This window comes from Apodemus sylvaticus, chromosome 10, assembly GCF_947179515.1.
Source record: "Apodemus sylvaticus chromosome 10, mApoSyl1.1, whole genome shotgun sequence".
NCBI lineage: Eukaryota > Metazoa > Chordata > Mammalia > Rodentia > Muridae > Apodemus > Apodemus sylvaticus.
The window spans coordinates 2,298,931-2,407,532 of record NC_067481.1 but is presented as its reverse complement, the minus strand read 5'-3'; the positions used below and the strand labels follow the sequence as shown (position 1 = coordinate 2,407,532).

Below are 108,602 nucleotides of genomic sequence, written 5' to 3'. Positions count from 1 at the left end.
AACTTGACATGAGCTCAAGTCACCAAAGAGACAATACCTCTCTAAGATTGGGCGGCAGGCAAGCTGATAGGCCATTTTCTTAACTAGTGGGTGGGGCCATCCCTGGGCTGGTGGTCCTGGGTTCTATAAGAAAGCAGGCTGAGCAAACCAGGAGAGCAGGCTAGTAAGCAGCGCCCTCCATGGCCTCTGCTTCAGCTCCTGCCTCAGGTCCTGCCCTGACTGACTTCCTGTTGTGTCACTGCTGGGCAGTGATGTGGAAGACTATGTTGAATAAACCCTTTCCTGCCCACACTGTTTTTTGTTTTGGTCATGGTGTTTCACCACAGCAATAGTGACCCTGACTATGAGGGTGACAGGCTTGTGTGGTGAGTGTTTTACCTGTCAAGCAGTCTTGCCAACCCAACAGGAACCACACTTCAGGTCAAAGCCAAGCTGAAGCCTGTGATCCAAACCGTGAATTTATATTGCCTTCAGGCTGAAGTCTGGCCTCAGCCCTGGTCCTGCACCCCTGCACCTCTCTTCTGGCCTGAACCCCTGAACTGTAAGTTGAGTCCTGGAGCTCACAGACTGAGTTATGAGGAGACAGGGGAATAACACCACGGCATGTGTAATCATGTGACCAGCCTTCTCTGAGGAGCCCAGAGAAGGCACAGAGCAGGCCGGGGACTCAGACAAGCGGCACTCTGCAGAGGAGTCATGGGCCAGTCAGGCCGTCCCAGGCAGCAGCTTCTGGGAGGCAGCAAGGTGGACTGGCAGCCAGCTGTAGCTACACCCCACAGGGTTTCCAGGGCACTGGCTCTGGACTTGGCCTGTCTGGGAAGATGATGGGATGGAGGGGCCTGCTCGGAAGGCCTTGTCCCTACCAAGTGCTCTAGGATTCTGACTCCCGTGTATGGGTAAGAGCCTTTGCTTCCCATCTGTGTAGACAGGCCACGCAGGCTGCACAGTATTGGCAGGTTCTTGGGTTCAAGTCTCTGTACCCTCATGGCGGCTCACAGCTGTCTGTAACCCTAGTTCAAGGGGATCCAGTGATTTCTTCTACACAGACACAGGAGACAAATCTCCTTCTCTGTATTTCTCTCTCTCTCTCTCTCTCTCTCTCTCTCTCTCTCTCTCTCTCTCTCTCTCTCTCATACACACACACATACACACACACACACACACGTAAACTTTCTAAATTAATAAATAAATATTACAAAAAGGAAAAGGAGGATGAGGAGCAGTGGCCGCTGAGGTAGGTTACCGGGCTGAGCTAGAGACGGTTCTTCCCACAGGGTGAGTCTGCTGCACCCCTGAGAGGCCAGGGCAGGAGCAAATGGCTAGTTCCCGCTGGGGACTGGAGCTGAGGGCAGACAGGCTGCCTGCAAGCCCCTTCCCTGTCAGCTTGGACAAGCGGAAGGGGAGAGGCAAGAGTCGGAGCTGGCCCTGCAGTCAGGAACACCACCCCGACCGACCATGCTGTGGGTCCCGGGGTGGTCTCCGGGTTCCTGCTCACCAAGCCCACCCACCACAGTAGAGAAAGACGAGCAGGTGACATGAAGCAGTTTAAAAAAGCCACCTCACCATTTTACTACAGAACACCTGCAGGCGTGCTGACAGAAATGTCCTGAGCACGGGGCTCCACAGTGCCTCTCACACACCAGCCGTTGTCCTACTCTAGCCCTGGGTCTTGGGCGTGACCTGGACACGAGCTGCAGGACTGGGCGTCTGCCTCGGGCGTGGCTTGTCATCCCAAGGGAGACGTCACTTAGAACTCAAAGATGGCTCTTTGTGTTGTGCCAGCAGCTCCTCTAGGTGGTCCGCCCGCCTCATGGCAGCCTGCAACACATTTCAGTCAGGCCCTGGACATCCTACCCTAGGCAAGACGACCACAGACCACCGGAGAGACCCACCTCATGCTGTTTCCGGAGACTGTTCACGGCCGCCTCCTTCTTCGCTAGAGCCGTCTTCACCCTGCAGTGACGGGCAGTGGGCTTCTGCGCAGCCCTAACTTCAGTCCCAGGTCAGCCTGAAGGGTAGCCTCCTACAACCTAGCCTCAGCCCTGCTCCACCTTGACCTGAGCAGCTGGCCCTGAGACACTGTCTCCATGACAACCAGACCCTAAGGTGGCTTTTGGAAGAGACCGGGTTGGGGAGGGTGCTGTGCTGAACAAGGGAGGAGTCTTATTCTCATGACAGGCACAGAGACAGCCACCTGTAGCCTTTGGAAGGACCAAGGGTGGTGACTGCCACCCTCTGCTACTGGCCCTCTGCTGCACAACACCTGTTCCAGCCGGAACCCTGCCCACCCCCTTGGAGGACGCATGCCCTTCACTAGCCCCGAGACGGGATGTTCCAGAGGTGGTGCCCAGGGGAAATGCCTAGCCTTCCTGGCGGAGACGGAAGCCCTGCCCGTGGGCTCTGCCTGTGGGGCTCTGCCCGTGTGCTACACCCACCCATCTAGAAGAGACGGGAGGCTGCCCAACTGGTCCCCTACCTGCAGTGTGGACCACCCACCTCCGGTGCACCTCGTCCAGCTCCACCTGCTGGCGGGCCCGCAGCTCTGCGAGCTCCGCCTTCACCTTCTGGGTCTCCTCCTGGGAGGCTGCCAGCTGCTCAACAAACTCCTGCCGCACCACCTGGGCCAGGCTGGCCCGCTCGCTGCACATCTGGGTGTTTATCTGCCGAGCAGGGGAGGCGGTGAGCAAGAAGGCAGGGTGGAGACCCCTCCCCATGCAGAAGGAGCCCCGGGAGACTCACAGCCCGCAGGTCTTCTAGTTCCTTCTCCTTCTGCCGTACGAGGGACTGCAGCCGCTCCATCTCCCCTTCCGCCTCCCCGAGACGACCTTTCAGCTCGGTGCACCGCTCCTGAAGCTTCCGCTCCGACTGCTCCAGCTCTGAGAGCTCCGTCTCATACTTATCCCGCACACGCTTCACACTGGCGGGCAGGGGCAGGTGACAGTGGTCGCACCGCCTCTGCCCGGGGCTCTCCCAGACTGACCGGACCTGCAGCCGAGCTAGAGGCAGGAGGCACTCACCGGCTCTCCGCAGCTCTCTCGCTCTCCTCCTTGGCCAGTGTCATGTCGGCCTCCAGCCGGTGGATGACCAACTCAATCTCCTGGTCTCGGCCTTTTCGGATCTCCTCCTTCAGCTCACGCTCCCTGGTCAGCAGCCACGCTTCCTGCAGGGACGGACACACAGCTGTCTTGGAACTGGCCAGCAGGCGGGCAGACAGGAGAAGCTGGAGACAGCGGCAAGCCCAGCCTTGCTGGGCTCCGGGGCACAGTTCCTGCTTAGAGCCACGGGGAGACAGTAGGGTGGAGGGCTCCAGCCCTGGGCAGGCCCCCAGGTCCCAAGAGGACCATGTTTTGTTTTCAGGACCTCCTGTGAGCAGGAGTATGAGATGGCCCTGGGTAGGATGGCTCCTTAGCCAAGGAGGTCACCACTGCGGCAGGCTGGCCCTCTCTCTTGGAGAACAAAATAGCCCAAGACAATCAACTATTACTGTCTGCTAGACAGGCCAAGCCAAAATGACCAACCTGCCCTGCGGCCAAGGGGCTTGCAAATGGAAAGACCAGGGGGCTTCAGGGTCTGGGTATCAGGTGACTCTGAAGGACACAGATGGGGTGACTCCTGGAGAGGAGGGACAAGTCCTCTCTGGTCTCCAGAATGTCCCTGACCCTACTTCCTCTCGTTCACATGTGGACAGTGAGCAGTATGACCCACCAAGGTCCGCACAGCTGGAGTGAGCGCTGGGAAGCCCCGACCAGCTGCCCGCCCTGCCCAGCCTACCTCCTTCTTGGCACAGCTGGCCACCCACGCCTGTCTCTCAGCTTCCAGCTGGTCCTTCAGGGCCTTCAGCTCCATCTGAGGAGGGTAGACTATGAGGGGCCTGAGGCCACTCCAAGGCCCTGCCCACCCTGTTGAGGACCCCACACCAGTGGGGTCAGACGGAAGAGACCCTCTTCCTCCACCGCAGGCGCCGCAGCCGCTGCTTACCTGGTGCCTCCGCTCCTGCTCCTCTCGGCTCCTCTCAGCCTCGGCTCTCAGGGCCCGGGTCATGGCTGCGCTGCTTTCCTCCAGCTGCTGCCTCAGCTCCTCCAGCTCCACCCGCTGCCTGCAAGAGCCAGGCAACAGGAGGTCATCTCAAGAGCGGGTGGGTAGGCCCGGGGTCACTGCGAGGAGGACAGGCCTCAGTGGCACCTGGCTGCCTGCTGGCCCAGTCGCTCCTTCTCCTCAGCCACCTCGTTGTAGAGCCGCCGCCGCTGCTGCTCCAAGGCCCGCTGTTCCTGCTCCAGGTGCTGCTCAAACCTGCAGGACAGTGATGGCGCTTACACCACGGTGGGTGACAAGGTGCTCGATGCCAGTCACCCTGCTGGCCAGGGTGGTCACATCAGCTCACAGGGACCTGTTGTCTGTGGGCTGCAGCCTCCTTCAGCTGCAGACCCTCACAAGGCTGTGAAATGGCCTGAGTTTTGGCTGCGTCTGTGGCCTACTGTGTCTTCACACTGGCCTCTCTCTCTGCTTAGCCCACTCTGAGGTGGGAGCCAGGCTCCTGGTTCTTTGACCTGAGCAAGCTCCAGCCATGACCCGGACCCCGTCTTTCCGGAGAGTGGGAGAGATCCAGCAGGTCACGAGAGGAAAGGACAGCCTTGGGGGACCTAGCCTGGAGGCCCTGACAGGAAGGAGGGGTGTCCACTGGTCACTGGTGCCTCACAGAGCCATGTCCCTCGGCCACTGCGTCCCAGGCTGTGATGTCACAGCCTGGTCATAAGACGGTGGTGAGCCCTAGGCCGAGGGAATGAGAGGCTGGTCCTCTGCAGCAGAGCAACCTGCACATCTTGTGGGCTCGGCTCAGCACGTCTGAACACCCGAGTGCTGTATCCACGATCTCCTGTGACCACACACGGGACGCTCGCAGCACTGGCTGGGCAGGCGGGCGGCCTGCACAGACCCTCACAGGTCGCCAGGTTGCAGGGGAGTTGGGGGCTGCTCTAGGCCTGGCCTCCAGTGCCCTCCTTCCTACCTGAGCTGGGCGCGCTCCCGTTCCTGCTGGCCCAACACCTCTCTCTCCCGCTCCAGGTGCTCCCGCAGCTCTTCTGCCTGGCGCAGTTGGCGCTGCGTGGCCTGCTCTTCCCGCTGCTGCAGCTCAGCCTCGTGCAGGCCCCGGAGCCTCCTCACCTCTTGCTTGTGCTTGGCAATTAGTTTCTGGATCTCAGGCTCTAGCCCTGCGGGGATGGGGTGGGGCTGTACCAGAAGAGGGCTGCAAGGCCCCTCCCACCCAGCCACTGCCCCAAAGGTTGGCAAGTCTGACATGCTAGAGGCAGATTAGAGGCAGCAGATCAGACTGCACTCCAGAGACCTAGCTCCATCAGGCCACGGGGGCTTTCCCAGCCTGGGGTACACAAGGCTGCCCAGCTTCTTGGTGCTCGGAGCACTGCGTCTCCCAGCGGCATATGCCCAGGGTCCTGTGGGAAACAGCCTCTCCATAAGGACAGTCTGAAGGTGCCCCCTAAAACCGCCTTCGCATAGTGCGTCCGTCAGCCTAAAGGGTCCTTCCTTTCTACACTTCCGTATGATTTCTGCAGCATGACCTACATGTCGTGAGGTTCCCACGCTAGCCTCCAAGGGGCAGGAGGCCCCTCAGGCTTCTGTGAACCAGGGGCCAGCAGCTGAAATGGGGTTTGCGTCCCCCTGCCCCAGGCGACCACACCCATGTCTGCTGTCACGGGGTCGGGGAGGTGCCCACCTCTGACTGTAATCTCCTTGATCTTCTTCGTTTTCTCATTGATCCACTTCTCACGTCGGATTTTCTCAGTGGCGCTCATGAGTTCTTTGAGTTTCTTGATCTCCTGCATGAAGAGCGCAGGAGGTCAGTGAGTGCAGAGGTGGAGCCCCGGCTGCCTCCTGGGCCTGTGGGCCGCAGGGCTCCTTCCTCTCTCCCGAGGGGCGAGGACCACCACGGTGCTCATTTGCTAGCCTGAGGGACCATGAAGGGTGGTTACAGCCACCGGCTTGTAGAGGCCCCAGCCTTGAGAGGAATGTCACCACCCACTGTAACTGAGGCCACAGAGAAAGGCAGAGAATTGAGGGACACAGGAAGGAGAAGAGGCCCCCCATCTGAGAGGGAGCTGGTGTGCCTTTCCTGCTGACAGACACCATCGACGAGGTGTCAACAAAAGTCACTTATTAGAGTGATAATGCATGTTTTCTTAAAGATGTCACCAACAAAATCCATTAAATCCAGTAGGCACACTTAGGGCCAGAATGGTTTATAACTCTGCCTTGGCAATTCTCTCATCCCCAAATTTAACTGGCAGCCTCAGATGTTCACTCAGATATTACAAGCTCACTTACTGGAGGGCGTTCTTTACCCTTAGCCTCACTCGTTGCACACTCTAACGATGCAACTTAGGAAGCTTCTGGACTTGCACACAGCCACCCTGCAGAAAGCCTGGTCCTCCCACAGTCCACACGCACACCCGCAGGTCTCCTGAGCACATCTCTCCACTCCTGTGCTTAAGATCAGTCACGGGTCTCTTAATAATCGCCAGTTATGCTTTATATGAAATTCTTTTCCATGGGGATGCCATGGGTCCTGCTTTTGCCTGAGAGGAAGGTCCCTAATGGACAAGGGAGCTTCCTGGGCTGCTGTGGATGGCCTGGAGCCATGACCCCATTCCTGCTGAAGCTGAAAGGACTGAGAACTTTGGTCTCCTACTCTGGCGGGGGCTGTGGACACCGGGGTCTCTTTACACAGTCAGCGCTCCCTCACGGGGTCTGGGCTCCTGTCTAGGGGGTCTCCAGAGATAAGTGCAACCAGTAGCTATGTCAGACGTTTACCCAGCATCTGCAGGCCAATCAGGAGCCTGGAGTAGTTATGCTGAGCAGGGTCTGTCGCTCAGGATGCCACTGGAGTAGGCCAGCCTTAGACTCCTGGGTCCATGGCCACTGTCCCATGAACAGGGCCAGGTGGGCGGTGCATGCTTACCTGGGACGTGGCCGCCCACAGCTCAGCACCCGTCCCTGTGGAACACCTAGATGCAGTTCAGGAAGAGGGAACGGGACCATGCACACACACACAAAAATCCTCCAAATCCCCAAAAAACGATCCCCCCAAACACCCCCCCAAAAAATTAACAAACAAACAAAGCAGGCCAGGCAGTAGTGGAGCACTCCTTTAATCCCAGCACTCAGGAGGCAGAGTTCCAAGCCAGCCAGGGCTGCCACGCTGCCACTGCCCCGGGGGCCTCACCGCAGCGGATGCTCACCAGTTCGTGCTGCTCCTGCATCTGGGCCACGCGCTCCTGACACCGCCGGTCCCCGAGCTTCAGCTCAGCCACCACCGCCTCACACTTCTCGCTCAGAACTTTCTTGTCTTCGATCAGCTGTGATGGGGTAGGGTGAGGCTCTGGTGTCCGACCTACAGGCCCTCCCTGGGTCAGCACCGCCTCCCTGACCGTCACCTGGTCAATGAAGGACAAGTGCCGTTGGATGGTGGCCTCATACTGCTCCTTCTGCTGCCGCAGCTGCCGACTCAGCTCCTTCTCTGTCTCCTTAACACGTCGAGCGGTGAGGTCCCGCTGCTGCGCCTGCAGGGAGCATGGACAGGAGATACTGGTGTGGAATCCCTGCCGTGCACCGAGCTCCAGGCACCGAGGGCCAGGTGGGGGAGAAGGCAAGGGCACAGCTGTGGGTGGCAGTGGCTCAGGCCTCTTGGGCGGATGCTCGCAGGCCCTGTCCCAGCTGAGCCGTGGGGTGATGGCTGATGGTCTCACCAGTGCTCTCTGCAGCAGAACCATGGCCTGTTTCTTCTCCTCCAGCTCCAGCTTCAGCCGCATCATGGATGTACTTCCCTCAGACCCTAGTTCCAGGGACCTTGGGCCCGCCTCTTGCACCAGGCTCTAAGGATACGACAATCCTCAGGCAGCCCACCCAGCAGTTACTGCCCTACCTGATGCCCGTCTCCATGGGCCCCCGTCCCACCCTGCTGCGAGGGAACAGCTACACAGGACATCTGGTCAAGGGACAGTGGTCAGCAGGCCAACCATGGAGACTGTATTTATTAATCAGTGCAGGAGGAGGGCTATGCCTCGATGCTCAGACACAGATCACAAGGCCAGGTCTACCTTCTCCTGACCTTCCTGCCCCACGAAAACAAGACTTATCCTTGTATTCATTGTGGTCACTGCTATCCACTCAGGACACAACCCACGGACACTGGAGCCCAGGGATGTCACCCCCTCCCCCCCCCACGGGATGACTATCTAGAGAGGACGCCAGGGTAGGACAAGGTGGCCCCGTCGACTTTCACTTCTGTTCAGAACTCAGGAGTGGGACTGTTGCTGCACTGGGGCCTTGAGGATGACTACCTCACGCCAGGGCGCTGGCCGCTCCTGCCCTGACTTCTCCATCTCGTCCAGGAAGCTCATGATACTCTGTAGCTTGGCCTCGGAGAGCAGGGTCCCATCATCAGGGGGGCCGGGGGCTGCCCCGAGTTTCCCAAACTTCTCCAGGTTGTCAGCTGTCAGGGAGTTGGCATCCTCCTCCTGCAGGTGACCCAGCATTGGGGACTTAGGGAAGCACTGGGGCCCCTCAGGGACGGGGGCAGTAGGCCTGGCCGTGGCTAGAAGGGCCTCCCTAGGTGCTCAGACCTATGAGAGTATTGCCACAGTAGGAGAGGTGTAGACCCTCCTGGGTCACTGTGTCCTAACCTCAAGGAGACCAGGTGGGAAGGGCGAGCAGAGGTCAGTAGGCCACATCTGGCCCTTGTTAGGGATGGACGGTGTGAGCCCAGGCTGCTCACCTCGTCAGTCCAGGCGTATCTGTCCTTGTGGTAGGCCTTGGGGTGAGGCAGCGGCTCGGGCTCCTCCTCCAGTAGCTTCAGTGTGTCCAGAAGATCGTCCAGGGTTGCTCTGGCCCTGGCCTTGCTCCTGGAAGAGCCCAGCACTGCCAAGTCCTCTCTGGCTTCACCCTGGGAATGGATGTCCTGTAGTAGACGGGCCAGAGGGAGCTAAGAGTCACCCCGTGCACTGTGGTGCGGGGTGGGGCCTTTGCATCCATTCCTGTGGGCAGTAGGTCCACTGCTAGCCCATGACGCAGGGTGCTGTCCTCAAAGGAGAAAGGTTCCAGCCCAGGGTCATGCTGAGCAGTCTGTGGCCTTGCTGTCCCACTTCCATGGAGAGTGACATGGGAACCCTCCCCTGATGAATGTGAACTGTCAGGATTCCAGTTCTTCCCCACAGCAAGACCAGAAGGCCTTGCCTCACACCACCACAGCAGCCCTCTGGGCTCCTTCAGGACACAAAGGACCCCAAAGCTGAGGAGAAGGGAGAGACATGTTGGCTTAGGCCAGCCAGGCGCAGACATGTCCAGACCTGTGGCTTGTCCTCTGGAGACTGCCGTCGCTCTGGGGATGATTTGGAGGCAGGAGGGCAGGGGTCTGTGGGGTCTGTGGGGCCTGTGGGGCCTGTGGGGCAGATGCTGCCACCTGTAAAACAGGACGCACTGTCACTCCTCCAACGGCCTGACCTTGGAGGTGAGCTGGGAAGGAGCCAGGCAGAAGCCCAAAGGGACATTAAGGTGCTGGTCTTCCAGGGTGTGACGCTGTGCAGGATCAAGTGCAACCCGAGTGCTGGGCCTTGGTCCTGCAGCTCCCACCGCTGGGATAATTTGAGGCCTGGCCACCCTCAAGTCCAGTGCCACAAGTGACCCAGGCAGCAGAGGTGGGGAGCAGACCTAGGGCTGAGATCCCAGTTCTGCAGGTAAAGGTCACCATGCCTGGCCACAGGAAGACTGAAGCCTGTCAGAGCCTGCAGCCACACCTTGCCGTAGGGTCAGGTGGACGGAGACCCACTCACCAGCATTGTTGGCCTTGGGGTGTGTGCTGCAGCCTGGCACTAAGGGCGGCTCCGGTGTGGGCCGAGGCTGCCCCAGTGCTCTGCTCTCTGGTCTGTCCTTAGGCAGCCTGTGCTCAGCCTCGCTTGCCTTCTGCGCTCGTTTCTGTTGTAGTTCCTGACAGGGGAGCATCTCTGAGTAGCACCCTAAAGTAGGGTGTCCCCTTACCCTTTTGTAGCCCAGCTCCCCTGAGGCTCAGCATTCCCGAGCACTATGTCACACAGAATGGGCTAGGGGCTGAGTAGTGCTCTCTGGTGTACGGGCTATGGGGTGACACCTGTGGTCCCCGGTACCTGAATGGCTGCCTGCCTGGCCTGGCGAGCCTTCTCCTCCCGGGCCTTCTTCCTTGCTGCCTCCTCCTGCCGGTGCAGGTCCAGAAGGCTCCCACTTGCTAACCGTTGCCTCTGCCCCTACCAGGGAAGTCAAAGCCACAAACTTTACAGTACTGCAAGATGGACAGAGCCCCGGAGCCAGCTGGGAGGTCTTCACGGGACACTGAGCGCCGACTCGCATGGCAGGGTGAGATTCCATAGGACACTGAACCTGCCACCTCGGCTCAGCAGAGGGCCAGACCCTCACTGGGATGCAGGCATGTCAGGGACACAGTGCTGTGGCACTCAGCCGGGAGCTTGCTCAGGGTGTCTCCTAGCACATCAACCCAACAGCAGCATCGAGGACAAGCAGGTGCCACAGAGGGGCTGTGCACTTGTAGGTGACTCCAGGTCTAACGTCCATTTGATTTAAGACTGTCACTTAGTGCCCTCGCTGTATGCACTGCAGGCCACGAGACCCTGAGAACTCACAATCACACTGACCTCTCGCTTGGCCGCCAGCAGGTGCTCAAGACTTGCGGCTCCCGCTCGGCGCCTCTTTACCTGGCAGCGGTACCAGCGCTGGATGGTGACTGCAGCCTGGTTTACCTGATGGATGAACCTGTCCAGAGAACTAGATTTAGGACCAGGAGGGGTCTCCACATCCCAGTACCCCTAGATCAAGAAGCTGTTAGTCCAGTGTCCAGGTAGAAAGAGATGGTGGTGGCTATGCGTGCAGAGCCCTTCCCACTGGCTATGATGAGGAAGGCCAACCCTAGACTCCTTTAAAACCTAAACCCACCCTCCTGGGAGACAACCCGGGGAGGATGAAAGTGTCAGTCTGGAGCAGGCTTGGATGGTGTGTCCAGGTGCCCCGCAGCCTGCACGGAGGTGGGAACCCCAAAGCACAGGAGACAAACAGGTCGGTGACTGCCAAGGTCAGGGCAGAGGAGGAGACAACACAGTGGGTGGGTGGAAGGAGGCGGGAAAGATGAGATAGCTTAGTTATTTTTAGTGTTACTTATTTGAGGGTTGTTTGCTTTGTTTTGAAGACAGGGTCTCTCTATGTCCTAGAGTGCAATGCGAAGTCCAGGCTGGTCTTGAACTAAGAGATCCTCCTGCTCTGCCTCCAGAGGGGTGGGACTAGAGGCGTGCCACACCACACCTGGTCACTTATTTGTTTTTGAGCCAGAGTCACATGTTCCACTCTGGCCTCAAATTCACCATGTACCTGAGGTTGGCCTAGAACTACTGGTTCCCCTAGCTCTACAACCCACGTGCTGGGAACGTAAGCTTGTGCAAGCTCATACGTTTGTCAAATGGGTACATTTTAAAACTAAACCCAGTGGGCTGGGGAGAGAGCTCAGAGGTAGAGCTCTTGCTGAGTATACGCAAGCCTCTGGGTCCCATCCCCGTACTGCAAGAGAACAAGTAATAACTCAACAAAGCGGATTAAACCAAACCCCTCACCCTGACTAGAAGGGCTGTGCACAGATCGTTGCCAAGGGTAACGACAGAGGACCAAGCACGACCAGCTGCCTGCCGCGGCGCCCTGGCTCCGCAGTGAGGCCCATCCAGAGGAGCACCAAGATGGGGCTCTGAGGAGCTGCTGGCTGCTGGCCTTGCCTCAGCACCCTCTCTCCCACTGTCTACTTTCAGGACCCATCCCCATCCTCAGCCCCAAGTCACAGGCTAAGTAGGTGGTCTGGATGGAAGTCCTGAGGCCATGGGAGCCCTCGGTGCAGCTATTCACCTGCTAATGGGTCCTGGCAAGGAACCCCCACAGTATCCACAGAAGGCCCCGCCTGTGCCCACCGCGCAGCCCCAGAGGGCACTGTCAAGGACAGCCTTGCACACAGTAGCCACAGAAGGCCCCGCCTGTGCCCAGCGCAGCCCCAGTGGCAGGTGTTTGTTCTCCTCAGTCTTTTATCTTCTTTCTGCTAAATGTGTTTTTAATCACCAGTTTCACTGAGGTATAATTACCGTGCTATAAAACCCTCCCGTTTGTGGCATACAATTCAATGCTTTCTGAGGCAAATTTACAGGGCTGTGCATCCATCAGCACAATCCAATTCTAGAACATTCCTATCACCCTCAGAGACAATCCCTGCATCGGTCTCCAGGTTCCTGTCATGCCCCGGGCAACTACAGCCCCTCCCCCTCCCCCTGTATAACCATCTTGCCTTTGCATTTTAGACACATGGAGTCTCAGCCTTCCCATTCATGCTGCCTAAAAACCAACTATTAGGTGAGAACTCTCACCATTGGAGTCACAGGCCCCAAGCCCCTTGCCCCACAACTCCCTGAGAAAAGTCACCTCTCGGCTTCCTCCTCAGTCACCTCCTTCCGCCTCAGTAGGCCGGTGGTGCCCCGAGCGGACTGACTGCCACTGGAGAAGTTCTTGCGAGGCTTCCCAAAGTCGCTGCCTTCACCGCCCTCGCGAGCTGCTGCCTTTACAATATTGCTGACGGGACAGAGAAGCCTCGCTGTGTCCACAGCTCCAGGCAGGGTCACTGACCCATCCCATGGTTCCAAGCCTGGAGGAGGCCCATGATCCATGGTGCAAGGATGACCTTTCACCTCCACCTTGCTGGCCTCCAAACTACCTGGACCCCCAAATCCCATTGGCTGGCACCTGTGTAAATGTCCTTTACATTTTATAAACAGAACGAGATTCTCAGTACAGAAGTCCAAAACCAGTCAGACTTAAGAACTCTGAGGACCACTGATCTAAGTGAAGCCCTGCTGGGGTCTAGGGCTTCAGTTATCCCCACTGTGGTATGTGGTTCTGTGTGCACACAGGAGCTTCCTTCCAGGGCTCCTCCACGGGCAGGGACCTGAGCTTCCTCAGTTAGTGTTCCCCTGTTTGTTCTCCCTGGGAGGCTGCCTTAGCCCAGACAGGACTGGCAATATCACTGAAAGCCAATCACCCTGTCACAGGGCCAGCATCTTCACACTCACACACACACACACACACACACCACACACACACATACACACCACACACACATACACACCACACACACACATACACACCACACACACACACACACACACACACACACACCACACATACACCACACACACACACACACCACACACACACACACAACACACACCACAACACACACACACACAACACACACACACACACACACCACAACACACACACTCACTGACCAGCCTGCCTGGGGCCCTCCCCCCAGGCCACATGCTTCTGGTTTGCATGTAAGCAGGCCTTACTTGAGGGAGGGGGCTGTCTGGTTGGAGCTCTTGGGGGGCGACACCTTCTTCGAGGAGGCGTAGTGGTTATGCACCATGGTGGTGACGCAGTTGCCCACGGCTCCTTTGTTGCTCCTGTCAGAGAGACCAGGATGGAGGGGGCAGGAGACAGTCAGGTCTGGTTTGTGGCTCACACTGCTGTCGAAGCTCTCGGTGAGTGCTATGGTAATGGCCGAGCACCTCTGGGAGCCTGCACCCCAGTGGCCACGAGCCGTTCCTGCACCCACAGTGGATGGTGTCCCCCTAACCCCCAAGTTCAAGGAATGCACGCTTGATTTGGAAGTGGCCCAGGTGGCTTCCCTGGTCTATCAGCGAGGCCGCAGCACCAGCACCTGCCATGTGGTCGCTGCTCTCCAACATGCTTTGGTCTGTCATGTCCTTGATGAGCTGGACCCCAAGAGTGACAAGCACACTCTTGGACCTGATATTTCTGAAAAGCACAGCTGGGTGACTCAGACTTCTAGAATAAAGGCTCCTCCAAGGGAGAAGAGTCTTCCAGGAGGCTCACCGGGCTGACCGCTGCTACTGTCTAAACAATGGCTGCCGGGCTGACCGCTGCTACTGTCTAAATGGTGGCTCACCGGGCTGACCGCTGCTACTGTCTAAATGGTGACCGCAGGTCCCTTTGTGCAAGCTACCACCACACAGACTCCTCCTTTGGCTGAGGAGCAAGCCATCTGTTTGGTCATTGATTTCCCCATCCAGTACAAAACAGCTTAATCCAGCTACCTAAGGGACAGAATGTATTCTTGGCCCAGGCGTATGTGGCAGGACGATACCTGTTGTTAGCCGTGAAGCTGGGTGCCAGGGAACACTCCTTCCTCCGCGGGCCCAGGGTGGAGTCAAGGGTGCTGGGACTCTGAGCACTGGCTGGCAATGCCACACCCCTAGGTTGGTCATCCTGTGGATCACAGGGGCACTTCTCAGCCTGGGACACAGGAGAGCAGCCCAATACCAACAGCAGGCCCTTACATGTCATGGGGCAGCAGATGCCATGCCCCAAGGGACCAGTGTCAGGACCAAAGCTCAGCAAGCTAGGACACACCCTCCCTGCAGCAGCCCTCTCTGCAGAGGCAGGAGGGATGTGGAGAGAACCTGACAGTGATCCTGTCAGGGACACAGGACTCATGGCTGCCCCATGCCTCCCCTCACCAGGATGTTCCACGTGGCCCCCTTCTCACTGGACGCCTTGCTGAGACTGGCCACCCGTCTTCTCCCACTGGTGCTGCCCTCAAAGAGCATCAGGAAGTCGGTGGGCTCTGCTGGCCTGTGTCAAAGAGAAGTGCACACACAAGGTCAGGGGTTAGGGAGGCCAGGAAGGGAGACAGGCAAGAGGGCATGACTCCAGGACAGGAGTCTGGTCACACCCAATTTCGGTGTTTGCAGAATGTTTGCTGGAGGCCGGAGTCGGCTCAGGCGCTTGCTCTTCTGTCACGGGACCCAGTTTGCTGTCCTCACCTACAGAGGCTCACAACCCTCAGAGGCTCACAACCCTCAGAGGCTCACAACCCTCAGAGGCTCACAACCCTCTGCAACTCCATTTTCAGAGGATCTGAGACTTTCTTCTGGCCTCTGAGGGCAGCATGTACATATATGGTGCATACATGTGTATATAAGCAAACATTATATACAGAAATGTTTCTTAACCCTGACACACGATCCTACTGGCAGAAATGCCTCAGTGGGACAAAGCCTGGAAGTCAGTCTGGGGAGTCTGGGGAGCTGTGCTGAGCTTGAGGATCAATGGCCTGAGGACATGTGGCTACAGCCACAGCCATTACCTCATCCCCACCACACACACAGAGCCACACAGCAGTCAGCTCGAGGCAGTCAGGCAACAAGGAAGATCAGCTAGATTGCAGGGACTCCCCCAGGGGGCCATGGACATACTGTGCCCCAGGGCTGAACCTGACGGGGTGAGCGAGCCTGGGGCAGTGCCCTGTGCACAGCTCTGGTGGTGTGGTGTGCAGACTGTGCACAGGGCGATGAGGCCCAGCATCACACCCAGGTGAAACAATGCCGCACGATGAGCCTTGGAACCATCACGCTCAGGGCCACATACAGGAGGCCACACGGCATCGCATTCTCATCATAAGGTCCACAGGGATGGAATGGTGCTGGTGGAAGTTGGAGGACAGTGAGCCTTAGCAGACACGGGGTGAGGGACTCTCTAGACGGGGCCGTGATGCTGGCTGCACTGAGAATATGGAATGGGCCGAGATCTGGCTCTGCAGCAGAGTGCTTGCCTAGTGTGTGCATGGCACTGGGGTCCATCTCCAGCACCAACGAACATGCATATCTCTGAGGTGTTCTTGGGATGTGAGCTGTAAGTACAGGAATTGTAAGTCAGCAAAGTTGGCATCCTTGGCTCTGGAATGCCATTTCCACACTCTCTAGGGAAAAGGGAGGACAATGGGCCGTTGGTTCCCAGATGTCTCTCCTCAGCCCGGACGCAGCCCTGGCAAGACTGCCACACTGACAGACTCCACACCCTGTTCCAGGCTTCACCCATGACCCCGGACAAAGGCCAAGGCACAGTGCTGGCATCACCAGCCACATTGGCAGGCCACAAAAGAAAGTACCGCAAAATCCACTTTCCTGTGGAGTGGGTGGGCTCAGTCCACCTGAACATGGAAGGCAGGGAGGGAGAAGAGGAAGGGCGCGTCCTGATTCACAAACGGTGAAGAAGCCAGACACAAGGCAGTGCTAATATCCAGAAGGGCCACCAGGCCTGGGCCAATACTGAAACCCATTAGAAATGGAGACGAAGACCCAGCGTGCAACGGCAGGAACTGTGAGGCTCTAGACAAGCTAGCAAGAAATATGCAAGACTCTCAGGGACACGGGTTGGTGGAAGTTGGCAGAGCTCATGAAAAAGTCACAAAGAAATATGGACCAGAGGGCCCCCAGCACTGAAGAGCTCTTCTCTGGCAACTGTCATCCTTGCATGGCTTGCGAGAGACAGGAGACAGCTTGGGGCCAGCACAGTAAGACACAGGGGGACAAGACAAGAGGACATGAGGACCATGGCACCTCATGAAGCCAGATTCAGTTGAATCTGAAATGTCCCATAAGCATTCAGTCCCCAGCGTGTGGAGCCTTTAGGAAGCAGGGATCTGAGGGATAGAAGTAGGTGAGTAGGGGCGGGCCTTTCTAGGTTACACTTCCGGTTTTGCATGCTCCTCCCCACTTCCTGTCGACCCCATGCAAGAAGTTGCCAACATAAGCTCCCACTGTCTGGCAACAGTCATACAAAATATAAAGAATACAGAAAATTGATGGGAGTAACAAAGTTGCTGCTGTGGTAAATGTAGCCACGGCTGATGTGGAAACGGGTTTGTGGCAGGGACTTAGAAGTTTCAGGCTGAAGGCAAGGGAACCAAACCCTAAAGCTGTCTGCTGATCCCAAAGCGCGAACAAACAAACAAACAAACACAAAACCACCACCACCACCACCACCACCACCAACAACAACAACAAAAAACCAAAAACACCAACAGTAAAGACAGCTGGTGGGAGGCAGTGGGGGTGGGTGGAGGCTAACAAAGATGTTAGGTTGTTACACTGTAGCAACAAACCTGGCTACATTTTACAAGAGTCCTTAAATTTAGGTGAGGCTGAATTCAAAAGCAACAGGCCAGTTTATTTGGAAGGACAAAGTTCATGACAGCGAGACATCCAAGCTGAGACTCTTAGATTTCATTCAGAGGAAAAAAAGATCAGGAGCAGGGTTTTAAAGGCTTGCAGTGGGTAGAGGGGACAATGGCAGTCACGCGGGACAAAGGCACACAAAGCAGCTACAGTTGGAAAAGTACACACACTTTGCACCTGGACAACAGGAAAAGTTCCTTGAAGGAGACCCCACTGTCAAAGGCCCAGGGTGTGAGCGCACCACTCACAGGGAGTTGAAGGGGCGGCTCAGTTACCTGCACTGGCCGCTTTTGCAGAGGACCCAAATTGGGTTCTCGGCACCCACGTGACTGCTCACAAAAGGCCTTGCAGAGTCCAGGGGATGCCCTGCTCCAAAACAAACAGTAAGGGAAACTGTTCTGCTTTAGCTGCTGAGGCACAGCTACAGTTTGCACAGTGCTATACTTACGGCCCTGCGATGCCCAGATACACCTTGGGCTGGCAGGACTTTGGTGCTGTCCGCATGGAGCAGGTACTATTATAGCAGGCAGATTGCAGAGTAATAACAGAGTCAGGGAGGCTGCGTGTGCGGAGGCTGCATTGAGCAAACAACGTAGGAAGCCATCAAGGGGAAGAGTAGGCTGCAGTCTGGACCCAGCATGAGTACCGGAACCAAGCTTTGTGGAGCCCAACTGAATACGCTATGAGCCCTCAATGCCAGATTTGGCTGACAAAGACTTGCCCTGTTCTTTGCTGTGCCTTGTTCTTCTATTTTGGAATATGAATCTTATTCTGGGTTCTGATATGTTTAATAAACATACCTTTTTTTTTTTAATAGGAGCTAAACTGTTACGGACTACAGAGACTTTCAAGCTGGACCAAAAGCATTTTCTATTATAACATGGTCAGGAGCCTATGAGGAGAAGGAGTGGGAGGCTGTGACTTCAGAGTGAGTATTCGGGAACCAGGCTGATAAGGGTTGGAGCTGTGCTGGGTTTTGTCAGCTTAACAAGATCTGCAATCACCTAGGAACTAGTCTCTAAGCATGACTTTGTAATCTGTTCATTTGAGGTGGGAAGACACGCCCACTCTTTCTTCCCTGTGTGACCAACACCGTTCCTTGATTGGCTGGGATCCTGGACTGGACACGTGGAGAAGCAGCTGAGGAGGATGCATCCATTACCCTCCTCCAACTGCAGAGGTGCCTAGCTGCTTCCCACTCCTGCTGTGTTGACTTCACTGCAGGGACAGACTGCATTGTGATTCACAACTAGCACGTTCTTCTCCAGATGGCTTTTGTCAGGGTTCTTTATCAGAGCCAACCAGAAAGAACTAAGACATTCAACTGCTAACAGAACCAGGCCTGCTCTCCCACAGCCAGAGAAGTACAGGTACTCCTGCAAAGGGTTTCCGGGGTGTCGTTAATAAGCATAACCACACTGCACAGACACACACAGACACACAGACATGTACACACACAGAGACACGCACCACACACACACATGCACTACACACACATAGACATGTAGACACACATACACACACAAACATGCATGCATGCATGCACTATACCACACAGACACACACACATACGTGCATGCATGCACACACCACACATACACACACAAACATGCATTTATGCACCATACCACACAGACACACATACGTGCATGCATGCACACACAAACACACAAACATGCATGCACATACCACATATACACAGACACATACAAACATGTGTATGCACGCATAAACACACAAACATGCACACATGCACACACCACACCACACAGACACACACAGACATACACAGACACATACACACACATGCATACATGCACACACCACACAGACACACAGACACATACACAAACACGTGTATGCATGTACACATCACACAGACACACACATACATACACATGCACGCATGCACACACACACACACACACACATGCACACTATATACATCAAGCCCTCTACATACATCACACACCTGCACACCCATAATACACAGCATCCGTATCACACAAGCACCACAAACTATGAATATTCCATAAAACACACCACACATGAAGCACACTCCATAAATCCATATGCCACAGACATATGTACATGTGCATGTACAGCCCCTGTATACACCTGACTTCCAGCACTCATGTACACCCCACACCCCAAGAACATCCTGCACTCTTCAGCCACCAGCAGTTTGGCAGAGTGGACACCCTGAGAGTTAGCACGGTATCTCTACCACTACACCGGAGCCCCAGGCTGTCTGCCTATGGTAGGAGCGACGCCCCCATTTCCCCAGGGGAGGGGCCGCCAGATCCCACCTCCCAGCAGAAACCACAATGGACAGAGCTGTGGGAAGGGCTGGGGAGGAAGGAGAAGAGTGGTTGGAGTTACCTGATGGAACAAGATCACCTCAAGAGGTTGAGGGGACCGGGAGTCACAATAGGTTACCTGGGGGAGTCGGTCCATGACTGGTCAACCTGGGTAGTACTGTTAGATCTTCGGAGATTGTTGATAGCTCGGGGGCCTCCAGGCCCAGTGGCCTCCTGCAGAAGGGAAAAAAAGAGACGACTTAGGAGAGAAGGCCTCGGGCTGCTGCCAGGCTGCTCAGCACCAGGCCAGGCCCCGGAGAAATCGCAGGGAAACTGTTCTGGGTTCCAAACAAGCTGGGAAGCTCTGGGTGGCTCATGGACAGTTAAGGGGGTGGCCACAGGACAGGATGGCCTAGCCATCAGTGGGTGTGAGGACAGGGCCCAGCCTCCGAGAACCCAGGTGTATTGCACAAAGTAGGGGGCCCTTCACCCCTGTAGCGAGGGAGGGCCCAGCGAGGAACTGCTCGCTCTGTCACTATGGTCATCAACAGTGGGCCTGGTATTCTCGGGCGGTGGATGCGCTGCATCACAGGGAACGGGAGCCGAGCGGAGCACAGGCCATCAGGAGGGCTGTCCCTTAGCGGTAGGCTCGCCCTTCCCTTCTTTGGCCCTCTGCACTTTAAACAGCGACACAGCTGGCCTCCTCTTAATGACGTGGAACTGTTGAGCACATCGATCACCATCACTGCATCCGGGACGGCTCAGGGGCACCCCTTCCCTTTCCCCCATCTTCCTCATGACAGTTTTATGTTCTCCACACCGAGGAAAGGGATAAAGATGGCTCTTATGCTCATGGAAAGATATCAAGTGCTCAGCAGATAAATGAGAGCGTGGGCTAAGAACCTTAAACTCCACCTGTGCGAAGGCTCAACGCCATCAGCCCGGGAGTAGCCCCCCATCCCAGCAGACAAAGCTGGCCCACTCCATTGTCACATATGCAGTATCTGCTCCAATGACAGACTGAGTCTCTCGGGATTTAAAGGCCTACCCTGAGCAAATGACCTTCAGAATCCCAATGAAATCAAACAGTGACAAGGACCAGCAGTAAAATGAGGCCTGTCCAGAGGAGGCCCTGGCCTCCTACAAAATATACAGCCAGATCGGTCCTGGAGAGGAGTCTCAGAGAGGACTTGGTAGCTTTCCCCACCCAGAACTGAGCCACCAGAGCTGTCACTGAAGGAAAGACTGAGATGGTAGGCCTGCCCTCAGCAGGGGTCTGGGAGAGCTGGCTGTGTCCAGGTCACAACAAAGGAAGCCCAGGCGGGTGTCCCTGTGTAGCAGCAAATCTTTGGTCCACTATGGGGGGCCCTGGCGCCCCTCCTTCCTTAGGGCTTCAGGGCAGTGGAGGGATCCAAACAGGATGAGAACCAGTGACTCAAGAGCAAGGGCCACAGAGGGCAGCAGGGTTGAGAGTCACGCTAGTCTGAGCTGCCCGTCCCTCAGCCGAGGCAGATGGCTGGTTCACTGCAGCAACTTGTCCAAACCAAATGTCCTTTACCCTCTTTCTATCTCTGTCCCAGAATGCAACCTGAGCAGTGGAGGGCTATGCATGCCATCTGACACGCGTTTTCATGAAGAAGAAGGAGGAGGAGGAGGAGGTGGGGCCTCTGATCAAGAAAGAAAGCTCAGACCATCAACCAACCCTTCCCCCTCAGCAAGGACCTGCTTCTCAGGTAGAGAGTCGCAGAGGAGAGGCAGCGTGCAGGTCGCACCCAGGCTCCTCAGGCACAGCCCTGGCCCACGAAGCACTTGATTCCTCTCTTGGCCTAGCCAGGAGAATGACTAGCAGAGAGCAGCTTTGGGTCACAAGACCCCTCATGCTCACCTCATGAATTTCTGAGGGACACCTTGACCCATGTCCTACAGAGGTGGGAAAGGGAAGACAGCTCCCCCCCAAAGCCCGCCCTGCCCATCTGCTGCCTCCCCAGTTCCTACAAGAATAGCTTGTCACTCTCGAGCTGGTCTGCAAAACTGAAGAACCCAATAAACCTAAATACAGTGGAAGGGGAGGGGTAAGCCTGATGCCAGAAGGACCTGTGTCTGCCACAGCACGACTCACTGGGCTTGCGTGGTCCAATTCCTCCCTGCCCACAGGATGGCCATGAATATGAGATATATGCTCTTGTGAGGAATGTACCCAGAGACTAGATGCCACCCCAAGAGGGCTCCGGCCCCCACACTCACCAGCGCCTTTTTTCTTGGCTCACTGCCTGTGGCCACAGACACGGAGCGGAAGATAGACTTTGCGGCAGAGGCGCTGCCGGGTCGCTGGGACATGGGCGGAGGGAGGCCAATCAGACTCAAGTCCACAGCTTCTGGACTGCCTTCAGGGGTGGCACTGATGGTCCGTGAACCTTTCATGGTGGGCAAGGTTAATCCTGAGAAGAAAATGAGAGACGCAGTAAGACACCACAGGGCTAGGGATGTGCCCCGTCCGTCTTCAGTGTGGCATAAACCAGGTAAGGCAGTGTGTGCATGTGATCCTGGAGCTCGGGAGGTGGACGTGGGAGGGCCAGGAATTCAAGACTGTTCTCAGATAGATAGTGAATGCAAGGCCATCCTGGGCTACATGAGATGGGACTAAAGCTGAGAGAGATAGCCCAGTAGTAAGAGTGCTTGCTGCTCTTCTAGAGGAAGAACAGAACTTGATTTCTAGTGCTCATGTCAGTGGCTCCCAACTGCCTGTAACTCCAGCTCTAGGGGATCTGACACCCTCTTTTGGCCTCTGTGAAATATATATATTTCAAGACAGGGTTTCACTGTACAGACCTGGCTGTCCTGTCTGGAACTCACTGTATAGACCAGGTTGGTCCAAAACTCACAGAGATCTAGCTACCTCTCTGTCTCCAGAGTGCTGACATTAAAGGTATGCGAAGCCACCTGGCCTATTTGTGCCTTTTACTCTTCTTGAACTGTATCCTAGTATTCAACAAGGACAGGCCCTGAGCTGTGGGCAGCCGCATCCCAGGAGCACACACAGCCCACTTGGCCCTTCGCATGGGCATGGTGGCTCACCTTTAATCCCAGCACTTGGGAGGCAGAGGTAGCCAGGATCTCTGAGTTCTGAGGCCATCCTTGTCTACAGAGGGAGTTCCAGGATAGCCAGGGCAACACAGAGAAACCCTGCTCAAGAAACAAAGAAAAAGAGGAAGAGGAGGAGGTGGAGGGGGGAGGAAGAAGCGACAAGATACCATGGAGGAAATTTCAGCCCTCACTCACAATCTCCACTTGCCCTGGACATCTGGACATCGAGTCTATCTGCTACCAAACTCCCGGGAGCCACCACTGGGGATGGGGGAGCTCCGTCAGGAGCATGAGAAGACAACACTGCTCTAAACCCTATTACGGGCTCTCAATGGTGAGCTGCGTGTGTAGCTGGGGGCCAGCGATCCCAGCAGGTGCTAGCAGCAGGCAGTAGTGGGTGTGAACCTGGCCCTGCCACTGGCCCCAGCCCTGGGACTTTCTCTACATTAAAAAAAAAAAAAAGTGCATCTTCCTGGGCTATCCTGAGGTAAATGTGGCTTTGAGGTTGGACCTTGGAGATCTCTCAACAGCTCCAAGCTCCTCTAGTAGGACACAGCCTCCTAAGTCCCCGAGACAGACACCACAGAACATCCATGAACTCTCACAAGGGAAACCAGCTCTGACCCTGTCCCCCTATAAGCACCCCCACTTTGCATTAACTAAGTCTGCCTTCCTGCTGTTCCTCAAACCTAGGCGGTGCATTCTAACACACTGCTGCATCTGCAATCCCCCTGCCTCCACACCACCCATCAGCTTCTCTTCTATCAAACTGTTTTACTCTCTCTAGGACTCCTTTGAGAGGACAGGGGTCTCAGGTCCTGATGTGCGGAAGGCACTGAGGTACTGAGTTCTGGGAGGAGATAGGGACATGGGACAAATGTTAAGTGATTACAATCCCCTTGCAGAGACAGGACACACTCACCATGGTCCAAAGTCAAGCTGCCTTGGTACTGACATCCATATGTGTGTGGTTGGGGGCAGTATCCCTACTCTGAGGCTGCACTGCCATCAGTCCGATCAGTGTCCTCTGTTCCACATTTCTGGGGTTGTGTAGGTGAAACCTAACACCTTGCCCTTCTTGGCAATGGCTACACCTTGGTGGACTCTGGCTGGCTCCAAAGCTCCTAAATCTGGTGTACATAGCTTTCCCAGCACCACGTGCAGCCAGTGAGATTCTGGGCGGTAAACATAGCCTCTCCATGGAAACCTACAAACCAGATGACGGGAGGCTGGGGAGGCCAACCTCACCCAGGACAAAACTGAACCTCTAGCAAGAGCCGGAGGGGCAGAAGCCTGCTCCCTCGGGGGCCGGCTGACTCGAGAGGCAGAGCCCTTGAGTAGCGCATTGCTGTGCTCCTCCGCGGGCGACCCGCATCCCTCAGGACTCTTGAGGTTTAAGGCAGGGATTCCGGGCCGCCTGAATGTACCCCCAAGGCGATCTTCCGGGGCTGGGGGTACTAGGCACAGGCCATCCTCGCTGCAGGGCCCGACCCCTCACCGCGAGACTCCCCTCACCTGCGCGGACCCAACCTGGGGCGCAGGGCCCGTGGGCTCGGCCTGGCGGGCACGGCTGCAGAGCCACCCGGGGCCCCAGGGGGCTGGCGCGGCCTCCGCCGTGGGTGACAATAAAGCGCTGTCCGCAGGGGCGAGCGGCGGCGGCTAGCAACCAGCCTGGCGCCTCCTCCGCTGTCCGTCACGCCGGCCCGCCTCTGCAGCGCGCGCCGCTCAGGGATTGGCTCTCCGGACGCCCTCTCTGATCTTCGGGTAGCTCATTGGGCCGTTATGCTGTCCTGTAAGTCCCGGAGTGGGAGGAGCTGCTGAGAGCCAAGGTGGAGTGGGGCAGGCAGGGGGCGTGGCTCTAAGAAGGCGGAGCCTGCGGGTCCCAGCACCCCCTGAGGCCCCCCGCGCCTCCCAGGGCCTCTCCGGTGCTTGGCAGGACCGCGTAGCGTAGTTTGTGTCTTCTCTCCCCATTCTTTCCTAACTGCTTTCAAAGATGTTGGAGTCTCCGAGTGGCTCTACTGCTGCTAGTGTATAGTTGTGGGCTCTCCTGTCTGCCAAAGGGCTCGGGACACCGAAGTTCAGATGGCCTCTCCAACAGAAGTTACATTAAATGACAATTCTATAAACTCAAATGCTTTAAAAATTATCCGCATATATTCTTTAATCTTATGAACAAGCGTGTGTGCGTGTGAGTTTGTGTGTGTACGCGCGCGAGCGCACGCACGTAGTTCGGGATGGTGGCCCAGGGCCTCGCACGTGCTAAATAAGGGCTCTGCCATCGAACCTCAGCCATTTTTGTTCGAAGAAAGCATCTCATATACCACGTAGCCCAGGCTGTCCTCAAATTCACTATATAGCTGAGAATGACCTGATTTTTTGCTTTCACCTCCTAAACCTGGAATTATAGGCAAAGTGCCGCCACACCTGACTCGCTCGCTCTTCCTTTCTTTCTAAGATTTATCATGTGAATGCTTCTGAATCATGTCGAGGAAACTGGAGTTCTGGATGGTTGTAGGATACTATGTGGGTGCTGGGAACTAAAACCCAGGCCCTATGCAAGTAAGTGCTTTTTTTTTTTTTTTTTTTTTTTTGAGCCGGTGGGGTGGGTGGTGAGGGGTGTTTCTACGTAGCCTTGGTTGTTCCGGAACTCCCTTTGTAGACCAGGTTGGACTTAAACTCACAGATCCACCTGCCTCTCAAGTGCTGGAATAAGAATAAAGGTGTGCGACCACCACCCAGCATAGTAGGTGCTGCTAAACACTGATGGTGGCTTCTTTTTTGAAATTAACAGAAAGGTTTGGTTTATACATATCAAAATACACATCCTTGGTGTGCAGCGACACCCATTCAGAAATAGTCACTCTTCCACTACATACCACACCCCCATAGAGCCTTTCTTTGTTTAACCCCGGATGCTTTGGGCACCAGCTGGTTGGAACCTGTTTTGTCTCTGGAGGAAAGTGAGAGCCAAGAAGGCACAGTGTCTCCCTACAGCGCCCCCTCCCCACACCACCAGGAAGCTGGGGGATTCATTCGGCTGTCCCCAGCCAATGGTACCTTACACGGGGCAAGTGTCCCGTGTCTGAGCACACCTGACGGAAGGAAGCACCTGTAGACACTCACTGGCTTTTGTGTAAGCCCAGGTTTTCACCCAGCTTCTGCAAATTCCTAGGACAGAAATCAGTGCTATTTAAGAAAACCCCAGTGGGGCTGGAGAGATGGCTCAGAAGAGCACTGACTGCTCTTCAGAAGGTCCTGAGTTCATATCCCAGCAACCATATGGTGGCTCACAACCATCCATAACAAGATCTGATGTCTTCTTCAGGAGTGTCTGAAGACAGCTATAGTGTACTCACATAAATAAAACCTTAAAAACCAACCAGCCAAAGTGGCACAGGCTGTGTAAACATTTGCGTTTATTGAAAAAGTGCATGTCGCGGCTCCACAGGCTCTTCTGAGACGGGACAGCTCTCCCTGTTCTACAGAAACTCATGGCAACATGTGCATCCAGAGCTGGGTCCTACGGGGACTGACACAGGACACTCGTCTGAGGACCAGACCAGGCACCCACCCAGCACCCTATCCTTAAGGCTGTGGCTCCCAGCTACTTTGACCTTTGACCTGCCTGAGAAAGGACCAGAGATCAGAACGTAAACCGTGAGCCAAGTCGGTGTTTCCAAGGCTCACCAAGCACTCATTTCTAAGGGCTAGGCCGACAGGCTTGCCCAGGATCCCCAAGGACAGCCCACAGACTTGCTACCTGCCAGCTGTCACCATAGGAATTCAAGTCCATACAATCATTGCCAGCACCTAGCAATGGGCCAGGTCCAACTGGGACTGAGGTGGCCTGGGAGGTGCGGTGGGAGTTGGCCTGTGTTCAGCCTCCTAGAGAGCAGCATGGGTGGAGGGGCTGAGGTCAACAGCCCTGGGGAAGTCCCGGCCTGCAGATGCACTGCAGGAAGCAGGGAACCTCAGGTGGCCTCCAGCTCTGGGCAGAGGCTAAGAAGGTCTGTGTGGGTCTTGCCAGGAGGAAGAGGGAAGCCAGTCTCAGGGGCGGGGCCAGAGTCAACTCCCAAGAAGCAATGTGTGTGTAGACATCTTCTGAGGCAAGTTGACCAGTTTCCACACCTCCATGTTCGCTGGTCAGCACTAAGGGCCCACATGCCTTCTTCATGACTGTTCTGAGCACTGGGAGGCCCATCCAGGGCTCACCTGGCCGCTGTCCTGGTTTCCCAGGAAGGGGCCAGAGGGGACAAAAGGACAGCCAGAAGACACCAAAAGGATGGCTCCTTGGTGAACAGACAGAAGGGCAGGCCATTGGTCTTGGAGCCCTCCAAATGAGGACCAGAGGGGACTCTGTACAGCTGGGCCCAGAAAGTCACATGTTTAAAAACGCAAACGCTGATGGCTCTGAGACTGGAGCTTCTGCGGTCACCTTCTGTAAATCTGCCTGGAGATCCTGAGAGCTGGGGCGGGGCAGGCGGGGGCAAGCCACCAGTTCCATGCCAGCAAACAAAGAGTTGGGGCTCCACGGGCATGAACCAGAGCTATCCCCTGGGGTGTCTGTGCTCTCCTGCCTCTGCTCAGACTCTGTCCCTTGTTCACTAGAACAGACCAATCCGGGCCTGACCTCGCTGGGATCCTCCAGGGCAGGAGGTAAGGTATCTGGGGATGGAGTGGGCACAGGACTCCTGGGCACGACTGTGGTAGAGCTAAGAGGCTGGAGGAAGACCTGGCTCCCAGGGGGAGGCACAGGGCTGGTCAGCAGGTCAGCTGGGCCCACAAGGGCAGCTGCGAAGTTGGGCTGGGCACGGGGCCTTCCGGTAGGGAACTGTTGTCTACAGGAGGCTTCAAAGTGTCTCAGGATCTGGAGTAAAACAGGAAGGAGTTGGGGTTCCTGCTTAGTGCTGGAAACAGTGAGGGACACGGCTTATTCTTTCTTAGTACAGGCAGGAACCCAGAGTCATGAAATGGCATGAAACAAGTCCTACTGAACAGATGGATGTGCAGTTCCAGCCCTAGAACCTTCCAGGGGACCAAGGAGGCCTGATGTATCTGGATACTCTAGACACATGTCTCTGTAATGCTACCCCAAGTTTACTGGGTGTTGTTACCAAAACAAAGTTAGCAGGTGCTAAAGATATATTGGCCAACCTGGACTAAGAGGCTGCGGTAAACTTAGTAGCAGCAGAGAAAACAGGAGACCCTGGCCAGCTGTGTGGCTGTGCCTTTAATCCCAGTACTTGGGAGGCAGAGGCAGGCGGAGCTCTGTGAGACCAGCCTGGTCTATCCAGTGAGTTCCAGGCCAGTCAGAGCTACATAGTGAGACCCTATCTCAAAATGTAATCAATCAATCAATCAATCAAACAAACACCAGCCAAGGATGCAACCAAGAAGAGAGAAAGGGCGCATGTGAGGGATCCAGGAACGTGGGTGAGCCTCTGGAGACGCGGCAGAGAGATCTGCCCAGGAAGACGTTCCAGAGCAGGGTGAGTGTGTGCAGCACACACCGTGGAAAGCCAGGCACAGAGGTGAGTGGGTGGGTGGGTGTCCAGGTAAGGAAGGAGGACAAGGAACCCACGGGGCCAGAGTCCCATGGAGGTGGGCACCAGCCACTAAGCAGGGCTGTAGGACTGTGCCCATAGGTGCTGATCACGGTCAACTGGGACCACGCAGGGCAGTGAGTGCTGAGACAGGCTGCTACCCCCAGCGCCCGCTGCCCACCTTGGTGGCTTTGTTGGTCACAGGTCCAGGGCTTCCTGCACCAAGTTGCTGCAGCTGCGGTCGGCACAGGAGGAGGACATGTTCCTGAGGCAGGAGGTCAGCACTCCCAAAGGATGCGATGGCACACAGCGCCCTCTGTGGGCCGGAGGCAGGGGAGAATGGGAGTCAGCTTTCCAAGGCACCTCATTCAGGGTAGTGAAGGCCACACAGGCCCACCAGTCCCAGCCCCTCACATGCACATAGTGCTCCCTCTCCTCCTCACCATCTGCTCACACTCACTGGTCCCGACCAGCTGGTGGAGGAGCAGCTCCAGCACAGCCTCACAGTTGAGCAGGCCGCACCTGTACCGGGAGGGGACATATGGGAGGGGTCAGGGGCAGCCATGGCAAGTTCCCTCCCCCTTTGGAGTGGGCGCACACGGGTGGGCAGCGCACTCTTTGATGAAATGCTGTGTCTCCTCACGGCTCAGGAAGACACGTGGCCCCTGTGTCACAGTCCTCACTAGATTCAGTTCTTGCTGGCAGTCATTTGGGGGCATGGTCTCAGCCCTGGGAAAAACACCAGAGCCAGGTCAGACATCAAGGTCTCAGGTAGATGGGCGGGACAGCACACCAAAGCTCGCACAGTGGGGTGAGGTATGGCGTGGAGGTCAGGGAGCCTGTGTGCATCCACCTGGGAGAGGTGGCCATCTATCCTGCACACCTTTCTGCCAGGTCACCTGGCTCCCGGCTGGTGCCCGAGTGGCTGCCACTGCCAGACCCACTCCCTGAGTCCGAGGCCCTGCTGAGGTTGCTGGTGCAGGAGGAATTCTGGGAACTGGGACTGCTGTCCAGCTCATCCCAGCCTCCGCCGGCCTGCCCAGGCTGGTGTCTCACAGCTGAAAGAGACCAGAATGGGAGTTAAGGCCCCAGGGCTTTCCACAGACCTCACACCACCTTCTTAGGGACCCTGGGCTGGGAGACAAGCCCTTGTCTCCCGAGCTTACAGGACAGCTCCAGAACTGCAAGCACATAAAATAGGGAAGTACTTCCTTCCTCCTGCCCTCGTGACACTCCTGCCTAGGCTCGAAGGAACCGTCTGGGCCCCAAGGGTGGCAACCCCTGCCTCCATACCTCTGGCCCCCAGGACGGCCCCAGGAAGTAGATTCCCAGGGTTGGGATGTGTGAGGCTAGCTGAAGGTGTCACTGCAGGCTGATAGGTTTCACCATATGGCGAGGGTCCCTTGGTACAAGGGTTATCAGGCCCAGGACGCACAGCATTAGCCACCACCTCTGCAGCCCTCTGGATGGTGGAGAGGAAGGTTTCACCTGCGGAGCCTGTACACAGAGGAGGTGGCGTCAACGCCCCAGCCCATCTCCAACCACATTCCCCAGGATAGGGCCAGGGCTACTGTCTGCTCAGAGCTACGGAGGTAAAGACATGTGCTACAGGAAGGGCAGAGCTGCACTGTCGTCAGGACGCTTAGCTTACAGCAAGCAGTTCTGGTGAGGGGTGGTCTGTGGGGGCTGCCCTGGGTAGTGAAAACGTCCTTCACACAAGGGGTGCTAACCCGCACACAAGGATGGGCAGGGCTCCACCCCTGCCTATGAGCTCCCTGAAGGAGGGATGTCCAAGTCAAAGCATCAGGCAGAGCCCTCCCCCCATTGTGTTAACTTTTGACAAACAAACATCAAGTGTCTGGTGGACACACACACACACCACACCGATACCACCCGCGCAGACAACCCTCTAGGTTCCTGCCACGGCTTGGCCCCTTGGCCCTCAAGCAGCACAAAGGCCAACGTGGCCAGCTGGACTTGAGCCTAGCCGCTCCTTCCTGTCCATCAAGTAGACCTGGCCACTCTCGCCACACCTTCCTCTCAGCTGGGCAGAGGGAGCAGCGAGGGGGAGCACCGCCAAGACGGAGGAGTCCACATGTATAAACTTGGAGGACAGCGAATGCTGATGTCAGTGGTCCGGCCCTGACCTCTACATGAATAGAATAAATTCTTTTTTCTTTTTTGGTCTTTGGGATATGGTTTGTGTGTGTGTGTGTGTGTGTGTGTGTGTGTGTGTGTGTGCGTGTGCAGGTAGCCCTGATTGTCCTGAACCAGGCTGGCCTCAAACTCAGATCTGTCTGCCTCTGCCTTCTGAGTGCTGGGATTAAATGTGTACACCACCACCACCACCACCCAGCCCAATCTCTTTGGCTCTCCACCCAAGAGCCGTGTGTCTCACCTGTCCGGCCACTCTCCTTAGTGTAGCCAAAGCCTTGCAGAGCACCATGAGGTCTGGCCTGGGCGCCCATGCCTAAAAGACACCGGCATCAGCGTGGGTCTCCCCTGGCCCTGCCCACACATACAGAGACAACAAGGACGCCAAGGGGACAACCTCTAGCGACAGCTGGAGGCAGTGGCATACCTGCAGGAGGCAGGGTCTGGAGCGGCTGTGAGGGAGGCTGCGGCATGGCGTCTGAGAACAGGGTGCTACCCAGGTCCTAAACGAAAAAGTGGGTGCTGAGTCCCACCCAAGACACTGAGTCCCACCAAGCCTACCCCAGAAGTGGGTTCTGCCGACCCCCGCCAGCTCTGCTCTGTTGAGCTGTCTGACCAAGCTCAGGGGCTGTGGCTCAGCAGGGAGGGGCAAGCTGGGCCCCAGATGGCAGGAAACCAGCAAGCACCTCACGGATGGTCCGTCACCCTGGACCATACACAGTGACCCTCCTCAGGGCTCACCTGGGCAGCCGCCCGCACCTTCTGGTACAAGCTATTTCCATGAAGAGGATCTGGAGGCCCTGCGAAAGCTGCAGGGCAGAAGACAAGACAGGACAGACAGGCTGAGCCTGGGCACTGTCTGCTACCCACAGAGCAGGCTAAACCTCCCAGAAGGTATATCCCCAGCTCCCTCCTGGGTGGGGGGGGTTGGAGGTATCGCATTTAACATTCTCCCTTGACCACTTGAGGTAGCAAATCCACCATCTATCTACTTCTGTGATATCAACCGTGTCTGCCAGAGACAGACCTCCCACCCCACCTCCCATACACGCTGGAGTTATTATGCCTACATAACTGCTTCCTTGGGTCCACTCTCTTCCGCCCACCTGCCACACGACCCTTGGCAGTTTCTCAGGGCCTCGATGGCAGACCTGAGGTCTCTGTCAGGACCTTTTATGTATTATTTCACTCTCGATTCCTAGGCTGGTTCAGCCTGAGCTTAAAACTCCCTCTGCTAATAAGGTTCCCTCACAGAAAATAAGGTTTTCTCACACCACATTAAGCCACCCCCAAGCTTTCCTTGACTCAGGATCTTTACACATGCTGGCATATGCCACAGCACCTCAGGGCCTTTGCACATGCTGGAGTATACCACAGCACCTCAGGGCCTTTGCACATGCTGGAGTATACCACAGCACCTCAGGGCCTTTGCACATGCTGACATATACCACAACCCACTTATACATGCCAACTCTACCTCATCCTTTCAGGGCTAAAAGCCACTCCTCAGAGAAACCTTAGTGGGTACCTCCAGCACTGACACCTTTTCCACTTACAAGCTCAGACCAGTCAGGGCCCCAAGCGTAGCACCCAAGGGTTGTGTATGCATACCTACATGCACCCCCTGCTTTCCCTGGGCGCACCTGTGTCTTTCCATACCTGTGGCTTCCTGGATGAGAGCAGAGTTTCTCCTAAGAATGAGCAGGAAGGAGGAAGAGCCGTGACCACACAGGTAAAGCAAGATCTTCAGCACCTGAAGAAGCGACAGATTCACTGGGCTGACAGCTGAGTGCCCCTCCCCCATGACCTGGTTGCAGGAACTGAGGCCTCTCACCTTGAGCTTCACGTGGCCAGAGCTACTGTCTAGGCGGTTTAGGAGGTACTCCAGCAGGCACTGGCTGCTGCCCAGTGACTCGTGGGAAATCTCTGAGAGTCATTCGGGTTAAGGAAGCAGGCTGGCACGGGCCGCACCAGGAAGGATCCACGTACTGGTGACAGACAGGCTGAGACAGACTCACCCTCCTATGGCTGTGGCCTTCTCGGGTCTCACTCTACGACGATCACTACAACAGGCTGGTTTAACCAGCACTGAGACTTTCAGTGTGTCCTGAACTCTACGCTATTGGGATTGCAGGTTTTCGCTCCCCAACCCCACTGCCACACACATCTGGATACTAGGAAAAAGAAGTTGTCAGTGTTCCTGGGATAGCAGAAGACCCCACCCTTTCGTAGTAACCCTTCCTGCTATGTCAGGAGCCCAACTGTTTACCAGACACTAAACCCACCAATGGGATGGGTGAAGAAGGATACTGGCAATCTCTTCAAACAGGTAGCCTGGACATGGGATGTCATCATCCGAGGTCCCCTTCAACAGAATGGGGAGCTGAAGAGGAATGAGGACGGTGGTGAGCGGCCATCTTATACAGAGTAGGTCCCAGCCACTAAAGGGAATGGAAGCAAGCCTCGTGCTGAGTGGTGCGAAAACTGCCCAGGAGAGAGCCTGGGCGAGACCACACTCTCCTAAGGGCCACCAAAGAGAGCTGCACACAGGCTCTGCTCTGGCATGGGGGAGTGACCCAGGAAAGAGGAAAATCAACGAAGGTTTTCTAACTAGGTCAAGACGAGGTTCAGCCCCAGCCTCCTGCACTCGTAAGTGTGAGGATATTTTAAATCTACCTACTTATCCACCAGCAACAGCAAGACTCTGGGGGCTTTCTGTGTGGATGGGCGAGATGACAGCCCTCCTGAGTACAGACCCAGTGTGAGAACTGCTCAGCTTGAGGGGAGGGGAGGAGGGGCTCCGGGACTCCTTGAAGATGGCAAACTTCAATCTTATCGAGTCATGAATCATGGCTGTGCTTGCTTACTTACTGCCTTGCCTGTCACTTCAAGCACATGGTGTTTATTTGGTTGAAATCTGGAAACACCTCATCTCATCAGTATCTGGACGAGAGGGTGAGGTTTAGGAATATTTAAGACAAGACCACAGTGCCTTCAAGGGGATCTGTAAGAAGGGAGCTGCACAGTTTAGTACTGAGATCTGTCCCAGCCTCATATGAAATATCTGATCTCTTGTAGCATGAATTTTTAAAAGCTTAAGAAGGGTCGGTCCCTGGGGCCACTCAGTGCCCTCAAGATCCAGTCAGAAAGCTTAGGACAATCAATTTATTTCAGTTAACAGCTGGCAACAGCCTCCGCCCTCTCCACCCTGCGGCTATGGCCTTCCAGATGCCCCCTGTCCCCTGGAGATGTACGAGTTTCCAGGATCTTCTGAAATGAAGCCTGGGAATTGCGGATGGCCCCGCTGGAGATCGCCCGCCGCCCTTGACGTTAACCTCCTGCTATCACAGAAAGCTCACTCATTCTCAACAGCTGCTGGACAGCCTGTCCCCGCTAATCTAGCGAGGTCCCCGGGCGCAAGGTGTCAGCACTCACCCTATGTAGGAAGCTCAAGCGGTCCCGCAGCGGCGGAACAGCCGCCATAGTCCAGGTAACCTCCCAACCTGCCCCGCTTCCGCCAGGCTTCGATCATCCAATCGTCGCGCTTCTCTGACTCCCCCAGCCAATCGCTCGCAGGAGGCGGGCACAAAGGCGGAAACATCTGAGCCTCAGCCAGTCCAAAGTCCCAGGAAGAGACGGACAAGGACTATTACCAATTACAGAAGAACAGGACTGAGCCTCTGACCAACCAGGAAACAGTATAGCGAGAGACCGGATGTTCACGCATTAGACTCCGGAAGAGGCAGGGCCCAAGATGGCGGCGCCCACAAGCGCCTGAAAGAACGCTCATGTCTGTCAACGGAGCGGTTTGGGGGCGTGTGCGTAGCCGTCTCCGAGCCTTCCCGGAGCATCTGGCGGCCTGCGGAGCTGAGGTAAGGAGCGGACAGAGCTGGGCTTGCAGGGGAAGCGGAAGCGGGATGGGTGGCCACTCTGGTCAGACCCCATTACCGTTCGGTCTTCCCTCAGGCCTCGGCGTATGGCAAGTGCGTGCAGGCCTCCACTGCCCCAGGAGGCCGCCTGAGTAAGGACCTCTGCGTCCGTGAGTTCGAGGCCCTGCGGAGCTGCTTCGCCGCCGCGGTAGGTGGGCGTGTCCCCGCTGCGTCATCCCTGTCTGGCTTTCCCTTCCCACTGCATTAGGGCGATGCCAAGCATCCTTTTTTCTGCCAACCAACTCCAGGAAGGGTCAGTGAAAGGGTTAACTGTTGGCATGTTGCCGAAGGACAATCTGATTAGACCGACCCCAGCTCCACTGGCGAGCTGATGTCAGGGGAGTGTCCCGCGAGGACCGCACCCCTTTCACCTAGGAGTACTGTGTCCGTAGCTAGTTCTCATTGTAGCACAGAAAAGACGACGAGAGCCGCTTGGGTTCTTGATCCTGGTCTTCTGCCCATGACCCCTCCACTTCAAGTCCCCTCTGTCTTTGCCTTGCCATGGTCCCCGTCAGGTGCTGTCCTACTTACAGTCTTGTGAAGACGGCCAGGGTAAGACCCTGGAGACCGTAGTGAATGTTCCAGACAAAACCGGTAGGTGCTACCAGATAATGGGAATTTGACTTGCAAAAGTCTTGGGCCCTCATTCTAGGATGGGTTCCTAGAATTGTCACTACTGCTGGCTTCCTCCTGGGTACTGCTGATTGAGGGGGTCTGAGGGTAGGTCACGGCAACTGTGCTGCTGGGAGCGGCTAACCAGACATCGGACTAGAGAGGGTTGGTTAAGAACCGGGAGCGACACGGTGCATCCGAAGCAGTTGGCTAATATTCCACAGTAGCTTTGGGCAGAAAGAGCAGTGTTTGGGAGACCTAAGCTTTCCTTGAGTTTACCACACACAGCTTAGCCTAACCTATAGCCTTGGACTAGAATCCCAGCAGAGGCTGTTCAGTCATCAGATGTTTCACTTTTCTTGTCCCTTCTAACCTGATCCGGCCTTTTGGCCCAGGTGCCCCTCCCTGAGCCGGAAGGCAACCAGACAAGCCTTTACTCTTGTGGTTGGTGGCCAGCAGCTGTCACTGAAACCCTAGACACGCTCCTAATGTTCATAGTTTCTGCTGTCTCTGCCACCCTCTCTGTGGTTGGTCAGAATTGTGTGGCCAGTGAGCTGTTAACTCCATCTCCTTTTTTGCCTGGATCAGATAAAGGCATCCCACGATGGTTCCTCACCCATCCCTGCCCAGCACACAACAGAACCTCTCAATCACAGGGTGCAGGCATCCTTGGTAGGTGAGCTCAGGCTGGAACCCCCACATACACACCAGCACCTCAGTTCTTTAGGGTGTTCGGGAGAATGTGGCATTTGATGCAGTAGATGTCTTACTTTTAAGCCATATCTAAATTGGAAATAAGTCACTGAAACAAAATGCTTTGTCTTTCAGGCCAAGAAGACCATGACGAGAGGCTCCTAGGAAGAGCAGTGGGCACAGGCACCTGTACTGACAGCACACATGGAGACCTTTGGTTCCTGATGTTTGGTGGTTCTTCCCACCTTGAACCTTGGGCAGGGCAGGGTTGTTTACCAGCAGTGTGTATGAGGATCTGTATTTGATTAAGATGTAACATGAAGATGATTTAATATTGCACAGTTTCAGACTTTTACATATAAAGCATGGTATAAGGAACTGGTCTCTCCCAAGGACAGTGTATCCAGAGGATACCTGCACCCCAACCCACACAGGTGGCAGGTCTGAACCATAGAACTCTCTGCCACAGGGTCCTCATTTAAAACTGCTCTCAGCTGGGTGTGGTGGTGCACACCCTTAATCCCAGCACTCGGGAGGCAGAGACAGGAGGATCTCTTTGAGTTTGAGGCCAGCCTGGTCTACAAAGCAAGTTTAAGACAGCCAGGCTTGTTACACACAGAGAACCATCTCAAAAACAAAAGAAAAGCAAAAACCAAAACAAATCAAAACAAACCCCTATTCTTATGGTTTTGTTTTGCTTACATCCCAAGGCCAGCCTCCTCCGTGGGCTGGGGAGACTGTTCAGCAGTTAGAGTGCCTGTTAACTTTAGAAGACCTGGGTTTAGTTGCTAGCACTAAGATGGCAGCTCACAACCATCTTTCACTCCAGTTTCAAGGGATCCAACACCCTCTTCTGGCCCTGCAAGGAACCAGGTACACATGTGGTCCACAGACATACAGGCAAAACATTCATATAAATCTTAAAACAAAAAGCCCCTACTATACTCATCAAAAGTATTTAGTCTAAGTCTGTATTTAGTCTAAGGTGGCAAAGGCCACCTGCTGGCGAACATGGGAACTACTCAGTCCCATTTGTCTCAGGTGTGGGAGTCATGCTGGCCTTGACAGTTTGCACCTGCCTCAGAACCCTGGTTCCTGGCAACAGGGATAGGGACAGGGACTGTCATGCCCTGCACTCCATGTCCAAATCTGAGCCTCCACGTGGCGTCTGACTGCTACTCTGGAACTGGCCTGACCAGGTGAGAAAACCCAGGTTTTTTAGTTTAAGATTGACTTATTCAGTGTGTTCAGGTGTTGTGGCTGCATGCATCTATGTACACTGGTGGGCAGGGAGGGAGGCTCAAAGGTGTTGGATCCCATGGAACTGGAATTACAGACAGTTGTGAGCCACCATGTGGGTGCTGGGAATCCTCTGGAAGAGCAACAAGTGCTTTTAACTGTTAGGCCATCTCTTCAGCTTCTAGAAAACCCATGTTTGATAGATTCTGAGTCAATCAAGACATGACTTGTTGGCTCTCACTAGGACCCAGAGCAGCTAGATTCTGTCTCAATGGACAGGGTGTTATTGGGACCCGATGTTGGTGTGATTGCCCAGTGATGACAGATTGTTCTCCACAGGTCAGAAGCACTCTCTGAGTTTTCTTTTTCTCCATGTTCTCAAGAGCTTACATCCAAGGCCAGCCTCCTCAGACTGACTTCCCAGCCTGCCTGTATCAGCTCTAAGTCCCCTTGGAAGCTCATTGAGTGCAGCTTCCTGCATTGGCTCCCTGAAGACTCCCAACTTTGGGCCCCACTGAACTCAGGCTCCCTCAAGCCTGTCTGCCAAAAAGTTCTCCCCCTCCATCCTCCACCTTAACCCCAAGGAGGCGGCCAGGGCAGCGCTCTCCATGGCTCTGCACAGCCCTGGCCTCAGACTCTGTCTCCACCTCCAGGGCCCACTCCGTCCAGCTCTGTCATGATCTGAGTGGTAGATCCTCATACACACAAACCTTAGCCCGGGGACCAATGTTAGTGAAGCCTTGGTCCCCAGCTAGTGATTCTATTTTGGGCAGTCCTTGAAGCTTCAGGAAGTAGGTCACTGCAGGCATGCTTCTGAACACTGCCTGATAGACATGGAAAACCTACCGTATGCTTGTGCTGCTGTGCCGTCTGGATTGATCACATGGGTCAGACAACCTTGGTACTGAAAATGAGCAAAAGAAATCAAGTTGTTCTCAGGGTACTGGCCACAGCTGTACAGGCCCCCTTGGCCTTGTACCTGCGCTACTCTCAGGCCTCCAAACTCAGTCTAGGGATGCATTCGCTGGCCACACTAGAGACAGCTTCTGGGGCTGTACCAGCCACAGGGCACTGACTGTACAACATGGAGACCAGGGGGGTCTAATGAATGCAAGTGTATTCCTCACAGTCCGGAAGCCCAGAGGTAACCAGTCAAGCTCTAGTACTGTGAGGGCCTCCTGCTGACTCCTCACTGAGCAAGAGAGCACAGTACAAAGGTTGCCTTGGTGTGCCACCTTCGTATTCTAAGCACTGCAAACTTCCTCTTGGTTCTCTTGGAACCCTGCATCTTAGACCACGCTGAACCACAGCAAGTGTCGGCCTCAGATGAAATCTGGTTTGTTCTGTTTTTTGAGACACAGTTTGTGTAGCCTTGACTGTCCTGGAACTCACTATGCAGAACAGGCTGGTATCAAACTCCACCCACCTGCCTCTGCCTCCCGAGTGCTGGGATAAAGGTGTGTGCCATTCCTACACCAGTTACCTGTTCTTCTGAGCTTGAGCTTTACCCTCTGTGCCCTGCTGTTGCCCAGGAACAGAAGTGTGCATCTTAGCATGGCAGCACTGCTAACAAGCAAACCTGTTCTACGGCGATTCACCTACAGGCAGGCAACACTTTCCAGTAGCCTGTCCAGGCGCACCAGGTGGACCTGATCCCATGCCTGCTCAAGCTAGTGGCTGAGTTGGCAGGCTGCTGACCCAGGTTTACAGGACCCAGCTGGGGCACTGTCTACCTCAGCATCTTTACAGTTTACCAGCAACTCCCCACCCCTCATCTGTAGGTCTGTGTTTTCTAAGATAGGAAATGCCTTTACCTGAAGGCTACTGACAGCACGGTTAGAGGGGAGAGGTAGGAGGAGGAGCTGAGGACAAGGACAGACCCGCCTACTTCTAGAACAGAGTCTCAGAGACTAGAGAGGATAGAATGACCTCAAGGACTTCAGGACTCTCAAGCTATGTGGAAGCCTCAGCAAGGTTACAAGAGTTCCAATCTGAGGGGAAGGCCAGATGGCATCGTCCCACCAAACAATGCTGTATTTGGAACTGGTTTTGGTCAGAAAGAAAGGATGGGAGGAAGCTCAACACACTCCGGTGCAGAGATAGGTAAAGGAAACATTAATGCACATAAATAAGTAAAAATGTTAAGAAAAACTGTTATATCTATTTCAAGAGGTGCAGAATGCACACACCAACAAGAGTGTGGCCTAGCCCAAATGTGACCCCGCCGAGGCTCCTGGTCCTTCCAGGCCCTTCAAGGCAGGGCTTGGGGACAACCTAGGTTCTTGTTCCTCAATCTCCTTACTAGGCAAGGGAGTGACAACACCTAACAGTGTTCTCTGCTTAGACGACAGGGTCATGCGCTGACAGCAGTCCTGGCTGCACAGAGAGCAGCTCTATGCTGAGCATGAGGCCGTGCAGATACAGAAGGAGAAATGACATCCCAGGGCTGGCTAGTGACAAGCCTGTGCTCACGGTTCAACCTCTTCCCACTCAGCTGGTTGAGTCCGGTGGTGACAGCTGGGGTGTGTTATCCTGTGGCCTCTAGCCATGACCTCTAGCCTGTCTGGTGTCATCCAGGATCCTGAATGTATTTCCTATAGGTAAACCAACTCCACTCACTACTTGTTAGTGGAATTTTATTTTTTGTTTCATAATCAGTTTCAAAGAATGTGGATGATAAAAACCAGGAGGGCTGTGTACCTCCTTCCCCAACCAGATCAAGTGATGCCCAGCCCCGGGCCACCCCAGGGTAGACGGGCATGCCTGTCACAGGTTCCTCCCCCCCCCCCCCATGGAGAACGTGGGGCTCATTTAGTCACTGGAATCTGGCTGTCACAGGTTGCAAGTTAGATGAAGACTGGCAACGTCAAAGTTGCAGGCCTGGCTGTCAGCGCCGCTGCTGGCCAGACTGTGAGTCTGAACAGACTAGGCGCCACAGTGCAGCACTGGAGCTGAACCTAGCACTGCCTTTCCTGGGCTGGCTCACTGGAACCATATTCAGGCTGCTGAGTGCTTTGGTGTAGCCTTGGAGTAAGTGATGTCTAGGGTGGGGTGGCAGGTTAGACTTTCACAACTCATTATGAGGGACTTGGATACTGATCCCTGGGAACATAAGAGTTCCTGTGGCCTTCAGTCAGGGTGCTGCCAGACAACACCAGCTGCCATCCAAAGTCTCACAGCCGCCTTTCCCTGACGGGTTCTCAGGCTTCCTCCAGATCTCCAGACAACTGTTTAATCTGTCGACTGTGTACCACCTGCAACGCGGCCCCTGCAGCCTGGTGGAGCTGGGTGTCCAGAGCGCTGCGGAGGTCGTTCACCTGTACACTAGGGAGGGAGTTAAAGCTAATGATGACACCGTCCTTTGGAGCCGGCCCCTGCTCTGCAGGAGAGGCAAGATCTCGCCGTCTCCTCCGCAGGTCAGAGCCAGCCTGCACTTTAAGGTCTCGGTTGGGTTTGGCATTCTCTGGCTTCTGACCCCCAGGTACAGCTAGTTTGGGTCCAGAGTTAGGATCCGGTCTGTGCTTTGCCTCCAGGATGGCGGCATCCCCTTTTCCTCTGTGCTGCTCCTCAGGAGACACGTGAACCCCTCGGGGGGCCTCACTTCTTACCTCTGGGTGAGAACCCGGACCTCTGTCAAAGATGGCCTGGTGTTCTAGCTGAAACTTGGCTTGGGCCTGAAAGTCCACACCTGCTGGTCCCCTAGCTGGGGCTGTGCTGGGTCCTGACTGCCTGGACTTTGTGTGAGAGTCCTCAGCTTCTGCCCCTGCCAAGGGCTGGGCAGCCTCTTTCTGAGTATCAACACCAGGGGCCATTGCTTCCTTTCCAGTTTCCTTCCTTTCTTGGGAACCTTCACCAAAGGCATCTTGGCGCTGCCTGGCAGCCTCCTTGGCAAGCTGCTTCTCTGGACTCTTGGGTTCCTCAGCAGAGTCTGGCTTGTGTACTGGTTCCAAGTTCCCTGGGACCAGCTCCCTCACAGCTCCAGCCCCCTTGAGGGCAGCGCCTTTCTGGTCTTCTCTCAGCTTATTCGAAGCCCCCTGGGGCTCTGTGTCAGAGCCACCAACGGAAAGGTCTCTGCCTGGCAGTGCCTTGACGTCCCCCAGGGGGTGCTGGCCCGTGTCTTGGGATGGAGCGGGGCGACCCCTAGGAGCGCCAGGCACAGGTTGCAAAGGCTGTGAAGGGTCATCTTCCAGTGTCTCCCCAGCGTGCTCGGCCTCCTCCTCCTGTCCTTTGAGGGCAGCCACCTCAGGCTCTGGCTGCATGTCTGCTGTGAACGAAGGAGAGCACTGGCTTAGCCAAAGAAATGGACACGAGGTGCTGATGCGCTGACTGAAAAGACACTTTCAAGCAGTTAAGAACCGCTAAGGCTGGAGAGATGACACAACAGTCAAGAGTGCCTGCTCTTCTTGGAGAGGACCAGAGCTACTTCCCCAGCACCAACTCAGGCGGCTCACAACCGTCTGTGACTCTGGATCTAGGGGATCTGACATCCACTTCTAGCTTCCACAGACAGACACGCATGTAAAATTAATCAATCAATCAGTCAGTCACCAGGACTGAAACCTCCTCCTCTCCTCAGGCTCTGAGCCTCAAGTCCAGCTCAGGCCTGGCCTGCCTGGCTGCCTGCTCCCGGGGCTGGGCCCTGCCTACCAGGTTTCAACTTGTCGTCCTCGCCCTCCTGCCGCTGCTGCCGGATCTCCTTGTGCTGCTGCTCGATCACTGCGAGCAGCTTTTCCTGCTGGTCCAGGAGGCGCTGCTGCTGCACCTGCTGCTCCTTGATCACTTGCAGCAGGACGGCGTGGTCCAGCATCTCTGCTCGCCCAGCTTCTGAGGGGAACACACAAAATCAGACGCATTCCACACAGAGTTGCCAGGCCCTAACAGTGGCCCGTGGGAGTCAGCCCTGCCATACCTGTATCTACATCACCTCAGTCCCAGCGCACAGAAGCGAGGCGCTGAGCTGCGGCTCGCTACTACTAGCCAGGGCAGCCTTCCTGGCCAGCAGTTGTCCTACCTGCTTTCACTCTCCCCTCAGTGGGTCAGACACACTGGTCGATCCCAGATCCCTGTCTGTTTCTGACTGAAAATGCATATCCACTCAAAAAATGAGGATTGTACCAGAAAGTTAGTTGCAGATTGTCTGAGCTGGGTGGTTTTCCCCTACTGCCTCACACATTTGTTCTAGGACTAACACAAGAGATAATAAAACCTAAAATCTGTCTTTAAAAAAAAAAGTTTTAAGCCGGGCAGTGGTGGCGCATTCCTGTAATCCCAGCACTCTGGGAGGCAGAGGCAGGCGGATTTCTGAGTTCGAGGCTAGCCTGGTCTACAGAGTAAGTTCCAGGACAGCCAGAGCCACACAGAGAAACCCTGTCTCGAAAAAAAACCAAATCCAAAAAACCAAAAAAAAAAGTTTTAATATTTTAAAAGAGTTTCTTGCAAGATAAAGAGAGTCTTCAAAACAAAAGTCTTCAAGTAGAGCATGAAAACCCGCGAGTGTGGACAGTTAGAGGGTGAGGGTGGGGTTGGGGTGGGGGACTGCTGGGTACCCGGAAGGAAGGGAGCTCCATCTCATCAATGAGGGGAAGTCAAGCCACAAACAGCATAGGCAAGAAGACCTTCCTGTCCACGAGATCCTGGTCGGGTGTGGCCCAGTCACCCCCAGCTGCTTCTGGCGGGCACTGACAAGGACAGCAAGGGCTGGCTGGCTTCTCACTCTAAGTACATCAGCACTGGGCCAGGGAGCCACAGCAAGCATCCAAGGCAGGCTAATCTTCACAACTCAGACACTTTTAAATTAGGCATCTTTAGAAGATGATGGCTTAGGGACTAGGTGTCGGAGCATATAAAATGTCTCGAGTGGGAGCAGGGATGGAGCACACCTAGCAAACACAAATCAGGCCATCAGATCTTGGTGAGTTAGGGGCCAGCCAGGGCTGTGCAGCCCCCAGGTCCAGGGCACACACTCAGGCTCCCACCAGTGACCAGCTAAAGCAATTCACTGTCAGTGACCTTCCAAGAGTCACAAGTATGTCCCCACAAGGACACCCTAGGGTCTCCCCAAACCCTTCAGTAGCCTGTGGAGGGAAAGGCAGGGGGCCCAAAAAGAAAAGAGTTGACTTCAAGAAACAGCTGTTCCTCTTGCCAATGCCTAAGGTCCAGACGGTGGCCTGAGAAGGAAAGACTCCGTTCTTCTCCCTTCATATGAAAAAGCTCAGAGCAGTGTCCCCACAGGCTGCCTCACTGACTGCACGATCATATGACTGTCAGTTATGTAAGGATACGCAAAGTTACACACACTGCTGGCACTTCCCAACCGGCTAAGGGCAGGCCCCTGCCTCATGTACGCCTCAGTGGACTAGTCATGAGTCAGCTCTGGGAGAGGGAAAAGGTGCCATGTCCCCACGTGGTAGGTGTGAAAACAGCGTGGTGACTGGCTTTTCCAAGCCAGAACCTACCAGGACCAGGTGTCCAGACGGATGGACGGAAACCCTCACACAAGCCACGAGCCACACAAACAGCAGCAGGTACATGCAGCCCGACTGTCTCTAGCTCAGGTTAGGTTACTCAGAGACACCATTAGGCTATTCTCTAAGGACAAGGCCACAGGGGCTGAGAAGGATGAGGAGCTGGAGAGTCAGAGAGCCCACCGGGGGCTGTGCTGTGTCTGCAGCGGGCCACTCCTCGGGACTGACCCGTTTTCATGCAGGGCCCTCGGGGCTGACTCTGCCACACTGTCAGAGCCTCCACACACATGCTTCTTTCGCATCACAGTCCTGAGCCGTACCTGCTACTAGCTTTTTAATCTCAGCTGTCCATCCATTGAGAGGCACATGGAAGAGAGGCACAACAAGAAACCATGAAAGTCTCTTCTTCAGAAAGAAGGAAACAAAGATCGAACATGTTTAGGCGACAGAAACTGGAACCAACAAATATAGTCAGACTAAAACCAGAGACAAAAATAACAAGTGTGGAAAGTTTCCCAAGGAAGTTGGGAGCTCCAAGCAGAGGAAACCTCTGGGTTTGACCTTCCGGGGCCCCCACATCAGTGGCAGTGACTGAGCAGCTGCTCAGGCCTGGCCTTCAGGGCGGCGTGAGAAGCAAAGCCTGCACCTCCCAAGCTTCTGCTGGGCACGAACGCCCAATGCGAGGTGGTCACGGCCAGTACTGTGAGTCTGGCCTGGAGACCATGTAGCCCAAGTCAGACCTCAGCTGAAGGTTCGCCAAAAACAACTGGACAGGTGGTCACTAGAGGGCTCCTGGGTGGGCCACCACTGCCTCCCCTGCACAAGAAACCCCACAGGGATACCATAAAGTCAAAATGGACATGAAACTTCAGAGGACCTCAGGCCACATCAGCCATGACAAACTTCAAGGGCCAGGGCAGGCCTTTACTCTGGGTGTGACAAGGACACGGGGCATGCTGCTGACCACCAATGCCACCCCGGCCCGACTAGCTTACAGCTCCACCTCAGGTGCAGCCTTCAAATGAGTCTTCGCACCTGTGTACTAAGGCCTCCCTCCTAGCCTTTAAGCACAAGTGGAGAAAATATTAACGACCTGCTTAAAGATGAAATCAAAATAGTAGTTAGAAGCCATGTGACCATGCGACACCTTTTTTAAGGGCAACAAGGGGCAATAAAAGCAACCCAGAGAGGACAGCTACTGGTGGGAGACGGCAAGGGCCACTGAAGGGGTTTCCTTAGCGTAAGAACCAAGCCACAGGAACGGAGGAGGCAGGAGGGACCAGGGCGCCCGTCCCACCCACTCTCCCGGGTCTCCGCCCACAGGCCGGGCCAGCCTTACCTTCCAGCCTGCTCCCCGCCTGCTCCCCAGCCGGCTGCTCTGCCTCCTTCTTCTCCCCCTGCTCAGCAGCCTCTGGCCTTTGCGCAGGGAGGCCCGCCTTCCCACCTGCACACGGGGAGACTCAGCTGCTTTGTCGGAAAGTCAAAGTTGGGTGTGGGATGAGGGGCTGGCAGATGTTTCTTAAAATGATTCTATAGCTAGCTCCCCCTCCCCAGTTTATATTCAACCTGATGATTACCAGGGAAGTAATAAAAAAATATTTAACAATCTCAGACTGATGGCAGCGAGCCAATGTTAACTACCTTCGCCAATTAGAATGCAAGCGCCATCCGAAGCAGCCCTTAGACGGGCACTTAACAATGTGTTACCTGTCAAGCGTCCCTGCACTGTCCCCCGTGTGCACCACGAGAACAGCCTGGCACCTGACATTTAGTGGTCTGGCAACAACTGTGTGACAGACATTACAGCGGCTGTCAAGCTCCGGGGCTCTTCTTCCCCCCCAGCAGCTGCTGAAGGGGCTATGACATTCACATGCTAATCATGTGGGTGAGAGCTGGGGACCGAGAAGGAGAAACCCATTTCTGCAGCACCCACGGAGGGTTCCTCCCTGTGATGGCTCCAGGAGCTAACACTCACCAGCATTGCTCTCCACGGGCCTCCTTGGGGCCCCTCCGGCCTTCTGGGCAGGCTCCTTGTCTTCACCTGCTACCAGAGCATCCAGCTCCACAGAGACCCTGGCCTGGGGAACTGGGTGCAGACCCCTGTCTCCTGGCCTGGGATCTTCCTTCCCGGGCTGGACAGGTGGCTGAGCATTTGCTTCTGGGACCTTCTGAGGCTGCGCAGTCTCCCCTGCAGCCAGAACTTGCTCAGGGCTCTTTCCTTCCTCTCCCCTCTCAGGTTCCCGCTTCTTCTCTGACTCAGGCAGAGGTGGTGCCACCTGGCCCCTGCCTGCAGGGTCTCCTTCATCCAGGAGTCTGGGAGGTGACTTTTTCTCCTCGGGCCCTTCTTGGTCTTGGCCTTCGTCCACCAGCACTTTGTCATGAGGAACAGGAGGCTCGTGGCGATGGGCCTCACCCACAGGGACAGCGATACCTGAAAGGACACAAGGACAGGTCGAGGACATGAAGCTGTAGAAAGGCCCCTCGTCACCTTTCTAGGGAATCTCAACTGTCCTGGCTCTCAAGTGTGACATGACCATGACCTCATGTCCCTCTACAGCTCTCTGAGGACTGCCAGGACTCCTAAGACAGCAAGGCCACAAAAGCAACAGATGTGGCAGCTGCCTGGGACCAGGGGAAGGTGGAGCAGAGGCCTCTGCTGAGGAGCCATGTAGTCCTTCCCACTCTGCTTCTGCCTTTCTGTCAAGGCAGCTGGTGCCATTAGCACTCACCCTGACCAGGGCGATCCAGCTGTGCAGCTTCCTGCTTCTCCTTGGGAGCGTCCCCTCCAGGCACATCCACTGGACCCTTGATCTGGGCCTGCTGCAGTACCTCTTTGTCCTCTGCTGGCTTTGGCTTCCCTTGGCTATCCGCAGCAACGGCTACAACAGGATCCTGGACTGCAAGCACAGCACAGTGAACCACCAGAAACCAGTGCAGGCTAGGCCGTCTTCCTAAGATCAGCACCACATGTCGAAGCCAAATGGCAGAATGGAGATAGGCTTCTTCCTGTCTAATCGTGATTATCAGCTAAACGGCACAGAATCTTTCCTTTCCATTCATAATAAAAAAAAAGTCATAATTCAATGTATACATGTAGACAGAAGACATGCTATGTAATACTCATCCACAACCATCAGGTGGCAGCGTTAGCCCACGGCCAGGCAATGTCCCCAGGGTCTCCCAGCAGGAACCAACTGCTTGCCCTAAGGCCTAACTGAAAGGTCTTTAAGGATAGGGTTGAATGTTGCTGTTGGTGGGGGAAATTCACATCACAAGGTGAGACCAAAAGGAGAGGCTGCCAAAATTGTTCTTCACATGCCCACAAATACATAGGGATCCGAGTTTCGTCAGGAGCCACAGCATAGTATTGTGGTTACAGAACTGGAGAAAACTGGCATCACTGAAAAAGAGTACCTTTAGAACTTGGGATCAGCTGGGAGTGCACAGGCCTGGCCAGGGCTCAGCACCAGCACAGCATAACTAGGTGTGACAACATCACGGTGCTTTGGAGGTGGATGTGGGAACCTTAGGCCAGTTTCAGGCCAGCCAGGGCTGCCTGAAATCCTACCTCAAAAGACCAAAAACCACTTTCCATGTGCTGGGCAGTCATAACAGGATCCGAGGAACTACGCAGGGGAAAAACAACCTTAGAAACAGAATTTGAAGAGATGGCTATGTGGTTTTTGAGTACTGACTGCTTTTGCAGAGGACCTGGTTTGGTCCCCAGCACCCACACAGAGGTTCAGTCTGTCTCTAAGTCCACTGTTATGGGACCTGATGCATCTCCTAAGCTTTTCAGGCACCAGGCATGCACATGTACAAACACACATGGCAGGGAAACACCTATACATATACAAGAAAAAAATTAAGTTTTTGGCTTTTTGTTTGTTTGGGTTTCGGTATTTTTATGTGGCTATTATTTTATGTGGTATTTATGTGGCTGTCCTGGAACTCAAAAATCCTGCTGCCTCTGCCTCCCAAGTGCTAGGATTATAGGTGTGCGCCACCACCACCAGCAAAGAAGAAAAGCTTTACAAACAACGGCCAAGGACACCTCCTCTGAGTGGTGCCTCGCTCATTCCGGGTGAGAAGGGCCTGCTGCTCAGTGCCTGGAACCCCGGGGAGGCTCCACACAGCAGCTAAGTGCCCAGCTCCATGACCACGCAGGAATGGGGCTGCCCTGACGCTCTTCTGAGTGGCCTCTTGGGAATGCCAAACCCGTCTGTATTCTAAGATCGGAAGTGGGCTGACAGGCAGAGGCTGTGAAGGTTTTCTAGGCCCTACTTCTTGCACCTGAGCTCCAGTAATCCGCGGCTGCTAGTCAGCGCCGGACACGGGCTCCCCAAGATAGGAACAGACCTTTCGCCAGGAATGGATGTTGACAATGCTCTCAGCCACCACAAAACATAAACTTCCAAAGCTGGCAGCTCTCACCCAGCGTGCCCCCTCCCACAGGAAACAGAGTGGTGGTGAGGTTCCCCTGCCTCACTGGCCAACCGACAATCAAGTGAAGGCCTGGTGTGGGCCCAGAGGAAGGCCCACGCTCAGTGAGCAGGGCTCCCCACGCACTGCAGCCATCAGGCCTGCCGACAGTATAGTAACTGGAGCCATCAAAGGCCCAGGCTTTGTCCTCCCATGGCAGCTGCCACATCCCAGCAAAGTCCTGGGCTCCTCCCATGCATAGATGGGCCAATGAGGCAACAGCCACACCTGCTGCTCCCCTGCTGCAGTGCGTCCCTAAGGGACAGACAGGAGTCCTGCCTCCCAGACAGCAATCCCACTGAGTGTCCAGTGAGGAGGGCCCGAAGGCCGCCTCATGAGGCCTTGCGTGTGGAGCAGGCCTGTTCCAGGCTGTAGCCCTCTCCTCCCTCCTCCCCTGGCCCTCTTGGAGACACGCTCTCACACTCCAGCTGACTCCCAGGCTGGAGGCTGCTTCTTCCTCTGAGGAGCTGGACAGCAGGCTCCACATCGCGGTGGCGGTCTGTGGTCACTGGCCTCTGGGGCTCATGTCACCGCTGCATGCTGGCATCCAGCCCAGGGATGCTAATACCCTTCGCCCTATGGATGAGGTCCTGCTGGTGCAAGAACAGTCGCACCGCTCAAGAGCTCAGCAACCTGGGTTCTGGAGGAGTGGCCAGCCCCTGTTCTGGGGCTTTCCTAACAAGCAGCTTCCGCTTTGTTGTCAGGGCTTCAGTGAGGAAGTGGCACCTGCTGAGGTCTGACTTACAAGCCAATCTTTTGGGCTTAGCTGGATGGCTCCGTAGCTCATCTTCCCGATTACAGCTCAGATAATAAGCTCCCGAGAGCTGAGGGCTAAGCTGTAGCCAGGGCCAACGCTGTAGAGCCTTCGCATCAGCAAGGAAGCCTTCCTGCTCTTCACTCCTGACTCCGCCCCCGACCTGCACGTGCATGCGTGCGTGAGTGCGTGCGTGCGTGAGTGCGTGCCTGTGGCAGGTGCCAGGGAAGCCAGCACTGCAGCCCTGGAGCAACACCACAGCCACAGCACACACAGGGCTGGCACAGGCCAGCAGCTACCCAAGGGGACCCTTCTGATCCAGCAGGTCCCACGAGGACCATCACCTCAGGGAAGGCAGTGAAAGGAGCCCACTGCTATCTCCTGGACCCAGCAGAAAAACTGAACGAGAAAATAGGAGGACAAAGGAACACATGACGCAAAAAGCTTTTAAAACCTCATCAGGCACAAAGGGGAGGTGACAGGACTCTTGTCAAGAGGTCAGCCAAGGAGAGAGGAACAGCAGCAGCAGGGTCTCTTCTGGATGAATCTTGACACTATCAAAGGAGCTGGGACCTCTGCCACCTCCACAAGTGGCCAAGGCAGGCAGCAGCAGAAACCATGGAAGGTCCTGGAGAGGAGCGATGACAAGAAGGCGGAGGACAAGTCTACCCTGGAGGGCTCTGGGATACGGCCGCGTGCCTGACTGGGACCCGAGATCACCTGTACCTGGCACCCACAGCACCCATGGCTGCGCAGCATGGCCCCCTAACTTCTACTTCCCACTGACTAAGCAGTGCTGTCCCCCATGCCGCAGGAGAAGGGTCACTGGGGCGTGGCTTGAGCTGTCCTGCCCCAGGGCACACGAGGTGGGTGGGCACGAGGCAGAAGGGGAGCAACAGCACGCAATGCCCAGAGAAGGAGCCTGGCACTACAAACTCCAGAGTCGTCCCCAGGACCATCTAGGGAGTCACTGGGCACAGAGATAAACGGCCTAATTAGACTGTTTAAATGGATAATTGTCTTCTTGAGCATTCACAGGGACTCAGCCAGGCTCACCAAAGGTCCAGAAGGCCACACATGGGGCCTCTGGCTGCACCTGATAGTCACGTGTGCCACGTGAGAGTGCAATGCAGTCATAGCACGTGCTGGGCTCTCACTAGAGCAAGCAGATTCCGCCTGTGACCCCACAACATCAAAGAGATCAATAAACAAGGCTCTCACACCCGATGGTGCAGCTGACAGGGCAGTCAGAGAAGGCTCTTAGTCCCAGTCCTGCCCAAACCAGGCAAGACCTCAATTAAGCAGGAGGCTGGGTGGCTAGAAAACAGAATTAGCTAAAAACAGACGGCGTGTGGCTCTGAGAGGAGCCATGTGTGTTGTTACAGCCTCATGAAGAAATGGAAGCCAGATGTTGCCTCAGAGGGCACAGGTGAGCAGGCCGCCTGTACCTTCTACAGAGACGGGACACAGCTGCTGGCTATGACAGCCACAGAAGCCTGGGTGTGGACTGAAGAGAAACTATCAGCCCAATGAGACACAACTACATGGGGTTCTGCTGGGGTGATCTCAACAGTACCCAGCACCGTGATGTCCTTGCTACCCACAACAAGGGAGCATACTCAGCTCGTATTTACCAGGATGCCACCGAGACCACCACCACGCATCTCTCCCTTCCTGTGTTGCCGTTCCCACGTCAACACCATTCTCTCTGGTGGCAGGTGCAGTGGCAGCAGACTGGCTTTTCCACCCACTACGGAGGGCATGCAATGTGCACCTCTTCCTCAAGCAAACCTCTTCCAGGGCAGATTACCACCTCTGCGGCCAGGCCACGACACGTGGTCCTCTGTGGTCTCATTACTTGGCTTTAGCCTTTGGGAAGCCCAGCTATCACCAGGGTCCCAGTGTCCTTGACTTCTCCACCTCTTGATTCCTGGGAACTGGGAGGGCTCTTTTCTGCCTTTGCAAATTCAGGAGGAGATGAGAGAGCGCATCTGTAGCTCCCTAAGCTTGGGGATGAGGGAGAAGAGCGGTCCAGGAGAGCACCAGGGCAGTTACCAAGGCAAAGGCATGGATGTGGAGCCCAACAGGGCAACAGAAACCCAAAGATCTCGGCACCAACAGTGTTAAGAGCTCAGGGGCACCCAGTAGGTGCATCATCCAGGTCCCTTCAATAGGACGGACCTTCTCTTCTACACACTGCAAGCACTGCATCTGAGGCCAGCCAACACTTCTACAATGGCTCAAAATCTGCCAGGGAGGGTGGTGTTCTTCCTGACTCAAGCTTCCCTAGAGCTGGAACTGGACAGATGTTTCATAAATCTGGACCCAAACCTCACTGATTTTTAGTCTAATGTGTAACACCCACCACTGCCAGAAAGAAAAGCCAGGATTACTGTTATCCAAGACAGTACCTGCTAAAACACCCCTATCTGCTGATGCTTACAGCTGCCAGGCGGGCTTGGGCCTCAACCTGATGGCTAATGCTGGCCCTGTGTGACTCTTACCAACCATGCCTGAGAAGGCCCAGGGAGCATCAGCCGGAATAAACAGACACATACAGAAAGTACTCTGAGCTGGGCGTGGTGGCACACGCCTGTAATCCCAGCACTTGGGAGGCAGGGCAGGTGGATTTCTGAGTTTGAAGCCAGCCTGGTCTACAGAGTGAGTTCCAGGACAGCCAGGGCTACACAGAGAAACCCTGTCTTGAAAAACCAAAAAGTGACTCTGAAGGCACACATCCTGGATCCCTGTGGCACAGGCACAAACTGGGGGAGATAGGGCACCACCGAGACCCTTGCCGAGACGGCACAGCCAGTAATGGCCAGGGCGTGAGACAGCCGACTAAGCTGAGATACACTAGCTGGCTTTCTCAAGAAGAAAACCGTCTCAAACTTACATTCTCAAAACAACAAAACAACACGTGAGGGCAATATGCATGAATGTGCGTACGTTCACATGGCCAGCCACGAAGACCTGAGCCCCAGCTGGCACTGTGCCGTTCCCAGCGTCACCTGCACAGAGAAGGAAGCCCACTGGCCAGCCTCCATGCAGAGCGCAGAGCTTCATGGGAGGGGGCTGGCTGGGCCGAAGCCCAGAACCTCCCACTTGGCTCCATCACTCACAGGACAAAGGCTACTTAGCAGGGGACCAAGTCCTTGAAGCAGAAATAAGGGGCTACTTGGAAATCACTACCACGAGCCTGAGGCAGCGCTGAGGACGCTCACACCATCGAGTGCAGGGATTTGGGTGGGACTGTGTGTACCTGACAGCCGGGCTGCCTCCACCTTCATTGCACCCTCCGCGTCTCCTCTCTGGCCGCTGCGAGCTTCTTGCGTCAAGTCCAGAGGAGCTTCTTCACTCACAGACAGGGTGGTGAGTGTGCTGACCACGAGGATGCCCAGGCCGACCCAGAGCACCACCTGGACCAAAGACCCCAAGAAGGAGGAGTGAGGATGGATGGCCCGCTGGGAGCTATGGACACTCTCAAGCTTCCTGGAAGGAGTACGGTTCTTTTTCCTTTTCTGACACAGGGTGCTACATAGCCCAGGCTAGCCTCAAACTCACAAACATCCTGTGTCAGCCTCGAGTGCTGGGACGAGTTGTGCACCCTAAGGCCAGGTTAAGGTCGAGTTTCTCCACCACTGCAGTAAGAGAAGCAAGACTCTCTGGGCAGCTATCCCCTGTGGAGTGGTGGCTTGTACATATCATTCTTTACGTGCATGCTCCCAAAGGAGCCCAAAGTGTAGGCCTGTGCAGGGGATGTGGGCCACACAGGTTGGATAGCCCACCATCACATTACCCTCATCAATTCCAAATAAGGGCTGGACACATCTGACCTGGCAAGGTGTGCTACCCTGCCAGGATGAACAGGAATACAGGCTTCACCTCTCATCTGAGGTGGAAGTGGCCATCGGTACCCACCGGGTCTACAGTCAATGTGCTGCTGGCTTTCGCCCTACAAATGTAATAAAGATAACAAAGTCTGAGGTACTACAGACCCCTCGCATCATGCCACCAGACTGCCTGCTAAGCCACCTCTCCTCAGCTCCTTGTGCCTTGGTCTGGCCTCCTGAACCTTCCCGAGAGGAAGTGACTCCTGGTCCCACAGTTCTGCAAGAGGAGCCGGCAAGGTGGCCTCTTAGGGAGGACACTCACTGCCTTGATGTCTTAGAGCCCCTGACACTTCTGGCAGGAACCATGGCTGTCCAATGAGCCACAATATATATGGGGACACTGTCTCACCTGTATCCCCTTCAGTCGGTATATGCGTTCTACAGTACTCTGGGGTTCAGGGCCCCTGCCCTCACCACGCCCTAAACTCTTTTCTCAGTTCTGTGGAGGCTATTTTCTGAAATTCAGCCTACAAATCCTTTTTATGAAGAAAAGATTCAGGGCTCAGTGCTCATCGGGGTGACAAGTATGTGACGTCACAGCCTCTGGGCGTCAGCTCCCCAAGAAGGCAAGGGTGCAAGCTGGCACAATGATGACTGATTGCTGTCTCAGGAGGTAGACTCTGAAAGTTCTTTTGGGCTCTGACGACCCATGCTGTGCCCTCATGACCTGTCCTAGACTGCCCCTCTGTTTTCAAGGCTCCTGTTCCCCAGCTCCGGCCTGGTAAAGACCAGAAACCAGGCTCAGGATACAAAGGTCAGAGGATCCGGATGGAAGTTTAAATCAGCCACTGAAGGAGCCGAGAGAGGGCTTCACATCACGGCCTGGACCCAGAGCAGCCTTCTCCAACGGAGCCAGCCTCCCACACCACCTTCTAACCCAGCGCAGTATTTCTCCAGCTGACAGCAGAAATGACCTTTTGCAGAAGCCACGAGAAGAACTTTCTCCCTAGAGGCATCCCCACCCGCCGGTGGCGCGGGCAGGGTCTGGGAGAGTGAGTGAGCAGAAGTGAGGGGCCACGCCCCTGACGAGGACGGCGCCCAGGGGCTCTGTCCCCTGGCCCAGCGTTCTGTCCCCTGTCCACCCAGCCAAGCAGGCTCCCCTCGACGTTCTGGACCGCAGACAGAGACATCTGCTGGTCATTTTCCGTCAGTTATTTCCAATGGGAACTGCCATTTACCAACTCCATGGGGACTAACAAGGAGAGGTAGCACTGCATCCATGACTTGGAATGACTTATTTCAACCTTCAGCTTCTTGAGTTTACCACCACCACCCAGAAAATAACATAACAACAACAACAACAACAAAAATAACCATGAACTCTGTTGAGACTGGGAGACGAGACAAGCTACTTGAAAAAGTCCAACTACAGGCCAGGTGTGATGGCACAAGCCATTATTAATCTCAGCCCTCTGGAGGCAAGGCAGAGGAATCTCTGAGTTCGAGGCCAGCCTGGTCTATAGAGCGAGTACCAGGACAGCCAGGGCTCTGTAGGGAGACCCTGTCTCAAAGACAAAACAAAAAGAAAAATCCCCATTATGATCTACCTTAGAAACTAAATTCACAAAGTTCTCGAGACAGAGCAGAATAGACAAGAGGCTCCCAGTCCCCGCCTGCCCTCCACTTGAGGCTAGGTGGGAAAGCCAGCTCAGAGCTTACAGGCATACTGAGAAACATGTTAAGTCGAAAATTAAGACCGACTTATACAGGGACTTGTGCAGTCACAGGACAAGTGTGTAGTATATTCCAACTACAATCTATGGGACCCAGAAAACAGACCCAGCCCACTGGGTGCCTGGTGCTCCTACCTCAGGGTGCCCCCAGCCTCCACTCTGGAAACAGATGCTGACTCTTGTCCCACAGAGCATAGGCCAGCAGGATGCACAATCAAATCACTTCTTGAGACCAAGGAAACTGGCATGGCGAGCGTACCTACCAATAGGGAGGCACCTAGCTGAAGCTCTTGGTGACATTTTGGCCACAACAGAACAAGCACACCCAAAGAACACTAAGTGCTACTGACCACAGGCATGAAGCTTCTGCTGGTGAGTACAAAGAACAGGGACACACGTCTTGGGTGGGTGGGAAGCCCAGGGCCCCAAACTGTTCCTGAGCTGTACTGGGCTGTGGGTCAGTGTCCAGACCAACTGCCACCGCAGGCGCTGCAGTGCCAACAGCTCCTTGGAGTTCTGAGCAAGGGAATAAAGCCCTGTCTCCTAACAGTCAGCTGCAAGGATGGCTAGAAAGTGAAGGAGGGAGCCAGGCCAGGGCAGCCTCGGGCCCACGGAGAAGACCAGCCTAGCCTCAGAGGCAGCCCAGCTCCCAGCACTGTGCCAGCCACAGCTCCCTGCAGCGGAAGAGCTGCTTTTGAAGCAGGGACCTTGGTCGATAAGCAGGATCCGGTGTGCCAGACATCTGATTTCAGAGCACCCTGCTGACTGCAATTCTGGCATCGATCCATCTTAATGTAGTCCAGAGCCAGCCAGGAAAAGACACAAATCCACCCCCTACAGTTCAGCTCAGGCTTGGGAAATACAGGGGTCTGACCAGGGCCACAGTCCATAAGCATCCTATCTCCCCACATTCCCTCAGGAGCTACACTGTGGCTCCGTGAGGAGCCCTAACTCCTACACAGTAGAGCCCTGGGACTGGGCAGAGAACACACTTTTCTGTTCTGGACAAAACGATCCATACACTTGAATTTCAGAGATAGAACATACACCCAAGGTTAGGCCCCAGCTCACAAGTAGAGCACCTTGATTCCGGTACCAGCGTCGACACTGTGGGTGAGCAGGTTCCCCTGCCTCAGGAACCTCACTCTAGCTGGCTACAGACAGGTGCTGACCTGCTGAGAGCCCACTGCTATGTGTGCATGTGTGTGCCACTCACACTCGCCCAAGATCAGCAGATTCCAGAGTGGGGCCAGCAGAGCCTTTTGTCCTGGAGGAATCCACTACTCTTGTAAGTGTCCCTAGGACTGCAGCACCCCTGCTGGTTTCATAGCAGTAGATCCTCAAATAGCAACCAACAAGGCCAGACAGCCTCACTCAGGATCAGAGACAGAAAGCAACTGCTGAGTGAATCTAGGTTTGTGTTGTCACTCACCGGGCCATTGTTCTGCTTTCTAACCATCCTTCCTTCACACACCTCACACCAGCTGCCCACCAGCCTGGCCTCCTTTTTCAGTAGGGACCTCCTTTGTGAGGTCCCTAAGCAGAGAGCAAACACTGCCCTGAGCCGAATGCTCCGCTGAGCCGAGGAGCTGGCTCAGCTTGTTCCTTCTGCAGGAGCAGCTGGGACAGGCCTGGGTCCTGGTCCTCGGGCCTCGCCATACTTGCAGAGTGTATTTCACAGGGTGGAAGCTACCACATGCCCTAGTCGGCCAGTGATCACCTGGGTGAGAAGAGCAACACAGAGGCCGGTGGACTCATGGCAGAACTGCAGTGTCTTTCTACCTCAGTCACAAAGGAATTCAAACATTCAAGATCCTCAGAAATGGTTAAAGAGGCCCAGGTCAAGCCTGGGCACGATCAGTCCGTGTGTGTTTAAGACACAGCACACCAAGCTGTGACCATGCCTGCTCATTGCTATATGAATACAACAGGTCATATATGCATGGCAACATATAAAAGCAGTCTCAGCTACATGAAGATGACTCCAAACTGCCCACTCCCACCCCAGGCACCATGACAACAGGCACACAATGACTCACACAGACAGGAGAAACAGGAACATAGCGATGGGAAGAAGGACTTGAGCCAAGAGACCCAGGGAGGGCTCAGTGAGATGAACAGGAAAACCGACTACAGAAATCCACAGAGTCCTTGCATATAAATGGCTACAGTCAGCACAAGAAGCCCTGACCCTATACAGAAGCCAAGTGCAGAAGACGGGAAGCCGGACTGAGAAGACCCAAGGTGACAGCTGAGTCATCGAAGCCACCGCCACCTGGTGAACAGGAAGCTCATGATGGGGACTGCACAAGAGCTACTACACAGGCACACGTTCTTAAGGATGCCTGGAGCAAGCCGGGCATGGTGGCGCACGCCTGTAATCCCAGCACTTGGGAGGCAGAGGCAGGCGGATTTCTGAGTTTGAGGCCAGCCTGGTCTACAGAGTGAGCTCCAGGACAGCCAGGGCTACACAGAGAAACCCTCTCTCAAAAAAACCAAATCCAAAAAAAAAAAACAAAAAACAAAAAACAAAACAAAACAAAAAAAAAAGAGTACCTGTATCATTAATGCATTCCAACGAGAACAAAACTAAAGGGAGCCTTAGCTTTCTTAGATCCGTTGATTCAAATTTCAATCATAAAATAAATCAAACAACAGCGAGAACATTATAAATGAGAACAATGAGGAAAGAGGAGAATTTAGAGTTAGAAAACCAGGATGAGGTCAAAGGCAGATAGATCTCTGTGAGTTCCAGGACAGCAGAAACCCTGTTGTTTGTTCAAAAAAACAAAGCAATCAAACAGCAACAGCAAGAAGGAAGGAAGGAAGGAAGGAAGGAAGGAAGGAAGGAAGGAAGGAAGGAAGGAAGGAAGGAAGGAAGGAAGGAAGGAAGGGAGGGAGGGAAGGAGGGAGGGAGGGAGGGAGGGAGGGGGGAGGAAGGGAGGGAGGGAGAAAGGGAGGGAGGGAGGGAGAAAGGAAGGGAGGGAGGGAGGAAGGGAGGAAGGGAGGGAGGGAAGGAAGGAGGAAGGGAGGGAGGGAGGAAGGAAGGAAGGAAGGAAGGAAGGAAGGAAGGAAGGAAGGAAGGGAGGGAGGGAGGGAGGGAGAGAGGGAGGGAGAAAGGGAGGGAGGAAGGGAGAAAGGAAGGGAGGGAGGGAGGAAGGGAGGAAGGGAGGGAGGGAAGGAAGGAGGAAGGGAGGGAGGGAGGAAGGGAGGAAGAGAAGGAAGAGAAGAAGGGAGGAAGGGAAGGAGGGAGGTAGGGAGGGTGGGTTAGACAATGAAGGACAAGTCACAACTAGACAAATTAAGGGTCAAGGCTCAGGTGGTAGAGACCTGGTGTACCACACATGAAGCCTTAGGTCAGATCTCTAGCACTCCATGAACCAGGCACGATGGTGCACACCTGAGGGACAGAGGCAGGCGGATCTGAAGCTCAAGGTCATCTTTGGCTATGTGGAAGGTTTGAGGCCAGTCTGAGCTACACAAGACCCTGTCTCAAAGGCCAGGCTATAAAAAACAAGCAAATGCAGCAGGCCCCACGCGCTGTGGTGTGAGAGGGGGAGGGGCACCCCCAGGACCCTGATGAAACGCCAGCTAAGAACCAGGAGCTTCCAGTCTCAGGCTCTCTGGAAGAAAGGTAAAGAGAAGTGACTGCTCTTACGCACTGAGTTACTCCCCAGCCTGAGAAAATCTTTCTTCCTTTAATGTTTACATTTATAAATGTAACATTTATGTATATATGGGCTTTGCCTTCACATGTGTGCAGCACATGCCTGCCTCATGCCCGCTGAGGTCAGAGGTTACAGACGGTTATGATCCACCATGCAGAAGCAGGTCCCCCTTCAAGAGCCACTGATCCTCTGAACTGCTGGGCCATCTCTCCAGCCCCAAGAGAGTCTCTCTTTCCCTCCCATCCTACCCTCCCCAAAACACTGATGAGGTTAAACAGTAGGACTTGACAAACTAGGATGGATCACATGCACCCAACCAGGCAATGGGCTGACCTCACTACCAAACTGCCACGTTAAGTCCTGCAGAGAAGCTGGTGTCAGTTTCCCCATTTAACTGCAGTGCTAGAGGACAACACTGAGGTCGGCAAGTTAGCGACACAGGGCAACAACTCCAGGGAGCAAGGTAAGCTCTCAGGGACTAGGTTGGACCTGAGAACTGAGAGCACAGGCTGCAGCAGCCACAGCCTGAAGGACAAAACACAAGCCCACACAGCACGCTACCCGTGTGCCCGTGTGCCATTCTCCTGAAGTGCAAGCCAGTGGGGAGCAGAGCACAGAGGGAACGGAGCAGCTGCCGAGACGAAAGGCACTGAGGATCAGCAACACGAGGGCTGAAGATATTTAACCAAGATCCTAGGAACGAGGGCACACGGAGCCCAGGCTTACCCCAGCTAGCTACAGTCTCTGCCCATGATGCCACAGGGCGCACCGGGAGGTCACACTACACCACCCAGAACCTCCGTTTCTGAAGCATGACCAAAAAATACTAAGCATGCCAGGTGACAGGACTAAAGCACAGAAAACTAAGGACCAAAAATGAAACGTCAGAACTGAGGACAACCGCTTCTAGGTTTACAATGAGATTATACCTTGATAAACGTGATGTAACTTGAAACTACCTAAAGTTGGAAATAATGGCTAATGCACCTGGGCCTTAGTTTCCTCTCTGCTGCTGTGATAAACACCCTGACAACAGCCCTAAGGGAGAAGGGTTTTGCTTTGGCTCGCCATTTCGGGGTACGGTTCCCCATAACCAGAAAGGCATGGTAGCAAGAATCTGAGGCAATTGGTCAGCGGCATCCTGGGGAGGAGGAGAGGGAGAGTAACGCGCCTGCACAGCTCACGGTCTGGGTTCTATGACGCCCCAGCCAGGGAGGGTCCTGGCTCACTGCTAAAATGAGGATTCCCATTTGATTGGTAATGAGGGTAGCCCCTCACAAGCATGCACAGAGGCTAACCTAATCTAAGCCACCATGGCAGTGCCTAGAGGCTCGGCTTCAGGTGGTCACGGGGCTGTGAGGCTGACAACTAACACTGACATCGTGCCGTCGCTAGTCTTTTGTTTTTCTTCTTCCAAGACAGGGTTTCTCTGTGTAGCCCTGGCTGTCCTTGAATTTATTCTGTAGACTAGGCTGGCCTTGAACTCAGAGATCTACTGGCCTCTGCCTCTTAAGTGCTGAGATTAAAGACATGTGCCATCCCCACGCCAGCTGCCATCCCTAGTCTAGAGTGTCACTAACTTCTCTGAGAGTAGGCTAGAAGGGAGTTACAGCCTGCCAGTGCTGCCCAGTGCCACAAGAGTATCACACACCACTGACTTGAGAAGGTCAGACTTCCATGTGCAGCATCTACTGGATATGTGTGAACTTCACACCACTGTAAAGTCAAGAGCTGTGTAGACATGCTGTCATTAGAAACCACCCACACAGAAGCAATACTAATGTCGAGCGAGGGCTGCAAGGAGCTTAGTTGGTAAAAGGCTGTATAACCATGAGGGTCTGTGCTGAAGCCCCAGCGACCATGCAGGGGCCGGGCGCAGGGAGAGAAAGATAAGACAGAGCGGTAGAGGAGGAGATGCCTTTGTCCTGCATACACATGGTAAGATCCTGTTTCATAAAAACAAACCACAGCCAGGCAATGGTGGGCACACCTTTAATCCCAGCACTTGGGAGGCAGAGGTAGGGGAATCTCTGTGCTCAAGGCCAGCCTGGGCTACCTCTAGACCTGGGCTACACAGCCAAACCCTGTCTTAAAAAAAAAAAAGACAAATAGAAAGTCTTGCCTATGTCAGTGGGTATGCCAAGTCAAGAATTTGACTCCGCAGGTAGCAGGCAGAGTACCACACTCCCTCCCACACCGACCCTTGCACACCACAGTATTAGCAGGAAGAACAGAGACTGCTTGTTGCTCCTCTCGTTGCTGCTACAAAGCACCAGACAAAAGGCAGACGGCGGCAGGAGCATGAGGTGGCTGGCCACATGGCATCAGCAGTCAGCAAGGAGAGACGAGGCCTGGGCTCAGCCACTTACTCCTCTCTAGTCAGCCCCCACCCCAGGCCAGGGATGGCAGCTAGAGTGGCCCCTCCCATATCAATCAAGCCAGTATAGCCACGTCCAGGGGGATGTCTCCTGCGTGATTCTAGATCCTGCTGACAAACAATATTAATTATCAGAGAGACACACCCATAACAAACAAAGCAAACAGAGCCAAAGAATAGAAAAGCTAACCTGAGCAGAGCGGACTAAAGCCGGTATAAAATCACTTAGGGACAGGATCTATCTCTCTCCACAGACACACAGGGCAGGCACTACACAAGGCAAAGCTTCAGCTAATGACACCTCAGACTGAAAAGCAGACTCAGAGGCTGAAAGGACACAAACTGAGGAATTAGGAATTACTGCACCTTCCTGACTTGGTGAACTTTTTAAAAATCAGTACAAAATGCCCAGTCTGTGCCGTTAGGCCTTAGTGTTCACAGAACTCACCAAAAATCAGACCATGAAGCATGCTCTAAGCAATGGCAAGGAGCTGAAACTCTCCAATGTGCATTCAGAGAGTTACTAAAAACCCCAAATGTGTGGCAATCGTTATAGTTTAGAATTGAAGCATCCCACTAAAGGCGCATGTGTTGCATGTCTGGTCTCCGACCGGTGAAACCAGTGACTGAGGGAGAACAGGATCCCAAAGGCTTTGCCTTTATCAGGGGTGAAGCAACCCACTGACACTGGGGCATCGTGGAGGTGGTGCTCCTCCGTGCCGTCTGTCCTCTGCTTCCTGGATGCCACAGGCAAACAGCCTCGGGCATGCACTGCCACCACTGTAACAACATCACTGTAACTCATACCTAAACATGAGACCAAGGACCACACCGAAACTCTGAAACTGTGATACGAGCCCAAATCAATCTCTCCTAAGTCTCTCTCAGGTGTGTCACAGTGGTGCAAAGTCTACGAGCTGTGGGTGAGAGAAGACATCAGTGGGAATCCAACAACTGCGTGAGTTGGGGTGGTGGCTCAGATGCTAGGAGCACATGCCACACTCTCAGAGGCGTGAGTGAGTTCAGTTCCCAGCACCCATGGCACACAGCTCACAACACCGTTATTCCATTTCCAGGGGAGGCAAAGCCTCTGGCCTCTGCTACCACCAATTATTCCAGAGCAGGTCAAGCACACAGAGGAGCACTTGACAGCAAGAAGAACTAACAGCAAGGAGCATTGGTGTCAAGGAGCACAAACAAGGAGCACTGACAGCAAAGAGCAATGATGGCAAGGAGCACTGATGACAAGGAACACTAATGACAAGGAGTACTGACAGCAAGGAGCACTGCTGACAAGGAGCACAGACGACAAGGAGCACTAATGACAAGGAACACTGACAGCAAGGAGCATTGACAAGGAACACTAATGACAAGGAGCACTGACAACAAGGAGCACTAATGACAAGGAACACTGATGACAAGGAGCACTGACAGCAAGGAGCACTGACGAGCACAGACGACAAGGAGCACTAATGACAAGAAACACTAATGACAAGGAGCACTGACGGCAAGGAACACTGACAAGGAGCACTAATGACAAGGTGCACTGACGACAAGGAGCACTAATGACAAGGAGCACTGACAGCAAGGAGCACTAATGACAAGGAACACTAATGACAAGGAGCACTGACAGCAAGGAGCACTGACAAGGAGCACAGACGACAAGGAGCACTAATGACAAGGAACACTAATGACAAGGAGCACTGACAGCAAGGAGCACAGACAAGGAGCACTAATGACAAGGTGCACTGACGACAAGGAGCACTAACGACAAGGCGCACTGACGACAAGGAGCACTAACAACAAGGAGCACTGACAGCAAAGAACACTGAAGTCAAGGAGCACAGACGAGGAGCACTAACGACAAGGCGCACTGATGACGAGCACTAACGACAAGGAGCACTGACAGCAAGGAGCACTGAAGTCAAGGAGCACAGACGACAAGGAGCACTGATGGCAAGGAACACTAATGACAAGGAGCACTGAAGGCAAGGAGCACTGACAAGGTGCACTGACAACAAGGAGCACTAATGACAAGGAGCACTGACAAGGAGCACAGACGACAAGGAGAACTAATAACAAGGAGCACTAACAGCAAGGAGCACTGACAGCAAGGAGAACTGACGGCAAGGAGCACAGACGACAAGGAGCACTGACGGTAAGGAGCACTGACAAGGATTACCTTTGAGAGGCAGAGAGTGTTTGCCTCCCAGTACCAAGCATGGAGGAAGAGCACAAAGGCTCAGCACATGAAACAGGCAGGCCAGGCACAGGAGGGACTAGCACGCCAGTCAACAAAAGCACCACCAAGAGCCTCAATAGCCAACGGGACACAGCAGGGACAGTGTGGATCAACCAGACCACCACATGGGTCCTGTGTCACTTAGGTTGATCCCAAGTGGGGTGAAAGAGAAAAGCCACCAGAATAGATCTTTAGAACTTGGGACAGGCAGATAGCTCCACTTTTCTTAAATAGAACCAAAAAGCACTAATGGAAGGAAAGCCAATAAACTGGGCCAAAGTAAAATCCAGAACTTCTGTCACCAAGAGATGTCCAGTGCTACGTAAAGGAACTTACACGTTTGACCCGACACCGGGGCTGCAAGGGCAGTTCCTCTTGTTTCCAAATGCAGTGCCATCAGGACAGCTCGGTGGCTTAAGGACACATGGGTCAGCTTCCGGAAGCACACGACTCACAACTGCCTGGAACCCCAGTCCCAAGGGACCTGACACCTGCTGGCCTTCGAGGACACTAGGTGCACTCATAAGCACACATTAGTTTATGAATAATAAATTTAAAAACATCAGTGGGGCCACTGAGAAGGCGCATCACAGAGAGGCACATGCTGCAAAGCTCGCCAACGCCTTCGAGTCTGAAGGCCAGATGGCAGGAGAGCAGTGACCCCCCCAAGTCCCCCGACCTCCACATGAGAACACACGCATGCACACCCGTGCACAAGCACAGGAAGCGCGGAAATGTAATTAAGGGGGCAAGGAGTTGTTGGGGTTTTTTTGGGGTTTTTTTTGGATTTGATTTTTTTTTTCGAGACAGGGTTTCTCTGTGTAGCCCTGGTTGTCCTGGAACTCACTCTGTAGACCAGGCTGGCCTCAAACTCAGAAATCCACCTGCCTCTGCCTCCCAGAGTGCTGGGATTACAGGCGTGCCACCACCACCAGGCTAAGGAGTTGTTCTTAAGAAAGAAAAAAGGCAGCAGGCAGTGGTGGCACACACCTTTAATCCCAGTACTTGGGAGGCAGAGGCAGGCCAATTCTGAGTTCAAGATGAATATGGTCTACAGAGTGGATTCTAAGATAGCCAGGGCTACACAGAGAAACTGTCATAAAAAACAAAATAAAGAAATTAAAAAAAAAAAAGCCAAGCAAGTGTAAAGTATATATATTTGAAAAAAGAAATACATAATCCATTAAAAATTCCTACAAAACAAACAACAACAAAAAACACATCAAAAACTCTATAAATCACTGGGAAATGGTACTGCATACCTTTGATCCCAGCACTCAGAAGGCAGAGGCAGGCGGATCTCTATGAATTCGACGCCACCCTGCTCTACAGAGGGAGTTCCAGAATAGGCAGGGCTACACAGAAAAACCTGCCTCAGAAACAAACAAACAAGCAAGCAAACAAGCAAACAACCCCTACGGATCACCTGAAAAACAGCGGGGCCCTCATGCAGTGACTATAACCCCCACATGAGACAGACATCATGAGACTCCACTGCACCAAGCTAGAGCCACAAGAGACAACCGTAACCTTTCTTTGAGATGCAGGGTCAGAGGATGAGAGGGGCTCACAGGAAGATTTGGGGTGCCAGGATGTTCAATTTGGCCTGGAGGGTTTCTGGCTCAGGTCACACTGACAAAATAATTGAAGCCATATGTAAGAACTGCCTTCTTCCTACATTTCTCCAGGGCATGTACACAGAGGCCCAGGGCTGTTGCCTAGTATCTTCTTCAATAGCTCTCCACTTTGCGGAGCCTGGCGCTCTCTGATTCAACTTGTCTAGCTACCCCGACTGCTCCTGGAGCACTGTCTCTGTCTCTGAAGTGCTGTGATTACTGGCTGGCCACCTCGCCCACGGAGCTTTTACACGGGTGCTGGGGACCCAAACTGCGAGCCTCACTCATGGTGCCCGAACCCATGCTTTATTTCTCAGACATCTACCAGCACACATCAACCAGAAAACACACAACCACAGGCACTTCATAGAGAAAGAACCGAAGTGGCTGAGTGCCTGGGATGACGACCCCACTCTCTGTGTGGAAGCCAAGGAAAGTGCAGATGAAAGTGCAGGCATGGTGACAGACAGCTTGGAGTCATGACCTCACAAGGCACAGGGTGGGAGGCCCCACTCTGACCAGGAGTCTCACTTCTGGAATACTTTCTACAGGTACGGTCGTCCCATGTCTAGAGAAACCCCTGTGCCTGCCAAAAGCTAGAGACGCCCATGTGGGCGACTAGGATGATAGAATTCCCGTACAGTGAACCCTAGGACACAGCTAAAAAGAAACGGGAATACTGGATGCTCACACCTGTGGGTGAGGAGCAGCCTGCTGTGAATGTTAAGCAAAGATAGCAGAAAGCTACATTACCAAAACAACAAACAGAAAAGCTGGAGCGTGGCCATACACGTGTGTATACACCGAGAACACCCACTAATCCAGCAGCGGTGCTCTCTGTGGGAATGAGTGTTTCCTGGAGAGGACTGCTGAGTCACAATACGAACAGATTTACTGCCATGCCTTAGGAAAAGAGGACAAAGTGTCTTCTCTGGGGAAGCCCTGACACACATGGGGCAAAGACCCAGCCCATCTGTGTGGCCCATTCTCCACATCTCCTTGACCAGGTATTCTTTGTGATAAGAAACTGTGAATGAGTTGACAGAACCTGTCTGAAGACCTTGGGCTGGAGACTCTATTCTGCTACCTCTCCCTGACTAGACTGACTGACCAAGGGCCAAGTCACCTGGTGGGCAACTCTCATCTTCGCCCAGGGGACAGGTGCAGATGGCCTAGGGGAGGGACACACTCACCTGGGCTGAGGGGGCACTCTTGTGGGCCTTCTTATAGATCAGAGCCGGGCAGATGAAGCAGATGAGGCTGCCCATTGTCGCTCCTGTGAAGCCAAGGATGGTTTCCACTACAAATGAACAGACAGCAAGGGGTGACTGGGAGACTGTGCTCACCGGGCCTAACAGAGATAGGGTCACTGTAAAGGCTGCCTGAGTGCCAGTGGACAGACATCTGCTGTATTCAGAGGGCTCCACCACCTTCTCCACCTTCTCCTCCTCCTCCTAATACACTAAGATTTGTCAGAGCAGGGCATCCTGGGAAAATTGTTGACAGTTCATCTTGAAATGGCCAACCACAGAGGATTTCCTACAGAAAATCAGAAATTGGCTCCACATGGCCTAGTATACACTACCCTAGTGCCTTGCTCTAAGATATGTGTGGAACAGTTACAATGGACTGGTTGGCTGAAGCCACTGCTCCTGTGTTTGGTGACACCAAGTTACAAGCAGCCTTCTGGGGAATGGGTAGACCTTGAGTTTCTAGGCGTATTGGATCCTAGGCACACTGGGCTACTAGAGAAAATGGCATGAGACTCCGGGAATAATCTTAGCTGAATGCTAAGCATGGGCCAGGGACCTGGGTCCCCTGTGCAACACGAAGAATGGAGCAAAACTAAGGGCAGAAAAGAGGCAGCAGAGCCAGTCACTGCAGGGCTGTCCACCTACCGTTGGGGATCATGACCCCACCGACCATGGTTCCAAACACCACCGAGAGGGTGAGGACTTTAAACCGGAGTGGGGGCATGTAGCCGCCTGCAGCAAAGGTTCCATCTTTTTGCTACATGAAAGAAAACAAAAACAGCCAGTGTTGAAATGCCCACTTTCTAGTGGTGTACACCACACAGGGCTCTGCCCACTTTCCAGTGGCGTACACCACACAGGGCTCTGCCAAGCAGTCCTGTCTCTGCAGGGCCAGGAGGGAGCTCACCTGGCAGGTGACTGCTCCAGGATCATAATCAGATTTGGCTGATTGGCTCTGATGGGAGCCTACAGAAGGCCAGGCGGCCATAGTACTTTACTCTCGACATGGGCTGAATGCCTTACAACACCTTTTGGAACTGTTAGTATTACATTCTTTTCTGGTTTTGGTTTTGCTCTTAGAGTCTTAGACACACAAACTGGACAGCAGAGTAGACTCCAGAGGGACAGCCCTGTGGAGTGTGCAGCTTCAGAGTACATGCTGAAACTCTCCAGGCACACATGCACATACGCATACACACATACAAGCTAAGCTGTTATCATCATTCCCAACAGATTCATGGTGGACACATAACATTTCAAAGTCCAGAAGGGAGGAAAGTGGAGAAGGATTTGATGTGGCATTATCCCAACACCCCGCCATGCCTGCACACAGGACACTCTGAGGTGTGGCACCACAAGAGGTGTTGGCCTCAGAGTCTACATGCCTAAGAGTCCCACACAGCCTGGTTCAGATCCTGGCTCTGGCAGCACAGTGCTGTGTGCCTCTGTTTCCCTGACAACAGAAGGATCTTCCCATCAAGCTGTTGATCCTCATATGAACTGACACACAGGAAGGCTTGATTAACATAATGATCACTCCTGGGCTAGGAATAACTGAGCCTCCCAGAACTAGGATTTCAAAGTAACCTTCTCATTTTCTTTCTCTATTTTCATAATAGACATTAACCCAGGATAGACTGAGGCAGCTTAGTCTATTGAATAAGGATGAGAGTGTGTACGTAACCCAGGAACCCCAGTCAAAGCACACTGGAAGTTGACCAAGAAATTCTCTAAAGGAGAAAGCAGGAACCTGTGTGTCAAATATTCCTGAGAACAAGCAGAAAAGCCATCACTAGAAAGAACATCTATAAGAGATGCAGTAGGTTCCCATGGATACACAGCCAGGCTCCCAGTAATCCACTGAAAACAGAGGAAAGGGAAAGGAAAGCAGCACTGTGGACAGACAGATTCGGGGAAGCAGCCACACGCATGTGAAGGAGAAGGCCGGGACGCAGGTGAGCTGTTTATCAAGACAGGGTTTCTTAGGTGGGTCTGGCTGTCCTCAAACTCCTCTGTAGACCAGGCTGGCCTCAAACTCAGAGATCCACCTGCCTCTGCCTTCTGAGTGTGGGATTAAAGGCATTTACTACCACTGTCTGGCAGTAAACTTACTTAATAATTCTTTTTGTTCCATTATTGATATTTAACTTTACAAAAGAGCTGGGCACTAGCCCTTGGGAGACAGAGACAGGTAATTCTCTTTGAGTTCAAGGCCACCTTAGTCTGGATAGCGACCAGGCAGGGCTATGTAGTAAGACCCTATTTCAACAAAACAAAACAACTTTGCAAGAGAAGGGTACATTATGCAAAAAACGCAGTAATGCTGTTCCAACCTGAAACACGTGCACATACCAAGCTCACAAAAGCAGTGAGACGAGGTCTTGGGAACCTGTAGGCAAGGCTGTACAGCAAGGATGGGGTGCAGGACGGTGAGTCCATGGCCACGGAGCTGGTTTCACCTTTGCCCCTCAAGGGACAAAGTCCTAACTTCTACTTTGCATAGCATCCAGGTACACGAAGAGCTGGCCTGTGAGAGGCACTCAGCCTGTGGCACTGGGCCTCTGCTGTCACTGGCAGGCAAGCCCATGGGAAGGAGTCACCGACACCAGCACTGCCACGGCTCCTGCAGGCAGGAGGTCGGTGCCAGTTGTTTCAACTGAAGTCTACACGATAGGACCAGCACGACTTCTCTCACCTAAGTGCTCCAGTGACCTTATAATTCTGGCCACCGGGAGTCCTGGCTGAACAGACAAACCATGTCTAATGTTGTGCATTGGAGCAGAAGCTGCCATCACAGGAAACAGCCCAGGCAGTGGAGCTAACTTGCCAGACTCAGGGAAACAAGGGGGGAAAGTTGAGATGGAGAGGCTTGATGGGCATGAGGCAACCCCAGGGCAAGCAAGGTCTAGAGAGCCTCAGGTTTCTATCCCTATATTTCAAAGTTTCTTGTGAAGGGTGTGTGTGTGTGTGTGTGTGTGTGTGTGTGTACAAGGGTTCTACTGACATGTTACCAGAAGCACAAGGCCACCCACAATGCTAGCTGTGATCACTATCGGCCAATGTGATCAATGTAATCGATGTGTCCCTGTGCAGCCTCCCCAGGACTTGCGGTTGCTAGCATGAGTGCTGCCAGATCCCAGGGATGAACTGAGTTACCTATGCAGCTGGCATGGCCTGCAGGCCATTCTTAGATGTTCTTTTTACCAAGGGTAAGGCAAGCCACGCCTGCTCAGGGGGCTGAGAGTACAGCTCAAGAGCAGTGGGTATACTCTACATACATGAAGTCTAGGAAGGAAGGAAGGAAGGAAGGAAGGAAGGAAGGAAGGAAGGAAGGAAGGAAGGAGAGGGAAGGAAGGAAGGAAGGAGAGGGAAGGAAGGAAGAGGAGGGAAGGAAGGAAGAGGAGGGAAGGAAGGAAGGCGGGATCTGTATTAAAGACTTTCTGAGAGGGGTCAGCAAGAATGGCTCAGCAGGTAAAGACAGTTGTCAACAAGCCTAACAACCTTAATTTGATCCCCAGAATCCACGAAGCGAAGAGACAGAACCAGATCCCATCCATTTCCTCTGACTTCCATTCACAAACTATGAGATGTAAGCCCCACTACCATCACTAAATAAAAAGTTAAAGTACATACAAACAACAAAGGCACTTAGTTTCAGCTGGGCATGGCTGTGCACACCTGTGATCCTAGCCCTCAGAAAGCAAAGGCAGGAGAATCCTGAGTTCAAGGCCAACCTGCAAAGCATGGCAGACTCCTCTCAAAATAAGCCAAGACCTCATTTCACCTGAAGTTTGTGTGGACCAGTGAGATGTCTCAGCAGGGAAAAACACTTGCCACACGAGCACAATTGCCGGACAATCTGGGCTCAACCACAACTGAGTTATGGGAGCCACGATAGAAGGAGAGAACCAGCTTCTAAAAGTTGTTCTGACTCTGACTACACACACACACACACACACTATTTCTAACTAGGGAACACTCCTAGGACCACTGTCATAAAAACACAGAGCTAGCCCAAGAGAAGGGAAGAGGACTGTACGTACCTGCTGTTCAAATAGGAGTGTGTTCAAGGCCTGTCTGCATGGCAGAATCATCATGGGGAAGCCCACAGCCACAGACATCACAAAGCCCACTCGGATCATCTCTGTCACCGGGTTGGAGGGGAAATGTATCAGTACATTGCCTGTGGTGGCATCGGTGAAGCTGACGTAACCAAAAAACCCCACCTGTTGGAGGAGGAGAAAGAGCGATGTGACCAGCTCCATCTCCGCCGGTCCACCACCAATCATTCTGACTGCCGGTCTCCACCTCTCTGCCTTTGTCCCAGATTGGCCTCAGATTACCTCCCCAGGGAAGCTAGCACAAGACCTGCCCTCCCAAGGACAAGAGCCCTCCTCAGCCCTTCAGTCCCGAAGCTCCCGATGACTAAGGCGGACTGCTGCTGACACGCAGTGTCAATGTAACTTCAATCAAACCATAACTGAGGCAAAAACGAAGGTTCTAGAATGCCTCCTTCAGAGGAGCCACTCTTAATCTGGTTAAAACTCAATCAGGAGCTGGATGTAGGAGCTCAGTACTGAGATCTCAGCTTTCAGGAGGCATAAACAGGAGGATGGAGACAGTTCCAGGCAAACCTGAGCTACACAGTAAGAGCCTGCCTCAAAAAAAACAAAACTGGAAAAAAAAAGTCAAATAACTGTGGGGTTAAGAGGTCAGAAGAAGACGAGGACTGGCCAATGCTCCAGTGACCACTCAGAAGACTGGACCATAGGAAAGGGCGGGAGCTAAGGCACACCCTAGCATGCTTACATTCTCACGTAAGACAGTATTTCTACCCTCCATGGTTCTAGGGACCAAACCTGTGGGTGATGGATGCAAGGCAAACTCTCTACCTACTAGGCAGCTTACTAATCTCTGTAACTTTACTTGAAGACAACAAAGAGAAGCCGGGGGTGCTATAATGATCCCTGCTCTAGGGAGGAGAACGCAGGAGGATCAGGAATTCAAGGCCCAAGCTACAGCTTTAGGGACACAGTGAGATTCTGTCTCAGATAGACAGACAGACAGACAGACACAGACAGAGATAATAAATCACTACAGCACTTAAGCATATTAAGAAGAGCCAGGAGGTGTTGGACACACCTTTGATCCCAGCACTTGAGAGGCAGAGGCAGGCGGGTCTGAACTGAGGCAAGTTCCAGGACAGCCAGGGCTACACTGAGAAGCCCTTTCTCAGAGAGCGAGAGGGAACTAGGAAAATGGTCATAATGTTTGTGGACTGGAGTGTCCCCTCACACAGGTATCCCATGCACCACAGTGTAGCTGGCTGCAGCCACCTCAGCACCATTCTTTCTAGTGGGAATGCTTTTCTGTGGAGAACTGACAGTGATGTGGAGAGTTAAAGCACTCTGGAAGCATCCAGTTCGAATGCCTGAGCTCTTCAGACAGCGTCACCACAGCCAGGTGTGGTGGTGCTCACTGCAATCCTCACACTTGGGGGACACAGCACGAGGAGCACTCCAAGTCTGAGACCAGCCTCATCTACATAAAAAGGTTCACGCCAGTTAGAAATACAAAGTAAGACTTTCTACAAAACTATGGAAACATACAGCACAGTCCAGGCCAGAAGCGGCTCGGAGGCCTGCGCCTGGATGACAAGCTGGCTAGACAAGCATTTGAGCTGAGGACCTGAAGTCTCTGGGTCACCACACACAGGGCACCTGCAGACGCTGACTCGAAAAAGGTGAGAGCCAGGGGTCTGTCGGCAACCCCTCCAGACGGGCAGCAGAGCCCCACAGGGTCTTGAGTGCACAGGGCAGCGTGCTGTGCTGCTGTGCGTCGAAGAGTGAGTATAGAACAATTCCTACCATGACATAGAAGGCGGTGACCACGTTGAGGGAGGAGGCGAAGATGGAGCTCATGGTCTTCACTGACGGCTCGTCCAGGCTGTCATAGGTGGGCAGGACCTGGCTGTGTAAAGACAAGCAAGTCACACAGACTCTAGACAAGCAGGCACTAGATCCTCACCCGCCCTCCTGACAACTCCTCGGACTTCTCCCAAAGGGCCCGGGTGGGCAACAAGCCTCTGACACTTCCTCCCCAAAGCCCTCACCTAGAGGAGGGTCCGGTGCCAAGGGCACTAGCTGGGTGGCACTACAGACAGCTGCACAGTGGAGACCCACAACCCATGCCCTCCAAGGCTCCATGGAGATCCCTTACAGCGCTTCACAGCCAGCACTGAGCTGTGCTGTGCACAAGTGACTGGGCAGGAACCAGGGCAGCTCTGAGGAAGGAGAAAGAGCAAGCCAGTGCAGCTCCATGGCCAAGGGATGCGACAGCTAGACACACACGTGGCGCTGACTGCAGCCGCCTCACCACCATCGGCACACACAGAGGGGAGCACACACAAGGGTCGGCCTGGGCACACCTCCCACAGAGCAGCCTCTCGTGAGCCGGTGTGATGAGAAAACTGGATTGTGTCCTGGGCCTGGTGCCATGAGAGTGCTGCTGCTGACAGGTGGGAGGGACCAAGTCACCAGCAGGACGGGAACATGACAGCATATCTGAGGACTTGGGACAGGACCTGGGCACCTGCAAGGTGTAGGGGAACCAGACTGAAGAGAGAGGACATGAGAGCAGAAGAGAGGCTGCATCTGAGACAGCTCAGGCTCAGGCACTAGTTAAAGAACTACGCTCCAACAGGAGAGAAAACCAGGGGCCTCCGTCACAGACTTCCCGGTGGCTAAGGCCTTCCAGGAAAAGACCAAAGGCATGAAGGAAAAGCCAGACTAGGAACACCCAGGGAAGTGGGTGTGTGTATGTATACCACTCGCACACATGCATACTGGAAAATGCAACTATAAAGAGACCAGCATACGGATCAGTGGAGCCCGACCCAAAAATGTCCTTAAAAAGTCCAAGAGAAGCCAAGAGGCGCACTACTGTGATCAGGAAGCAGGCGAGAATAAGTGCAGGCCTGGCAGAAGGACGCAGAGAGAGAGACCCCTGTGCACCCAAGCTCACCAGCCAACCTCAGCACAAGAGGCCACCCCTGTGGTCAGCTAGGAGGGAAGGACACAGAAAGCAAGCATGAGGCCTGCCTGGCTCAGCGTGAGGTGGCAACAGCTTCTCAGAGCTGACGAGTCACAGCAGAAGGCCCATCTTGGCGGGAGTTTGAACCACATGCATGTGCACACACAGGAACATGGGCACACACAGGAACATGTGCACACACAGGAACATGTACACACACAGGAACATGCGCACACACGGGTAAGGGCACTGCAGTTGCTGGGAAGAGGAGACAGGGCATGCCTGGACACGGTGGAAAGGCTGATCCACAGGCTTCCATCTGACCCCAAATGCCCTGCCCTTCGGAGAGCAGCCTCTGCAGCATCCCACAACTCCTGAGGAGCCCTCACGACCCCTAGGCTGAAAGTGAGGTCTAAGTGCACTGGGACCCACCGAGGCTGACTATGTTCAATGTGGCCTTTTCTCAGGACCCATGATGACAGTTACGCCTAACACAAGATTCATTCACCAGGAAATAAGATCAAAGGGGCCAGATGATGACAGCAAGAGCTATCCAGGCACAAGGTAAGGAACGGGTGCCACCTCAGCACAGACAGGCCCTCTGGTACAGGCCACCAAGAGAAGAACTCCGTCACCTCACCTAGCAAACATTCCAGCGCTTGTAGCCTGGGGATAGTGTGTGACCAACAGAGGAGGAGGGCACATTCAAGGCCCCCAGGACTTCCGGGAAGGGAGATGGATCCTGTCCTTAGACAGTGGCGTGTCTCCACCCTCTGGGAACCCCACAGAAGTGCACTGCCCGCTAGGCGGCCGCCAGCGAGGAGGCCCAACTGCAGGCTTATTTTTTAAAAAGCAAACACGAAGGCAGAAAGGACAAGTGGTAACTAGGTACACTGCACAAGAATGTAACTTCTGTCAGCAGTGATAATGGGACATTAAACAGCGAGGCTGGAGTGCGTTCTGGTGGAGACAGAGCTGCCGAGCGGAGCCCGTGAGTGGGAAATGACGATCTGGATCTCACATGTGGGGTAAACAGAGCAGTGTGAGCAAATTTTCTGTCACACTAGTTTACGATTGGCACAATACCTGCCCACTGACACCACAGGAGGGGGGCTTCTCTGCCAGCCCCCCCAACACACTGATGGTCTTTTCTCACCGATGTCGGATTTACGCTTACCGATCCCACCCAGGCACGCATCACTAGCTCCTGCCATTCTGGTGGAGAAGGTAGCGCTGCTTCTGCTGCTGCTGCTGCTACTGCGACCGTGGAGCAGCCCGTTGTGTGTTCACAGAGCCCCGCTTGCCAGAGAGCCCGCCCGCACATGCAGGACTCAGATACATCCCAGCACCAGCCTCAAGTCAATGTTTGTGCAACATCTTTTTAAATATTCTCAGAAAAACAGCTAAATTCTGGCAAAGCACTCGGGATTCTTCACAATCAGATGGCTGGGTTGCTGCTGCACCCCACAGCCAACTCTCCCCTCGTGGGATCTGGGGAACTGGGTGCCCTTGCCAGCCAGCCCTAGCGGTGTATTTCCTGGTTAGCACAGAACCCTCCCCTCAGCCTAGGGGAGCAGGCTACACTACAACAGTCATCACTCCTCAGGGGCCAGAAGTGAGAAGAGCAGGATGCTGACCCCGTATCTCTTCCCCTCACCCCACTCCAGTCTACACCCCCAGCCCCACCCTACCCCTTCTTCCACCTCAGCGGTACTTACGACTGACAAGCAAAGGACATGCCAAAGATGGGGACACAGCGGAAAACGCCTTCCCAGCGAATGTAGCTGACCCGCTGTAGCCACTGCCCACTGAAGAGGCCATGCTTAAGAGAGGACAGTACAATCTAGACGAGGAAGAGAGCGGGACGTGGGGTCAGGAGACGTGTGTGGCTTTGCCCACTAGAAACCGTGCCACAGAGGAGGAACAGGGGAAGAATGCAGCTCTCCTCTACATCAAAGCTGGCGTGTTCCTGCGGCCTGGGGCTGCCTAAAGGGGCGGGGCTCCACCTCACCTCCATCCCTGGCCCTGGCTTCTAACTCAGTCCATGCCTGAAGCTGCTTGAACACCACTGAGGGGACCCAGCTGTAGGGGTGCTCTGCACTTGGTGGGGCAGCACCTATACGGGGGCCGCATAGTGGAGACAGAAGCAAAACCTCACTACCTCAGCCCTGATCCCGTCTCAAATTACAGGGAGCAGTACCCTGGGCATGGGCCTGGCCTTGATTCCTTGCCCTGGGCAGGCAGCCAGACATCTGTCAGGGACTCACCCACTGAAGACATGGCTAAGAGTAAAGAGTTGACTGCCACTGGCTGGTCCCCTGCAGCCAGACACGTGCATAGCTCCTGCAAGGACACTTGGCCCCTGTTCTCGGGAAGCACGTGTCTCCCCTGGCCACTGAGGGTGAACCAACTGCCCTGCCTCTCGTGCTCACCGACCAGGCACTGCTACAGCCTCCACGACATTACAGTGACTCTACCACAAGCCTCTAAGCCATGTTCCCATAGTCCCCCAGGCAGCTGATGGCTCCAGCAGACTCCGGCATGGACACGTGGCTATGGGAGGACTACGCCAGATACCCCCGCAGCAGTGCCGGTGGTGCTCACCACAAACATGAAGACGGTGTAGAAGAGGAGGGCCATGGCGCTGAAGGACTGGATGGAGGCCATCATGTTTCTCTGCAGGCTGAGTGGGAGCACGATGCACAGGGACACGGCGAAGAGCAGGAACACACGGAAAGCCCTGGTCACCTGGAGGGAACCAGCAGAGCCCTCGTGCTCAGCTCTGAGCTTGCTCACGGCCGAGACCCATCTTACCAGCATTGCCAGGGCGGAAGCCACTACAGGCTGGGAGCACACTGAGGCCTTAGAGCAGAAGGGGCTGTGGTCCAGTCTGGCCGTACAGTCGGAGAGCTCCCCTCAGCCGCTATGTGGATCAAAGTACTGGACACCCCTTACCCTAACCCTAACCCACCCAGGCTCCACAATGAGACTAGGCAGGACCAAAAGATCAGCCACCTGAGCCCACCCGTTCCGCAGTGTCAGACAGGCAGGCGCACACGGGAGCTGTACTATTCTGGAAGTGCCCTACCCAGCTGGTGCCAGTGGCTGGGGGAAGGAGTCACCATGCCTCCACAACTCAGAGCTATCTCTGCCATGGAAGGAAATTCTGATCCAGAAAATTCATCAAGAAACTCCGGGCTGGCATCTCCTAGCACACAGTGGTCTGGGGCTATCGAGCGTCGTCTCACTGAGCGGTAGCCGCACACTCAACCTCCTGTCATCATAGGTGACAGCACAGGCTGGAGGCGAGAGCTCCCCCGGTACAAACACTGCAAATCTAAAGCAACCCCACCCTGAGCACGGCAGCACGGACGTGACAGGACAGAAGGCTCTGTGCGTACTCTCATTGTGTGGGAACCGTCTGCGAGGCCACAGAGGCTGGTATGACCATCCTACACGTCTCAGAACAGCAGGTGACATGTCTGGCCCTGGCACAGACCAGTAGGTTTTGAGAAAGGACTCAAGTAACTGTACGTGAGACTGACCCACCACTCTGCTGGAGCCACAGAAGAGCAGGAGACGGAAAGCCAAGTGGGCTGACACCTCCAGAACACAGGCCAGGGCCAGCTCACAGGACACTCTCTGGAAAGTTCTCCCATGCCATGCAAATCCAACACTATTCACGAGAAGGAGCACCCCTCAGCTGCCACCTGTACAAACTAAAATCCTTCTTCGCTACCTATCAGATAAACAAATATGAAGGCATCTTCACAAAGAAGACCCTCCAGGGCCATATGCCCGCTCTCCTAGCCAGTTATTGGTCACAGCTCTGCTCCCCAACAGGGGAGGAAGGCTGTGTGGGTCCCAGGGGTGGGGGGGAGAGAGTGGCATGCTTGTGTCACAGGCCAAGAGCAGGGCCCTCACGCCTACCTCAGCAGGGCGGGCCCCAACTGCCTGCCTCAATGTACCGACCAACAGCCAAGCGCAGGAGCTACCTGAGGGAGGGCCTGGCCTCTTTTGCCTCATGATAAGCAGCGCTAGAAGGTGAGGCATCTGGCCTACACTGTGGTTTGATGTGTCACCCCTCATCCTTCCTGCCTCCCACCTTGTACACTATCAGGCTGTGTCACAGCCTGCTCTTCCTCTCTCCCTCTCTCCCTCTCCTGGTACCTCTCAGACTCCATCAAAGTCCTGAAATCCAAGCCAGGACACCTGAGCGGCTGAGGCACAGGAACCTTCTCCAGGCCAGGCACGCTGATCTCAGCTGGTTAAGGAAAGAAAGCAGCAGGCAGAAACCACAAGGGTGGACACGGAGCAGGTGTCTAACAGTCTCACCTGCAATCCAAGCAATGGAGCAAAGAAGTTGGACCCCAAATCACCAATCACGACATAGAAGGTAATGCAGGATCCCAACATCAGCCCAATCATGCTGTGAAGAAAGATGCCCAGAGCTTTGAGATCAGACTAAAGAGGGTGCTGTCTGGTGATCAAAACAAACTAAAAACTCAAGGCTGAGATACCTCACGTCTAACAAGCGGGACCAGACCTAGTTCCTGGGCTTTGCCGGCAAGGCACTGCCAGGAAGCTGGCTGAGTCGGAGGCAATTTTGAATGTCTACATTCCTGGGGCTGTGGGATGCTGGGGGCTCTTCACTGCTCTTAGGGTGAATGCCGAACTTGACTGGTCTCTCTGTGGGATTATATGTCCCTTCCACAGGAGCTTCAGAAACTCTTTTAGGGACAGTAATATCAGAGAAGCTAAAAGAATAATCAACTGCTTCTAAAAACTGTTCTCTTCTGTGTTTACAATTCCTTGATTTAAAAAGCCTAAAAGTATAATTTTTCTGACAAATTTTTCCAACTCATTAAAATTTTAGAGTCAAAGCTGGGCGGTGGTGGCGCACGCCTGTAATCCCAGCACTCTGGGAGGCAGAAGCAGGCAGATTTCTGAGTTCGAGGCCAGCCTGGTCTACAGAGTGAGTTCCAGGACAGCCAAGGCCACACAGAGAAACCCTGTCTTGAAAAAACCAAAAAAAAAAATAAAAAAAATAAAAAAATAAAAATAAAGATGAGGGCTGCTTTGTTGCACTGCCAAAGTGTCTTATTCTCATGCACATCTTAGCACGACTCGATAAGGCTTGCAACTTGGACAACAATCATCATAAGGTCACAGTAAACAGATTCATCTGTGAGCAACTCTTTAGACGCAGAGTAGGTGTTATAAGCTGTCCACATACGAAGCACAGTGCTCATCCTGACAGGCTGCAGGAAGAAGGATGGGACTTGGCAAGGCTGCGCCACTCACCTGGTCTCCACCAGCATCTTCCCGGCCTTGCCATAGGCATGGAATGCTAGAAAAGAGAAAAGGAAAAAGCTCAGTCCAGCAATAAGAAACACTTTGGTTAAAAAGCTACTGAGCAAAGCTGTAAGCGGCAGTATGACGAGCATCCGCTTGTGTGAAGTTTCATGGATAAGGAGACACTTTAAACTCTGGTGCCAGATTTTCTTCAGACCTACTATCCCCAGATGAAACAACACAAGACAAGAGCAAAGCAAGGAGACACAGACACAGCAAGGGGACACAGACACAACAAGGAGACACAGACACAAAGATACAGCAAGGGGACACAGACACAGACGCAGCAAGGGGACACAGACACAGCAAGGGGACACAGACACAGGCACAGCAAGGGGACACGGACACAGACACAGCAAGGGGACACAGACACAGACACAGCAAGGGGACACAGACACAAAGACACAGCAAGGGGACACAGACACAGCAAGGGGACACAGACACAGACACAGCAAGGGGACACAGACACAGACACAGCAAGGGGATACAGACACAAAGACACAGCAAGGGGACACAGACACAGGCACAGCAAGGGGACACGGACACAGACACAGCAAGGGGACACAGACACAGACACAGCAAGGGGATACAGACACAAAGACACAGCAAGGGGACACAGACACAGCAAGGGGACACAGACACAGACACAGCAAGGGGACACAGACACAGACACAGCAAGGGGATACAGACACAAAGACACAGCAAGGGGACACAGACACAAAGACACAGCAAGGGGACACAGACATAAAGACACAGCAAGGGGACACAGACACAAAGACACAGCAAGGGGACACAGACACAGCAAGGGGACACAGACACAGCAAGGGGACACAGACACAGCAAGGGGCCACAGACACAGCAAGGGGACACAGACACAAAGGGGCCACAGACACAGCAAGGGGACACAGACACAGCAAGGGGACACAGACACAGCAAGGAGACACAGACACAGCAAGGAGACACAGACACAGCAAGGGGACACAGACACAACAAGGAGACACAAGCAAGGGTTTCTGTAGTTTCTTATGAAATATTAAAGGGGAACGGAAGTCAGGACCCTGGAAGGTGCCAGGTTCTGCCCATGGGAGCTATGAAGAGGCCTGCTTGGAGCAGTGTGAAACCGCAGAGCTAGACCCACTTAGGGACAAGGGAAGAGGGAAAACTCAAGAGGGGTCCAGAAGGTTCGAGCCTCGCCCCAGAGCCAGGATTCACGTCCTGCTCCACAAGGATGCTGCTGAGGGCTTCATAACTGTCCTGACTGTGACTTTCCAAAGGAAACTGAATCTCTGCAAGCATGGCACTCTGGGGAAGGAAGGAACAAGAGCTCTGAGACTTGCCAGTGCCCTGGACAGCCAGGGATAGAGTCCTGACAATGGCTAGCATGCATGGCCATAGCAGTGTCCTACCAGGAAAGGGATCTCTGCATTTCCTTCCTGTGCCAGAACTATGTATTGCCAGCAGCTGAGAATAAAAGCTGAGCTCACCGGCCTGCATCGGACCATACTCAGTATCTACTCTGCACTGTCCCCCAAGGTCCAGCCAGATGAGAGCAACAGGAAGTAAGCTCTGTCTTTGGAGCAGCCACGGGCAGTGCACGTGACAGGATGGCCTCAGCCCTGTCACAGCCCCAGCTTCCTGCCTCTTGTTTCCTCTCTCACTGTGGGCCAGTGACCCTCTGAGGTTGGACAGCAGGAAACACACGAACTGGGTATGAATGAACCAAACAAAATCCTTGTTACTTTTAACTGAGGAAGAGGCACAGTGTTGGCACAAGCCAGACAGTTGGCATCGGCTGCCTCTTGGCCTGAGAACAGTAAGACTTCAGCCTCCAGGGGTCACTCTGGCCTTTCCCAGACTCAGCTGGGAAAGAAACCTAACACACCCCTCAAGTTCATCTAGCAAGAACTAAAACACACTTCAGAATGTTACTCAAGGTCTGGATAGGAAATTTCAAAAACCTAAAAGAATTCCAGAGGTGATGCTAGCCACAGCTCCCTGCCATGCCACCAAAGCATCACTGTAAGCACTGTGCCAGAACACTCAACACATGCCATGGAGGGCCAGCCAGCCGGGGTGGCACAGGCCTTTAGGTCCCGGCACTAAGGCAGAGGGAGGCAGTTCTCTGGGTTCAAGGCCAGCCTAGTCTACAAAGTGATTTCTAGGACAGCCAGAGATGGCCCATTCCCTCTCCATTCTCACTCCTTATTCTGACAGGAAAGTGGGTCTCCTGCACACTTCAAACACAGAATACTCTGCCCTGGAAGATGCTATAGGAAAGTGGAAGTCGCCAGCTAGTCAGCAGATCAGCAGGGGGAAGCAGTCTCTTCTGCCAGATCACTCTGAGTAGGACCCAGGCCAAGACTAGGCTGTCTGCTCACATAGGAGACCCGAAGTCGGGCGGTGGTGGCGCACGCCTTTAATCCCAGCACTCTGGGAGGCCAGCCTGGTCTACACAGTGAGTTCCTGGACAGCCAGGGCTACACAGAGAAACCCTGTCTCGAAAAAACCAAAACCAAACAAACAAACAAAAAACAGGGCCACAGGAAGGATGCCAAGTAGAACTGACTCTACCCTCCACCTGTCTGTAACACTCACAAGGCAAGAAAGGAGTGCTATTCAAGAGAAAGACAGAGACAAGGCAGGGGAAGGCTGCTACTCAAGACTGCCATGCAGGCACACAGGAGGCGGGAGGCGGGAGGCGGGAGGCGGGGCAGCGGGTTTCCGGTGGCTACTTCTGGAGGAGGCAAAAAGCAGCCCAACAGAGCTGCTCCCCTGCTGGAGGAGCACAGGCCAGCAGCGCTGGGCAGTGCGCAATGAACAGCCTCAGCTCCAGGAGGCTCACACAGCGCAAAGACAGGGCTCGGGGACTCCACCCCACAGTCTTGCTTACCAAACCAAGTGGCAGGGACACGGGTCACACTGCTCAAGGACATGCAAGAAGGAACACTCAGCCACCCTGCCCTGGTGGCACTACTCTAGGCCTATGAAGGTGAGAAGCACACCGACCATAGGCCATGGTGACACAGAACCAATGACATCCACTATCCACTGATGACACCTCAGGTGGATGTCAGCAGCCCCGACTGCTATGGAAGATGGCTTCCCCCGCAGAGCACACACTCCTAGGGCAGGGTCCAAAACCTCAGAAGTTTCCCAGGAGTCACTGACAAGTCTATGTTACCTTCTACCTTGACAGATAGTACCTCCCTCAGAGTTCCTGCGGCATGTCTGTAGGGCATTTTCTTCATGACTGACTGACGTGGGAGGACCCAGCTCTCTGTGGGCACTGCCACTCCTGGACATCCTGAGCTGTATAGCCAGCAAGCAGAGCCAGACACGAAGAGCAGCCCAGTAATGATGCTCCTCCCTCCAGGTCTCTGCCTCAGTCCCTGCCCTGACTCTCCTGAGGGATGACCTGAGAGTCACAAGATAAAACAGCCCTTTCCTCCCCAGCGGGACCCGGTCATGGGGCTGTATCATGCATGAGAAGCCCTCAGCGCCTTCTGAAATGAAGGAGGGGCCGAGACGGCCATGATGAGTACAACAAGAGGAGCACGGAAGCAGGAGGATTACTAAACAATCCAGATCACTACGGCAGAACCACACGAAGCAAACCGGTAGCCAAATTCCTCAACAACCCTACTAAGCTCCGATGCTGCACACATTCCTCCCCCAGAGCTGGGGGAGAGGGGCCGTGGGGCAGCTCACTGCCACAGTTGCAGATACTGTTGTAAGACTTAAATATGAGAAAAATGTCCCGAGTCCTGCCATCAAATGCAAATGGTAAACAGGCTCCTTGTTTGAGACACAACTACCACCCTGGAAAACCTTCGCCTTCTTCCAGTCTCCATGTGAGGACAAGGGGACAAAGGCCATCTCATCTACAGAGCACCTGTGCCCATGACCCAACCCAGGGTCCACTCTCTTGCATCCACAGACACAGGCCATCTGTCAGTACCTTGAGGGAAGGAGGGCCTCCCTTTCAAGCACTCTGATAGGCTGTGCTACAAAGTACACACTGAGGCCTACCCCATCAAGAGAACGAAGGACAAGAGAGAAAAGCAGGTGTCTGTCCAGCTTCCTAAGAGGGCTCCATTCTACTTGTAGGGCCACCATGGCAGGAGGCGGCACAGTAGACCTCCTCTCCACTGCTCTGGCCCACACACAGTCAGTCTCCAGGAGGCAGCACAGTAGACCTCCTCTCCACTGCTCTGGCCCACACAGTCAGTCTCCAGGAGGCAGCACAGTAGACCTCCTCTCCACTGCTCTGGCCCACACACAGTCAGTCTCCAGGAGGCAGGCACAGTAGACCTCCTCTCCACTGCTCTGGCCCACACACAGTCAGTCTCCAGGAGGCAGCACAGTAGACCTCCTCTCCACTGCTCTGGCCCACACACAGTCAGTCTCCAGGAGGCAGCACAGTAGACCTCCTCTCCACTGCTCTGGCCCACACACAGTTAGTCTCCAGGAGGCAGGCACAGTAGACCTCCTCTCCACTGCTCTGGCCCACACACAGTCAGTCTCCAGGAGGCAGCACAGTAGACCTCCTCTCCACTGCTCTGGCCCACACACAGTCAGTCTCCAGGAGGCAGCACAGTAGACCTCCTCTCCACTGCTCTGGCCCACACACAGTCAGTCTCCAGGAGGCAGGCACAGTAGACCTCCTCTCCACTGCTCTGGCCCACACACAGTCAGTCTCCAGGAGGCAGCACAGTAGACCTCCTCTCCACTGCTCTGGCGCCACAGTTAGTATCCCCACCTTGTAGACAAAGGGCTGACAGGCCCTGAAAACTGACTGGGGCAGGGAGATCCAAACTCTAAGAAATGGCCTAGACATCTGAAAGTTCTAGAGACCTGGAAGACTGAGGCCCAGAATACTGTCTGGGGGTCCAGGAGAATGCCTGGGAGCCTAGAAGACTCTATGAGGCTCATACAGGCAGGCTGCCTTGTTTAGGATCAAGCACGCAAGACCACTGGTGTCTGGGAACCTGGTGTTCCCAGTGGTCCAGCGTTCAGACACAGCTGGAGACCAGGCAGCGCACTCACAGGCATATCCATCTGACAGCTGTCCTTGTCTTTCACATCTGGACAAACCGGTTTCACTTCTCAGGAACTTTTGAAGAATAACTGACTGGCCAACCAACAAGTACTGGATGCCATGACCGCCCCAGCCCAGGGCTCACGCTTCTCAAGACACAGGAGTCCTAAGCTGGAACTTAGGCCACAGACAACACACAAGCAGAGACCTTAGAGGGAGAGGCCCACAGACCACAGCACAGCTCCACGCCACCAAGAGCATCCCCTGAGCGCCTCACTCCCTAGATTCTAGTAGGAAACATCTCATCTGGGAGGGCAGAACTAGGCCAGCTCAGTGTGGGCAAGTTTACCTGATGAGCTCACTTCCTCAGGTGGCAGGCAGTGAAAGACAGAACACCACTGTCATCGGAAGAGGAAGAGAGGGAAAGCGCCCCTCGGGTTCTGAGGCTGAGAATGAACGCAGGGCACTGGGGACGGCCACAAAGCAGACTAAGGAAAAACAAGAGGCTACACTGCAGGAGCCCCCATGCATCTCTAAAGTGAGCAAGGCAGAGGCTTGGCGCTTCACGCCGCTGTGTATCACTCCAATTCCACTGTTAAGAACTATTTTATTGGGGCTGCAGAGACGGCTCAGCCGTTAGAGCACTGACTGCTCTTCCAGAGGTCCTGAGTTCAATTCCCAGCAACCACAAGGTGTCTCACAACCATCTGTAGTGGTACCTGATGCCCTTTTCTGGTGTGTCTGAGGAGAGCAATGGTGGTGTACTCATATACATTAAATAAATAAATAAATAAATAAATAAATAAATAAATAAATAAATAAATCTTTAAACTTAGGTTCAAAAAGGTCAATAAAGCAAAGACTTAGGATGCTTACTTAGGACATGATGTCAAGATCTGGTTAAAAAAACAAAAGAATGCCGGGCGGTGGTGGCGCACGCCTGTAATCCCAGCACTCTGGGAGGCAGAGGCAGGCAGCTTTCTGAGTTCGAGGCCAGCCTGGTCTACCGAGTGGGTTCCAGGACAGCCAGGGCTATACAGAGAAACCCTGTCTCGAAAAAACCTAATCCAAAAAACCAAAAAAAAAAAAAAAAAAAAAAAAAAAAAAAGAAGAAGAAGGTTTCATACCTTCATGAAAAAAAAAAAAAAGAACTACTTTATTTTGCATTCCCTCATTCGCCCCAAACTCTATGCCATTTTCTTCTTTTTGTTTGTTTTTTGGATTTGTTTTTTTGTTTTGTTTTGTTTGTTTTTTGGTTTTTTGGTTTTTGGTTTTTTTTTTTTTTTTTGGTTTTTTGAGACAGGGTTTCTCTGTGTAGCCCTGGCTGTCCTGGAACTCACTGTGTAGACCAGGCTGGCCTCGAACTCAGAAATCCGCCTCCCTCTGCCTCCCAAGTGCTGGGATTACAGGGGTGCGCCACCACCGCCCGGCAAATATTTATTTATTTATTTATTTTATATATGTGAGCACAGTGTAGCTGTCTTCAGATACACCAGAAGAGGGCATCAGATCCTATTACGGATGATTGTGAGCCACCACATAGTTGCTGGGAATTGAACTCAGGACCTCTGGAAGAGCAGTCAGTGCTCTTAACCGCTGAGCCATCCCTCCAGCCCCTTGGTTTTTTTCAAGACAGGGTTTCTCTGTATAGCCCTGGCTGTCCTGGAACTCACTCTGTAGACCAGGCTGGCCTCGAACTCAGAAATCCGCCTGCCTCTGCCTCCCAGAGTGCTGGGGTTACAGGCGTGCGCCACCACCACCTGGCTCATTTTCTTCTTTTGGCAGGAGAGGCCAGGCACACTGCAGGTGAAAGCAGCATTCCAGACACACAGGGGCTGCTGGAGAGGAACAGCTCCAAGAGGCCAGGAATTTTCTCCCACAAGGCTAAGTCCCAAGAGCAGAAGAGTGACATTTTCACCCCCATGCCAAAGAATCCCAGAATAAGCTACACAGAACCAGACTTCACATACTAACACGAGGGGAGAACAAGACAGTGAGGCCCTCAGCGCTCTTGAAGCCAAACTAAGTGCTCTCTGCTTAGTCCCTATGGCTGACACTGTTTACAAAGACCTACAGGAAACAGAACTGCAGGACAGTGGGAGAAAGGCCCACCCTCTGGGCAGACGGAACACAGAGTCTCAGCCATAAGCTGCACTAAGAGTTTCCTGCATGGACCTCCAGGAATCTAAGATGTTCCTTTCAGCCACACAAGGCTTCCAGGCACAGGGAGCTCAAGTCAGCAAGTGAGCAGGCAGCTTGGGGGACAGTGGTCCTACTGGCTTGGAAGGCAAGTGTGTGCCTCCGCACCAGGGAGGCATGGGGGCTCTGGGGAGAAAGGCTATAGCTCTGAACCTCCCTCTCAGCTCAAATCTAAAGCAGGTGATTTGGAATGGGAGTGGAGGCTGGGTTTTGAGACAGGATTTCTCTCTGTAGCCCTGGCTGCCCTAGAACTCACTCTGTAGACAAGTCTGGCCTCGAATTCAGGAGATGCACCTCTCTCTCTCTGACTCCCAAGAAGTGGGATTAAAAGTGTGCACCAAGAGATTTTCTTATTTCTGAGCAATGTTATTAATTGTACACTTTTGAAAATTATTTTATTTGGCACACAAAAAGCAGAGGTAAGTAGAGGTCTATGAATTCTAGGCCTGCCTGATACACACAGCAAGTTCCAGACCAGGCAGAACTTCACAGGGAAGCTTTGTCTCAACAACAACAACAAACCCACAGTAACATGTATCAGTCTGTCTGTACACACATAAAGTTATGGTCATTACTATGTGTGCATATGTATGTGGATGCATTCATGCCACACGGGACATGCGTCCGCCAGAGGGCAGCTCTGGAACTGGGTCTCTCCTTCTCCTTTTATCACCTGTCTGTGGGTTCTAGGGACGGAACCCAGGTTCCAGGCTTGTGCTGTAACTCCCGGTATCATCTCACCAGGTCATGGGATTTATTTTTTTTGGTTTTTGTTTTTAGATTTCTTCAAGTAGCCCAAGCTGGCCTCAAATTTGCTATGAAGCCAAGCAGAGGCAGATCTTGAGATTCTTACCCTCCTGCCTCACCCTTCTGAGTGCTGGGGTCACAGGTACATACCACTACACTCAGCTGGCATTAACAGTGAAAAAACATTGCACTCTAGAACACTCCACAAGAATAGAGGAAAAAGAGCTAAACAAGAGGAATATGACCCCAGGCCCTCCAAGCAAGAGCATGCTACTTCATGGGCAGAGGCCTATTAGCTCTGCCAGCACTCTGAAAGCCAGGTCTTACCCAGGCCAGCGTAGGTCCTCCTCTTGCTCAGGCTGGCCGACTTCACCAAGAACATGCAAGACTGGTGTGTCATCCAGGAGCAGAAGACCAGGAGCAGGGCCCCCAGAACAATGCCACACTGTAGGGTAGAGAGAAAAAGACATATTTACAAAACCAGACCTTCTCTGATGGCCACGTCATGCATCCACAGCACAAGGGGCTCATGCCGGCTCTCAATGTTCCATCTGTTTCGACTGACCTCCTATGGGTGACACCTAAAAGTGATATTTCCCTGAAATAGAAGCAGGCTCCTTGAGGCCTGCTTTAAAAGGCCCTTTTAAGTCCCAAGTCTACTGGGTGAGGCTATCAACCAGCATCCCACACTCCCTCCCTCCACGCACCTCACATGAGGCATCTTTAGCCACCTTCCTCAACAGTCCTCTGCGGGAAACATAGTCTAGAAGGATTGCGAATGGTGTATACCTTACTTACAAATTAAACAGGTGTTGGCCATGAGACCCTGCGACTACTCCTAGGTCTTTCTCCATTAGAAATAAAATGCCAATGCACAAACCATTTACAAGTGGTTTTAGCCATAACCCAACAAACGAACAAAGTTCAATGGCCTTCAAAGGTGAAGAAAATCAACTCTGGTCCATTCATGCGAAGAAGTATTTTTAAGGCTCAATGTCAGAAATGCACCGTACTGCGGTAAAGGAGGGCTGAGAAGACAGTGCTGTGTGCTGCCAGGGACAGAACGCTTAGGAAAGGCTGCTACCTGGGCCAGGCAACAAGGCAAAGCACTGAGGGAGAGACAGCTGTTGATCACAGAGGGGCAGAGGTGACTTTTGGGGATAACGAAGCTCTCCCATGTCCTGACCACAGTAGCCACACACTGTATACATACATCAAAACCCAAAGGACCACACCCTATAAACAGCTACGTTTTGTTTCATGTAAACTTCCCCTCAGTAACTCTGACAATTAAGGCATCAGTGGTTTGCACCAGGCATGAAGGTACTCAAGCTGTAATCCTAGAACTAGGAAGACAAAGACAGGTGCATCTCTGTGGGTTCGAGGCCATCCTGGTCTGGTCTACAGAGTGAGTTCTAGGCCAGCCAAGGCTATATAGTGAGAGTGTGTCTCATAAAAAAAAAAAAAAAAAAAAAGACACTAGTAGTTTGAGGACATAATTCAACAGTAGAATGTTTGCCTGGAATTAGAACTTCAGCACTGCAATAAATAAACAAACAAAACAAAATATTGGCACTACTACACCAGAACTGTGTGTTACCGAAAAGGGGAATTGAGAGGAAGGACACGAGGACTGGCTGTACTCAGTTGGTCATAAAGCGAAAACTGCTCAAAATAAGTAAACAAATAAGGCTTATCAATATCAATATAAAAAACAAACCACAGCCGGGCGTGGTGGCGCACGCCTGTAATCCCAGCACTTGGGAGGCAGAGGCAGGAGGATTTCTGAGTTCGAGGCCAGCCTGGTCTACAGAGTGAATTCCAAGACAGCCAGGACTACACAGAGAAACCCTGTCTCAAAAAACAAAAAACAAAAAACAAAAAACAAAACAAAAAAAAAAGAACAAACCACAACATAACATCAAACTCTTACCAGAATAGTCCAAAGACCCGTGATACCAAACACTGCAGAGGACACACACACACAGGATCTATGTGTCCCCCAAAGGAACACAGGTCTATCCACAACATAGCATATCAACCACACGTTGATTCCTACACACCACAATCCCACCTCCTCCAAGTCAAATCAGGTCACACCCAACCTCTGGCACAACAGAGCTATGGGTAGTAATCTTCGGGTGGGCAGGAACTACTGGCAGGTGTGCCAGTATTATGGAATTCCTCAAGTGTATAGCAAGGTACATATGTTCCTTTACTTCATGAAAATTCATCAAGTGAGCATTTAAAGTATATGCAGTTTTCCACACACTAAAAAACAATAAAATGGGGGCTGGAAAGATGGCTCAGCGGTTAAGAGTACTGACTGTTCTTCCAAAGGTCCTGAGTTCAAATCCCAGCAACCACATGGTGGCTCACAACCATCTATAATGGGGATCTAATGCACTCTTCTGGTGTGTGTCTGAAGACAACCACAGTGTATTCATATAAATAAAAGTAAATAAATCTTAAAAAAAAAAAAAAAAAAGCCCGGTGGTGGTGGTACACACCTGTAATCCCAGCACTCTGGGAAGCAGAGGCAGGTGGATTTCTGAGTTCGAGGCCAGCCTGGTCTACAGAGTGAGTTCCAGGAAAGCCAGGGCTATACAGAGAAACCCTGTCTCGAAAAAAACAAATCCAAAAAAACCAAAAAAAACAAACAAACAAAAAACGAAAGACAAACAAACAAAAAAAAACCAATAAAAAGTTTCTTCTTTTTAATTGCCAAACCCTAAACCCAAAGTTTTCTTTAGCTCCGGCTAAACACTAAGACATTCCCCAATACTCTGCTGGACTCAGATGGCTCTGCCCCAAGGTTCCAGGAGAGATAACAATCCAGTGGCAGGAAGTGACAGGTATACGGCACAGTTTGACTGTTTTTAGTCTCCCTTGAACACTGGGTTCCAAGTTCTACCAGGCTATTCCCAAGCAGACCTCCACCTGGCTCATCTCCACATGCTCTAGCAGATGCCTAGCACCCGTGCACAGCAATGTTCCACTAGAGACTGCTCGACCACCTGAGCCCAAACAGCTAACCTCCCTGGCATCTACAAGTGACAGTCCCCAATAAAGGGTCAGTCACACTTCACAGGCAGCAAGGATGACAGAGTTCTCTTGGAGGTTTGAAACCAGCCAACACTCAAGTCCCAGAATGCAGTTCTGCTGACAGGCAAAGTTTCCATGGACACTGGGACACGTAGGCACTTCCAAAACACCCAAAACCATCCCCCAAGGAGACCCACAAAACCATCCACCAAGTTAACGCTGGGGTTCACAACACAGATCCTGCTCTGTCCTTCTGCCTACATCGATTAACCATATCAAATACCCCACCCGGGGAACCCTAGATGCATTCTCAATCAGGATAGGATATAGAGGATCAAAAGCTCCTTGATTAAAAAAACTTGTTTTCTATTTTTAGCCAGGGGCGTGTAATATTAAATTATCAACAACCCATTTTCACTTCCGAATGTCTACCAAGGATTAATCTTCGACCTCACCTCCTGGGTGTCATCAGGTAGGAGGAGTGGTCTTTGCCTTGAGATCCCACTCATCACACGTGGCAAGGATGAGTGACAGGGAGCCCCACCACTTCCTTTGTTAGGAGTCATTACCCAATTTGCCGTTTCCATCTGCTTCCGCAAATCATTGGTAGATTCAACAGAGCCACGTAGAAATGACCATCTTTTCATGTGGCATTCAATATTGGAATAACACCAAACTTTTTTTTTTTGCCGGCTTTTCCAACTGAGGTGACACATACAAATCAGACCAAACGAATGCTTTAAATCACCTTGATTAAAGATTGGTAGCTGAAGCTGAGGACCGGCATGCTTCCGTGAAGTCGGTCGGAGTCAAAAACAGGACGAACAAAAACACTATCAATCCGCTCATCGTTCTCTGTGCCCTTCCGTAGGGTTTTAGCAGATGCGGAGCGCGCAGATCCCGACCCCGACTCGCTTCGAGGACGTTGCTTGGGTCTCTTCCCTGCCCGCCGTGCCCATACTCCCTTCCCACCAGCGGAGCACTTCAAACCGATGCCCCGGAGACCCCGACTCACCTGTTTGAAGCAGAAAGGCATGGTGAGTACGCTGACCCCCACGATGCTGTTTACTACGTTGGTGACCAGCCCCCACTTGGAGGTGGAGGCGGCGGTCATTTTGAGGGTCTAGGAGCCGGGACAGAGCGACCCTAGATAACCCTAAACCAGGAGCAGGGGGCCCGCAGACAGGCGTCGCGAGGTCAACCTCCAGACCCTGCCAGGCTCCGCAGCAGCCTCACAGCCATAGTTCCAGGTTCCCGCCTCCGCCTCCCGAAAGTGAAGCAGAGACCCGGAAGCGCCGCAGGCAACGCTAGCAACACCTCAGCTCCGCTTCGCTGCCTCTGGCACACAAACTTCCGCCTTCGGCGTGTACTCTGCCAGGAAGTGACGGTATCAAGGGCGGGATGAAGCGGGACGCCAGCCAACAAGAAGCGGATGTGCATGCCCGAGGAGGCGTGGCTTGGTCCTGAGGCGGAGCTAGGCGTAACTCTAGCCAATAAGAGCAATGTAGGGGCCGGACGGTGGGGCGGGGTGGGGTCAATTCTGTGTTCTGTGTTCCAGGCTTAGTCTAGTCTCTGTGACCGCTGCAAGAAGAGCCTCTTTCCTGGGTACAGGAAGGGAAGGGTTAACTTTCGGGTGAGGAGTGGGCTCTTAAGGGTTAATTTTCAGGTCCTTGCCCACAGGAAGGATTTTGGGTCACGACTGGAGGACCTGTCTAGACTGAATGTCAACATATTGGGGCAAAATTAGCACTTACGTTTTACATATAAATAATCGGGACACCGGGAGGTTCAGAGACTCAGCAACGACAACAGCCTGTAGGAGTGAGCATGGAGATGTGTCTGTTTGGTACCCAAAGGGGGTGAAAATAATCTACTGCCCCACAATGAAAAAGCAAAGGGAAGGTAAAAAGGAGAGTCGAGAAAAATCTAGAATTTCAAGAGATGGTGGCTTCTGTACTTGAAGGACTAATGAGAATTCTTCCCGGAGTAATGGACGTTGAGAAGACTACAGAGACCGCTCCAACGCGTAAGTGGATTACTGAAAACTGGGCAGTGTCCTTAATGGCAGTGTTCGTGGTGAATGAATGCCTAGGAACCTAAGGTCTGAGAAAGACCCCATAATAATTCCAGGAGGCCAGAGCTGTTCGTGCAAGGAGGAACTTCAAGCTACCTAAAGAGGCTCTCCTAGAAAACAATTTGAGATCTTAGACAGGGACAAATTCTTCCAGCATCAGGCAGAGCAGTGTCTAGAGCTGTACTACCCTCAGATCAGAGACAGAGACAGAGAGAACGGAAAAGCCAGGGTAAAGAGCAATTGATGGCATAAGCCATTAATCCCAGCATTCAGGAGGCAGAGACAAGCAGATCTCTTGAATTTGAGGACAGCCTGATCTACATAAGTGAGTTTCAGGACAGCCAGAGCTATGTGGAAAAACCCCGTCTCAAACAAAAATAAGAGTAATTGAATACAAAGCCAAATAGAGCTGGAAAGATGGTTCAGTGGTTAAGAAGAGCATTGACTGCTCTTCCAAAGGTCCTAAGTTCGAGTCCCAGTAACCACATGGTAATGGGTCCCAATGCCCTCTTTTAGTGTGTCTGAAGACAGCAACTGTGGACTCATATACATTAAATAAATGAATCTTAGATGGGCAGTGGTGGTGCATGCCTTTAATCCCAGCACTTGGGAGGCAGAGGCAGGCAGATTTATGAGTTCAAGACCAGCCTGAACTACAGAGTGAGTTCCAGGACAGCTGGGGCTATACAGAGAAACTCTATCTTGAAAAACCAAATAAATAAATCTTAAATAAAATAAAATAAAAAAAGCCAGCCGAGTGGTTGTGGTGCGTGCCTGTAATCCCAGCACTCTGGGAGGTAGAGGCAGGCGGATTTCTGAGTTAGAGGCCAGCCTGGTCTACAGAGTGAGTTCCAGGACAGCCAGGGCTATACAGAGAAACCCTGTCTCAGAAAAAAACAAATCCAAAAACCGAAAAAAAAAAAAAAAGCCAAAATAATAAGTGTCTGTATTAATCATTTGTAAGTGAAGTCAGCATCCCACAATCTATACAACCTCTTTCTGTCTTTCCAAATTCATGTAAGTAACATTCAGTCTTAAGGGGTTGCTTGGGGCTGGAGAGATAACACTGACTGCTCTTCCAGAGGTCCAGAGTTCAATTCCCAGCAACCACATGGTGGCTCACAACCATGTGTCATTGGATCTGATGCCATCTTCTGGTGTGTCTGAAGACAATGACAGTGTACTCATATATAAATAAAATCAAAGAGGGTTGCTCCCTGATACTGGGACACTCCCTTTGAGGTCATCTAACCACCCCTTTCCCTGCCATCTCAGAGTTTTATGTGATCGCTACTTCTCTTCAGCATTTAACATGTATGGATACATCCCTGAGGGAGATTACCGATTGTCTCTTAATATTCAATACTTCCATTCCCAACTTAAAAATTTGGACTACCAAAAGTAAAGAACTCGCCAGGGCCTGTTTCATGAGTACATGACTAAGTTCTGGCCAATGAGAAGTAAGGAAGCCCTTAGAAGCAGGTAACTTTTCAGTTCATCATGGGATTGGGATCACAAACATAAACATAATGACTGAAAGCCATCTTATACCTTGGGAACAGGGCAGGACCTGGGCAGAAGTGGAGCAACGGGTCAGAAGGAGCCTGTATGTCTAAACACCACACAATCACAAAGCAAGCCCACTCTGGCAGTCCCTCGTCAGTGGCCCCCAGCTGCTCCATACAGTAGAGACGATCTGATTTAACTACCTGTTGTATTCTGTTTCATGAGCTAAGCTATAGGCTTACAAATTCATTGTGTTGGAACAGGGAGGGTGTTTTTGCATCTTTAACTGTCACAGCTTTCTCACGCAACCTTACTTAACAAAATTCACCTTGAGTATGTACTGAGTCATTCATTCTTAATGCTAACATCCCATCATGCATACATGCCCTTTCTTCTGCTCAGAGCACCTGAGTTGTTTCCAGTTATTTTCCAACTGAAACTAGTGATTCAGGGCTGTGATGTGGCTCAGTTGGTAGAATACCTCTCTAGTATGCAAACAGCTCTGTGTTCCAGTCTCCCCGCCCCCACCACCCACCCCATCCCCCACTCCCCCTACATACACACCTACACACACACCCACACACCCACCACTTCATAAACTGGGTGTGGTCATATAGTGAATTCAAAGCCAGCCTGGGCCAAAGGAGTCTCTGGCTTAAAAACAACAAGAACACTGATTGTTTTCTTTTTAAAGATACATTTTATTTTATGTATGTGAGTACACTGTAGCTGTCTTCGGACACATCAGAAGAGAGTATTGGCAGTGGTGGCACAGGCCTTTATTCCCAGCACTTGGGAGACAGAGGCAGGTGGATTTCTGAGTTCGAGGCCAGCCTGGTCTTCAGAGTGAGTTCCAGGGCTACATAGAGAAACCCTGTCTAAAAAAAAAGGGGGGGGGGTATTGGATCACATTACAGATGGTTGTGAGCCACCATGTGGTTTCTGGGAATTGAACTCAGGACCTCTGGAAGAGCAGTCAGTGCTCTTAACCACTAAGCCATCTCTCCAGCCCCAGCACTAATTGTTATGCTTCTCTCCTTAATGTGTGGATGTTAGAGTTCGTTTCTCAGGTGAACACCTAGAAGTAGAATTGTTTCAATTCAAGTGTGTGCACACCTCAGACCTCACTTGGTCTTGGCCACATGCTCTTCAAAATCACTAGAAGGCTCCTGATTGACCTCAGAGGTCGGAAGTCACATAGTTGCTGCATCCCTCTCGGCAGTTGGGGGACAGAGCACTTGCCTTGCATGTGCCAGGTCCTGGGTTGGATCCCAGAGTTGCAATGGTTCAACATTAAAATGGACTGCCTTTGCAATGGCGTCCTTGGAAGTCAGGTGCCTCTCAGACTTTACAGTCTCTGTCAACTGTTCAAATTTGCCACAGCAGCTCAAACACTGACATGAGCAACATATCAGAAACAAGTGGGTGGGTGTTCCAAGAAAACTTTATTTACAAAGACGCAAGCTTGCCCCATTTGGCCTAAGGGCTACAGGCTATGGGTGTCCTGCTCTATATGGTTCCCAACATTTGTTATCATCAGTTTGGCCAATTTAATGAATCAAACCATATCACTGTGCTTCGCATTTCTTCTTTCCAGTCATGAATGAGGTTAATCGTCTATTCACAGTTTTACCATCTATTGTACTTTGGTGAAATGCATTTTTTTTTTCTTTTTAACAATTTGTTCTTTGGAATTTTGAGCTCTCTTCCTGGGCTTGATAACTAACCCTGTGGCCCTCATTTCCGGTTCGCCTGCTGCCTCCCAACATCACATTAGGTTTTCATTGTTGCTATAACAATCACCAATCCAGCAACTGAGAGGCTGTGGGGATGGTTCCGTGGGTGGAGAGCTCATTGCAGCGGTATGAGGACCAGAGTTAGGGTCCCTAGACCTCCCTGCAATCCCAGCCTCCTGGCGGTAGATAGATCCCCAGAGCAAGATGGCTAGTTAGACTCTGGCTCAGGTAAGAGTCACTGTAAAAGGGGAAGAGTGATCATGAAATCTGCCTGGTATCAACCACTGGCCTCACATCCACACGTGTGCACACCCCCACATGTGTGTCTCCATAATGTATGACTATGAACACACACATTCAGCAACTGGATAAAATCAGGGTGTCAGGACACTTCATTGTCTCAGAAGCTCAGGGAAATGTCTCAGGGTTTTACCGCTGTGAACAGACACCATGACCAAGGCATCTCTTATAAGGACAACATTTAATTGGGGCTGGTTTACAGGTTCAGAGGTTCAGTCCATTATTACCAAGGTGGGGACATGGCAGCATCCAGGCAGGCATGGTGCAGGAGGAGCCGAGAATTCTACATCTTCATCTGAAGGCTGCTAAGCAGAATACTGGCTTCCAGGCAGCTAGGATAAGGGTCTTAAAGCCCACGCCCATAGTGATACACCTACTCCAGCAAGGCCACACCTTCTAATAGTGCCACTCCCTGGGCCGAGCATATACAAACCATCACAGGGGAGTCTGGTTCCTGCCATCCTGGCTGTTGGCAGAGCTTCGTCCCTTAGAGTCCCTAGGCCCGTTTTCTTGCTGACTCGGGATCCCTGCCCCCATCGTCCAAGTTACCACCCAAAGGAAAGAGACAATGAAGACTTTGATGTGGCATCTTTGGCTCATCTCAGGGCAGGTCTTTGATTTCAGGGCCTCTTGCTAATATCAGCTAAATAAGAAAATCTGCCTCCAGGACTGACCACCTCAAATATACACACATGCCAAGGCCTGTGGGCATCTTCTTCCAGTCTCTGGCAATTAAGGGGTGCATGTTTTCCAGGGGTTCGTTGTCTGCAATCACAATTTCTTCATATGATTGGGGTTGTGTCCTTTTCATAGAGGGTTACTGTGTTTTATTGACTCTCCTTGTCCACGGGCCCCATCCCACGTTTCCTACCATCTAGTCTGTAAGGGGCCGCCATCTTTACCTCCTCTCTCTATATATATTCTTTGCCCCTCCAAATTCATACACTGAAGTCTTGGTTACCTCGGAACTTGACCTTCTTTGGAACTTGGTTCTTTGAAGATATCACTAGTTAGCATGAGGCCACATGGCCTGGCGTCATCAGAACAAAGAGGCCAGCACTGAGAACGGAGCTTGATCCTGAGCACCACTGAGGAAAGGCTATTGGAATACAGGGGGGGTGGGGGCACGACTTCTAACCCCCGCAGTGAAGAGGCAGAGAGACAAAGAAGCCCAGGACTCTGGCCAGACAGCCCAGCAGGATCAGTGAGCCACAGGTTCAGTGAGAGGCCCCATCTCAAAAGCAAGGTGGGGTAGCGGGGCAGTGGTGGCACACTCCTGTAATCCCAGCACTCTGGGAGGCAGAGGCAGGCGGATTTCTGAGTTCGAGGCCAGCCTGGTCTACAGAGTGAGTTCCAGGACAGCTAGGGCTACACAGAGAAACCCTCTCTCGGAAAAAAAAAAAAACAAATCAAAAAAGAAACAAAAAACAAAACAAACAAACAAACAAACAAAAAAAACAAACCCAAGGTCGGGGATGGAGAAATGGCTCAGGGTTTAAGAGCTCTGACCACTCTTCCAGAGGACCCAGGTTGAAATCCCAGTACCCACGTGACAGCTGACAGCCATCTGTGACAGCAGTTCTAAGGAATCCAACACCTCTGCCTCTGTGGTCACTGCAAGCACTGTGCAGGGGAAATACCCAGAAACATAGAGTGTAAACTGTTTCATTTTTTAAAAAGGTGGATGGTGCCACTGTAGCTGTTTTCCGACACACCAGAAGAGGGCATCAGATCCCATTACAGATGGTTGTGAGCCACCATGTGGTTGCTGGGAATTGAACTCAGGACCCCTGGAAGAGCAGCCAGTCTCTTAACTGCTGAGGCATCTCTCCAGCCTGAGGAATGACACTTACAGTTGACCTCTGATCTCCACACACGTATGCCCACACACACAAGCCCCTGTACGCACACACACAGACACTAAATTAATTAATAAAATAAATAATAAAATAAGGACTGGGTAAATGTCTTAACAAGTAAGAGTGTTTGTCACCTAAGGTAAGGACTCAGGATCAAATCCCCAGTACACATAAAAAGCCAAACACAGCTACACATGCCCTCGTCTTGGGGTCCCAACCCAGGTGGCTGCATGACATGCCTCTCAGTGCCTGTGTACCTGTCACAGCATTCCTGGTCCTGGTAAGTCACCAGCTGGCCATGGTCACCCCTCCTGCCCCTCCTGTGCGTTCACCCCTCCCCACCTTGGCTTCATCCTCCACTGCCTCTTAGACACAAAGCCGACTGACACAGGAGCCAAGTTCACAACATCCACATAACCTTCCAGAGAGACCCATGCAGGGCAAGAGGCAAGCACTTGCAGGGCAAGATCTAGGCATGAGGCATGGGGCCCTAAAGACTGGGAGAGACCAGTCAGATTCTGAGGAGGATGTTATCTGTAGACCATGGCTTCTCAGAAAGGAGTGAGCCCATCAGTCCGGGCTCCTTCACTGAAAACACAGGGCAAGATGATCTATCTCCACATAGAAAAAGGTCTTTCAAGCCAGGCAGAAGTGGTGCACACCTCTAACCCCAGTACTCACAAGGCAGATGCAATTTCTGTGAGTTCTAGACTAGCCTGGTTTACAATGCAAGTTCCAGAAAACCAGGGCTACACAGAGAAACCCTGTCTTGAAAAACCAAGAAGAGGAGGAGGAAGGGGAAGAAGGGAAAGAAAGAAGGAAGGAAGGGAGGGAAGAGTGGGCGGGAGGGAGGAAGGAAGAAAGGGATCTTCCTAGGAGGAGAAAAACAAATGTTTTCTGCAGGGAAACCCAGTGAATGCGCTGTTGACGAGGGAAGAGAGTGAGGGCAGCAGACAGGAGGACAGCCATGTTCCTATGACCAGGACCCGGCCCAGAGAACCAGAAAAGTGGGGTGGTCTTTGTGAAGACTTCAGCCATCTTTCCTCCTCTCTGCTGCCTGGAGAACAAGTGTAATGTGTCAAGTTCTCACAGCCTTTGTGGAATCGTCTGTGACTTCACTGCCAATCAGGAAATCATGGCTAGCTCATCTTCAGGACCCATTACCATTTCCTGTGACACTGCCTGTCTGTCTGGGTTACCATAGACACGATCTTAAATGACTCCACAAAGGACCATCCGTGTTGAGGGTCCTGCATGTGGCTCTCAGGGAAGCTTTAGCAGGTGGAGCCTAACATAAGGAAGTTAGGTCATTCTGGGTCTGCCCTTAAAAGGGAAGCAGCCTTTCTCTCACCACTTCTCTCTTTGCTTCACCAAGTAAGGTTGAGTAGGTCTCCTCTACCCGGCACCCACACCATGATTGACTTTACCCTTAGGGCCAAAGCAACAAAGCAAAGTGACCATGGACTGATCCTCTGCTACCAGGAGCCAAACATAACCCTCAGTTAGGTTGATAATCTCAGAAGCATTGCACAGCATTGGGACACTGGCCAGCACTGTCCTCTTTCCAGGAATGTTACTCTGCAAAGTGGTCCTTGCCTCACTGGGTCCCCTCTGCTCACCCACTGCAGCCAGCCTTAGTGTCAATCCATACCATACTATCCCCGTGCAAGAACCCTGTAGGTGTACTGCACAGGGCACAATCCACCCCAAGCTGTTCCCAGCATCCTCCCCTCCCTTAACCCACCTCCGCCTCGGTCGGGCCAGTGGATCCTTCCTGAGGCTTAGGAAGGTGCTCAAGGCCACACAGGGCACTGTGATTCCAAAGCCCCCTTCCCCCTTCCCTGCAGCAATCAATACCTGAATCTGACCTTCTGTGAGCTGAGCGGATTTCCAGTAACGTTTGGCTGCTTGCTCGTGGAGTCTCTCACTGTGATCTGTGCCTTAGGAAGGAGCACAGACACACCTTCAACCATCCAGACCTTCATCCTGCTAGCCTAGGGCAAAGCCTCGGAAGGGCCTTGCGCCCAGCTTCGTAGCTCTCCACTAGAAGTGGGAACTGGGCCCTAACAGCCTCTCCTGGCATGGTCTTAAGGTACAAGCCCTTGCCAGTGTCAGAGAGAGGGAGGGAACAGGGATGCCTTGTCCCAGCAGACGCAGGCCTTTTTCTAAGTGGGGCCTGAGCTTGGGTGGCCCACCCCCACCCCTACCCAGAAGCCCCACAGTGTGACCTTTACAAATGTCCCCAGCTCAGACAAAGACTGCAGATTATAATCTTGGCCACCAGGAAGAAATGTCCCCAGAACCTTCCATTATCAGTCTGTAATTACTGGAAGCCGTGGAGAATCCGACAAGGTGGAAAACCTGCTTTCATCTACATTTTTTTTTTCTCCTTACAATTCCAGATGGGAGAAAGAAGTGGGCTTGGTCTCAATGTAGAGAGCCTTTCTGTCGGCTCCTCCTACACAGAAATACAATGGGGTACATATGCACAGGCTGCCCCAGAGATCCTTGCTGACTTACCCTGATGAGAAGCCATCTCAGCCCCTCCCCAGAAAATCCATGTGCTGGGTGCCTTGTTTAGACAAGAGGCAGAGCCTCAGAGGCAGAGGAACAGAGGGGACAGAGTATAAGCACACCTTCCTCCTGACACCCTCAGCAAGGGACAGGCCTGGCCCAGAAACACCGCCTCCAGCACAGGCCTCAGTGTTCCCATACTAGGGCCGCAAGCTGGGGATGGCTGGGCCACCTTAGCTCAGCCTCAGCCTAGGACCTCTCAGAGGAGTTACCAGGGCTGAGATCCAGCCAGTCTGCTCTCAGCCTTCCATGCAGCCACCCCAGGGACCCTGCGGCCCAGGGATGCCAGGGAGGAAACGCTGCCAAGACTCGGAACTGAAATGTCCTACTCTTCAAACTGCATCACAGATGGTGGGGTGGGATAGAGGGCAGAAGGGTCAAAGAGCAAGACTGGACCCACCTACCGCCAGCCTCGGGAGTGTCAGGAGAGGCAGCCCCCCAAGGGCTCTGGCCATGCATGGAAGCAGTGACGCAGCATTGTAGAAGGGACAGGGTACAAATGCCCAGTGCCCTCGTGCCCTGCTCAGGGACAGGGTACCAGTTCCCTCCATGCCCTGCTCAGGGATGGAGTACCAGTGACTAGTGTCCCCTATGCCTTGCTCAGGGTTGGAGTACCAACGCCCTCTATGTCTTACACAGAGCTTCCAGAAGTGTGGGTAGGCAGGGCCTGGGGTCCTGTCTAGCTTCCTCCTTTTTTTGTCCCCTCTGGTGCTTGGGATGTGCTAAGGTCTTTGCATGTGCAAGACACCTACTTTACACTGAGCTGTATCCCAGACCTAGAAAGACCCACTGTGCTCAGTTCTGGTTTGTCCCATCAACAGACCAAAGAGCAGAGGGTTCTCCTATCTCCTACAAAAATTGTGCCCCAGTCAGGACTCATCTAGAAAACATGAGTCCTGCAGCTCCAGGGAAGGCATGACCTCATGGTACAGGGTAACTGGACCCCACAGGAGTCCCACCCTGTGAGGGATTCCAGAATGCTTGCTGGATCCCCTGTGGTGTCAACCCCACCCCCACCCCCAGGCCTCTTCCAGGTGTTCCTTCTCTCTGTTAGGCTGAGACATGGGGGTGCAAGGATCAAGCAGACAGAGCTGAGAGTCCTGGGGCAAAGTTGGGCTGTATCCAGGTCCCCATGCAGCAGCTGCAACCCTGAGCCCCCTGCACCTCCCCAGTGCTCTCAAAGCCTGCTGTAGCTGTGCTGCCATACCATGGCCCCGGGGAGGTATGCTGGAATGCAGCAGGCCCAGGCCCAGCTCCGGAGCATCCCCAGCTGTTCCAAGGACCATGCAGATTGAGCTGGTATGAAAGTCCCTCTGGAAAGCAGTGAAGAGGCCGGAGCACACAGGGCTCCAGTAGACGTACACTGAGAACAGGGCTGGAGGGGGCAGGTGGCTTGCATGGAAGCAGAGCCTGGGCAGGAAGAGAAGGGTTGAGACAGGGTGATCAGTGGGCAGGGGGCCTAGGAGAGGCCGAGTCTAAGCTAGCAGAGTATTTATGCCAGACCTGGCCTAGCTCCTGTTTCAGCTGTACTCTGTCTGGTAGACATGGAAAGTCTGGCAGGCAGCAAAGGCCTGAGTCACCCATGGGTCCTAGTTGCAGGGGAGTGAGCCTAGTATCTTAGCTTGCTTGCTGGTCACCAGATACTCTATAGCATCAGGGATTCTCTCACAGCTAAGAATTAGAGCAGTCACCAGGCAGTGGTGGCCACATGCTTTTAATCCCAGCACTTGAGAAGCAGAGGCAAGAGGACTTCTAAGCCTTGTCTACAGAGTGAGGTCCAGGACAGTCAGGGCTATACAGAGAAACCCTGTCTCAAAAAACCAAAAAAAGAAAAAAAAAGAAAGAAAAGAAAAGAAAAGAAAAGAAAGAAAGAAAGAAAGAAAGAAAGAAAGAAAGAAAGAAAGAAAGAAAGAAGGAAAGAAAGAAAGAATTATAGTGGTCCCTGTTGGTCTCCAAGGCAGAACCCAGTCCCCACTACTTGCATCCTCAACCTTGAAGGGAGCCTTACAGGGCAGGGAACTAACCTTCCTTTCAGATATGCCCCCTCACTCCACTGTTGTAATACATTTGACTGGAGAGCAGGGATTGTGGGTCATGGACCCCTGAGCATAGGGGTTCCAAGAGAACCCCAGGCTCTAGGGAGATGTGCTAGGGGTGGCACCTCACCTACCCAGGAATAAGAATGTCAAATTGGGCACCGTGTTCAAGCCTATAATCCTAGCAGCACTAGGGAAGTGGAGGCAGGGGAATTAAAAGTTCAAGGCCAGAGGCTGGAGAGCACTGATTGCCCTTCCAGAGGTCCTGAGTTCAAATCCCAGCAACCACATGGTGCCTCACAACCATCTGTAATAGGACCCGATGCCCTCTTCTGGTGTGTCTGAGGACAATGACAGTGTACTTACATACATTAGATAGATAGATAGATAGATAGATAGATAGATAGATAGATAGATAGATAGATAGATAGACAGATCTTTAAAAAAAAAATCAAGGCCAGCTTTGGCCACATGAAACTGTTTTATTTTCTTTTTTCCCTTCCTTCCTTCCTTCTTTCCTTCCTTCCTTCTTTTCCTTTCCTTTTCTTCTTTCTTTCTTCCTTTCTTTCATTTTTAGTTTTTGGATTTTGTTTTGTTTTTTCTGAGATCGGGTCTTACAAGGTAGCTTTGGCAGTCCTGGAATTCATTGTGTACACCAGGCTGACCTCGAATCCTCAAAGATCCGCCTGCCTCTGCCTCTGCCTCCCTGGTGCTGGGATTAAAGGGGTGCACCACTACACCTGACTTTTTTTTTTTTTTTAAATAGTATGATCCCGGGGCTGGAGAGATGGCTCAGCGGTTAAGAGCACTGACTGCTCTTCCGAAGGTCCTGAGTTCAAATCCCAGCAACCACGTGGTGGCTAACAACCATCCATAACAAAATCTGACACCCTCTTCTGGAGTGTCTGAAGACAGCTACAGTGTACTTACATATAATAAATAAATAAATCTTTAAAAAAAATAAATAAAAAATTAAAAAAAAATTAAAAAAAAAATAGTATGATCCCAGTCAGCATCCCGATATATGGCGGGCCACAAGGAGCTGCTAGGGAAGAAAACAAGAGCTTTATCTCATATTCTAGAATTCTTGAGAAAAATTAGGGTACCAGGAGGCAAAGCAGGGTAGGTAGCGCAAGGGGCTCTGCAGAGCCAGGCTGTTTTCCCTCCCGGTACCTACTTAATAGTTTTCTAAGTATGTTCTGTGACACTTCATAAGAAATCAGATCCAGCCAGGCGTGGTGGTATACGCCTGTAATCCCAGCACTTGGGAGGCAGAGGCAGGTGGATTTCTGAGTTCGAGGCCAGCCTGGTCTACAGAGTGAGTTCCAGGACAGCCAGGGCTACACAGAGAAACCCTGTCTTGAAAAAAGAAAGAAAGGAAGGAAGGAAGACAGACAGACAGACAGACAGACAGACAGAAAGAAAGAAAGAAAGAAAGAAAGAAAGAAAGAAAGAAAGAAAGAAAGAAAGAAAGAAAGAAAGAAATCAGATCCATACTGGAAAGATAGTTCAGTAGTTAAGTGCACACACTGCTCTTGCTGTTGGCTGGGTTTCAGTCCTTAGAACCCATATCAGGCTGTTCACAGCCTCTAATGCTACTTCTGGGAGCTAGGATGCCCTCTTCTGGCTGCCATGTGTCACTGCATGCATGTGATACACATACATACACTTAGGGACATATTTTAATACATATATTGAAAGAAATCAAAGGAGCCTGGCAGTGGTGGCTCACGCCTTTAATCCCAGCACCCGGGAGGTCGAGGCAGGCAGATTTCTGAGGCCAAGCTGATCTACAAAGCAAGTGCCAGGACCACCAGGACTACACAGAGAAACCCTGTCTCCTAAAGCCAAAAGAAATGTCAGAGCTTCCAACCAGAGATGGCCCTTTTCTCAGGAGTAGCTGGGAAGCAGTGACAGGAGGCCTCCACAGTTACAGAAGGAGGGGTGCAAGGTCCAGCCATCACCGGAGGCCGGGCCGAGTATGGCAGGAGAACACAGGAACTCTGAGGTCAAGCAAAAGAAGCGCCTTGTGCCATTTCTTTCGTTAATACTCCTAGAAAGGTCAGGCTGAAAGGGCGCTCCTGGGTCCTTTCCCTAACTCTACACATGACCATGACATAAAGCCAGGTACTACTAAGAAAGAAACACCCCCTGGCCAAACACATACTTCAAAGTAGAATGCAGTAGTGTAATATGTCTATGAGCCCAGCATTTAGGGGGCGGAGACTAGAGGTGCTGTGGTAGTTCAAGGCCAGCCTGGGTTACAGAGCAAAATCCTGACTGAAAAAAAAAAAACGTTTTTTTGTTTTGTTTTGTTTTGTTTTTTAAGAAAAGAAAAAGAAAACACACCATGAGGGTCATCATGGACACTTATCATGTTCCCATCTCAGAGGTGACCTCTGCACCCAGCAGTCAGTGCTTGTCCCTGGAAGGAGCCAAGGCAGGAGTTCCCTCTGTAGAAGAGCCCTCAGTCTTCGATGGGGTTGGGCAGGACTGAGGGTTTGTGAACAAAGACCAGGTGAGGACATAAATCAGCTGCCCTATCACATTTCCTGCCCTGAAAGCCCCTGTAAAACACAAGAGAAAATTGACCTGTCAGGGGGATAGATGGGCAGCGCCAGCCCTACCTCCAGGGCGACTGCCCGTCACCCTGGGGTCCCACCTGCACTGTGTGCCCTCACGCTGAGCAGACCGCACTGCCCAGCAGCCCTGTGGAGAAAGGGCACAGTCCAGGCAGGCAGCCTGGGGGCTTGGCTCCTTCCCCTCACCCCTCCACCCACCCCAGGCAGACAGGCCCAGCTGCTGAGCCTGTAAGCTATAAACCGGATGGAGACCAGGCTCGGTGTCAGGAGACAGCTCGAGTGCCTTTTAAAAAATGTAATCTCTTTTTATTTCCCCCCACTCTCCCCTCCCTCCTCCCTCCAGACCATAACCTCCAGTCACTCCTCCCCTCTTCCTGGGCTGCTGGAGGTGACCTTGGTGCCAGGACCTTAGTGTGAGGCTGCTAGAGCCGGCAAGGACACCCTTCTCACCTTGAATATCCGTGTCGGGAGCCCCAAGCCCGGTATGGGAGGAGAAGGAGGCAGGCTGTAGGGTGGCAAAGAAACTGCCCCCTCTAAGGTGACCCGCCACCTGCCGCTGCCCAGCACAAGAGTCTAGAAACCTAGGCTGGGGCCCTTGAGGCTTGAGGTGAATGACTGAGCCCTCCCTTCTGCAGCCCGCTTCTCTGGATAATGGAGGCTGACACCTCCGGACTCCAGGAGCTCAGCAGAGCTGTGCCTGACCTCCTGCAACATGCTCCCAATGCAACCCAGCTGTACGCCACCGTCAGCCCATTTTATGGTAGAGAAAAAGCAGCCAGACAGCTCTGGAGGCTGCCCCACAGTTAGCTAGTGGACAGTCAGACTGGGCTAAGATCTTGTCTGTCTGTGTCCCTCACGAATCCTGGGATCTCAGTGCTCCCTAACTATGATGTCCAGATGATCCCTCTGGCCACTGGGCCACAGTCCGGTGTGCCCAAGGCCTGAGGATTACCACATCTCACACTCTAGGGGGACAGGTGATCACTGGCTATGGTGACAAAAGCCAAGAACAGGGGACAGAGCAACCTTTACCTAGAAGCACGGGGCTTCCCTCAGGACAAGGGATTAGGCAGAAGATGCTATATGGGGAGTAGTCTAAGAAAGATGCAGGTTTGGAACAAAACTCCCAGGCTGTGGAAGCTAGTTTACCAGGGGAGAGGAATCATGGGAGCTCATGGCTTCCACACAGGTCTACGTGGCCAAAGCAACAGAATATGGAGGTCACAGGGAAAGGGTTAGACAGAGCTGAAGATCCAGCAAGAGACGTTTGGAAGCAGGGCAGAGCCAAGAGGGGAAGTTAGTGATCCTGTCGGGCTGTGCCAGCCTGACTGCTCTCCCAGACACAAACCTGGCTAGGGCTCCCAGGCCTGCAGGGTACAGTGATTCTCCTGGGGTCCAGAGGACAGCTTCCCAACCTCCTTCCATCCTAGCTCCTGAACCCTACATGTCTGGATATGGGGGGCTCTGGAACCACCTGGGGCCTAGGGCCTGGGGTATAGGGGATTGAAGGTATCTTCCTTCCAGTGTTCCAGGAGAATAATACCAGAGACTGCACAGCCTCCATCCAGGGAACTGAGGTGTGTTCCTCTCGAGCCTCAGCTGGACCACAGTTCCCACCAGATTTGAGCCTGGACTCTCTGCAGGTGCTTTCTGCGGACCAAGCATGCCACTGACTTATGCCTACATCCCTCAGCCGAGAGTAAGCAGGCTCCTCCAAACACAGCCTTCCTTAGCAGCCGCTCTGAGGTCTGAGCTGCTAGCACACGGCCAAGGCATGCTGGCACAGTCGCAGGTTTCCAGCTTCCCCAGGCCGAGGTCTCCGGGATCCTAGAACAGCCCAAATCTCCCGGCTTCCCAGTCTCTGCCTCCCTACCCTCCTGGAAGCTGGCCTTGCAACCCCTCTCTCCTGACCTAGCCCCCCCTGTGGTACATATTCTCCTTCCCCGGTGCTACCACAACCATACCTGACATGAAGTGATGGCTACTCCAAATAGCTTAGTTGTCCCTACACCCCAGCCAGTGGCTGTGCTGCCTTATTGCAATAAAAATGCCCATATACAAGTATGCACACACACGTGCACATACATGCACGCACCCCTATTGACTTCTGGTCTTAGGCTCTCAAATACAGGCTGAGGGTTTGTGGGGACTCATCCCGCAGCTACGTGTGCTCATCGAGAACAGGGCATTTGTGGAGGCCATGGGCCATGAAACCCATGTGTTTATCCCATAAGATGATTCCTTGGGGTACAGAGTAGAGAGGATTCCTTTGCATAACTTCCTCCCATGTTTCTGTTCTTGCCTGACCTCTGCACAATGGGACTTCACAGGACGAGCCTATGCGCCCCACTCTTTATCAGGTAACTCAGGGTCTTCTTCCTGCTGCCTCCCTGAGTAGACCCAAAGGCAGAGTGGGTAGATTTTTCCCCCTCTCCTGTGTGATTTAACCTTTGAACCTTCCAGCATCCTCACAAGCCCTGCTGCACTCTTAAGAAAGACTGGCTTGTGTCACGGGGTTGTCCTTAACTCATTACCCAAGCTTTGCTCTCCTTGTATGTCTCCTTGAGCTAGGCACACTGGTCCCCGCCCTTCTATCTGTCCAACTCCACCTCTTTTTCTGCCACCTCATTCTGGTCTCCTGCCCCACCCCACCCCCTTTCCTTGACTGTGTCTGAATTCCAGGATGTTAGGCACTGGGTCCCCGCGGGGCGGGAGTGGACTTATGTAGGGCAGCTTTGGCTCATGGGACCACCTGACATGGAAAGCCGATGTCTGCCGCCAGGCCTGAGGCCAGCGTGCGGTAAGAGCCAGAGCCGGTGTCCACGAGCAGACGCGGGTCTGGAGCCTGCCTAGCCCCTCCAAGAAAGCCCAAGGGTGACTGGACTGAACAGAGAAGTCAGGCCAAGGGCACTTGGGACTTTCCATGTTCCAGGGTATCTGTCCTTGGCCTGCCCGGGACTATAGAGCAAACAGTGTGTGTGTGTCTGTGTGTGTGTGTCTGTCTGTGTGTGTGTGTGTTTCTCTTTTCAAATTTAAATTTATTTTTCCATGTCTCAAAATTTTTAAGCTTTCTAATTGATGGGACAAAAGAAAACACAGGAAGCCCAGCAAGGTTAGGGCTCATGTGGCCGTGTTTCAGGTGTGCAGCTGGGAGGGGGCTTCAGTGCAGGGGGAAGGGAAGGAGGCCATTGTGGCTTGCAGCCTCTGCTTCGGTCACTAGCGAGTGGGTTCCCTTCAGTCGCTTCAGGACTGAAGGTTTACCTGCAGCCAACACTCCCCGGGCCCTGCATGCCTGCAGGACACGGACTCTAGTTCCTTAGGGGCTGGACAGGGCCGCCTGGAACTCTCTCTTCCCAGACACACAGCTCTCTCCCACAAAATAGTTTAATGCAACTTAATGGCTTGAAGTTGATGTAAAAATTACAGGCACACGGCTGGGGTGGGGTGGGGGGCCTCATAAGAAATCCTTTAGAAAATATAATTGAGTTAATGGAGCCATAACTGCGGCTCATTTTGGGGGTAATTGGCCCGCTTTTTGTCACCCCGTCCATTTACATACTTCTGTTTTCTTTTTGCGATTGATTTTTTTCTTTATAAAGTGGGCCACTTTACTGCAATTTTTACAGCCCCAGTGATGAATAAAACCTCATCTTCCCGCTCATTAAGACACTGGAATTAGCCGGGCCCAGGGCCCCACCAGGCAATTTGCTTAACAATCCCAAGGCCGCTGCAGCAGGCGGGGCCAGGCTCGGGAAGGTGGGTCCCGGACCCTGAACCACCACCAAGGAAGGAAAGGAGGACAGAAACCTGCCTCCAACTACCCAACCTTGAACCCAGCACATCCTCCCGCTCCTCCCGCCTTCCTCTCCTGCTGAAGGCTTCGGCCTTGGACTCTCCGCCCTACAGCCCGCCTCCTGAGGCCGTCACTCAGAAGCCCCACCCACCTGTCCCTGACAGAAGACCAAGGTCACGCTTCCTAGAAAATACTATTATTTTTAATTATATATTTAAAAACATCAATATACACACAGAGTGAGTGTGTCAGCACAATGGGACATAAGGCGGAAACGGAGCTCTGTGAAGGGTTTTCCAGCACCCAGCCATTCTCTGTGCAAATGCGGGAGCACAGGCAGGCACCCTTATTCCCCCACTTACCTGCCACTGGCAACCCGGGGTTTGATTTTGACTTTACTTTCCTCTCCTTGCGGTCCTGCTTCCTGGGTGCTAGGTAAGTGCTTTACCCCTGAGCTCTGCCCTGCTCTCTATTTACCTTCTGTAAATGTCTTTGAGACATGGTCTCACTAAATTGCCCCAGCTGAGCTCCAACTCCTCCCTGTAGCTGAGGCAGGCCGTGAGCTTTCCAGCCTTCAGCTTCAGACTTCTGAGGAGCTGCAACCAGAGGCCTGCAAACCCAGGCCTAAGTCACCTGGCCATCACCTACGGTACATGGATCCACGTGGCTTTTCTTTCCTGACTTTGCAGTACTTCCTTACATATGAACAGGCCTCTTACATCACACGCTCCTGCCATGAAATACTGTACCACCATAATTTCTGTCTTGGTTTCTCTTCCAGCTGATGATGTAAAGTATTCTTACCAGCTAGGCACGTCGGTTCTTCTGTCTGGTTTGTGCGGCCCTAGCAGTCTCAGCTCCCTGGAGGAGCACCTTTAAGAGCGCCCACCTGTCCTCCCAACATCGTCCCAACTTTGTCTGGGGAGCAGACTGGAGCCTGTACTAACAGGATTTGGGTGGCACTGAACTGTACGGGCGGCTCCAGGCCAAGTCCTCGGTGGAGGCAGACAGCACTGTGGGCAGCGCACCTGCTACTATCCTCTCTTCACCTATGCTGGGGGGAGGGTGTGTCCCTAGGCACGACCTCCAGAAATCTAACACTGCACTAGGCAGAAAAGGAAGACTGAACTCAGGCAATGGAGAGTCAAGAGCCAGTACCGACAGGGTTCCGGGCTAAGTGGTCTTGTCTCCGCACCCCCCTCCCCACCAAACTACTGGACCCACCCGCAAATGGTGCCCTCTGCTGGCCATCCCAGTCTCCGACGGGAAGGCTAATTGGCTCAGGAATCAAGCATAGTGGGCTCTGATTGGTCACACTGATACTGTGATTGACAGCCAGACCAGGAAGCGGTCAGTCGGCAAAGCTGTCTGGGCTCCTTGTTTGAATCAAGTTCTTCATACAAATATGAAAAAGCCTTTCTCCCTCCCTCCTGTGCAGCGTGGCTCCAGCCCTGCATAGTCACAGACTTGGAGTTCCTTCTGACCCAGAAGCCTCCAAGCACGCTCTCTGTCTAAATCAGAGAGTGTGACGAGAGCCACAGACATCCGAAGAAAGCTGGTTGTCAGCCCTGAGTGTCAGGCCAGAGAGACCTGATCTGAGGAGAGCGCTTTGCAGCTGAGCTGGGTTACA

General features: G+C 53.2%; 4 protein-coding genes and 1 long non-coding RNA gene across 20 annotated transcripts; 2 read left to right on the top strand and 3 right to left on the bottom strand.

The window, feature by feature from the left end:
* Window positions 1-1,531: 1,531 nt before the first annotated feature.
* Window positions 1,532-24,189, bottom strand: Cep131 (centrosomal protein 131). 2 transcript variants are annotated; one of them, XM_052196184.1, is made up of 26 exons: window positions 24,020-24,189; window positions 21,665-21,858; window positions 19,560-19,654; window positions 14,622-14,736; window positions 14,249-14,370; window positions 13,431-13,544; window positions 12,505-12,651; window positions 10,692-10,809; window positions 10,170-10,286; window positions 9,840-9,993; window positions 9,357-9,469; window positions 8,786-8,968; window positions 8,352-8,528; window positions 7,758-7,883; window positions 7,446-7,571; window positions 7,251-7,367; window positions 5,729-5,831; window positions 5,006-5,207; window positions 4,183-4,290; window positions 3,979-4,096; window positions 3,772-3,846; window positions 3,018-3,160; window positions 2,740-2,917; window positions 2,497-2,660; window positions 1,893-1,953; window positions 1,532-1,818 (listed from the first exon to the last, which is right to left on the bottom strand). In XM_052196184.1, the coding sequence occupies exons 2-26, from the start codon at window positions 21,839-21,841 to the stop codon at window positions 1,744-1,746; spliced, it is 3,228 nt and encodes a 1,075-aa protein (XP_052052144.1). In that variant the 5' UTR covers window positions 21,842-21,858; window positions 24,020-24,189; the 3' UTR covers window positions 1,532-1,743. The 2 variants fall into 2 exon arrangements, with proteins under 2 accessions (XP_052052144.1, XP_052052145.1); XM_052196185.1 differs by having other exon boundaries at window positions 8,786-8,953.
* Window positions 24,190-25,902: 1,713 nt separating this feature from the next.
* Tepsin (TEPSIN adaptor related protein complex 4 accessory protein) lies at window positions 25,903-33,730 on the bottom strand. Of its 3 annotated transcripts, none has more exons than XM_052195676.1 (13): window positions 33,637-33,730; window positions 32,512-32,584; window positions 32,036-32,127; window positions 31,861-31,954; window positions 30,943-31,010; window positions 30,629-30,704; window positions 30,446-30,517; window positions 29,341-29,544; window positions 28,931-29,105; window positions 28,663-28,776; window positions 28,491-28,569; window positions 28,229-28,363; window positions 25,903-27,371 (listed from the first exon to the last, which is right to left on the bottom strand). In XM_052195676.1, exons 1-13 carry the CDS (start codon window positions 33,682-33,684, stop codon window positions 26,883-26,885), a joined length of 1,719 nt encoding a protein of 572 aa, XP_052051636.1. In that variant the 5' UTR covers window positions 33,685-33,730; the 3' UTR covers window positions 25,903-26,882. The 3 variants fall into 3 exon arrangements, with proteins under 3 accessions (XP_052051636.1, XP_052051637.1, XP_052051638.1); XM_052195677.1 differs by having other exon boundaries at window positions 32,036-32,125; window positions 32,512-32,642; window positions 33,637-33,708; XM_052195678.1 differs by lacking the exon at window positions 29,341-29,544.
* A 196-nt stretch (window positions 33,731-33,926) lies between these two features.
* On the top strand, window positions 33,927-35,772 carry Ndufaf8 (NADH:ubiquinone oxidoreductase complex assembly factor 8). Its single transcript, XM_052195679.1, has 3 exons — window positions 33,927-34,073; window positions 34,168-34,278; window positions 35,571-35,772. The coding sequence occupies exons 1-3, from the start codon at window positions 33,990-33,992 to the stop codon at window positions 35,598-35,600; spliced, it is 225 nt and encodes a 74-aa protein (XP_052051639.1). The 5' UTR covers window positions 33,927-33,989; the 3' UTR covers window positions 35,601-35,772.
* A 3,521-nt stretch (window positions 35,773-39,293) lies between these two features.
* Slc38a10 (solute carrier family 38 member 10) lies at window positions 39,294-89,837 on the bottom strand. 13 transcript variants are annotated; one of them, XM_052195664.1, is made up of 17 exons: window positions 89,528-89,834; window positions 85,795-85,912; window positions 77,433-77,478; window positions 76,464-76,557; window positions 74,733-74,876; window positions 73,847-73,971; window positions 70,964-71,066; window positions 69,140-69,322; window positions 65,742-65,853; window positions 65,037-65,143; window positions 51,637-51,793; window positions 45,868-46,035; window positions 45,114-45,569; window positions 44,478-44,582; window positions 43,459-43,482; window positions 41,322-41,498; window positions 39,294-40,935 (listed from the first exon to the last, which is right to left on the bottom strand). In XM_052195664.1, exons 1-17 carry the CDS (start codon window positions 89,624-89,626, stop codon window positions 39,875-39,877), a joined length of 3,279 nt encoding a protein of 1,092 aa, XP_052051624.1. In that variant the 5' UTR covers window positions 89,627-89,834; the 3' UTR covers window positions 39,294-39,874. The 13 variants fall into 13 exon arrangements, with proteins under 13 accessions (XP_052051624.1, XP_052051625.1, XP_052051622.1 ...); XM_052195665.1 differs by having other exon boundaries at window positions 41,322-41,495; XM_052195662.1 differs by having other exon boundaries at window positions 39,294-40,938; window positions 89,528-89,833.
* Window positions 89,838-90,069: 232 nt separating this feature from the next.
* On the top strand, window positions 90,070-105,536 carry LOC127694202 (uncharacterized). Its single transcript, XR_007979805.1, has 3 exons — window positions 90,070-90,538; window positions 102,927-103,115; window positions 104,704-105,536. It is a non-coding gene; the product is annotated as an uncharacterized LOC127694202 (long non-coding RNA).
* The last annotated feature ends 3,066 nt before the right edge of the window (window positions 105,537-108,602 follow it).

Bases quoted from the DNA above. Each gene is read 5' to 3' on its own strand.
- Cep131 (XM_052196184.1), bottom strand. From the start codon at position 21,841: ATGAAAGGTTCACGGACCATCAGTGCCACCCCTGAAGGCAGTCCAGAA. The intron at 5,208-5,728 runs GTGGGCACCTCC...CCATCCCCGCAG, and splicing joins CAAGGAGATTACAGTCAGAG to GGCTAGAGCCTGAGATCCAG. The intron at 3,847-3,978 runs GTAAGCAGCGGC...TACCCTCCTCAG, and splicing joins AGCAGGAGCGGAGGCACCAG to ATGGAGCTGAAGGCCCTGAA.
- Tepsin (XM_052195676.1), bottom strand. From the start codon at position 33,684: ATGGCGGCTGTTCCGCCGCTGCGGGACCGCTTGAGCTTCCTACATAGG. The intron at 31,955-32,035 runs GTGAGAGGCCTC...TCGCTTCTTCAG, and splicing joins CTGGCCACGTGAAGCTCAAG to GTGCTGAAGATCTTGCTTTA. The intron at 30,518-30,628 runs GTATGCCACTGC...GGTGTCTTTTAG, and splicing joins CCAGACCCTGCCTCCTGCAG to GCATGGGCGCCCAGGCCAGA.
- Ndufaf8 (XM_052195679.1), top strand. From the start codon at position 33,990: ATGTCTGTCAACGGAGCGGTTTGGGGGCGTGTGCGTAGCCGTCTCCGA. The intron at 34,074-34,167 runs GTAAGGAGCGGA...GTCTTCCCTCAG, and splicing joins TGGCGGCCTGCGGAGCTGAG to GCCTCGGCGTATGGCAAGTG. The intron at 34,279-35,570 runs GTAGGTGGGCGT...TTTGTCTTTCAG, and splicing joins GGAGCTGCTTCGCCGCCGCG to GCCAAGAAGACCATGACGAG.
- Slc38a10 (XM_052195662.1), bottom strand. From the start codon at position 89,626: ATGACCGCCGCCTCCACCTCCAAGTGGGGGCTGGTCACCAACGTAGTA. The intron at 44,583-45,113 runs GTGAGTGTTAGC...CCCCGTGTGCAG, and splicing joins GCCCGTGGAGAGCAATGCTG to GTGGGAAGGCGGGCCTCCCT. The intron at 43,483-44,477 runs GTAAGGCTGGCC...ATGGATGGACAG, and splicing joins GGCGGGGAGCAGGCTGGAAG to CTGAGATTAAAAAGCTAGTA.